At 53.0% G+C, this 140,307-nt stretch overlaps 7 protein-coding genes and 3 non-coding genes across 12 annotated transcripts in view; 7 read left to right on the top strand and 3 right to left on the bottom strand.

The window, feature by feature from the left end:
- dlg1 (MAGUK family member discs large 1) overlaps positions 1-1,734 on the top strand; it is a gene marked incomplete in the record, with an annotated part of 122,418 nt that extends 120,684 nt beyond the window's left edge. The window contains 3 exon segments of the mRNA XM_037232729.1: positions 21-133; positions 441-532; positions 939-1,734. Coding sequence (XP_037088624.1) covers positions 21-133; positions 441-532; positions 939-1,045 — 312 coding nt within the window.
- A 355-nt stretch (positions 1,735-2,089) lies between these two features.
- LOC119109158 (uncharacterized) lies at positions 2,090-11,799 on the bottom strand. Its single transcript, XM_037232731.1, has 8 exons — positions 11,057-11,799; positions 9,893-10,062; positions 8,227-8,383; positions 7,992-8,091; positions 6,210-6,371; positions 5,085-5,212; positions 3,080-3,188; positions 2,090-2,698 (listed from the first exon to the last, which is right to left on the bottom strand). The coding sequence occupies exons 1-8, from the start codon at positions 11,330-11,332 to the stop codon at positions 2,583-2,585; spliced, it is 1,218 nt and encodes a 405-aa protein (XP_037088626.1). The 5' UTR covers positions 11,333-11,799; the 3' UTR covers positions 2,090-2,582.
- A 795-nt stretch (positions 11,800-12,594) lies between these two features.
- Cdk5alpha (Cdk5 activator-like protein) lies at positions 12,595-25,180 on the top strand. 2 transcript variants are annotated; one of them, XM_037233967.1, is made up of 4 exons: positions 12,595-13,316; positions 13,912-13,920; positions 20,595-20,741; positions 23,990-25,180. In XM_037233967.1, exons 1-4 carry the CDS (start codon positions 12,708-12,710, stop codon positions 24,158-24,160), a joined length of 936 nt encoding a protein of 311 aa, XP_037089862.1. In that variant the 5' UTR covers positions 12,595-12,707; the 3' UTR covers positions 24,161-25,180. The 2 variants fall into 2 exon arrangements, with proteins under 2 accessions (XP_037089862.1, XP_037089861.1); XM_037233966.1 differs by lacking the exon at positions 13,912-13,920 and having other exon boundaries at positions 12,595-13,325.
- Positions 25,181-37,178: 11,998 nt separating this feature from the next.
- Positions 37,179-45,469, top strand: Arpc2 (Actin-related protein 2/3 complex, subunit 2). Its single transcript, XM_037234063.1, has 7 exons — positions 37,179-37,347; positions 38,192-38,285; positions 40,723-40,822; positions 42,525-42,711; positions 43,200-43,327; positions 44,142-44,436; positions 44,911-45,469. The coding sequence occupies exons 1-7, from the start codon at positions 37,274-37,276 to the stop codon at positions 44,933-44,935; spliced, it is 903 nt and encodes a 300-aa protein (XP_037089958.1). The 5' UTR covers positions 37,179-37,273; the 3' UTR covers positions 44,936-45,469.
- Positions 45,470-47,621: 2,152 nt separating this feature from the next.
- Positions 47,622-67,942, top strand: Git (ARF GTPase-activating protein GIT1). The gene is made up of 14 exons (XM_037233457.1): positions 47,622-48,043; positions 49,836-49,969; positions 50,718-50,830; positions 51,221-51,410; positions 52,116-52,246; positions 52,545-52,728; positions 53,262-53,678; positions 53,907-53,987; positions 54,213-54,341; positions 54,625-54,681; positions 56,862-57,035; positions 57,438-57,635; positions 59,320-59,439; positions 67,014-67,942. The coding sequence occupies exons 1-14, from the start codon at positions 47,983-47,985 to the stop codon at positions 67,212-67,214; spliced, it is 2,190 nt and encodes a 729-aa protein (XP_037089352.1). The 5' UTR covers positions 47,622-47,982; the 3' UTR covers positions 67,215-67,942.
- On the bottom strand, positions 63,071-63,143 carry TRNAK-CUU (transfer RNA lysine (anticodon CUU)). The gene has a single exon. It is a non-coding gene; the product is annotated as a tRNA-Lys (tRNA).
- On the top strand, positions 64,176-64,248 carry TRNAK-CUU (transfer RNA lysine (anticodon CUU)). Its single transcript has one exon. It is a non-coding gene; the product is annotated as a tRNA-Lys (tRNA).
- Positions 64,938-65,010, top strand: TRNAK-CUU (transfer RNA lysine (anticodon CUU)). The gene has a single exon. It is a non-coding gene; the product is annotated as a tRNA-Lys (tRNA).
- A 13,455-nt stretch (positions 67,943-81,397) lies between the features above and the next one.
- Positions 81,398-111,633, bottom strand: Gad1 (glutamate decarboxylase). Its single transcript, XM_037233980.1, has 10 exons — positions 111,297-111,633; positions 100,599-100,835; positions 91,254-91,454; positions 90,553-90,671; positions 89,258-89,370; positions 88,776-88,914; positions 88,261-88,407; positions 86,374-86,523; positions 85,651-85,848; positions 81,398-85,412 (listed from the first exon to the last, which is right to left on the bottom strand). Exons 1-10 carry the CDS (start codon positions 111,439-111,441, stop codon positions 85,227-85,229), a joined length of 1,635 nt encoding a protein of 544 aa, XP_037089875.1. The 5' UTR covers positions 111,442-111,633; the 3' UTR covers positions 81,398-85,226.
- A 7,576-nt stretch (positions 111,634-119,209) lies between these two features.
- LOC119110582 (uncharacterized) lies at positions 119,210-130,047 on the top strand. Of its 2 annotated transcripts, XM_037234462.1 has the most exons (5): positions 119,210-119,544; positions 127,604-127,832; positions 128,759-128,871; positions 129,420-129,580; positions 129,813-130,047. In XM_037234462.1, the coding sequence occupies exons 1-4, from the start codon at positions 119,451-119,453 to the stop codon at positions 129,425-129,427; spliced, it is 444 nt and encodes a 147-aa protein (XP_037090357.1). In that variant the 5' UTR covers positions 119,210-119,450; the 3' UTR covers positions 129,428-129,580; positions 129,813-130,047. The 2 variants fall into 2 exon arrangements, with proteins under 2 accessions (XP_037090357.1, XP_037090356.1); XM_037234461.1 differs by lacking the exon at positions 128,759-128,871 and having other exon boundaries at positions 129,820-130,047.
- The last annotated feature ends 10,260 nt before the right edge of the window (positions 130,048-140,307 follow it).

The raw sequence follows: 140,307 nt of genomic DNA, 5'->3' as shown, positions 1-140,307 counted from the left end.
GTGGCCGGCTCCGTTTCCAGCAAAGGAAGCACTGTATTCTGGACGTGAGCGGCAACGCCATCAAGCGGTTGCACGTGGCGCAGCTGTACCCGATCGCCATCTTCATCCGGCCTCGGTCGGTCGAGCAGGCGCTGTGAGTGGCACGCGCGGTGGCCATCGCGAACGCGCGCCCGACGACGGTCTGACCGGCGGCCGCATGCGGGCTCGTTGGTGGACAGATGAGCGGCGGAGGGCGGGCTGTTAGCGGGAGTGTGGGCCCGGAGATGTTTACTGGCGATGAAATTGCGTTGCTGACGATACTGGATCATCTATTGTTTCTGTGCAGGAATATGTTTCCGGTTGATTTGTTCACTATTTGACGACATTTGCACGCAACGCCGCTGCCTCAGTTGTGTCTTATTGCGGGAGTAGTGAGTGCGTTTGTGCTGCCTGCGTTCCAGGGAGTGGAACAAGCGATTAACTGAGGAGCAGGCCAAGAAGTCATTCGAGAAGTGTCAAAAGTTGGAGGCCGAGTTCGGAGAGTACTTTACAGGTGAGAGGGTCGAGCGAGGCTCTGACGCCGTCATGCGCCATGTGCCAGCATTCCGCCTGCATTGATTTGTCTTTGAAGTTGTCGCAAAATAGCTGCATCGGAAATGGGTGTCCATAGAAACGTTGCCGTTTTCATCTCACACATGTGTTGTTCCAGTTTGTTATGCTATTTTTTGTTAACAATTATTGTTTCTAGTATTGGTTTCATTTTGTCCCGTCGCAGTACAAGCTTGCAGCAGGGAAGAAATCGCCATTCGTTCCACGCCTGTCCAGACCAGACCCGTGGCATGGGCTGCACTCATGGCCGCCGGTGGGAGCGGGGTGCGGGTGCGGGTGCGGGTGCGGGTGCGGGTGCGGGTGTGGGTGCCGCCCCGCCGAGCCTGACCACGCTCTCCCCCCGTCACCAGCGATCGTGACCGGCGACACCCCGGAGGAGGTGTACGAGAAGGTCAAGGACATCATCCGCGAGCAGGGCACCAACCGCATCTGGATCCCGTCGAAGGAGAAGCTGTGAGCGCCGCGCGCGGCCACGGACTATTCCAGGGCGGCGGCGGCGGCGGCCTGCGGCGAATCTCAGCCGGCAGCGCGGGCGCGTGCCGCCGCCGAGGCGGGGCCGGCTGCGGACTGGCGCCGCCCGCTAGCCCGACGGCGCTCGGTCCGCGCTGGCCGAGCGCGCTCCCATGACGTGGCGTCGGCCGACCCAGCGTCGGTCACCACAGACGCCTAGTTAGGTTGTTTTTCGCTGTTACGCCCCGCGCGCGCGGGCGGCCGGCGCGGTGCGGCGCTAGTGTCGCTCGCCGTCGGTTTTGGGCGGGGCCCGGGCAGTGGGCGGACCCTACGCTGCTACCTCCCGCGCGACGGGGCGCGGACGAGGCGCGCGCCGGCGGTGGGTTCCATAAGATGTGATGATTCTCCCGCCCCTAGAGTTCAGTGTCGGATTCGTTGTGTCGATTCTGTTGATATGGCATCCCCACTCACACATTGCGTATTACATAGTATCGGTAGGTTCTCATTCATTTGTAGTTATTTATATTTTAATGGCCTCGTGTTGTGTACATGTTAGGCTGGTCGGGGCCGGCCGCCGCGTGTCGTGCAATTCTCCGTTTGTCTTGCCCCTCGCCACCGGCATGAGCAAAATGTGTCAAATCTGAATATCCCGTCAGAGCGCGTGCGTGTGAATAAAACGACGATGACGAGTCCCTGCGCGTGGCTGTGTAGCGCGCTGGCTGCCCCCGCGGCGCGACTATGATGATGAAGAACTGGTCGACCCGCAGCGGTGCAGCGACATTGGTCTGGGGCGAGCTCTCAGACTCTCACGGAATATGTCAGACGGCGTGTGTGAGAAACTCGGCGGCTCTGCGCCCGCCAGCTTAGCTTGAGCAGGCCCTGCGGCCGTACCTCGTGTACAGCGTGAGCGCTGCTGTGGTCTGCGGCGTGTCGGGCGGTCAGCGCCCGGCCAGGCGCCGCCGTGGCTCGGGCCGGCTCTGCGAGCGGCCGCGCGCCGGCAGACACCGGCTACCCGTGTATGTGAGAATACAGATGGAAAGGACAGATGAGGCCGGTGTCTTAAGTGTATTGCATTGTCCGGGGCCGGTCAGTCCCGCGCGATCGCTTATGTCAAGTTCAGCCGGGCTTTGGTACGTCGTTCCCGTCGCAAGCGGCCTGATCCATGCAACGGTGGACATATGGCAATCCCCTTTCCGCACAAGCGATCAGGCGATCAGACATCTACGAACAATCTCCTGCTTGCCTCGGCCTCACTGCAGCATTACATTGCAACGGAGACGGTGAGAGCACTCGGCTGCGCCCGTCTGACATCCAGGAGTGGACGGTCCCGCGGCGGGGGCGGCAGGCCGTTAGCTGGCCCGTCCGTGGCATACGGGCTGCGGAAAAGATGGCCTCCACATCAGGGGCTCGCGAGGCAAGGAACTAACCCTGACCTCATGTGGTCACTCTCGGGGCATTCAGGCGTCCCGAGCATCGGCGTGACAGGATCGGATAGCCGTCAGATTTGTCGGCAGTTTGTCTGTCTGCCCGCTGAAAATGTGCGCTCATTCCTTGGCGCCGGGTACCTCCCTCCAGCAGAACACAGGCTCCAGGCCGGGAGCCTCAGGCCGGAAGAGCAGAGTTCGACCCTCCAGGCACAGGTACTCGGCCTGGTGGCCCGCTGAAAGGGCACGCGCCGTCAGCGAGCTTTTCAAAGGTCAACGAGCAAGTGCCAGAGGTCATCTATCGTAACTTCCGGCGGCACGGACGGAGTAGTGTCCAGCGCACGGCTGAGCTATTGTGAGAGTGAAACCGTTAGCGGAAGGAAGTGATGCGCTCGAGAACGACATCATGTGTGCAAAAAATGCGGCCAAATATTGGTACGCAATAGATAAACCGTATCGCTCGTACTTGTATGCGGTTTACATGTTTCTTGCTCGGTGTGCTTATGAAAACAGAACTGGTTGGATGAGGGCCTAATGGAGATCTATTATCCGGCTGTTGGTAACACTGCTTTAAAGTGCGGGCTTGGTAAGTGGGTCTCAGGGTTCGGAGGCCCTACCTTTGATGGTTTCCAGTGTGACAGCGCCATCTGGTCCGGCCGATCGACTTAGGAGACATCTGGCGTCGCATACGGTAACCTCGTCACCTACGCCTGGCCAGGCGCCTTTCTGCGACAATCACGGCACACAAGTTATTCAGCAGTGTGTGACATACGGCCGTCACATGGAGGAACACCAAACCTGGCTGCTCTTCGGCTTGAAACAATGTGTTGTCCGTTGGAGCCGCCTGAGAACCGTCCGCGTGGACGAATGACATCAGAAGTACGAAAAACGGACGAGCGCGAGCGGTTCGGTGAATGGAGCAAAGCCGTTTTGTTGAGAAACTAGCGAGAGGTCCCGTGATATTGCGAGCGAGCCCACAGGCCGCACGGGTCTTACTTGGACGGTGATACCCTTGATTTGGGCGACACGGTCCAGTCGCCATGCTTTCTAGGATATGATGTCTCCATTGGCTGACTGCAGCTCTATGCGATTCACAGCAACAAACGGAATTCCCTAAAAGTTGCGTCGTAAAAATATTAAATCATTTGCTAACAGTGTATCCAATCAGGCGTGATTTGTCTGCAACATCGCAATTGGAGCAAAAATGGTTTCCCTTCGATAAACATGGGAGACAGGGGCGCCGGTGGCGCAGCGCGCGTTAAGCCGCGCGTCTGGGAGACCGGAGGCACGAGGTTTGGTCCCTCGCGCTGGCCCCCTTCCTGTCAGGGTGAGAGGCAGGCGACGCCATAGCCTCAGCACCCGGGCGCGTCGTTAAGCCTCAATGACGGCCTCTCCGAGCCGCAGCGCATCGGTTCAAACGCGATTCCACAGACCAGCTCAGTGGCGCAGCGACAATTTGCCAGCACGTTTTGAGAGCGAAGGGAACGGACAACCGTAGCGGTAAAGGGCAGGGCCGATGGGTGGAGACGGCAGCGCGCTTTCGTGCGCAAATATCTCGTCCGTTTTGGGACGTTTTTTTAGGATTGACGCATGTTAATGAGACCTTCGATCATGATGCAGGTATGGTTAGGCAAGCCAGTCAGACAAGCTCCAAGTCGAATGAAAAGATTAAGGATGACGCTCCCCCCTGCCCCCCCCCCCCACACACACATACATTGCATTGTCTTTCTTAGCGTATCGCACCCCAATTCACAAAATATATCACATTTCACGTGCAGCCCCACATTGGAGATTACACCATGGTTGCAGTTCCCGCCGCCACACAGCCAAGCTCACATTTTATGGAAAACATGATTGCGCCAGAGCTTGCGGAATATTAACCGAGGCAAAATGCACCCCGTAATTCTTGCTTGGTAACTTTGCCGAACGGACGCGTGTGTTGCCTAAATCAAAATGCTTCGGGCGTAACACTGACGCCGTGGAATGGCACATCAGCTTCCGCCGACACGGCAGCCGTTGCAATAACTTTTGCAATATCATGTGGGACGGCAGCCATTGCCTGGTCTTCTTCACCGTGAGGATCATACCAACCGGTGCTGATAATAAATCTGAAGGAGCCTTTATGGGGCAAGCTACGTGTTTGGGCACAATGCCGCCAGGGGCGGTCCCGTGCCATTCCGCAAATGCCGGAAAGCACACGCTAAGTTATCTGTCAGAGTGCAGCATTCTATTCCCTTTGCCGTTTGAGGGCGGCAGTTCTCGTCTCGGTTAAATCCTGCGCCAGTCACTAATCCCTTTGGCATCAGAAGTCGGTGCAGCGCCTCCCCCTCCCCCCCCCCCCTGCGCGGCGCTGCGCCAGGCCTGGCGGCCTGCCAGCGGGTGGTTAACGCGACTCCCGAGTTCCGCTTTGATGGCTCTGTACTGATCCTGATGGCTCTTGACTGATGCTGACACTGACCGGCGGCGGGAGGAACTCCGTCACAACCGGCGGCGGCTGCCAACTCCGCGCCGTACCCGGCTCTCTGCCCCACTCGCCGCGCGAACGCTGATCACGATAGCTCCACGTGACGCCTGGCGCGGGCGTTCGACGCCAGCTAACAGGATCGGCATGAAGCCACTCACGGAGACTGCTGGTGCCGGGTTACCGCAGCAGCTGACGAACTCGCCGCCAGGCGTCTGCAGCATGCAGACCGGCACCGCGTACGGGTCGGCCGTGCGGTACTCGTGCACGCGGAACACCGTGGCGTCCCCTGGTGGCAGGCATGGCGACACTAAGACCTGGTCACGGCGGTAGCTTGGCGACATGGCGTTGGTTACACAACCCCCGGACCGGCATTAAGCGGCTGAAGGGTGGCGCGGATGTGATGCATTCTGAAGTTTGGTGGATGCTTAATAAGCGGAAATGAAACCAGTGAGGGAGTAGTTCAAGGCGGACTTTTCTCATACTTCAATCAGTAAAAAACTTGTTTTTTTCAAATGGCAACGCCTCATGCTCGCAGCGTTACTAAAGTCGCGAGCATTTATCGAATAGCGGTGTCATTAGGTGGTGGTGATTTGGTTTTTAAGGGTGCGTCAGCATCGGGGCCATTTTGCGGTGCCATTAGGCCTGCTGCAGGTCTGCCGATTGTCATATCATCGAGCAGGACTCTAGCGGCTCTCACGTCCGCTCGCGTGCAGTGGCTCTCACGTCCTCTCACGTGCAATGGCTCTCACCCTTGTCCTCTCGCGCGCAGTAGCTCTCACTCTCGTCCTTTCGCGTGTAATGACTCTCACGTCCTCTTGGGTGCAATGGTCTCACCCTTCTCCTCTCGCGTGCAGTAGTTCTCACCCTCGTCCTCTGGCGTGCAGTGGCTCTCACCCCGTCCTCTGGCGTGCAGTGGCTCCCACCCCCGTCCTCTCGCGTGCAGTGGCTCTCACTCCCGTCCTCTGGTGTGCAGTGGCTCTCACTCTCGTCCTCTCGCGTGCAGTGGCTTTCACCCTCGTCCTCTCGTGTGCAGTGACTCTCACCCCCGTCCTCTGGCGTGCAGTGACTCTCACCCCCGTCCTTTGGTGTGCAGTGACTCTCACCCCCGTCCTCTGGCGTGCAGTGGTTTTCATCCTCGCCCTCTGGCGTGCAGTGGCTCCCACCCCCGTCCTCTGGTGAACAGTGGCTCCCACCCCCGTCCTCTTGCGAACAGTGGCTCTCACCCTCGTCCTCTGGCGTGCAGTGGCTTTCACCCTCGTCATCTCGTGTGCAGTGGCTCTCACCCTCGTTCTCTCGCGTGCATAGCCGGCTTCGGCCAGCCAGCAGTGACGTCACAGCCAGCCAGCTGGCGGAGGCCACGTGGCGAATCCGCATCATCCGCTGGCTCTTGAAGGTGAGCTGTATGTCCGTGGCAACTCTTGCTGTTACATCAGAGAAGACCACCTCTGACGGCAAGAAGTGACATCAGCGGTGGGCGCAGCTGCACGGCCATTGGGGTCAACTGGCTGATTGGTGCATGGTGCATTCACTGCAACGGAATGGCATCTTCATATTTTAGATGTAATGGATCGGTGAGAACCCAAGTTGGGGAAAGCCGCGGTTCTGTTCCCATTGACGCTTATCTTCATGCTGGTTATTTGACATCTACGCAACAGAGCCCAAAAATAAGTAACGGTCAAATTTACAGGCAATTTTGATTGAAGTTTACGTGAACGTGAAGGCCTCATGTGCGATTGAATAAATTCATGATTTCTCAATAGATAGTAGTCGTCGGGCTGGACTGAGTTGATATTTGGCAATGTTGTGGCTAAGGATAAGAGTAAAAACTAGTAAGGATTTCGATTGTATGCCCCCAGAAATGCTACATAACCGTAGCATTCTGCTTATTTTGGTTGTGGTACGTCCTCATGACTTTTCCATTATCAAAGGGAAACGGTGGCATGTTTATAAAGCTTTTTCAGCCGTTCGAAATTTAAGACGGGGCATTGGGAAGTGCTGTAGCATGGTATGTGATGCATGGTGACTGATGGATGGAACGTTTTACGAGAGAATGCGCAGGGTGAGCGAATTTCATTTGAACATGGAAAGCAAGCAGCTGGCATGAAAGACAGACAGCTCCGAGAACCCGATTTTACGTCACGGGCCAACGCATCGTCTTCAAATCACAGTCTCCTTTCAAACCTGTGCAACCTACATACGCAGCTCTGGAAAGTGCGAACCGGTAGGTAAGGTATGGACTTTGAGTATAACTGATCAGGAATGGGTAGCGGGTGGAAATGAGCAAGTAAAAGAAATATTTCCCGTGAAGAACTCTAATAGATGAGCCAGAAGATATAAGAAAAGAGGTTATGCATTGTCCTTTGCTAGCCGTTTTCGTCGCAAATCTGGTGTAACAGGCAGATTTTTCATGTGGAATAAATCCAGCTCTTTCAACTTGCGCAGCTTGAAGCACATAACCATGAAATAGTTTTAGAAGCCCAAACGGGCGGGGGAGAATCATGTGTAAAACAGCGTTGTTTGTGACACTCAAGGAATAGAAAAGCCGCACTCTGAAATACAATCGTTATCGAAACTGTGACACGAGATTTCTTGCACGTATTCTACAGGATCTGAAGCACATGGTCTATTTCATGATTAAGACCCGTGCAAGAAACTACAGCCAAAGGCATACATTTTTCCCTGGCCGTAACAACATGTTGGCTGAGGCGCTGCTAACTTCATTGCTGCGAGAGCTCCCGTTGTCAGGAAAACTTTGGAGGTTTGAGAGCGCCAACCCAAGGCTATCGAAACCCAGAGTTATCGAAATCGCGAGTTCCATTTGGACACGGTCATTAGCTTTGCAACTCTTTGGCAGTGTCTTGCCGCTGCCTTCCCACGCTTCCGAATTCTGATACCGAATTCGGGTCAAAACCACGGAAAAACGCTGAGGCACCAGGATGTGTAAAAACAATTGTGTGCAGAGAATCGCAACCACTCCTATTCCTCCAGCCCGTCATGAATTTCATGACAAACACAAATCGAGAGACTTTGAGCAGCGTGAAGATCTAAAGGTGAAATCGGCTCACGTTTTCTGCTGGCCTGGTACGACAGGTGCGCACGAAGCAGGCGACTAAACGGAACTCTCGGGTCCGCCTTGCTGGCCGGCCGTGGAGTCCGCTCCACCAGCTGTCGCAGAGGAACAGCGGGTCACAACCCAGGGCCAAGGGCATATCAGGCATTCGTCCCCAGTCGAAACTTCATCGGAACGGAAGCTCCGTTGCTCAAAGTTTCAGCGAGCCTGTCATCTGAGGCGTGTCTCACCATTGAGAACGGCTGCCAGAAGCTGCCGCGAGGGGCGCTGCGGTCGTGCGGCGTGCGCGTGGGCGCCAGCGGGATGGAGAGGAAGAACGAGGCGAGCGCCGGCTGGGTCCAGCCCACCACCGGCGTGCCGTTCACCTCCAGCAGTCGGTCACGAGCCCTGCACGACAGAACACGCGGGTCAGCAGCGGCTGGGTCCAGCCCACCACCGGCGTGCCGTTCACCTCCAGCAGTCGGTCACGAGCCCTGTACGACAGAACACGCGGGTCAGCAGCGGCTGGGTCCAGCCCACCACCGGCGTCCCGTTCACCTCCAGCAGTCGGTCACGAGCCCTGTACGACAGAACACACTGGTCGGCACCGACAGCTGCAGCAGAACAAAACAGTAGAGCCCAAAAATCAAAAGCCAAAAATGGTGGTCGGTTTTGGTGATGAGTAGCGCAGATGAACAGGAAAGTTGATAGTGTGGGCAAGCAATTATGTGGGGCCTCTGTGGGCCTGAGTGATGCGCATGGAACAAATAGTCATCTAGTCTGTTATAACCTATTATGTATATATATATATATATATATATATATATATATATATATATATATATATATATACATATATAGATAGATAGATAGATATATAGATAGATATGCATCCTATTATGTAAGTTCACTGGCATCGCCAAATGCTCCAGTTGCCACCACCGTGGAACTGACTCCCGAACTGAGCCAATTTGTTTGGAGTCCGAGTCTCAGTTGACTCCAAACCTGTTCAGAGTCGTTCAAGATCGGAGTCGGAATCAACCCCGTGCGCTGTGAGTCCGAGAAGGAATCGATCCCGCTGGAGTGGAGTCGAGAGTAAGCCTGATTCCGGCCCCGGCGGTTGCCTACATTTGTGCGTGTCGTCCATATCCGAGCCCAAGCGCGATACACTGTGCGGTTCCCACGAAGCTAACTATCGGAAATCGAACGCACGCTTTAGGTACTGGTGCGCATCGACCCGTAAATGTATCCGATCCCAAACAGCACGCGCTACACCACCTGGCACCGAATCTGAATACGTCACAGTGACGCGATCCTGTAATTGTCTAGACCCAGGCTGTAGCCCGCCCGCTCCGTGCGACGTATTGTTGACACGCTGCGGCCACTGCACCGGCTGTGTGCTGCTTGGGTACCCGATGGATTGCTGCTGAGCGTGCTGCACGACGAGCGGGCTCGACTTATGCTGGTCAATTCGAGCTGGACCAAGCTAAGTCTAAGCCCTGTTTAGCTACGATACGTTGGCCAATGATTAATTTGAAAAGCTGTGCCGAAATTGCCTATGAGTAAAGCTGACCATTAAGCTGATTCGAGTAGACTCAAGCTTCCAGCAGAGCTAGCCTCACTTGATGTAGGTTAACCTGATCTGACCTAGTCGCCTCGACCTTACCAGCGGTGAACCTGAACTGGCCTGACCAGCGGTTGACCTGAGCCGACCTGAGCAGATCTGACCAGCGGTCGACCTGAGTCAGCCTAGCCAGCGGCAGACCTCAGCTGACCTGATCAGGGGTCGATCTGAGCCGCGACCTGGCCAGAGGCAGACCTCAGCTGAGCTGACCTGAGCAGAGACCTACCCGAGTTGACCAGTAGTCGACCTGATCTGACCTGAGCTGACCTGCCCGAAGATCGACCTGAGCTGACCTGAGCTGCAGCTGGACCGAGCTGACCAGCGAGTCGACCTTGTAGACCAGGTGCTGTCGGGCGGCGTCGGAGGCGATGAAGACGCCGAGTCCGAGCGCCTGGTCCGGCTCGCCGGCGCGCGCCGGGTCCGTCAGCCGCGCTTCCCACACCGTCTTGCCGCGGATACGGATCTGCCGGTGCGGCGGGCCACCTCTTGAAAGCGGTCCAGTCGGTGGTGAGAGGCATCCTACAGCGCGCTGGCGTTTTCACTGTATATGATGATTCTGAGTATAAGATGGGCTAGGTCAAGGTCTCAAGGTCTTAATCTATCGTTAACTGCATAACATTTGAAGCAAAAACGGCGTGCTCAAATCAAAAGCACCCACCATGAGAAGCTGCGGTGTTATATTGTGCGCCCACCAGGAGAAGCTGCGGTGTTATATTGTGCGCCCACCATGAGAAGCTGCGGTGTTATATTGTGCGCCCACCATGAGAAGCTGCGGTGTTATATTGTGCGCCCACCAGGAGAAGCTGCGGTGTTATATTGTGCGCCCACCAGGAGAAGCTGCGGTGTTATATTGTGCGCCCACCATGAGAAGCTGCGGTGTTATATTGTGCGCCCACCAGGAGAAGCTGCGGTGTTATATTGTTGGTGATCGAACTGTACTCTTGTGACTCAGAGTGGTCCTGCATTCCGTAGCATTCCCGTGCTTTCACACTTACAATAGGCTATTTTCGGCTCTTTTTCGCTCCGAATTGATATCTGAGCTCTTGAAAGCCAAAGCAAGAAACCAAATCAACGTAAACATGGTCATGTGTGTGCCAGACATTGCTGAAGTTTCCAGCATAATTTTGATAAGTTCATATAGGTCACCGTGACACAAGACGAAATCGACGCAAGATTTCGTTGTATGGTGTTCGGTTGTAACGGATACCGGCTCCCCACGTATTAGAGCACAACTGTGCGGGGAGTAGTCACTGCGGACACATCGAGTCAGCCTGAGCTAGCCACAGCTGGCTAGCGTCGCTACAGCGCTGCCGCCTGCACAGTAAACCCCACGTTCCGTCGGAGTGTGCGTTTGGCCTTTTGCTCCCCACCTGACCCGCCCGCGTCGCCTGGTCCTCACGGACCCTCCCCTCTAGGAGCCGCCTCCGCCCTCACCGCCTCCCGTCTCGAGTCCTCACCTGCTGGATACGCCTCTGGCTGGAGCTCTTGCGTACCAGCGGCGGCTTGGCCCTGGCGCCCTTGTCAGCACCCTGATCGGCGTCTGCCGGCGGGCTGGCGGCCGCCTCCATAGCCCCCGCGCCCCCCTCCAGCTGGTCGACGATCACGATCACGCCCTCGTGCTGCGCCTCCTCCTCGTCCGTGAAGAGGTCCTCGTCGGCCGCCTCGTCGCCGATATTGATGGTGGCCACGTTGACGATGAGGTCGTCCAGCGACTTGACTCGGGGGCGTGCCATTGTCGCGTGCGAGGCCGCTCTCGGGCCGGAGATGGACGTCCCGCGAGGTCACAGGCAGCTCGGTCAGCACCGGTCACTCGGCCACTCGGTCACAGGAGGTCACGCACAGGAGGGAACAGGGCCGGACCTCAGGACAGCCGGCGTCAGGAGCAGCGGCATGGGCCAACGGGGGAGGCTGATGCTCAGCGGCCGGACTCGGGATAGAGAGATCAGATTTAGAAGAGGAGTAAGTGCCAGGCGCTGTAAATTCAGGCTCGAGAACGATTACTCGCAGCCAGGAGTGATAGAATGGCCGCTCAACAGGCTCAGAACAGACCCGCCCGGGGCGAGCGGGATGGCAGGAGACGCCGGCAGCAGCAGCGACAGCAGAGGAGCCGGGAGAGCAGTACGGGCTGCCGACAGCCGAGCAGATCCGGCACTGAGGAGCACCAGCCTGGAGCCGTCACAGACACGCGCCGGGTCGCCGGAATCCGTGGTCAGCGTCTGCCGGCCGGCGGACCGGCACCGATACCGCGGCCCGCTTCCGCTTTGATTAGTCAGCGGGCGGAGAGCGGTCACCGTCCGCCGCTGAGTTGTCCGCTGCGGGGTGGGCCGCGGAAGACGGCGCGTCGGCACGATGCATGGATGGAGCGTCAACGACGGAGCTGAGCTATCCGCTGCGGGGCGGGCCGCAGAAGACAGAGCGTCGGCACGATCCATGGATGGAGCGTCACCGACGGAGCTGAGCTATCCGCTGCGGGGCGGGCCGCGGAAGACAGCGCGTCGGCACGATCCATGAATGGAGCGTCGCCGACGGAGCTGAGCTATCCGCTGCGGGGCGGGCCGCGGAAGACAGCGCGTCGGCACGATCCATGGATGGACCGTCACCGACGGAGCTGAGCTATCCGCTGCGGGGCGGGCCACGGAAGACAGCGCGTCGGTACGATGCATGGATGGAGCGTCACCGACGGAGCTCTGGACGGCATCATCAGGTGGCGGCCTGAAGCGGGACGCGTGGAAAGGATGCCGTCGCGTCAACCTCAGCATCCCCGACTTATGCACGGCCCGGTCTTCATGTCCCACATGAGCCATCATCAAAGGTCAGGGCTACCGTGTGTGAACCGGCTACCGCCCGATTCCGCCGTGCGAAAATCGATGTCCAGGTCACGTCACGTCTGCCGCGCCCGTGTTGCCATGACAACTGGTCAGCGCGGCTGCGCGGCGGCCGGATCGATGCCGGCCGCGGCTGTCCTCCAGCCGGCCGGTCCGGCGCCATCAGCCCAGCGGCGATGAGCGGCACGGCGTGCGGCGTGCCTTCCCTGTGACCCGCCCGTACCGCGCCGGCTCGAAGGTGTTGGTCCGCTCGCGCTCGCTGGAGGCGGTCGCCGTCGGCGCGATGGGCACCGTGCTCTCCTTCAGCCCGCACGAGAGGCGAGGCTACGGCGCGCGGCCGGCGCTCAGCAACGCCAGTTACGACGCCATGTACCACCCGTCGCGCCACGGCGTCGCCAACGAGAATGCCAACGCACTGCTCGACCCGGCTCAGGTGGAGCGCAGCCTCAAGAAGCACTCCAACTTCATTCAGGCGCTCAGCTGGAAGCGCTTCTCGTCCAGCGGCAAGAAGCGTCTCGACAGCAATCAGAACCCGACGCGCGGCCGGGCTACGCGCGCGCCGCTCGACATCATCCACCCGCGCGTCGACAACAACAAGAACATCCAGACGACGCTGTCATGCTACAGCCTGAAGACGGCGGCGGCGGCCGTGGCGCACCTGGACGTGGCGCGCGTCAGCGGCGCGCGGACAGATCAGCTGCCGCGCGCCGTGCTCACGCCGCCCGGCGCCACCGTGAGCCCCGGCAAGAAGACTGTCATCCAGGCGTCGACCTCGGAGCTGCTCAAGTGTCTGGGCATGTTCCTGCAGCGGCGCTGCGCGCACCTGGCCAACTTCCAGCCGGGTGACGCCATCATGTGGCTGCGCACGGTCGACCGCAACCTGCTGCTGCAGGGCTGGCAGGTGAGCACAGTGGTCTGCTGCTACAGGGCTGGCAGGTGAGCACAGTGGTCTGCTGCTGAAGGGCTGGCAGGTGAGCACAGTGGTCTGCCGCTGCACGGCTAACAGGTGAGGAGCTCAGTCTGCTGCTGCAGGGCTGGCAGGTGAGGAGCGCAGTCTGCTGCTGCAGGGCCGGCAGGTGAGGACAGTGTTCTGCTGCTGTAGGACTGGCAGGTGGGGACAATGGTATGCTGCTGCATGGCTGGCAGGTGAGGGCAATGGTCTGCTGCTAAAGGGCTGGAAGGTGAGGACAGTGGTCTGCTGCTGCAGGGCTGGAGGGCGAGGAAAGTGGTCTACTGCTGCAGGGTTGGCAGGTGAGGGCAGTGGTCTGCTGCTGTAGGTCTGACGTTTGGGGACAGTAGTCTGCTGCTGTAGGACCTGCCAACCCTGCAGCAGCAGACAGTAGTCTGCTGCTGCAGGGTTGGCAGGTAAAGACGGTGGTCTGCTGCTGCAGGGCTAGCAGGTGAAGACAGCGGTCTGCTGCAGGGTTAGCTGGTGAAGACAGCGGTCTGCTGCAGGGTTAGCAGGTGAAGACAGTGGTCTGCTGCAGGGCTGGCAGGTAAGGACGGTGGTCTGCTGTGGCAGGGCTGGCAGGTGAGGACAATGGTCTGCTGCAGCGGGGCCGGAAGGTGATGATGACAGTCTGCTGCTGCGAGGTTGGCAGGTGACGAGGGCAGTCTGCTGCAGCAGAGCTGGTAAGTGGGGAGGACAGTCTGCTGCTGCGAGGTTGGCAGGTGACGAGGGCAGTCTGCTGCAGCAGAGCTGGTAAGTGGGAGGACAGTCTGCTGCTGCGAGGTTGGCAGGTGACGAGGGCAGTCTGCTGCTGCGATGCTGCTGACATAATTGGGTAATTTGTCAAAAAAGAGGCTTCATTCGGAATGTTATATGTATACCTGTACTTAAGAACATATCTTCGTGATATTTCAGAACACTCTGACGCGCTGTATGAGCACGCACAATACGAGCCGTGCAAAAGTCAATAGTCTAATCATGAGTCGTAAAATAGTCTACCGTACAATAGATTTATCACGCAATAGTCTACCCGCAATAGTCTGTCATGTAATAGTTCGTGGTGCAACAGCCCCAACATTACTTTGCGGTTATGTAAGTTTCTGTTCTTCTACCATGCAAAAATGCATGCAATAACGTCTAATTATTGAGAGGAATGTGGAACATGTGAACGGATATTTTCGTTTGACAGTATAAGAATACATTGTATTCCATCATGAAAGAGCATCCAAATATTGCATGAAGGTGTCACTGCTCCAAGAGGTAAAGCCAGAAAGGTTAGTGATTCGCTTTGATACAGTATTTTACAGTTATTGCATTTAAGCTGTACATCATACGTATGGTTTAATACCACCTTGACGCCTGCCTTCGAGGTCGAACCTTATGAAATGTAGCTCACGATAAACCAGCACTCTGGTTCCAAGCAATTAAGTCGTAACTACGTAGTTCATGGTGGTATTTCAGAGGGTTCCTGAAGACTTCGATGAAATGGTCCAATTTGCGAGTAAGTTTGGCATGTAACCAAAAGGAGACGACACACTTTTGGCGAACACATAGCTTTAGTGATTGGTTTTATCACGCACTTCCAGACTTTCGGACCACAGTTAAATGCCGGGGCGGATTCCGACGGCGCAGAAATAATAGCAAGCTCTCACGCACGTCGTGCCTCGCGTTTCTCATCCTTGGAAACACCACGCAGACCTGCAGTCCCTCTTTGGCTACTGCCCCCCTCTCTGCTGGACCCTGGTTGTCTCGGCCAATCACGGGCTCCCTGGCAGATCGGTTCCGGAGGGGTCCAAGTGGCGGAGTAACGCAGGGGACACGGCGCGTCCAAGAGATGTGAAGGCGCCTGATGTCACATGGGCGGTGATTCTATGAGAACTCCGAGACGGCCTGGTGGCAAAAAACATTTCATGGTTTTCGAGATGCGGTCGGTCTCTTTAAAGTCAAGCGTCTAGCACCGTCAACATCTCCGAGACGGTCCTGTTTCGCAGCGAGGCCAGGAAGTACCATCATGAGTATTGGCTTTTCGAGACCATTTGTGGACGGCGATGAACGCGGGGGGGGGGGCGGACAGCTCCGAGACATGCGTGGCACGCAGGTCATGATTCATTGGTTTTAAGACATCCAGAAGGTGTGTCACATCACACAATGAATGACGCAGTGATAGCATTTCGACACATATAGTTAATGTTTAGCTGTGGAAGGTAAACTCTAGATTGTTTTTTTAAATTATTCGGGCCTGTGTCACTGATCTACCACATTTTGTCATTTTGCAACCCTTTCGGCGAGTTATTAGGAAATCTTATCAGAAATCCGGTGAATGAGAGTACGACAAAGATGTGTACTGGCATGAGTAGCTGTTGCCAAGACTTTAGTTAAAGTGAGCATGCTTTTGTGAAGTAGCACAAATAAGCTTTATCAATGCATTTGGAATGTCCGTGTGCTGTGAGAGCTGAAAAGAAAGCAGTTCACTGATGTATTGTGCACGGAACAATTTTTAAAAAATTAAATTGCTGACAATGGGCCAAGCTACAACAGGTCCCGGAATTGGTCAAGTCTCCTTAATAAAGTCGACAAAATCGATAAATGCGGATCGTATGTTTTGAATAAATATGTTTCAATATTACAAAATTACTCCAGGAGCCCTGGAGTAATTTTTAAAAAATGGTAGATGCCAGTCATGTTGCATTGGGTTGAACGCCTGAATACCTTTGATGTTTCATTCTTTCTCCGTTTAGGCCTCAGAAGCTTGTATTCGATGTATTTGTTTTCTAAGTAAAATTTATCGCTTTCCGGTCAATTATTGGCGTTCTTACGTCTCGAATAGTGTTTAACTAGCTATTTGCATCTCATAGAAATATGTACATTTGTATACGTCCTGTATGTACTGCAGTTTACACTCCCTTTCGACTCTTGTTACTGGTAACCAGCGTATATTGAACACAAAAAAACACCTATAACCGGTGGATCTATCATTTACTCCTGATCCAAGCAGGCACTGCCTGATGCCTGTGGTCACGCATTTACTCCCGATCCGAGCAGTCACTGCCTGATGCCTGTGGTCACTCACATTTGTGGAAATACGCTTGTTCCTTCCTCTCTCAGGCAAATGGAATCGATACCGTGTTGTTACGTTCCCGTTTTGTTGAGATATATGGCTGGTTTAGACATCCTCTGCGCAGTCTGTTTAACTTTGCAAACTATGTGTTAGTCACATGCGAATCGCCTAACAGATGTTGAACTTCAGTTGCGCTGTAATGTTGCAGGAAGCCATGCATTATTAGACAGCTCAGATGCATGTACTTCGAAATAATTGTAGTCAGCTTCTGAAAAAATGTGCTGGTCATCACTGGAGCCTGCAAGACGGCAGGCTATAAATCTGCAATGATGCAATGATACAGGCTGCTAGGAGTTTTACTGACGGGGCTGGGGCCAGAGACCAGAGATTTTCAGGCCCCAAACAACGGCAGTGCAGTAAACATAAACATGGGTAAAAGAGAAACTAGACATCGAAGTTGATAGAAGTATTGATAGAAATTTCCTAAAACAAGCTCTGGAAGCAACGAATGTTTTCTTTAAAAACAGCACTGATGCAAAGTCATTTTTGCGACTTTTTAGTCGCATAGGCTTCAATACAAGACAGGGAGACCAGTTTCGCATAGTGTGGGTCCTTCCAAACAGATGAAAAGCTCGACCTGCGTGAAAACGTAAAAATGCATTGCAAGCCATGACCTGACCTTCGGAGTAACAGACTGTGGCGCCAGATGACCCGGGATGTCAAATGCGCGCCCATACACCGAAAAACGCCATGATATCAATAAGGTATCTTCTTCTGCTCGTCGCAGGTTTCGTGGAGTTCCTGTCAAACAAACGGTTTTGCTCAGTTTTGGACAGTAAGCGTGTTTTTCCTGTGCCATCTGTTTGGCAGTGATCCGTTCCGCTCGTTTATCTGGCCTTGGTTCCTGCATAAACAAACAACATGGAAGCGCCGTAATGAAAGATAATGAATCCAATCGTGCAGGAAAAAACGTATTGCACTGGCGCACACACACACGTGAACAAACCAAACCAGGTACACGGTCAGATCCGGGTAGAGGCGAGATATGCGGCGGCTGCATACGCAGCAGCAGGCGTGGTCAGTGCGCCACGCTCCTGCTTCCGCTTGCTCCAGGACGGCTCATTCCCTTGCAGCCATATCGAAAGAACATTAGCTGACGGACCCGGGAGAGCGGGCTCCATTCAGCGGATGGTTTATACTTCGAACGATGGTATCTATGTGGCTGAGTGGTCATTTTGACGGAAAGTTAGGGGATTTATGACCCACATCGCGTTGTGTGAGTCTCTTTTGGTGGTTGGGTGATCATCGACCCATTCTCAATTCAGTCATTTGTAAACTGGAAGTCCCGCAGATCCCCGTAATGTGTGTGATGCTAAGCTTATGAGAACGCAGCGCCTGTCAAGGCCCGAGGCTCACGTAATTAAGTTAATTTAGGTTTCAAACGGACGCCGCTTAGCCGGGTTTACTGCCGCATTACCCGCCTCCCGGCTCCGTCCTCTCCCGGGCTACCCTTCATTATCCTCTGTGAACTCATAAGGGCACCTCATATTGCCCATAACTTAACTTTCCCAAAGTTCGGCGACCTTTTACCCTGGCGTGAGATACGCCTCAGGGAGGACGCGCCACGTGCGCGATCCCCGCGCCGAAGCACAATAAAGCCGACGGCTGCACCCCAGAAGCCGCACAGTTCGCGGCGCCGCTGGCGGAAGCGGTCGTGTCACGTGCGCCGAGGCGTGACGGAATGGCGCCCTTTGTCACGTGTCACGCCCAGGATTTGAAGTCCGCAGAAGCGGGGAAATACGCTGGCGGTTTGGCGCAGATGGCTGGGTCGAGCCTGAACGAAATTCGTCACCTTGGTCAATGGTGAAGTGTAAGAACACGTAGCATGCCGACTACGCACAGATGGCTCCGTATAAAAAAGACCAAATGCTGAGACGGAAACGCCAATAACTATAACCAAATAGGCCGGCCCGTGCATGGACGTACCGGAATCGAGAATGATCTCGCGTCAAATGACGGCTAATTTGTAACCGGGTGCAAATGGCAAGGTGTCAAAGGTCGACAAAATGGTGAAATGCCAAAAGCTGAAACAAGCAGCAATGCTGGGAATTGCTGCATATCAGAACATGTAGAACTCCGGCTCTGTTAAGAAAATGGTACCAATTCAGCTCGAAGGATCGGTGAAGAAAGGCCGCCACGCCATGAGTCAACACGATCTGGCTATGTCAACAACGCAGTGCAATAAATGACCTTTGTGTGCTATGTTGAGAAGTGCTTGCCTTTCTCATTACATGGAAGGTCGGACTTTCTGACTTCATTTACGCATGCTCGCCCCTCGGGCGTCATTTTCAGTCGACATAACGAAGACACAGTACACTATGATGCAGCTCCGCAAAAGCATGCTGCATGTATGCAGCGCGTAAAAGATGTGTACTGTTGTCACAAACATACCAGCTTACGATTGTCCAAGACACCGACGGCAGAAGGCAGCTTAATGCTGTCGTAGCGATTTGTCAAGTGGGAATGATGATCATGCTGACCGAGGCACAATGAACAGCGCAGCGCAATCACCTACCACGTGATGGCTGGCACTCGAGCCAGGCATGTGTGTGGAAAGTGGATGCCAAAAATGCATTCCAGAATCCGGGATCTGTTCATGTTATCGACGGTTGCTATGAAATGTAACATCCTCTTTGGGATCCACACGCAAACAGGATTCGTCTTCAGCTACTCAAATGACCGTCTGCTCAAATGTTGAAGGCGTTCCCACCCGACGCTTATTAACATGCCTGGCAAGCTGCTAGAGAAACACCGCACCTCAGCTTCGGAGCGAGTAATTACGTTCCCTTCTTCCCTGTGCCTTTTTCTTTTTTGGTATTCTTCTCCGAACAGTAATTTTTTCCCTGTGAACATGGCATGAATGGTTACTGTGCCTGGCGTTTGTGCTGCGCATGAGCAGTAGGCCTTCAGTTTGCGCTTATGAGCGCCGACTTGCGAAGTTTCTCTCCAAAAGCGCGAGTCAGCCGCAACCCCCTACCCCCTTTCCATATCTGGTAGTGTTGCCACAGCTCGGTTTACAGACCCTACGACAGGTCAAGACGGTGCGATCTGTCCGATAGGATCTCGGGGTGCAGCTTAAGTTAGCACGTGGTCCTGTATTGTTTCGGCAGAGAAAGAACGAGTCATGTTTCATAGAAAAATATGATTAAAACCATGTGACAGCAAAACGTTGGGATCCAGTTGCCTACAGATCGTCGACGTGTGACTTGTTTCTGGTCAAAGATAAATGTTGTCGCATCTACTAGGGTCTACAAATGTGCCGACATTTAGGACGTTCCTGCTTTTTGTGTGTTTGGCAATTTTGCGCGATTCATTTGGGGCAAGTTGATTTTGTGCATACGTGACCACAACAAAGTGTTTCTGTGTCGCGGTGCGCCATCTTATGACGCATGGACTTCTGCACGTGCTGGGATTTGGCCGTTGCGCATAATCACAAAACCTTTCGCACCACGTTAGCTTCCTTCCATGCCGGCGCTTGGTCGATATCGACAGAGTCATCGAGCAGTGTGGTCGTGCATTCAACACTCGTCTTCCAGTAAGCCACGAAGTCATACGCCGGCACTTGCTCGGTCACGATTCATGGCTGCGGTTTTGGAGCTGTCGCCTGAGTTTTTGGTCGCATCGCAGTTTGAGGCCTTGGCTGTAAATCATTCCCTGCTAGCATATCAAGATGTATTTAAAAAATTAAATCATAATGATAGCCTGTTTCCTGCGTCCTCTTTCCAGAATGCAAAGCGCATATCACATAGGACCTTTAGCGCAAAGCATCACATTACGCTTCCTTTACTTTTCAGTGATGCTTTCATTGGTGTGTACCGTTGAAAGCTCAGGACTTGGCAAAAGCGTTTGGTTATCAACCAGGATAGCTGCGGTCATATTTTGTGAGAGCATCTCAGATAAAACCGCGCAGTAACTACCCTCATCGCTGTCGTGCCTTCCACCTGAATGGCTGTTGCTTATATCTAATCAGATACACGAATGAAACCTTACGCCAGCATCGACGTGCGGATTAATACCCAACCCTACAAATATGCCTGCGCCACACACCCAAACGTCCGATATTAGGCGGAATGTGGTTTGAATAATGATTTCTTCTGTTGCAGGACATAGCCTTCATCAACCCGGCTAACGTGGTGTTTGTCTACATGCTGGTGAAGGAGATGGTGACGCCGGAGGTGGCGTCCGAGCAGGACCTGCAGGCGGTGGTGCTCACCTGTCTCTACCTCTCTTACTCCTACATGGGAAACGAGGTGAGATGGTCGTTCAACACGAGTTTGCTGTTAAATCATAGCGGGTTTATGAGGTTTGAGGCAGACAAAACCTCTTAGCGCGGTGTCATGCGAATGTTTTAAGGAGACCATTCACCCACGTTTGCTGTTCTCTGAACGGTTGACCTCGTCACAGATTAGTGTTTCAGGGTCGAGTCCAATCTGAAGCATTCATTCTTAACGGAGCCCACCTGACAAGCCACCTTTACGTAAAATGCGCGCTGGGTTCGGTACATTTGGTCCCAGCAAAAGATCACGCATTCCCCAGCGCAATCAATCCACCAGGTGACAGCTCAATTTAACGCGCAAACTAAATATGGATTATGTGAGCACCTTCATGACTTCCCAAATAAGCATTGGATTCTTCAGTTCATGAAAATTAGGCATACCGGAGGCTCCGTTGTACTCAGTCTACTACTGTTATCCCAATCCGTACCACATGAGACATTCTTCAATCCATATAGAAGAAGTAAATCCATAGATAGAAGTAACGGCCTTGTTCCTGGGAGAAAAATCAAGAGAATGGAGATAAAGATGCGTTGATATTTTGGCAACACGCCTTTATCGAAACAAACAGCCGAACTGAATTTAGAATTGCCTTTTGTCTGTTCAGCAGGTAATTCGACGGCAACAATAGGCAGAACAGAAAATGTTGAATTCACTTCAGCTATTCGTTTTGGTAAAGACATGTTGCCGAAATATCAACGCATCTATCTATCTATTCTCCTGGTTTTTCTCCAAGGAATAACGTTATTGCAACTGTCCTATCTATCTGCATGATGTTCCCCACATAGGCACTTGACAACTTACGTAATTCTTCAGTCCAGTGCGGTTCCATACCTGAAATTAGCCTACGCCTTTGCAAAACTGGGATTAATCATTTATTCAGTTCGTGAAAAGCCCTGTCGGATAGTAAGCCTGAATAGCCACACAAGACATGTACCAAACCCTTCGGCCTCCGCCGAGCCAGTTTTCAAATGACGTCAATCCAGGTCGGAGTGACCCCGTGTCGATGCGCCTATGTCGCCCGCGGACATTTCTTCATCGACCGATCCCATCGGTCTTGCGTCAGAGCGTGCCTCGGGCTATTTGGGGGCATGGACGCGGCCGTGGAACGTGTTACCGTTCCGTCGCAATTACCTTCTCGAAGCCGGAGGTAAAAGATGGTCGATACCCACCAGCGCTTGGTTATCACCGAGGATTCCCCCGGTTTGTGGAGATCTGAGCGGCCTGAAGCGTGCCGCCTTGTGCCGCCGAGCAGAGCAGGTGGTTTGAATGCAGGTAGAGGGCCCCAGCCTTGGCTAATCCAGACGGAAAAGGTGGCTGGATCCGCAGGGGTCACTGGGTGGGACGTTTCGGCCAGATGGTGAAGCTGGTCTAAGGTGTACTGGGAAGTCCTCTCAGTCATTGGAAGCCTTGAATGGAAGGTTTTCTCAGTGGCAGGGGGTTCCTTTCGCACATTGGACGCGACTTGTTAATCAAGCTTGCGTGTAGGTAAAGGAAGGGGAATGCCGATGTCCAGCTCCACCAACACGTCCTGTGACATTTTGACACCAGCTTTGCTTAGACGTATGGAAAGAGCCGGCTTGACATCAGGTTTTGATCGTCACCTCAACTTCTCATGGCATTCCCTACGCCCCGATCTAATTTGTCTGGGATGTGGCAACATCAGGGTTCCTGGACTTACTCTTACACTAGAGAGACCTAATCTGAATATTGGAATGATTTATTCCATTGGTAGTGACATGCCAGCTGTAATGTCAGCCATCAGCTATAACATGTACAAACGAGTGTGGTCACGTTCAAAATGCAAGCATCCATCTCTTTTCCCCGAGCAACTATACAACTATACATTCACCGACCGACGAACCTGCAGCTTACATGGTCGATTGCCATGTGTCTGATCACCAGCCGTGGAGGCACGTGGGTTTGCGGCTCCGAGGCCTTCCTAGTACTTGAAATTTTGGCCGTCGAAGCCGATCGACTGACGTGTGGCCACAGCCGTCAGGCTCGCACAGGACAGTCTTGCTGTGCATTTGCATCACGCCTTAACGATATGCGGAACTATCCGATTTAAAAACCGCTGCAAAGGCCGCTCTTTGAGCCGGCATTGTTTCGTTGGGCAGTCGATGGGGTGGGCCCTCGCCACAGCAATAGCTCTGAACCTAAAGAAATCCAGGCTATGCTGGAGGGATTCAATTGCTATTAAGTCAGGGAGCGCGCGTCCTGACGCCCAAGTCGTTTGGGGCTCTCAAATCGTAGGAAACTTGCTTGTGTCGTGCGCAACCACGAGTGTCCTGCTCTCGCATGTTGAGAAATCCACATGACTTGCACCATCAGACCCACACACTCGTGAACCCCTCCAGCCTGAGTATATAGTGTAATGGGCATTGCTAAATTCCTTCATTCAAACGATCTGCTTACGTTCACAACAAAACTGTCAGGGTTTTAGAGCTTGTTTAGCAGCGTTTCAGAGGTGGGAGGACTACATCCACCTCGAAAGATAGCTATGATACCGCTACATCATATCCAAGGGCGCAGCCAGAATTCGCGACGGGAGGCTGCCGTAATGCGCGATGGGTTTTTTACAAGCAAGTTCCAGCCTTATAGAAAGTACTTATGCACTACAAAGAGACATACAGACCCCACAAACTCTAATAGGTGCGGTGCCTAGGGTATCATGAGCTATCGATGTTGGTTTGCCCTGGTGTCTTAAACAACTGTTTCAGCTGCTTACCTACTCGGCTATCCGACGGTCTCGTTACTAAATTGGGGCAATTAGAATGCACATGTCTCTGTCCGTGGTAGTGGCTCTGAGACTGAAAACCTTTCTTTTACCGCCAGATTCCAAAACTATATTGAGAAGTGTCGTGATGAAAACTGTGCTCGAACCTGACGGGGAAGGGCTTGAGCCCCATTAGCCTCACCCGCCCCGCCACCCCTTGGCTGCGCCACTGGACATATCATTTTATTTCCGAGAAGAAAAAACTTCGTCCAAACGCCTCCCATATGCTTTGGACGACTGATTCCCTGACCTGTTCAATGCATGGTATGTGTTATTGCGCATGATGTGCGAACAACATTCGAAAACTCATAACTATGATATCCCTCTCAGCTCCCGACAGCGCATCGTGAGTTTTGCGCCACTGTGTTTATTGCGTCCAGCCCGGTCGACTTTCCCCTCTGGAGTTTCCACCCGCCTGACCCCGTCGCCTGTCCGCCGCCGGCAGATTTCGTACCCTCTGAAGCCGTTCCTGGTGGGCAGCAGCCGGGAGCGATTTTGGGACCGCTGCGTCGACATGATCAGCCGACTCAGCGAGCAGATGCTGAAGATCAACGCCGACCCGCGCTTCTTCACCGACGTGTTCACCGAGCTGAAGTCGGTGGGCGTTACCGGATGAAGGCGGGCCGACGCCACTGGTCGGACTTCTATAGGTGACGCTGCCGCTGCAGCACGTGACAACGGTCGAAGGGGTGCTCCTGGCTCCGCCGGGGCTCCCGCCCGGGAGTTCGGCGCGGTGCCGACAGGCCGGCGTAGAGAGGTTACACACGGGTGCTGCGTGGACGTTGGGGTTGAAGATGAGTTGAACACTCAGGTGCAAACCAAGGTTGCCAGAGGTACCGCGTTGGTCTTTGACCAGTTGTGATTTGTTGTTCTCTGTTCCCTACGCATGGTTTCTGTTTCCCTCGCTTTGCCCCCGCAGTTGTTGGTTCACTTGCGTCCCGTTGTTTAATTGTGGGCTGCAATGCAGCTCATGTATTACCCTGTAGAAGTTATGTAGTAATTATGGTAAGGGGATGCGGCTTTAACCTAACGATGCCGTGCTGTTTTGAGCGCCCGCTGTTAAGCATCTGTGCATACCGTGATGTTCTTTACTTCATTATTTCAACTGTCATCTTTAATCCCTGGAAAGCTCAGTGGAGCACGCAATCCGGACCCAATAATGGACAGGTTCAGCAACAGTTTGCCTGATGCTCTGTGCTCCGACGTCGCGCCGCAACGTTTACCCTTGTGATGGCCGCCGTCGGAGCCCTCAACCTGATGAGCAGCGCGGGCGCGACCGCATCGCCTGACTTCGCAGCTCTTGTACAGAACAGCTTTTATACAGTGAAACTGCTTCACACTCGGTGCGAGCTGACCCGGCGCCGGCCCCGGCGCGGCTGTGAGGAGGCCGCGCCGGTCCAGGGCGGCACGACGGGAGCGCTCGATCACGTGACCACCGGTAGCCCGATCGCTCGCCCATGGGGCTGGGGCTCCTCTGCAGTGGCGAGTGTGCGTGCGAGCCGCGGCCCCCAGCGAGCCGGGCGCCCTGGCTGCTGCCGCCGCTCTCCCAGTGTTCTTGCTCTGGTTCTTGTACCGTTTGCATGGTGTCGCGAAGTTGCGCTGCGCGTTGCAGCGGCAATATGGCCTCATAAATTTCAGCCCGTCGTTTGTGTGTTTGAGGATGACTGCTGGCTGCGAGTTTGATCTTGTGAATTCGTCGCTGTTTTTAGCCAAGGGACTGTCAAGACAAATCGGAACGGCAGATGCCCACGTGACAGAGCGAACGTCACTGGTGATCTAATCACGTGAAAGACCAGGTGTGAGGAATTTTACTATCCTGGTCCTTGCGCCGAGGTCACGAGCTCTCCTTTTTATGGTTTTATTTCTGTGAGAAAATTCGCCACGTCGATAGACAACCAACCAACTAATCTAATTTTAGTTTCGGACCTTTCAGAAAACAGAGTCGGATCATGACAATGGGTTGGTTAAATGCGGCAGAACACTCAGCCTTGAAATACCAGGCGTTCTCAGCTGACGCGTATGATAACCCTTGAGCCACACAGACAGCCTAAGAGCAACAGGGGACCAGAACAGGTCTGGAAATATTTCGTTTCACCCAAACACTAAAATAATTTGTATACATTTAAAAATTCTAACACTTAATTCAAGGGACCTGCATCTGACCATGAATAGACATTGGGTTTCAGTATTGTCAATAGAGCAAAAGCCAAGGGCAGCAATCAAACGGCACGGTTTGGAACTGAAAAAAAATTAAAATTCAAAGTGCACGCTGGCTCCGAATTCAGCTGGCTCCCGCTCGACGCTCCGCCCGCTCCGTATCCGCTACTAACTCGACATACATTGCTGACTATGGTGCAGGCCCGAGTCCTCGGATCTGGGATCTAGGACTAGAATCTGGTATCTGAATTCTGCCATTAGAAGTTCCTAAGTGGTCCCGGGTGCTCCTTGCGGTCTATGTGCACGTGTACGCTGTGTGCATCAAGCGGTAACGCGCCGTTCAGAGAGTTGAAATGACAACACTTCGCACGCACCGCTCAACGCACGGCAAAGGAAAATGTTGGTGACACCTCAAACAGCCACGTCTGTTCAGTAACACCCAGACCCAGAATACTGCACACACACTGACAAAGAAACGAACCACAATCATTCGCGTTAGGAAAGGCTTGATCTTTTCATAATAAGACACTTGAATGCTTAAATAGAATACGTTTGACATTTGGCGTGGGACTTATTTGCATATGGCCGCCCTCGACCGTCGACGTGGGCCAGACTCGTCTCGAGGGCCTCCAGGCGGCGATGGATGTCTAGATGCATCAGACCCCAGGCAATATTGATCATCAGTTAAAAAGTTCTAGGACCTTAGATATAATTTGGGAGATCGAGCAGCCGCAGAAGCATCGAAACCACCTCTGCGCGATCGATTCGCTCAGGATGATTTTGAGAAGGCTGGAATCCCTTGACTCATTCGGGAGCATTGGTCACCTCGTGGGAAAATTTGTTCGTGGCCTTGTTGGGATCTGCGGTGATCTGGGAGCCCCTGCGATCTCGAAGTCTATAATCATTCTCCGATCCTGGATCACCGTGAGCCCTTTCGCCTTTCAGTCACTGCGTTCTCAGTTTGGATGTTCCGTTCCCGTTGTTTTTTTTTTGTCATTATTTTTAGCCTTAACGACCTCTATCTCTGGCAACATTCGTGTCCGTGCAATCCCGCAAAGAGTTGATGAACTCGCATTTAGCATGCCTTAGAACTCAGGCGCGGCACCAGACTCACCATCTTATGATCCGGCTCAGGTGCCGCGAACTGGCCGTGAAATTGTGTAGAGGCATCCCTACCCGCCCTTTCCTTGGTTTATCACCTTTGACCATGTGCACCGTTCTTATGTAGGCGCGAACGTCTACATTCCAGTTCAGATGACATCTGAAGTCATCCTCAAGCGGACCCCAACCCGGTCTTATGATGTCTCTGCTCAACTCGGCTCTACGTCTCCCTCAACCGGGCTTTATGATATCTCCTGCAGTGGAGCAGGTTGGTCTGGGCCGGCTCCAGCCAGCCTCTTCGCATGTCGCCATGGCAGCGGGCGTCTCCAGGGACACCGCCACTGCAATCATAATCAAGGTTACCCAGCAGCGCTCTGTTGTACCATTGGACAGTCGCCTAATTAGATACACAGCGCGCCTAATTAGATGCACATTTATATATATATATATATATATATATATATATATATATATATAAATGGGTATACAGCTACGCGCTGATTGGGCGCTGTGTGCCTAATTAGCCGGCTGGGAGTTATTGCGATTTTTCTGATTGCTACTGGAGTGCTGGAGGCCTTGATCTAGCATTGGGGGCAGACCGTGACTTTAGGGACAAAAATATTAATATGCTGTAATATGTGTGTGCTCAACACAATCGTGAGGGCGCGATGACCTGCAGCTTTTACTTTCAATGGGTTTTGGGATAATGCCAGCTTTGACCTGACCCCGTGGTTAAGCCGTCACTTTGAGCTAGCATTACGCGATGATAATGAGGAGTTCGTTGCATGCGCAACGCAGCACATCCGGTATTATTATTTGCGATTTTAATTTTTGATGGGTTTCAGGGTCGGGAAAAATATCATAACTTGGGAGTGATATCGTGTTCTTGAGATAAGGCCTTCAAACGGTAAAATGGGATTCGTAGTATCTTCAACACAAAAATAAACCGGTTTCAATGTTGCCCAGTTTTATCTTAGGCAGGATTCCGTTAACAACTTGACCTAGCCTGCAGGCAGGGAAACGTACATTCTCCTAAGTTGAGCGGTCGGTAGCCACTGTTGGGTGATATGTCTGGTCAACGCCTATAGAGACAACCTTGAATGCTCGTAAAGTTGGGGGCCCAACCATCACCTGCCCCCCCCCCCCCACCCCCCTCCATCCCCCAACAGACGAACAGAGAACAAACAGAGCAGAGAGGAAAAACAGGGAAATTGATATAGCACCAAAAATAATGGAACGGAGATATTTGTACGGCCTAGATCACGGGGATCTGGCATATTAAGGTTTTTTTCATACACCCTGATCGGATATCCCGGAATTCTCGATGATAAGTTCCGAGTGCTGGAGGATTTTATATTATCTGGAGCTCACACCGTGATCTTAAGATGATAGCATCCAGATATGGAATGGAGCTCATTGTATGCTTAACATGATATGGTGGTTTCGTCGATGCAAGACTTATAATTTCAATAGAGTTTGACACTGGTCTTGCCAGTCTTGGCAACCAGTGGTGGAAAGCTGTTGGCAAACCCACTCCCTTACACCAAACTGAAACCAAGCGGATGGGACCCGCTTGGTTTCAAGGGTTTCGATAGATTTTTTCTTAATTTTGCTTGTTTTTCACCTTTTACTGAATTCAAGCCAGAAGTGATGCAGAGATGTAATTATGTTTGCAGTTAGATAACCTGAAGTAGCTAGGCATTAGATGACTGCGTCAAATAGCCATTGCGCTATTCAATTTACAAGTGTTCGATGGGCTCTTTCTAAACGGTATCAATCGGGGGCTTTGCCGGATTTTTTCCCACAGTGCTGCTGAAAGTCCACAGATTGAACGATGATTGTTGATAGAAATGGGGCAAATAATTGCATTTGAATGCATAGGCGTAGGAATGTTTCAGAAAGTGTGGGGGGGCAAGCTCAGGGTGTACTTCAGGAAATTTTTCTTGAAAGCGAGCCCGATGACCGACGGGGGGGGAGGTGCAGGGATAGGGGTTGTTATCGCTCTTTATTCAAAGGTAATGGCTGCTATGCTAAATATGCATCTAGAGCTGTTTATCACTGGTGCACAATCTTGCCTATTCGACTCATCTGTCATTTGGCAAATTAGGCTATCCAGCTTCCCTGGATTATTCGTCCATTTTAACACTGTCTTTCCTGCGGAGGCGAAAGTCCACCAGCGGGTAGGCATTTTGGGTCATCAAGGAAGCATCTGCCTCCACAGTGTAGATGCCAAAATGCGGTCTGGATATAGGCTGGTCAGAATTTTGAAAGTGGATCGATGGCTCACAGTACGACAGATTTTTCGTGCGCCTTTATTTCGCTGGCTGCTTTTCAAGAGATAAGTTTGTCGCAGCATTTTAAGCGGAAAAAAACTCGGGAGCTTGAAACTGGTAGAAGCAATGTGACAAAAATTATAGAACTGGAGATTCTCTTTCAAAAATCAAGCCATATAACAACGCCCATCTGCCATATGTTCCTTACCTAGACCCTGCTCCTGTCCGCCGTCGGTGGCCACTGCCCTGCCCCGGATGTCTCCCGCATGACTGACTGCGAACTGATCGTATGCCTGCTTTGTTGAATACTTTTGGACCAGCGTTACTACTAGATGGTGTATGAAACACGTGTTGGACACCCGCAACAGTATCTTTTTCCGAACTATCTTTCCTCACACCACACCATCGCAGAAAAATAGCCTCCGGGAAGCTGTTTGCCTGTCATGAATTGGTCCAACGGACACTTCATCGCCTACCATGCAACGTATGCGACTTGATCTGCTTTTGTGTGTAGGCAAGGGCTTAGCCAGAGCCTTGCCGAGATGGAACACAAGGTTGACAAAAACCCATCTTATGGTGATCCTCCAAAATCCCCGGACATAGCTTACTCGTTTACAAGTGACACAGTGCTCTTCGCTTTATTGCTATTTTTACCTTGTAACCAGAAAAGTAGCCAGGAGCTACCGTGAGCTCAATTCTTTTGTATTTTGAGGTCAATAAACTGCAGAAATCAGGCGTTGCATGACTGCATGGAATAAATCACCGGCGCTCTTAATTTACAACGGCTATTTGACTCTTTCTAAGCCGATAGGATTCAGAAGCTTTGTCAAACATTTTATCTGGCTTCTAAAGACATTGAGGACATCGCGAAGGGAGATCGTAGATCGATATGTTTAATCCAAATTTGAAGGTGAAAAGTTGGTCGCAGATCGAGTAGTCAACAGTGTGTATTAACATGGCCAAGCCATGTTTGCCTGAAAATGTTCACCATTCAGTCAGAATCGATTAGTGATACAATTCAGGTAACGTGTTTTTTAACATGCACGCTCGCAAATCTTGGCAATAAAAACCTCGACACCAGGCGTTGCAGTCTCCATAGTCCGCGTAGCGTTAGCCCAGTGGGTAATATTTAGTCGTGTCCCACCGGTGGACGAAAATGACAACGCTTCTTGAATTATTACCCTTAAACACTTAAATCATCTAGTAAAGCAAGCTGCGTGACGTAATGTTGAGCACGCGCACTCGAAAATTTTAAAAACACAAGCCTCGACCCCAGGCATTGCAGTCTCCGTAGGCCGCGCAGCGTCGGTCTAGCAGCTAATATTAAGTTGTGGTCAACGGGTGGCCGAAAGTGACTACGCCTCTGAAAAAGTATCCTTGGACGCTTCATGACATTAGATCTTACATTTAGAAGGCAGTCTAAGCGCATATTTTACGTGTGCAATTTTTAGGCTGGTGAAAAGAACGGATTGGCCCTTAAAACACCGCGAAGTGGGGCTGGAATCTGGTGGTTGAACTAAGAGAGTTAAGGTAAAATGTCTATTTTTCGTGTTTTCGCAGCTATTTGTCTGTCCAGAAGACAGATTAACACGGCGCCTGCCGTCTGGTGGCACTTGCAGTGGCTGAAGCAATTCGGTTTTCCGGAAGCTGTAGCCCATGCCATCCTTGTCCTTGCTCTTGAGGTTTTAGGCGGGCGTGTTCAAACTTTTTAATGTGATTTGTTTCACTAATCCATTCTGAAAAAGTAAACGTTCTCAGGCAAACATGGCAGGACCTTGCTGATTTTTCAAATTCATTCCGACCCACCCTACTCAGCAATAATGAGGCCCCCACTCTACTCAACAATAATAAGACCCCTTATTTCCTTCCGGGCAATGGCCCTCTTAGGTAGAACACCAGGGGTACATTACCGCTCCCGGTCAAGGGCCGAAGGGCCATTCCGTCCCACCGCGAAGTGTCTTCCGGCTATCATTCTGGTGGCACGGGGTGGATCTCCCGGTCGATCAGGAGGCCATTAGCAGGGTATATCATATCACATTGTTCCCATCCCTGACACGGAAGGCCTTCTGACCCGCGCAGTTAGCCCCGGATCAGCACAGGAACCCTCATTGATGCAACAACATCCCTGATCACCGCAGGTAGTCCGATAGTTGTCACATAGATTCCAGTTACGTGTTTTTCTGTGTTCTTCAGATATATTGAGTTCTCCCTGACTATAGATTGTAGATGAAATGGCGTTCCTTGTGTTAACATGGCAACCCATGTTTGTCTTGAAATGCTCAAGATCCGGTCAGGGCTGATTACTGATAAGAAAACTACGTAATATGGTATTGAACATGCGTGCTCGCAAGTCATAGCAATAACAGCCTCGACGCCCGGCGTTGCAGTCTCCACGCCGTGCGGCGTGGTCTTGCTGCTGTAACACTAAGCAATGGCCAACGAGCAAACGAAAAAGATGGTGCACCTTAAGAGAGATGGCTGGTAAACTATGTAAATCGATATGCATGTTTAATACAGTGCAAAAGTAAGCCAAATGCAACCTTAATCTGAAAAGTGCGGGGCCAGTTAACATTGCTGGCATCCCACCTTGAAAAGTTTGGGGGGGCATGGCCCCCCTGGCCCCCCTGTTCTTACGCCCATGTTTAAATGGTAACCCTATGTCCAAAAGCTCCGATATGGTGTCGCACCCGAGACGCCGCACAAGCTGGCGCTTCGCGGAGTAGAGACGGACAGATTCGCCAACTGTCTGAGGGGCCGCACCCAGTAGGCGGAGACGTTCAACAGTGAAGGTACACTTACACGATCTAGGGCGAAATCAAACGCAATCGGTGTGATCCAGGGTGAATTAGTCAGTTGTGTGCTCTGTGATGTGGTCTCAAGCGATCTGAGCCCATTGGGTACCAGGAAATGTCCACGACGTAGAGTCTGCTGATGGCACATAACTGCTCGTCAGCGGTAAAAAGCATGGCATGCTCCCTCAGGGCCTCAGGGCATTGAAGGTGCTGAGCAGGTTCCTGAATGTTTTTGCAACTGGTTTTGTGCGAACGGAATAAAACTGAACGGAGCCAAAACTCAAGCCCTTGCATTAGGTACGCCTGCAATGCTTAGAGACCTGCTGCCGGTCTCACTGAAGTCCTTGGGTATTGTGATGCCTAAATCCAAAGTTGTTAGATTTTTAGATGCTGTCATGGACAACCGCGGCTCAGCTTCATATCGTATGGAGACCAGATCAGATCAAAGTGCACAGACATCCTCATTGGTCTTATATACGCTGAACTTGTCCTACTTAAAGTCATCCTTGCAAACATTGTTCGAGTTTTAGGGATTTCTATAGCCCGACGCTGTGTTGTGTTATATGGCACGCGTAACGCTACGCAACTTCAAAGAATACAAAGAGGACTTAATCTTGGTGCCTGGGTGACCAGCGGCGGGCGAAAACACGATCACGTCAGTAAGGTAGTACTGTTTTCAAGCATGACGTACACAACCTTGTCGAGTATCATGGGATGTGTATGGTCCATGCAGTCCTGACAAGAGCCAGATCCGAGCAGATCACTTACGCCATCGAAAACGCGGCATAGCACCAGCATGAGACACGAGCCCTTATCACACATTAACATCAGACTGTTTATGTATGGAGATAGACCGCCGCCGTCTTTGCTACGGTAGAGTGCAGGAGTACGATCGGCTCTTTTTGAGGTAAGTTCGCAGAATTTCAAAAACCATCTGAAGCGGTATATATCGTGTGTGCGTCAAGGTGACACGTAGTGCTGTAGTGCTGTAGTATGTGCACATCGGCGACTGCATAGTGTGCGCCGAACGGCGTGGTGTAGTGGTGCGCTGTGTGATCTGACCTGTCATACGCTTACTGACGTGAGGCAATGAAAACTCATGCAACTATGGATTTGTTCTCGAATGCAATATAAGTCTGGACCTGAAACACTCTAGGATGTTCACCCTCTCTTCAGAATCGGTTCGTGAAAAATTATAACATAGTTTTGACCAGAGGCGTAGGAACCTTTCAAAAAGTGTGGGGGAGGCAAATTCAGGGCGTACTTCAGGAACTTTTTCTGTTTTTTTTTTTGGAAAGCGAGCCTGATGACCGGGTGGGGCGGGGGGGGTAGAGATGGGGCTCGTTGCCGGTCTTTATTCAAATGTCATGGCTGCTACGCTAGATATGCATCTAGAGCTGTTTCTCATTAGTGCAGTCTTGCCCACTCGACTCATCTATGTTACTCGGCAAATAAGGCTATCCAGCTTTCCAGGACGATTCGTCCATTTCGACAGTGTCTTTCCTGGGCAGGCGAAATTCCAATCATTTTTATCTGGGATCTCCAGAAATTAAGTGCATCGCGAAGATAGATTGTAAATGGATATGTTTGGTCGAAATTTAAAGATGAAAATTTGAGTATAGGTCGAGTGGTCAACAATGTGTATTAACAGGGCCAAGTTATGTTTGTCTGGAAATATGTAATATTCAGTCAGAATCGATAAATGATACAATTTATGTAACGCGGTTGTTTAACATGTGCGCTAGCAAATCTTAGCAACAAAAACCCCCATGCGAGGCGTTGCAGTCTCCATGATTCGCGGCACGCTAGTTCGCTGGCTAATTTTTTCCCGTAGCCCACTGGCGGACAAAAATGATGCCGCTTTTGAAATAATTATCTTTGAACATTTAAATCGGCTAGTGATACAAATTATGTGACGTAATTTTGAGCATGCACACTCGTAAATCTTAGAAACAAAACCTCGACGCCAGGCGTTGCAGTCTCCGTAGGCCGCGCGGCGTTCGTCTAGCAGTTGATATTGAGACCTGGCCAACAGATGGATAAAAATGATGACACTCCCAGAAAAAGTACATTTCAACGTTTCAAGACATCAAACCGTGCATTTGGAAGGCAGTCTGGGCGCATATTTCACGTGTGCTACTCTTAAACTGATGATAAGAACGGAGTGGCCCTTAGAGCACCGCGAAGTGGTGCTGGTGGTGGTGGAAATGGAAGACTAAAAGAAGATTCTCAATTTGTCGTGTTTCTGTGACAATCGATATGTTCAGAAAGTAGCAACACGGCGCCAACCGTGTTACTCTGTCTTCCCGTAACACTGCAAGTCTGGTGGCACTTGCAGTGGCCAACGCCGTCCGGTTTTACGGAAGGTGCAACCCAGACCATCGCTGTCCTTGCTCTCGATGTTGTGAGCGGGCATGTTCAAACCTTTTGATGCATTTTTTAGAAATCCGTTCTACAAAAAATGAGCGTTCTCAGACAAACATGGGATGGTCTTGTTCGTTGTTTTAATTCATTTCGATCCACTCTACTCAACAATAATGAGACCCCCTATTCCTTCCGGGGCCTCTTGAGCAGAACACCTGGAACACATTAACGGTTCCGGCCAAAGGCTGAAGGGCCATTCCGGCCCATCACGGAGTGTCTTCTCGCTGTTATTCTGGCGACACGGGGCGGGTTCTCCTGGTCGATCCGGAGGCCATTAGAACTATACATCGTATCACACTGTTCCCCTCCCTGACACAGGAGGCCTTCTGACCCGCGCAGTTCGCTCCGGATCAGCACAGGAACTCGCATTGATGCCACAACATCCCTAATCGCCGCAGGCGGTCCAATAATTGTCACATAGACTCCAATTCCATGTTTTCTGTGTTCTTAAGAGGCATTGAAGACCCCTGAACGTAGAGTCCCAAATTTGTATTAACATGACCAGTCCATCTTCGTCTTAAAATGTTCAAGAATCAGTCCGAACTGATGACCGGTAACAAAGGAACTATGTGGTATGGTTTTGAACGTGGGCTCTAAAAAGACATAGCAACAACAGCCTCGACGCCCGGCTTTGCAGCCTCCATTGGCTGCGCGGCGTTGGCCTGCGGCTGTGACGTTAACCGACTACTAATAAGCGAAAGAAAAAGGTGATGCATCTTGAGGAAGACGGCTGGTGAACTAGGTAAATCGGCACGCATGTTTAATGTGGTGCAAAAGCAGCGACTTTAATCTGAAAAGTGGGGGGGGGGGCAGTTTAGCACTGCCGCCTACCCCCCACCTTGAAAAGTGGGGGGCCATGCCCCCCTGCCCCCCCCCCCCCTGTTCCTGCGCCCATGGTTTTGACCACGCGCGCTTGTGCGCGTGCATGTTTTTTGTTGTCCGGACAAACAAAAAAAACGAAGCCCGCAGCCGCGGCTTAGACAAGCCCTGAGGCGTTGATCTGGGCAGCGGGCGGACGTGAACGACCATGTACGGGAGAAGGTGTGTTTTAATTCAAATATACCTTGGCAAGTGGTTTTCATAGCACAGAAATGTTCTATGAAATCCATTCCTACGCTGGGAAAATAATGAGTCATTTATTTCACCTGTGCGATTTTCAGGTTGATCATGCGAGTCGATAAGCATTAAGAGCACCCCAAACTCTTCACGTAGGGCCAACATCTCCACTGGTCGTTTTGTTGTAATTGTAAGAATGCTAAGCATTGGTGTTCTTGCTCCTAAAGATTGCGAGCGCGTATGCGCGAACTACTTGAAATAATTTGTTTCACTAATCAAATCTGTAAAGAATGAACGTCCCCAGGCAAACATGGGCTAGCGATGTCAATAAATACATCTGACCCGGTTTCGATTCACCGGCTTGGACACTAAAAAGACGTGTGGCCATTCCTGCCGAGGGGCCAGTGGAAAGAACCCCAGCAGCATAGCAGTCGCCCTGGGCAGGGGATGAAGAGCCCTTCCGTCCCAGCTCGGGGTACCTACCGGCTGCCATCCCGACGGCGCAGGTGTCGGGCCCAATGGTCGATCCGAAGAGCCTTGAAGGGATACGTCATACATCGATTCGCTCCCCGGCGTGGGAGGCCCTCTGACCGGGGCAGTTAGCCCTGGATCAACGCATGGGCCCTCATCGACGGATTTTTTTACCAGGACGAGATCTTTTACCAGGGGAGGGGGTCCAATTATTGAATAGGAACTCCTCCAGTTTGGTTTACCGGCTTACTGAAGGTAATGTGGCGACCTCGCGTCCCAGTCCCCGTTCAGCAAATGTGCCCCTGGCCGACTCAGGGCCCCTTTTGGATACAGCCCCCCCCCCCCCCCCCCCCCCCCTGTAAGGCACTGTAGGTCCCCGACCGACACAGGGGTTTGATTGTTTTTTTTCAGGGGCCCCGACTAATACAAATCGTGGACTTCGACCTTGCCCCTGTTTCGGAAATGGGCTCCCAGGACTAAGGCTGACACGGAACAGACTTCCAAATTGTGGTCCGTGAGCTATCAAGCGGCCCGCATTGTCGCACGGGAGCCACCAATCAGTGCAAAAAAATGACGCTCCTTATCATGACGTACGGTCAGCCCTTCTGATTCTTCGGTCATCCAATCAAGCCCTTGATCGTCGGTACCCAGGGTCACTTCGGGCTACTCATCCAAACCGCAAAAGGGAACTTGCTGCATACCTACTTGACACGATAATAGCATGGTTGGTTGCACGGTTGGCATGGCTGCAGCAATGCGTGGTTTTCATGTCCGACAGGTTTTGGGTAGCCGAGTATCCGCTTCGCTTTTATGTCTTATTGAAAGGTTGAGGAAAGCATAGCCCGGATTCTCCTGCTTTTTGGGCTCGACATGAACTAGTCGAAAGGTAAACCCCAGCAGCAGCCGCTGTCGCCGCAACCGGCGTTCTGGCTGTGGTCGCAATCAGTACGGGCAAATGAGCGGTGCCAACTTGTCAGTCTCGGTGCCATCTGGAGGCGCTCCCGGCCCCCACCTCAGTGAGAAGTTGCGGTAAGCGCTCGAAGGCCTCGGCATGAAGTCACGTCCGGAGCCAGTCCGTGAGCTGTAGCATTCGATGACGTCATAGGTCCTCAACAAAACGTCGGTAAATGGTACAAACGAACATGACAAATTTTCACCAGAACAGGGTTATTTTTAAGCTTGAATAATATTTCCTTTCTGAAAAAATATTTTTCAACCATGTTTATGCTGCTGTTGTGGGCTTGATTTCGTTTGTGCCACATATTTCTGATCTAGTAATGAACATCTCCCAAATTTCCTTATCACCCCACCACTAGATAGCTCGAAAGTGGCCAATCACAGGGCGTTCTGCAGCCGCCATAGTAATCACGGAGTCCTTGCGCTTTGTCGACGAGGTACACCCTTCCGCCGGTATTGAGGTTGGCATTTTATGGGTGATTGACCGATGTTGCTGTCATGATACTTTTGGAGATAAATAACAGGGTTGTAGAAGAAACCCTTACTCTCAAAATCAAGAACGCTCAAGCTGGGTAAGTGAGCTGAGAGTGGTGAATGCTTGAGTGGCTGCCGGGTGGAGCGTCACATTTGGGTGACAATGAACTCACTCGATCGTAATGGTATATATGCTTTGTACCGGTGTTTTTTGCCTCGAGCGAAGATAAGGTATCTTTTTATTTAACGCCAGGATGTGCTTGCATGGTAATCATTCATACAAGTCTTGATCCAACTCCTGGGTTTTTTTCTAAACTGGGGCGGTGCCCACAAATGTCACATGCAAGTGTTCATCTGGTATAATCAAATTTGTGAGCATCTTGCAGTGGACATCTTTCCATTAACTGTTGTTCAGTTTCTTTTTCTTTCTTTTTGCTGATGTCATCTGAGGATAGCATGTGCATAATACCTTCATCTTAATATTGGCAAGCCTATTATGTTTATTCCAATAATGAGCTTGTCCCCAGGCTGCAGTAGGATACCAGTACAGTGTTTCAGTTAGCATCCATTCCTGATACTTTGGTTGTCTTGTGTTTCAAGAATTGCCATTGTATCTGTGAAATATTGCTGGAATCTGCTTGAGTACATCATTATTTGCAATATGTTGTGCCTTTAAAATGACGTTTACTGTGCATGCACCCTGCTAACATTAGGTACCAATGTAAACCTATGCTGATGGATGATGTGCTCTATGCAGCTATTGATGTGGTTGGTAGGCCCTGGATGTAAACTGATTGGTGACAAAATATACTTTGAGGCTGTTTTGGTGCTTGCTTTTGTATGATTTTCCATCATATTTCTGCAAGAATACAGCAATGTAAGTTTACTTCTAAGATGCATTGTGTTGGATGCCAACTAATACATTTCTCTTTTCTTTTTCAGGGTGAAGCATGAGTCTATTGATGTGACACTGGCAGACTTTGATGGGGTGCTATTTCACATTTCCAATCCCAATGGGGACAAGACCAAAGTTAGGGTAAGTTGGGTTTGCTGCTCCTCTTATTTCTATATGTGCAGCTCCAAAGTCAGATGCTGTGCTGCAAAACTCAATGCATTTGAACATATAAATTTGGCATTGTTGAAGGTAAATGTCTTTTGTATCAAAGTTCTTAGATATTTGTTACAAATTCTGGATGTTCTGGGTTTTTTGGTAAGCTTTCATGTCTTGCTTTGTTGTGGGCAAGAACCAGTTTCAATGCAGAAGAGATGATTCCACTGTAAAAGCAGGGTTGTGCAAGTTTTTGGAAGGAGCATTTGTTCTATTGTTCAGGTTTAAATAGGGTTTATGGTTCTGCCAGAGCTCTGGCAAGAGTCACAGCCATGTTCACAGGATATTTCATTTATTCATTATTGTGCTCTGCATACAACTAGTCCTTATTTCATGTGGTTAATCAACAGGATGTAATTCAGCAGTTTATTGCATATGAATATGTGGTTTGTGTGGGATAAGGACATAATGTTCAATAGTTAGGACAACAGAGAAACATGCTGACAGCTTGGACCAGCAGTGATATGCACAAGCTGCATCCAGATACAATTATCCCCTGTTCTCTGCTTCCTGGGCATTTTTTACTCTGCCCAGGAGTCTTCTAATTTGTGTTTTTAGACCTAATCTGAACCTTTTTGAATTGGTTGACATCTTCAGATCAGATGCCTGTGCTAAGCAGTTTGTGTAAGCCATGGCTCCCATCATCTGATCCTGTAATTCTATGTCACAGCTAATTGTTGTGGCAAGAGTGTGAAATGCAACGATGTTCTGCATGTCCCATTTTGCCCTCCAACCTCACCTGATTTTGGGCATGGCTGATGGTGTTGGCCGCAGAAGATACAGATAAAATTGGCTTTACAAAAAGCATCACATACAGATTCCTGATCAGTTTGAGTGCCCCAACAGAGAACACTAGGTCTCTTGTTTTGATTTTTAGATAAAAGGGCATTTGCTAGTTGGGGAAAGTATATACTTAAGCATCTGGAATATGCCTTGTGGAACTGCTGTTATTCTATTTGAACATATTAAGATCAAATGTTGTATGCATGTCATTCATTTTATTATACATTTAACAATCAAGCCCTCATCTTTGGTTTTTCTTATGTCCCAGCACCTACACATTTTTCTGGTAAGCAGTGTAGTCACTTTTCTACTTTGTGTGGATAATGCAGTACAACATGTGCTGTGTAATTATCAGCAGAGCCTCCAGGCTAATGCCATCACAGATGAACAGTTCCCCAGATGCAACTGTTTATTCCAGTCACTGGCCAATAGCCCCACCCATGAGTGTTGGAGTAGGGAAACTGGGTGGGCCATCAGTCCCTTGTTTCAGCGAGGCAGGAAATACAATTTTGTTTCCTGATTGTGGGATGTAATTTGTTCATGCTCTGAAATGGGTTTTTAGAGGATTGAGAAAGTTGATCTATTAGGATACAATACTATTTGTTGACTGGCTACTCAATGTACTTCAGTTGAAGCATCATTTCAAATTGGACCTGGTGTTAGATTGTTGCAAGTTTGGCTGAAAGGCTGGATAAACAGCATGAGGTGAGGTGTGCTGACTAGAGTTCCATCTGGCTCAGTACACAGATATTTGTGTTTTGCTATGTATTTGTTGATATCATCATGAAATGCAGTGTTGGTGGGTAAAGAGTATGCATGCAGTTGAGGAGCATACTGGAAAGTTATTGTAATGGGTTGTCAAGAGTGTGCTGTGGTTGAAAAAGAAAAACCTAGCCATAATAAGTAGTAAGCTAGCAACATTGGAACTAACCTGGAGAGGCAAGGAAAATGGTAGTTGACATACTTTGGGCTACTTGCTAGTATGCATGATGCAAAAGTGCCATATTAATATTAGGAAAACATCAGGGTTATGTAAGGCTGGGCTTTCAGTATGTTGTCCAGGTTTAGGTGTGAATCTATGAAAAGGCTGATGGATTTTTAAAAAGGTGCAGGGGTGGACAACTTAAAGTGTCCATTGTCTTCCAAAGTTGTGTTTTGAATAAGAGAGATGTAGGAAGGGAGCCATATGTATTACATTGCAGGAAAAGTTCAAACAGGATCTGAGAAGATTCTGTGGCATATTTCTGCAGTCATTGATTTGTTAGTGTATGTGCTCTGGTGTCACAAAGTTAAGACTGTTTGTCAAAGGGAACACTTCCTGACTTTTGTGGGTTGGTGGTACTCTGTAAATGTGTGTTATGTACATAAATGGATGTGTCTTGTTGCTGCTAAATGGGTGAGATGCTTCACTGTTGTGGAAATCTGCAGCACTGATGAAAATACAGTGCAGCACTGATGTTCTGGAGAGAGCACACATGAACACCAGTTTTCTGTCCGAGAGTTCTCTGTGATTTGTTTGTGAAATCCTGCTGCGTAGCATGGCTATGCTGGTTTGTAGCAATGCGTTTGTTTTGTGTTTCAGGTGAGCATATCGCTCAAGTTCTACAAGGACCTTCAGGAGCATGGCGCTGATGCATTGTTGAGAAAGGTGTACGGAGAGCTCATCACAGCCACAGAGGAAGGTCAGCAGGGGAGAATGCATCTCAGGCATGAAAAGGACTAACTGTGCTGCTGAAAATGGCACAATAATCTTCAATCGAAGAAGAATTGTTTGCTGTGTTGCTCTTTGTATGTCTGACAGGGCATGTCGAGCACAGTTCAAGGAACAGGGCTACATATAATTGTTGTGATGATTCTGATATCTCCATTGTTTTTGAGCACCTGCCTCTTAACCCACCCACCTGTGGTGGATGGGGTTAGAGCCGTTTTAGGCACTGGCTTCTTGCCTTTGACTGGGATGGCCTGTGGCAGCAGCTGCACTCAAGGTGACATGGCCCCCAGGGGGCTCGGCATACTAGTGCGGAGAGCAATGTAGTACGTTGGACTTTTGCCACCAAATTCTGCCATTGACCTTGAACCTCACGATCCGATGGTAGGGGTGGGGGCTCACACAGCAAGTACTGCGAGGCATGAGCTCTGATACCAGAGAGCCATCCGTTCCAAAGGTTTGGACTAAATCTTGAGGAAGTAGTTTTGTTGTAATCACAAGCTCATGCCGCAATGTGTGTGATGTTAGTGGCCCAAACCACCTGAAATTGGAAACCTAATATGTAGTGTTGCCCAGTCTGCACTGTTTTCTGAAGTGATTCTCTACACCCGGTTTCTGAAGCTCGGATATTGATGAGATTCTGTACATGTGATCAGGATGCTAAGACAGTACTGGTAGCCTTATTCCTTGCAGAATAACCAGGAGAAGGGGAGGAAGATGTATTGATATTTTGGTTATGTGCCAAAAGTGAGCCACAGTCTTTGCAGGTCACCAACATTCAAGGGATTAAACAAAAAGGAATTACCAGCATTAATATGATGAATGTGATCAATCAAGGCTGAAGGTGCGCGAAAATGTGTGCGCATGCAAACAAATTCAACTTAACAGGCATCACACATCACTGACACATAACACTGATTTTAAGAAAACCATTGGCACATCACTTATGCTCGCAAGCCACTTCATTAAAATAGGCGCGTCGGGCAGGCAGGCATCTCACGTCAGTCATCACTCATGCATGCAATCCATTTTAAACCAGCATGTATCACACGTTAAGGCACTCGTCGCATTTGCACAGTCGGGGCCGGGACGAGCCCTGTATGTTGAGGTCAGGTGACTGAATTCTTGGAATTCACTTATTTTCCTGTCTGGATGGTCCTGTGCTTTGTCTGATGACATGGAGCTCTAAAAGAGGTATAGGGCTCTTAGTCCTTCATGAGTTTCAGCCTGAGTGTTTTGTCAAGAAATGGTTGCTAAAAGGGGTACCCTATTTTGTTGTTAGCATTTTGTTCCTATTTTTGAAATGTATAGGGTGCATGGACTCCCTGGCATAGACTATGCTCCTCCCATGTTTTTCTCACTGTTAACACAGAATTTGGCATACCACGTTTTGTGCGTGCAAACCCCTTGAAACTCAGACTTGCATAAATGACGCTGATTGCCCCCCCCCCCCCCCCCCCCAGGCGCACATGCCCTTGAGATGGAAGGTCTGCCTGTTCTATGATGAATAATGCTTACACTACTGTGTTGCCTTAATGCATAATGATCCTTGCAAATGCACTCAACAACTTACGTGATTGAGATCTTGTTGGAGCTCTCTTTGCTGAACAGGTATTTTGGTAAGTCTTAGATGTATATTATTATCACATGTGTTATAATAACTTTTACCTTTTCAGGGTACAATGTGTCTTTACTAGTGGACTTAGAAAACATTCCCAGTGACTGGGAGAGCTTAGTCAAGAATATTGGCCTGTTGAAGACAAACTGTTTTGCATCTGTTTTTGTGAAGTACTTTGAGTTCCAAGAGCAGGGAGAAGAGGGAGCAAAACGTGCTGTGGTCCATTATCGTGATGATGAAACAATGTGAGTATGGTAGCACTGCACTTCACACCTTGCTGCAGTTTTGTGCAGCCTTACATAAGATTGCAGATTGGGGTGTGTGTGTTTTCCAAAGACATGTTGAGCATAAAACGGATCATGTACTACAACGCGTCTGCGGAGGTGGTGCTCTGGCTTAAAAGATTGCTCTGTGTAAGACCGAGATGTGTTCAGGCTTGATGTGTGGTAGGTCATGTTAGTTAGGACATGTTGATGTTATCACATGTCTGACACAGGGTCAGATGTGTCAGGTGTTGGCATCCTCTGTGTGAACTGCGATTCACGACCCATCGTTCTTTTGCTGATTGACTTGATCGTCTGTCAAAACCGACACCACAACACATGGCAGGTCTTGCTTTGCCATTTCGTACAGTTGATTGTAAAACTGACTACAGGTGAGTACTGTCTTCCCGAAGCAGTTGCCAAAGCCATCACGTGTCCAATCCGTTGAGCGGCCTCCGTCGTGCGGACAGGTATGTGGAGGCCAAGGCGGACCGGGTGACGGTGGTCTTCAGCACGATCTTCAAGGACGAAACGGACGTTGTTATCGGCAAGGTGTTTATGCAAGAGTTCAAGGAGGGCCGCAAAGCGAGCCACACAGGTGCGTCGGCTGAGCCGGGCGGTCGCCGCCATCCGGCGCTGGCGGCGGCGCTAGACGCGCAGGGTAATGCCGCAGTGGCTCTTAAGTTCAGTGTTGCCTTGCTGTCATTGGTGGGCTTGAGCTACGTGAGTGGGGAGCTGAAGTTCAGCGTTGCCTTGCTGTCATTGGTGGGCAAGAGCTATGTGAGTGGGGAGCTGAAGTTCAGCATTGCCTTGCTGTCGTTGGGGGTCAAGAGCTATGTGAGTGGGGAGCTGTCTTGTCTTGATTTTGGTGTGCATGCCTGAATGGCTAGCATCAATGATTGCTTGCCCTGTTGTCTTATTGTGTAGTCCTGCTGTTTGTGTTTTTCCTTGAAGACTGGTTTTAAAGTTGTGGTTTGTGGTGGTTACATTTCCCAGCAGAGTTGTATTGTTTTCTTATCTGTCTCATCGACTTAAGTTGTGGTTTTTTCTGTAGCATAGTATTTGGCTTTCATTCTTTTGTTGTGTGAGTGTGGTTGTCCTACATTTTAGCCAGTAACTGACCAATGATAGAGTGCACTGCTGCATTATGCCTCGGTTAAGCCTGACGTGCTCGGCCCGTGCTAAAACGTCATACTTTGTCTAGATGATTCAGTGCAGAAGTGGTGGGACCATGTTTGTCTCGCTGGCACATGTCGATCATGCGCCATGTCGCAACATGAAACGTTGCGTCCACTGGCACCTGAGTGATCTTCCACTAGCTGCTGTCCAGTGCGAAGGTCTCACGGGTGCTGTCCGGGTGCTGCCAGGCCCGCATGTCTCTATACTGAGCATATGGTATCATCTGTCGGCAGCACCTCAGGTGATGTTCAGCCACCGCGAGCCGCCGCTGGAACTGCAGAACACGGACGCCCGCGTCGGCGACAACATCGGCTACATCACGTTCGTCCTGTTCCCGCGCCACACCAACCGGGCGGCGCGCGACAACACCATCAACCTGATCCATATGTTCCGCGACTACCTGCACTACCACATCAAGTGCTCCAAGGCCTACATCCACTCCCGAATGCGCGCCAAGACGTCCGAGATCCTGAAGGTGCTGAACCGGGCACGACCCGAGGCCAAGGTCACTGAGAAGAAGACTATCAGGTGAGTTGTAGCGCTTGTCATGACCACCCCGCTGTGTACGCCCCAACTATCATGGCTGTGGGTAGGTAGCTGTACGCGGTTTGGCGGATTTCCGTAAGTGGTATTCCGATCGTTATGGTTGTGTGTGGGGCGCGGTTTCCAATACGCAGATGTGATATTCGAGGGGCATACATCTAGCAGGTTTGAAGTGTTGTAAGCATCTGATTTGCCTGCAGGGCTGGCTGATGAGTAGCATTATGTCAGCGGGATTGTGCAGGCTTCTGCAGAATTGTGCCGACGCAAGCAGTCAGAAATGCGCACCGTGTTGTGATCTCATCCGCGAATTTGCGTGAAACGAACAATTCCAACCAGCCCTACAGCTACTGAGCCCACCAACGAGCCGATCCGTAGCCATGCCGGTGGCCGGGTGTGACGCTCCAGCGGCGGCGGCTTCCGGCCCTGACCGCCGCTGACACGTGTTCCCGCCTGTTGCAGCGGCCGGACCTTCCGCCCCTCGTAGAGCGGAGCGGGGCCGCGGCCGGGGGCGCGGCTCACCAGATCGCCGTCGCAAGTCTGTGATTCACTCTCAAATGCGGTGTAGCCCCCACCCCCAACTGCCTTCCTTTGCGGCCGCGCAAACTCAAGTGTGCGGGGTGCGAGCGAAGACCGGCTTCGTCGGATGAAAGATCGTGCGGATGCGGACGGTTCGTGCGCTGCTGGTTATCTTGTGTACGCGTGTGTTGTCTTTGTTATCATATACGTGAGCTCTTCTCGATTTACGCCTCAGGCGCTTAAAGGATGCGCCACGTTCAGCCCTTTATTTTTGTGATTCGGTGACGACGCAGTACTACTAATTGTTGGTTATCCGAAGTAGTGTCGGCCATTGTTAATATAACCATCGCGAACAACGCACGACTCTGGTTGGCGCGAATGCGATTGCTTATTGAATGCATTGAAAATGATGTTTATACGTATATCTATGCGTATTGAGCGGTGCTTACGGCTATGCCCTTTTGGCATGCTTTCCAATATATTGTATCGATTGAGTTCTGCACGGAGACTGTGTTACCCAGAAGCCCGCCGCCGGATGCCAGGCTGACTTCTGGGCTGGAGGGCAATGGGAGGCCCTGGGAGGGTGTTCCCAGCGGAGGCCGTTTTGCTGTGGCGCATGTCTCGCCAGGATGCGCTCGCTCCCAGCACAGCCCGCCTATCTGGTAATGCGTCATTGTTTGGCATGACCGGCGTCCGCAGATGTTGCCAGTGAACGAGAGCCTGGCTGATATCGAGACAGTGGCCGCTCACCGCTGCTGGTCAAAGGCGTCATTATAAGTCGCACGTGAAGAAATTGCGGAATTGTGAGATAGCATTACTGGTTAGCTTTCAAGACCGATTAGAAAGGTATTGCAGGGTCGGCCGTTTTTTTTTGTTGTTGTTTTTTGTTAAATGAACTAGGCCCGCCAATGAGTCGTTCCGGGTTGGATGCACAGGACGTTGTGACATACTTCCACATTCCATTGGTATCACCGTTATCAGCTGTGTTACCCCTTCACTGTCGTAATTCTGCAAAGTTATGGCTTTGAAATGGGCTGCATTAAGGGCAAGTACCACGTAGTAGTGTTTCATGGTGTCATCAATGGCGCAGAAAAAACGGGTGGTACAGTTGCATAGGTTGTTGTGTTTTGATATTTTGCGGAAAAGCGAGCTGTTGGTTTTTACGACCGATCTTCGGAAGGTGTAATGCCTTTGACCTTGCTTTAAACTACGCGTGGTCTTGAAAAAGCAAAGCGGCTGATATGTGCAGAAGCTCACACCATCGTCGCCGTCATTAAGCCACGCTTTTGGAGTGGAACGATGCCGCAGATCGAATGGGTCTACGTGAGCTGTGGGAAAAGGCCACTTAGCATCTAGGCCAGCATCTAGCATGGCATCTAGGCCAGGACTTGGTTGTCACCGCCCTCTGGGGATATCTGCAACTGCTGGTTGTGGGTTAATCCAGTGCTCAGCATCAGCAAACGTAGCCCGTTTCAAGTTGCGGCGGTTGAATTCTTGGGTATTTGCGTGTAGGCCGTGGGATATCGTGCTCGTTTTTTTTGCGGCATTTCAATATGGTCACGATCTCGCCTTCCCCATTCCATTAACGTGGGAAAGGAAAACGTTCAAACGGCAAAAAGGGTAACGAATGGGTCAAAGCGTGGTCCAGATCTTGACGATTGGCGTCATAGCGGCGTGAGACTGGCAGACGCTGAGGGAGGAGAAAGCGGACAGTCGCACCAGCAAGGGGGGGGGGGGACGATGTGTGATGCCGGTCATGTTCTTTAGTGCGGGAACCGCGGCTCTGGCGGTTTGGGACGTCTTGAAGGACTGGTGGCAACCAGAGCAGGTAACGGCGCGAACCGTGCTGCATGGTGCAGGTGAATGTATCGGCTTCGCTTATAGCGAATCCCCAAAACCGTCCGACCATTAGGTGCGAAATTAATCGACCGGAACGCAGCCAGTGTTGCGTCCGAAAACGATATGGAATGCAAGACATTGCGTAAACAGGAGTTTTAGGGGCAAAAATATCACTTGTGTGGCCCCGCTTATTGTGACGATATTTGTCCAACATTTTACGGTTTTCTTAACGCGATAATCACACTTGCCGACAAATCGTAAGTAACTGCAAAACTATCAATAATTTCGATACGACCGGCGTACGAGCCTGACCGGACCACTAGCTAGCCACATTTAACGCAATGCTTTTTGTGAATGAGCGTGTGAATGTCACATCAGTGGAAAACTCGCGTGTTCAATTTACATGAAAATGAAAACCTACCTGCACCTTGATCAAGCCCATTGGTACTGGTTGCCGGATGCATCGGTTCCATTAGCTTAGTTTTTGGCGTTTATCTGCATGGTGAATCTGACGACTTGCCTCCGTCATCATCCCGCTGGTTCCACACCGCACGAAGCGTTTGCCGGAACTGCGTCAAAGAACATTTGACTGATCCGATTCGCAACCGCCATCATCATGAAGCGTGTTTCTGGTCTTCGGACTGGGGTGACTCATTCACTCATTCGACGGTTGCCGACAGATCAAAAGCATTACGGCATGGGGTCCCGCATGAAGGAATTTATCCCTGTTACCCTGATTTGGTAGCTGTGAATACTGTAGCGGGCGTAGCGAGGCGTTTCTGCCGCACGCCCACATTCAGACTCCGACTGTGTTGTTTTAGCGCGTTGCTGGTGGAGGGTGCGCTGCGTGCCTACTGGCTACTTCCTTTCGTGTTCGATAGATGTTAGGATATTTACTTTTGTGTTGCCGGGTCCAGCTGCTCACTTACTGAATAACACTCAGAATTCGATTGTCGTGACAAGCTGCAGAATGAGCATGGAAAGCGAAGATGACTTGCGGGAATGTTGAGCTGGATGGATTGCTAGCGGCCCGCTCAGTATATTTACATCATTCTTCTTTGAACAATGATGTCTTAGTTATCACCAGGTGCCAAATTTAGCTCAATTTAAAATATTGGGATTGATGCTATTTTTGTAAGTGTATTTGTGCTCAAGTTGTCATTGATTTTGGCAAACATGATGCTGCGAAACAAGTTGAGACAAATCAAGGGAGGATGTGCTGATTGTGGATCACCTGGTAAGTTATCACTTGCAGGAGTGTAATTAGGTACAATTATGGACATTGGCATATTATTAGCACATCTAAATGATACAGATGTATGCCGATGGAAGATGCATTGGGAAGTAGCTGAACAATGATTGTGAGCAGCCACCAAGCTTTGTGCTTGTTGCACCCTGTGCAGTGGGTACAGTGGCACATTTATCAGAAACCATTGTTTGTGTTGTGGTAATAGTACATCTTTGAAGGTGTGTTAGTGTTGTGCAAATGGCAATCCTGTGTGATTAGCTGTTAAGGGTTTGGCATGGATGGAACATGGGACAGCATAGTTTTTAGCTGTGGAAGTTTTATTCAGGCAACTTGATTCATTTTGTTCTGATATTTTTGCATCTTATACTTGATGCTATGTACTGAGTGAGTTCTAATGTCAGCTGGCCAGAATTTTAGCTGTCATGCTTTAGCACTGTGAGTGAGAACCTCATCAGGCTTATATTCTAGCATGGTCAGATTAAACACCATGAATTGTTCTAGCAACAAGCGGCTTAATTCAGTTCAGTCCATTTAACATGTGCAAGGTATCCAAATGCAAGCTGTTTGATTAGATAGCATCTTATTGTGGCAGCATCTTCCAAATTGTATATTCCATTCCTTTAGCATGAGCAATATAAGTAACACTGGTCAAGCATAGGTCATAAAAACATGATCATCTAGTGTTCAGACAGTCAGTAATTAGGTTTGGTCATCACATGCTACTAGCTAATATTGACCAAGTAGAAAAGGGACAATTGTATTGCTCTAGAGAAATCATAGCAGCCTTACACTATGAGCAAGCAGTGCTTTAAACAGATCATTTAAGTCACCTCAACACTTCCTGACCCATGGGTGCCCCAGTACTTATCCACAAAACAGCCATTGTCACCTGTTCTGAAGCTGTTCTCAAATCTAACACACTACTGCCTAAACTGAGGGACTTTCACTTATAACTGATCATGCCTAGCAGTAGTGGGACTATGGGTAACTGGTCTACAGCAGGCACAGAATAAGTGGATATTCATGCTGGTTGTATTTGGAGCATGCTGATGCTTGATTACTTAAGCACTGAAGTGATGCACCAAAAACTTAAGATGATTGCATGTGTAACAAACATTAAAAACAATGATGTAAATCTAATATCAGTAAGTAATTGTCAGAATGTCCCATATTTTCTTCTATAATATACCCTGCATGACTGCTTGAAGAACTGTGCTTTCGATTTGTCTTGCAGTCTGGAACAATAAATCATACCTGTGCAAAAGGTTTCCTTGTTAATGAGATATTTCATGTCATTTAGGCATGACATGTCAATCCATTTAGTGTAATGCAGACAGAGCCACGCAAAAGAATGTCCGGCTGTTCGCTGAGCATGGTGAGCAGTGCTTGAGGCCGAGCCCTGGAGAGCAGCGCCCCGTCCCGCCCCGCCCCGCCCCGCCGTCGGGCCGAGCCCTGGAGAGCCGCCGGGCCGGACCCTGGAGAGCGGCGCCCTGTCCCACTCCCACCCTGCCATAGGGCCGTGCCCTGGAGAGCGGCGCCTCGTCCCGCCCCGCCCCGCCATAGGGCCGGACCCCGGAGAGCGGCGCCCCGTCGCACCCCGCCCGGCCATAGGGCCGAGCCCTGGAGAACGGCGCCCCGTCCCGCCCCGCCCCGCCATAGGGCCGAACCCTGGAGAGCGGCGCCCCGTCCAGCCCCGCCCGCCATAGGGCCGAGCCCTGGAGAGCGGCGCGCCCCAGCTCCACGCTCGTGCCTCGCCTGGTGACGCTGGCCGCTACTCCAGAGCCCAGCTGGGCGTCGGTGAACCGTGGTATCCTGCTGTGCGACGACTGCTGCAGCGTGCACCGCAGTCTGGGCCGTCACATCTCGCAGGTCAAGTCGCTGAAGCGGGGCTTCTGGAACGCCCAGCAGCTGAAGGTGAGGCGGGCCCCGGCGGCGGCTCGAGCGGCGGCCGGACGAGTGCTTCTCCGCAGGCTGGCGGCAGGCGTCCCTCGGAAGAACACCGCGTGTCGGCTTTGTTGGGATAGGCTCATCTATGTAGTCCTATTGTCAAATCCTGGATGTCGTCATGCAGGCTTCAGTTACAGTATGCCCACCATTGTTACTTCAGTTACTGGTGGAATCGTATGCACGCATGGGCATATTCATTATTTTGGTATCATAGTTTGGGATGCTTGTATTTTTCTGTGTCATATAGGTTAGTTCCGTTAGTTCGTGATGGATTTGACGCTTTACTCTTCATATGAGATTGTCCTCAGAATATAGTGCGCTTGTGAGCATGCAGGAAATTGCGCAGGACTTTGGCCGTTGCCTCACGTCTTTACGGTTCGGGAAATAGGAGTCCGCGTGTGTTTATATATACTGTGTAGTTGTGGGAATATTTGGGATGAGAGCTGTTCCCGATCACGCGTATTGGGATGTTTATCAAATCGCAGGCAACGATTGTAGTGTGCATGTTTAGAAACCTGGTATTGATCCTGTAAGCAGAGGATGTACTCCTATGATCACATGTATGTGACCCAGGAATATGTCACGGCCTCCAACTGGCATCGTGGTTGACCGCCCCGCTGACCTAATCAGCCCCGTACGTCGATGACGAGCCCGGGTCGGACGGTCCCACCGCGCGCTGCCGGGACGCCGCTGACGCCGCGCCCTCGGTCCCCAGATGGTGCACAATCTGGCGGCCAGCGGCGCCAACAACATCTGGGAGCACTCGCTGCTGGACCCGTCGCACGGCAAGCTCGGCCGCCGGAAGCCGGCGCCCGCCGACCCCGTGCAGTAGGTGGCGCGCGCGCGGCGGCGGCCGGCGACCGAGCCCCGGCCACCGGCCTCGCGGACGGGCGGGGCGACGGTCCGGCCGGCCGCGGTGGGTGCGGCTCATCGCAGATGACCGCACGCCTGTTTGGTCGCATTGGCAGCTAGGAGTGGTCCACTGTGCCATGCCGTGTATCCGTAATGGACGGTATCATCACAACATCCCGACTGCTCGCGATAAATATTTTGTGAACTCATGACCCGTCTCCGCCTCCGTCATGACTCACCGTGCTCGCCTGGGCGGCGGCTGCCGTCGACGGGCGCGCGTGACTCACCGCGCCGCGTCGCTGTCGTCACGGAGGGCGCGTCGCCGCGGCGCCGCCCTAACCCCTCCCCCACCCCTTCGCCCCGCAGCCCGAATAAGGCCAAGTTTGTACGGGACAAGCACCAGATGCTGGCGTTCGTTTACCGGCCGGGCAAGGACGACCGCCAGCTGGCCGAGGGCGACACCAGCCTGCAGCTTCACTCCAGCGTCCGCACGCCCAACACGGAAACGAGCCTGCGCCTGCTCTCGCTCGGCGCCAACCCCAACTACTGGCACCCGGTATGGCGGCGGGATCACGGGGGTGGGGTAAGGTCCGGCTCACGGTGGGATCGACTTAGTATGGCGGCGTGGTCACTGTGATACGAGAGGGGTCGGCGCCTGGTGTGGCGGCGTGGTCACTGTGATATGAGAGGGGTCGGCGCCTAGTGTGGCGGCGTGGTCACTGATATGAGAGTGGTCGGCGCCTAGTGTGGCGGCGTGGTCGCTGTGATATGAGAGGGGTCGGCGTCCAGTGTGGTGGCGTGGTCACTGTAATATGAGAGGGGTCGGCGTCTAGTGTGGCAGCGTGGTCAGTGTGCCAGTATACGGTATGTTTATACTGGGTGCACTGCCTCTCTGAGTATAGACCCCGGATGCCAGTTGCTAGAGCGAGATTCGGTCAGATGGCCCCCGTGTAATACAAGCCGCCGTCGTTTAGCGTAGGCGGACGATCCTGTCCCGTCTTCACCCGCCGGTCCCAGGTGCGAGTATTCTGTGTGCGTCTCGCGTGGGGCCGTCTCGTGTTCGGTGCCGCCGCGTCCCCCACCGTCCGCCAGACGGCGGTGCGTCCAGTCGCGACCAGTCCAACCAGCCGCAGCAGCTGGCAGCATTCCCCCACAGGGCTGACGCGTGTGTAGAGCCATTTCTAGTCCTGTGCCGTACGCGGGGTACGCTTCCCGTGGCGGCGCACCACGTGTCTGACGCGTGCCGCGCGTGTGTCGGCAGGAGCGGGGCACGGGCCCACTGCACGTGGCGGCGCGGGCCGGCCAGGCGCTGCAGGCCGAGCTGCTGATGGTGTACGGCGCCGACCCGTCGCGGCCGGACCGGGCCGGCCGCACACCCATCCAGCACGCCAGGTCAGAGCCGGCCGGCGCACAGTGTTTGCGGCGATGGCGGCCGTCGTGACACTAGCAGACAGCAGTCTGGAAGCGGCCATGTGTATCTGTGTCGCGCAGTTGCGCTGTGTCCCATTGCACGATGCGTGCTGTTGGCATGCGTTCACCAGTCTCATGCAGCGGCGGCGCGCGCCATCAGCGACGTCGGAGAACAGAGCATTGAAAAGGAGCACAGGTGTCGTGTGTGCTCTTGTGTCGCATCGCATGGCGGCCGCGCGCTGGCCCGCCGCTCACCGGCCGCCTGCCGCTCACCGCGCAGGGAGGCCGGCTTCGTCGAGCTGAGCCGCCGACTGGAGGAGTGCCAGTACGAGCTGACCGACCGGCTGGCGTACTTCCTGACGGGCCGGCGGCCGGAGCACGCCGCCGGGCAGCACTTCGTCGTGCCGCCGCCGCTGGGGCCCGACGCCGAGCCGCTGCGCAACGCTCGGCGCAAGCTGCAGGCGGTGAGGCGCCGCCGCCGCCGCTGGCGATCGCTGACAACCGCCTGTCGTGATGGGACCCTCGCGGCGCTGGGGGTGGCTGAGGAGAGGTGTCAGGCCCCCTGAGGTGCTCCCGCGGCTGGGAGGAGGGTGTGGATCAGGCTGCTTCTCGCTCGCCGTATTTCTGCCGTCCTCCCGCGTTCCGTTCGTCGTACTTGTGCCGTTATTGCGCCGGCCTGATGAAGAGGGACACCACATGACAGAAAGGGCTCGAAACCGTCCGGGTTCGCCGTAATACCCTGCGGGATGTGTCATTGCCATTGGGTTTGTGCCGTAGGAGGATGTCCCGCTGTTGAAATGTCAGCTAGGATGTTTGCGTTTATTTGTGTTGGTGTTGTTGCATGTAGTGTCTAGCACCATCAAAGCCTGTAATTACTGGGAGGTCCAAGCACCCCACCATCAATCGATTGCCGCGGCTCGGAGCGCGTCGCTAGCCGCCGCCGCCGCCATCGTGGCCAGGTCGCCCTGACCCCTGCCCCGCTCTGCGCCGCCCACAGCTGCCGAGCCGGCTGCTCTCGGAGCTGGCGGCCGACGTGTACGACGAGGTGGACCGGCGGGAGACGGACGCCCTCTGGGTGGCGCAGCACCCGGCCGCCACCAGCGGGCCCGGCTCCGTGCCCTTCCTGCCCGTCAACCCCGAGTTCTCGTCGACGCGCAACCAGGGCCGCCAGAAGCTGGCGCGCTTCTCGCCGCCCGAGTTCCGCGCGCTGATCGTCGACGTGCTGCAGGAGGCGCGCCGCCGCCAGCTGGGCCCGGCGGCGGCAGCGGCCGCGGCGGCCGCCGATGGCTCGGACGACGAGCCCCTCTACGACTCGGTGGCGTCCGAAGAGGACTACGCGCCCGTCGAGCAGCAGGAGCGACTCGAGCGAGCTCAGCAGGTGTTGGCTGAGCAGCGGCAGCCCACGCTGGCCGAGGTGGGTGCCGGCCGCGGCTTCAGCTGACCCAGATGGCGCGGTGTTGGCTTTTGTAGGCGTGACCGCTGGCGGGAAATGGTGCTGTGTGTCGTCAAGTGCTGTCATTCCTCCGTATTTTGGGTGTACGCAATCCCGTGGTGATTTGACTCGTGTTTTTAGGTATCCGGAATGAGGTCACTCGGGTTCGTGGGATGGTGACCTCGTGTCTTACAGCTGTTGTCCTCTCAGAGCCTCGACAACGACGACTCAGGAGAGCAGCAAACCAAAGACGGCAGCAGCAGCAGCTTGGAGGGCAACGTCCACCGCCGGGTAAGCCACTCGCTTCCTTCTCGTCCTCTCCGCCTCTCGCTCTCAGATAACCGATAACCGACACTGGTCCGTTGGCCTCACACTAACCGCTGTCGGCCGGCGAGCCTGTACATAAGGCCTGGCCGGCCCGCGCCAGCCGCGCGCCGGCGGTGGCGGCCCCTGTAATCTCGCCGTGCCCGTTTGCCCGCGCCCCAGCGCCGCTCAGCCGCGCAGTTCCGCCGTCAGGCGTCAGATGGCAGCAGCGGCGGTGAGCGGCCGGCACCCGCCGGCGACGACCACCTGCGCGAGTCCAACCTGGTGCTGCAGGAGTCCAACGACGAGATGCGACGCGAGATTGACCTGCTGCGGGACATGGTGAGTCGCCGCGGTCGGCCGCGCGCGCGCGACGCTGCTCCTCCACACGGCTAGCCTGCTCTCTGCGGCCGTGCCGAGCTGCCGGTTCATTCTCTTTCTGATGCACTATTTTCCGTTCTTTCAGCACCATGGTACTCTGGCTCCTGCCTTCCTCCGTTTCCCTCTTTGAGTTGTCTCTCCTTTTGTGTACAAAGCAGTCGTCGGGCGTCGCGGTGCCGCCGGGCTGCGCCGGCCGGTGCGACCGTCGCCTGTACAAAGCCCAAGTGTGTGCGCGCACCCTCAGGTGACCTCCCTCTTCCAAGAGAAGATGAGCATACCGGACGGTACCACGGACGAACAAGTAACGGGTCGCGGCGGCGCATGCGCTCTAACGCCTGGCTTTGGCCGTTAACACACGCTAACGTAACCCGATAGCGCGGTCCGCCCGCGGTCGCCATGTGCCGTCGTCGCCGTTCGCCCTGTTCGCTGACTAAACGGCGTGTCCTTTTCGCGTAGCGCGCCGGCGGAGCAGCAGCCAGTAAGTGGCGGCGCCAGTGCGGTGTGGCGCCCCCATCTCGCCGTAGTCGCGGCTGTGACACTGCTTGCTCGCTGCGCCCGGATGTTCTCTGTGTGAAGCCAGGTGTCTGCAGAGCGGCAGATCGCCACCGGCTTGCTCGATGCAGGCTCAGTCGGTTCAAGGGCCAGATGGTGGCATGATTAAGCCAAATGCGAGCGAAGGGGGGGGGGGGACATGATTTAGCCTGGAGTTAGACCACGTATGCGCTCCGAAGATGAGAATATAGCCCACAAGTTCATGAAAACATCCACACCGGCCTTTCCCCGAACGAAACCGTCCATGTCAGAGACGCCGATCGCGGCGCGGCAGCTTCCGTCCCCGTCCGCCCCCGTCTTGTCCCTGTCGGTCACACAGCCGAGCTGGCCACCTCGGGCCGACACCGCGGCCGCGCTGGCCGCGGCCTGGCGCAGGCCCTCACGCGAGGCCGGGCCCGCCGGCGCCGCGCCGGACGTGGCGGCCGCGCTGGCCGCGGCCTGGCGCGGGCCCTCACGCGGGGTCGGGCCCGCCGGCGCCGCGCCAGGCGTGGCGGCCGCGCTGGCCGCGGTCAGACGCAGGCCCTCACGCGGGGCCGGGCCCGCCGGCGCCGCGCCGGACGTGGCGGCCGCGCTGTTTGCCGTAACGGCCGCGTCTCGATGGAGACGGCCGGCGGCGGCGGCGGCGGTCGATACGCGTGCTGCCGGCAAGCCGTCCGCGGTCACGGCGCCTGGAGACGCGCCCGCCCCATGGCGTAATCACACCGGCCCGGGGCTGGCCGGCGGGAGGGGAGCGCCGTCGTCGACGCACCGCTGACGGGTGGTGGGGGTCGGGCGCCGGCGCTCGCCTGGCGCAACGCGGCGCACCGGTGGTGGCGGTTCTGACTGGGTATTTGCGGAATCGTTGCGCTGACCTCTTGTAAGTCCTCCGCTGACGACGCGCGAATGGGAACGCGTTAGATGACCTCAGGCGCGCAACGGCTGGTTTTGACGCTCTCGTTGGCTGACGAGATGTGTTGCGAGCCAGTTCGTGAGTTAGAGGATTTGGATAGCGAACATGGACGGAGCGTTGCACGTGCGCTTGTAGAGGACTGTAGAGGACTGATGGCTAGTTTCCTCGAAGCCGCATGATAAGAGCTGCTGTCCTGCCTCCCTTTGCCAGACTGTGTTAGCCTGGAAAGAAGCATGTGTGCCGTGAAAGACCCGAAATGGTCGTGTGAGGGTGATGCGGGGGGCGCCGCTTGCTTTGCCGTAGCGGGCCTGCCTCTCATGCGCTTGTCCTTAACGTAAGCTGTGTGCGAATACGTGGTAGCTTCTGCCCTGGTTTTATATCGGTGACTTGATTTGTATCGAATAGTTTTGTTTTCTTGCACCAGCGCGTGGACCCTGGCATCGCGCCTCGGTGTTGTGGTTGCCACATAGGCGAGGATCAGGGCTCCAAATGCGCTTCGAACGCGATGCTTTCCAGTTGCATGAGTCTATGGCAGTGCGGTGGGATGGCTTTTTATTTGCTGTCGAACGGGTGCCCTTTAGGAAATCTGATGCACCAAGGGTGGTCAGATGTTATGACACTTGGCGCTGGATAAATGCTTGTGTTGTTACATAGCAGTCGTTATGTTACGAATACAATCTGAGTGACTGGCTCACCCTGAGCCTGTCCGTGTCCCCACCCCGGCCTACCCTAACGGAGGGGGCCGGATCCTAACCTGACCATTCCAGGACCACCGCATCGCAGTTGCTGCGTCTGGTAGGGTGAAACCCTAACATGAACCGCGAAGACCTGACCGTGTCCAGACGCGGCAGACGCGGCAGATGCAGCGTGAGAATTCCGACCTGTCCGAGGCCTCCGCTGGCGTGACCTGACCTGACCTGACCTGACCGTGTGCGGGCGCCACAGGTGCAGCGTGAGAGTTCCGACCTGTCCGTGGCCTCCGCTGGCGTGACCTGACCTGACCTAACCTGACCTGACCTGACCGTGTGCGGGCGCCGCAGGTGCAGCGTCTGACCAGTGAGAACTCGGCGCTGCGGGCGAACAGCGCCGGGGCGGCGGCGGCGGCGCCGGCCGGCACGCCGCCGCTGCCGCCGTCCGGCCGGCACGGCCAGCGGCCGGTCAGCATGTTCGAGACGCGCGACCGGCCTGCGCAGCCGCCCACCTGGTGTCTGGAGGTCAGTCGAGGCGGCGCCTCCTCCGGCGACACCGTCCTGGGGGATCGGGGCAGTGTCTCAGGTCGGCGGGGTCAGGTCGACCGCGATCATTGCTTCAGAGCGGTCTGGGTGGCTGGTCTGTGGTGGTGGGCGTGCTCGGCGTCTGTGAGCCGTTTTGGCCGGCTGCCCTCCCCTCCCCTTATACTCACCCTACTGATGATGAGGTAATAGGGCAACAAGAGATCGCTCTCGTTGGAGCGGCTTTCGTGTCGCCAGTTGTCTGTCGAGGCTGATCGCAATGGTTGTCGCACCGCTAATTACATTTGGTGCGGGTTAGTATGCCGGCCAGTCAGGCGTGCGTCATCGCGCGTGGTCGGCCGGCGGCCGCTGCCTGTCCGCTGATCGTGCCCCTCTCCCCGGCAGCGGAAGCACTCGGCGGGCGAGCGTGACAGCGTGTCGGGCTCGCCGCCGCCCGAGTCGCCGTCGGCGCGCAGCGGCTCGCGCTCGCTGCCGCACGAGAGCGCCGCACTGCGCAGCGGCTCGCGCTCGCTGCCGCTGCCGGGCGGCGCGCCGGCCGCAGCGCCGCCCAAGCCCGAGGTGGTCATACGCAAGACGGAGCAGGTGCGTGTCGGCGGGGCGGGGAGCCGGTAGCCGGCGGTGAGGAGAATGGGGGTAGGATGTTCGGGGCGTAGGTGGAGGTGATGTGACGCGTTTAGAAGCGTGCGACTTGAGCATTTATGTGTAGGCGGGATGATGTATTGTATCCTTAGCATTGTTGCCTTTCAGGCGTGGGGCCTTTGTCATGATGCGTTTCATCGTTGACCGTGAGCGAGGCGCGTGTCAGTACTGGTCATGTCAGTACATGATCGATTCTCTTGTCGCTGATGGTAGACTTGATGCTGAACGATCGTGTCGAAGCGTGTCGGCTAGTCGTTAGGCTCGGCTGTCGCCACGCTAGCAGCAGCCTGGCAAGCTGTGTGACAGTACAGAGGCCGCATCATCATATTTGCACGGGCCTCCGGCCGGACCATGGGCCGGAGGCCCGTGCAAATACAGCCCCCCCCCCCCCTCCCCCAATGGCCGGGGCTGCGACCATTGAGTGCGACCGTGAAGGTGACAGTGCCGTGACCGTGATCCTGGCCGACTCCGCTGTGTCCGTGACATGGCCATGACTGCGACCGTGGCCATCACCATGACCGAGGCCGGGTGTAGGTATACATTGGTACCTAATGTTAGAAAAAATTATTGTACATCATTCGTCGTGTTTAAGGCGGAACATATCGTAAATAATCGTACAACCGATAGATTCATGCTCCTACTACCTTCGAATTGTAATAACTACGATGGCGAGCTCCGAGCACGGCGCACACCGCACCGCCTCGACTCCCCAGCGCCGTTTCTGCGTTATCGTTGCGTGGTTACAATATTTCTGCCGATCAAGAACCATAAAAAATGTTCGGGGCCAAGGTAACAATAATAGCGCAACGAAAAACGTTTCTTATCGCGTCTAGGTACATTTATGAAACAGACAGGTCAGAATACTCCAGAACATAGCCTAAACTAGCCTAACCTATCCTAACCTAACCTAGCCTAACCTAACAACCTAACCTAACCTAACCTAACCTAACCTAACCTAACCTAACCTAGCCTAGCCTAGCCTAGCCTAGCCTAGGCTAGGCTAGGCTAACCTAACCTAACCTAACCTAACCTAACCTAACCCAACCTAACTTAACTTAACCTCACCTAACCTCCCCACTCTATCCCATTCAACCCAGTGTCCCATTGGCATCCATGTTCCATGCCATATGTATGTAGCATATTAAGAAGTTTTGTTTAGCCGCCACATTCTCATTTTGCTTTTCATTCCCACCCAAAAACGTCATATTTGCCCACCGCGTCGACCAATCTACAGACGATACAGAAGACTGCTCGGCTGCGCAAGAAGCACATTTCATTGGATTCTTGTTACCTTGGCTCTTACATTTTTATGGTTCTTGATGCGCCGTAATGTTGTGATCACGCGTAGCAATGGCTCCGGGGTCGCGGTTGCTGCGTGTTTGCGGCGCTCGGATGTTCGCTATCGTAGTTATTTAAGTTCCAAGGTAAGAGTTTGGATGACCTGTTTTACGATTAATTACGATGTGCTCTGCCTTAGAAACGACGATTGATGTACAATGCTCTTTTTAACATGATGTAGCAATGTATACCCTGACCCGTGACGGTGACCGTGACCGTGGTCATGACCATGGCTGTGACCGTAGCCGAGTCCGCTGTGACGGTGACCGAGCGGGCGCGTGCCTGACAGGTGACGCGGCGCATCCAGCGGCTTCTGACGGCCGCGCAGGCCGGTCGCACCGAACAGTACAACGCCTGCATCGACCGCATCTACTCGGCCGTGCTCGACATGGTCTCCGTGTTCCCTCAGGTGAGCAGACGGCCCCGCAGGCGCGCCGCGCTGTGGTCAGGTCAGGAAAGGGTCTCTGCGTTCCCTCAGGTGGGGGAGGTGATTCCCGTGTTCCCCAGCTGAGGAGCCGGTCTCAGTGTTTTCAGGTGGGAAGGGGTCCTGCTCCCCCGGTCACTGAGGCAGGCATGCGATAAAAACAGGGGAGCGAGGCATGTTAGGAGCATTGCCAAAACCAAAGCTGTACCTTTCACTGTCGAAATGAGTGAAACTTGGGTACAGCAGACTGAAAACTAAATGATATCCTTGGTTTCATACATTTGGGCCAAAACACAAAACAATAGACATGATTTTGTACCTTTGAGTTGAAATGAAACAGAACGGATATTGATTCCGTTCATCTGGCCAAAATTTGACTTTTAGACCGGTCGAGAACATGCTGTTATAGCTCTTACCTCCCCCAGTGATGACGAGCAGAATCGTGTGTCTAGTGTGTACGATGTCGGTGTAAATCCTGCCAGTTGGCGTGTTGCTGGCATCAGCTGGTCGTGGGCTCAGCTGCGCTGTCACCTCTGTGTGTGGGGTTGTTGGCGTGCTGCTTGCACCAGTTGGCTGTGGGCTCAGCTGCGCTGTCGGCTCTGTGTGTGGGGTTGCTGGCGTGTTGCTGGCACCAGCTGGCCGTGGGCCCAGTTGCGCTGTCGCCTCTGTGTGTGGGGTTGTTGGCGTGTTGCTAGCACCAGCTGGCCATGGGCTCAGCTGCGTTGTCGCCCCTGTGTATGGGGTTGTTAGCATGCTGCTGGTGTCAGCTGGCTGTGGGCTCAACTGCGCTCTCGCCCGTGTATGGGGTTGTTAGCATGCTGCTGGTGTCAGCTGGCTGTGGGCTCAGCTGCGCTATCGCCCCTGTGTATGGGGTTGTTGGCGTGCTGCTGGTGTCAGCTGGTTGTGGGCTCAGCTGCGCTGTCGCCCCTGTGTATGGGGTTTCGCGGCCGTCGCGCGGCAGAGGTCGGTCGATGTAAGTGGATTGTTTGTCTTAAATCAAGGCGGCTGTCAGCGGCCGCGCGTGGTTATGATTTGTGGCGTGTTTTGAACGTCATGCCGGGACAAGTTTGCGTGAAATCGAATGTGGGTCGCCATAGCCAGTCGTGCGCCATCACGTAATATTGAGCTGGCCAGACTAGTTTTAGTTGGGATTGCTCGTCGTACAGACAATTCTGGTTGCCGTGGTTCTGGGTGCGACGGCGTTGGTGACGGCGTCCCGGTGACGTCCCGGTGCGACGGCGTCCCGGTGACGCATGGACCACGAGTCAAAACCCGCTCGCCCACCGTGGGTCTCGAACCCACGACCCCGGAAGTCCCATACTCTACCGACTGAGCTAGCCGGGCGCGGCGCAGGTGGGATGAGGTGTCCAACTTGTCCCGATCATACTGTTCTGCTGATGCTTTTCTGATGCATGCGATAGTAGCCTGAGGCCGTGTGTATGTCAGGCGGCTATTGCGCAGGTCTCGGGGAGGGGGAGTGTTGTTCCGGACCCGCCGCGACGCCGTGCCCGGTATCGATCAAGCGCGTTTTTTTGCCAGCGTTCACTTACAGTCGGTGCTCTTCATAACTTTCGTATGCCGAGACCGGTTGCCTAGCTGTAAGGGCGCACCCTTTTTCAACAGCGTAATTCAAGTTGCATTGTGCGCTTGAATTTCGTAAATACGTGGTGGTTGAATAGTGTTATGGGGTGTTCAGGTGCTGATGCCGTTGACGCAGTTTCGCTCGCAGATTGTTGGCTTGCTTCGTCCTTGAACTTGCTGTAGACGGCTGTCTGAAATATTCAGTGGAGATGTGCTCGTGGTCCAGGTACGTCAGTTGCCCGCTCGCTGTCTAGGCCTCCGCCTTGAGTCAGAGGCTGGTCCGTCCAGCGTCCTCTTCCCCTGGACCGCTGGACTTGCTGGTTCGGCAGGGCCGTCTGATGGCACGCTGGCTGGGCAGGGCCGTTGGGTGACTCGCTGGCTGGGCAGGGTCCTCGGGTGACTCGCTGGCTGGGCAGGGCCGTCTGGTGACTGGCTGGCTGGGCAGGGCCGTCTGGTGTCTCGCTGGCGGGTGGCGACCCGTGCAGTCAAGCGTTGGAGCGCTTTGCACTTGAGCTGTGTCACAACATGGCCGCTCCCCCCCCCCCCCCCGCCGCCGTGCTCTGGACTCGCCCGCGGTGGTGGTGCAACGTAGTGCTAAGCGAGCGCCATGCCGCTCAGTGGGGGCCTCTTTCAAAGTCACCTTGACTTTCATGACTTCACAGCAACGTCACTTGAATCCTGCCATTCCATAAGGCATGCGGCGATCAAGCCCAAGAGAAACAATTGTCGATGCGTCTATATCTTGCGTTCGTGAGCACGATTTCCAGATATAACGGCCGTCAATTGGTTTTCAACCAATGTTCGGCAAGGTGCGATACGATGACGTAATGGAACCATGACGCAGTGGGGAGCATATTTGCTAAACAGAGAGTTGTGCTGTCTAGAGCTGTGTTTTCCACTTAAAATGTATATCAATAGTGATAAGTGAGCTTGTTTCACCATATTTGATGTTTGCTTCAATATCTTCAAGTGTAAAGCATTCCCTATCTGCGAGATTTTCAATAAAAAGTGCTTTGGCCTTGAGTTTTAGGCTAGTTGGACTAATTAGACTAGTTATTGAGGTTAGATTAACTGTGGTCATAATTTCGTTTGTCCATGTTCTTAAGAAACGATCTTTAAAAGGCCTATGACATCGCTTTATGCTCCATCGTCAGACCAATTTGGAATACCTTAAGAAACACCGCGGCTAGCATTGATGGCCTGATGTTGACTCGCGACAGGTTAGTGACCTTAAGAGGTTTACAAATGTTTGCATGCCTAAAGATCGGCTACTCGATTGTCCACAATTGCAGAACGTCTGGCGTCGCCATGCTGCACCGTTCGGGAGCCATTCCGGAAATATCCGGATGGTTTAAGCTAAAGGAGCACAGGCTACATTATGCTCTATTGCCGCGTCTGCCACACAGCCATTGGCAGGCGCTCTTCCCGTATCGCTGCAGTTCTAAATGAATCGATCAGTCTGCCTACCACGTCGTCTGCTGCTGCTGATGAATGAATTGTGACGGGTCAGTGTAACTCCCAGGGGCTCGCCTTGCGGCTTGAATAAAGGTGCGCGGTGGCTCGTTCCAACCCCCGGGGGTCCACTACTACGACTTTGAATGGGGGGGGGGGGGCGTGCGGTCGATGCTTCACGGTTCCACAAACTGGTGTCGGCTCGTGGCTATCAATGCAGGTCGATGTTTATGTATATGTATAATGGTCAATGTATCAATGTTACTTGATTCGTGGGCGTCGGCTTGTGTTCCGTATTTAATGCATTGCCGCGCCTTGCGTTCCATATTTGAGGGCTTTTGGGGCAATGCCACGCCTTGGGTTGTCGCGATCATTTTGTGTGGCGAACGTTTAATTTCTGAGACCTCGCGGCTTTTCGGCTTTTTCCGTTACAGACGGAAAGCGCAGCAGACACACGTTACAGACAGACAACTGCAGCAGCGCTGCGTACGCGATTGGATTGTTCATGGCGTGCTTATTTCTTCGCTAGGGTGCGAGATGTAGCTGGTTGATGCCTCAATCGAGCCCGACTGAAAACGTGTCTCGCCCAACGTGGGGCTCGAACCCACGACCCTGGGATTAAGAGTCCCATGCTCTACCGACTGAGCTAGCCGGGCGGCGAGTGCGGGCCGTACAGCGTTTTCGTCGGAGCAGGGGCACAGGCTCTGATCTTGGACTCTGTGAACCTTGCATCACTCCTGGCCGCCTCCGCCGGATTGTGCGGCGTTGCGCAACAGAGGCGTCTCCATATCGCTTGTTTCTACGGCGACCTACGGCGCGTATCTCTGTGTGGATGAAGCAGCCACTGTCACTGACATCGACGGCCAGAGTCAGTCCTCGCCACACGGACCTGGCTCTTATCCTCTAGAAGCCTCACGGGCTCACAGAAGTTTCTTAAGAACTAAAAGCTCTAACGCCAAGCAAACGCGGCATTGGAAAGCTAGCGAAAAAACCCACGCCAAATGGCGTCATTGGTGAATCTGTACAGTGTGTCACTCAGTGCAAGACATGCTCGCCCAAAGGCGTGTCAAGTCTACGGAAGTGGTCAAGATGTTTCTTAAGCCGATAACCGAGTAGTCTTTTGCTCCCGCCTACGTAAACTTGACTAGCGTAAACCGAGTAAATCTGGCGAGGACGTGCTCGGCCAGTCGATAGCTGACAGCGACGGCTTCATCCAAACAGATGCGCGCGCTTCAGGGTCGCCGTAGATGTGGGCGATATCGTCAGGCGCCTTAATCCTACAATGACGAACGGTCCGGCGGAGGCGGCTTGGCAGACTGCCATATCCGGACTGCCAAGTTCACAGAGTCCGAGACCACACCCTGCGTCCCGGCACAAACAGTCCGAACCAAACCTGCTTCCCGGACAGCACAGAGTCCGAGACCACACCCTGCGTCCCGGCACCACACACAGAGTCCGAGACCCACCTGCGTCCGAACAAAGAGTCTGCACCACACCACATAACAGTCCCGGACGCACCACCCAGAGAGCCAGTCGGCGCCACACACAAAGTCCGAGACCACACCCTGCGTCCCGCCGCCACACACAAAGTCCGAGACCACACCCTGCGTCCCGGCACCACACACAGAGTCCGAGACCACACCCTGCGTCCCGCCGCCGACAAAAACGCCGTCTGGGCACCATGCACTGCCCGGCTAGCCCAGTCGGTAGAGCATGGGACTCTTAATCCCGGGGTCGTGGGTTCGAGCCCCACGTTGGGCGCTGTGGGTTTTGAGTCGACTAGAGCAAGAGACCAGTCAGGTATTGGTTCAATGAGGATCTTGGAGAGACCGGCCTACGTCCATCTGACGCGCATTTTTGGGGAGCATGTTGTGGCATGTCAATGCCTTGCATCCCGAATTATACATGAGGTTTCGCATCGAGCTTATTTCAACTAACGAAATTGCGCCGAGACCAACAGTAATGAATCACTCAATGTCAGACATTTGAAGCTAAACATAAATAGTTAATCGCGGCAGTTCTTTGCATTGGTTGGCTAAGTGTGCGTGCGGTTTTGTCGCCATTGCAGCATGAGCATGACGTGTCCACTTTATAGAATTGAGTGAAGGTCTAGGCCATTCTGTTCTTGTCGTTCGGATACGGAGACTCATATACGGAGTCCGAGACCACACCCTGCGTCCCGGCACCATATACGGAGCCCGAGACTACACCCTGCGTCCCGGCGCCACACACGGAGTCCGAGACCGCACCCTGCGTCCCGGCACCATATACGGAGCCCGAGACTACACCCTGCGTCCCGGCGCCACACACAGAGTCCGAGACTGCACCCTGCGTCCCGGCACCATATATGGAGTCCGAAACCACACCGGCGTCCCGGCGCCACACACAGAGTCCGAGACCACACCCTGCGTCTCGGTGCCGGCAAAAACGCCGTCTGGGCAGCCTTCACCGCCCGGCTAGCTCAGTCGGTAGAGCATGGGACTCTTAATCCCAGGGTCGTGGGTTCGAGCCCCACGTTGGGCGCTGTGCATTTTGAGTCGACCAGAGCAAGAGACCAGTCAGGTATTGGCTCAATGAGGATCTTGGAGAGGCCGGCCTACGTCCATCTGACGCACATTTTTGGGGAGCATGTTGTGCAGTGACATGCAAATGCCCTGTATACCGAATTATACATGAGGTTTCGCATCGAGCTTATTTCAACTAACGAGATTGCGCCGAGACCAACAGTAATGGATCACTCAATGTCAGACATCTGAAACTAAGCAAATAGTAAATCGCGGCAGTTCGTTGCATTGGTTGGCTAAGTGTGCGTGCGGTTTTGTCGCCATTGCAGCATGAGCATGACGTGTCCACTCTATGGAATTGAGTGAATGTGTAGGCCATTCTGTTCTTGTCGTTCGGATCGGTTCCAATGTAAAGGGCTGCCCATTATATATTTTGAAAAGTTGTTAAAAAAAAAGTTGTTCGACAGGTAACATGTCCAAGTTGACTTGGACATGTTACCTGTCGAATGATAGTAACTAGCAATGCTGAGGCGTACGTGCGGGCTTTTGAAATTGTGTTTGGAGGAAAGAAATGCCCTGTACGCTGGGTGCGGTCATCCGGTAGCAAGACCGCCAAGTGACGTGGTCACGCGACTTAATCGGCGTGCACCGGGTGAGACCGCCGTTGCTCGTAGGTCGGCTTGTGAGCTATGTCACGAGGTGCTCAGGATTCGTTTGATTGGACAGGAGTTAGTGACGTCAGTGGAAGAAAGTTATCCATGGCCGTTGAATGGATAGCAGGGGCCTGAAGGAAGGATTGTAACCCGTATATGGCTTTAAAGTCGAAAGGTTGCTGCTCATTATGGTGTGTTTGGGTCATCTAAATTGCAGCTATTGGCACGTGTTTGGTCACATGTGTTTTTGTTACAATTTAAACAATCATGTCAGACACTTTGTATGCTGAAAACAGTTTCACGCTGTCTATGGCGCAGTGAATCATACGCCATTAGTACCCTCCGGTTGGTGGCACATTCGATGTGTCAAGTCGGTATCAGTAAAGAGTCGGATACCAGGGATGCGAACCAGCTCACGCATGTCACGCATTGTGTGCGTAGGCCCCCGCCCCAAGAATAACCGTTGTACGGCAGCGAAATGACCGGGACGTAGTTACGTCCAATAGCTGACGCCGGCTGTGCCCTCAAAAATCCGGCGGCAGGTCAGTAGGCAGAAAGTCCTGTGCAGGCTGCAGGATCGAGCGCCGGCCGTTTGCTCCATGTCTGGGTCGTCCGTCTGGACGTGTCGTTAGTGGCACCACTCACGGCCTGGGCCCGCCGTTGGTACCGCTTCCCGTGCTCCGCCTGACCAGGCTAGTTGACCCGGCCCTCCCCCACCGAGCGATGCGGCCATTCAGTGCGCTGCGCGCGGGAGCGAGTCCGGCGCTGCACCGGCTACTGAAAGAGGTGCTGCGAAGCACGGTGTGCCGATCGCGCTCTGCCAGGTGACGCTGGTGGCAGTGATGTGCGCCGTATGACCAGGGTAGTCGGCGCGCCCTGAAGCCCAAATCATCACCGCTGGTATCAGTGGCTGGACTGCGTCATCTAATGGCTGACAACAGTGCCCGCCTGACCGTGAGGAGGGCGTGCTCGGTCCGGCTGCTGTCTGCTGACATTCTCCTGCGTCCGTCCGTCCGTCCCTGTGTCAGTGCCCGCCTGACCGCGAGGGGGACGTGCTCGGTCCGGCTGCTGTCTGCTGACATTCTCCTGCGTCCGTCCGTCCGTCCCTGTGTCAGTGCCCGCCTGACCGCGAGGGGGACGTGCTCGGTCCAGCTGCTGTCTGCTGACATTCTCCTGCGTCCGTCCGTCCGTCCCTGTGTCAGTGCCCGCCTGACCGTGAGGAGGGCGTGCTCGGTCCGGCTGCTGTCTGCTGACATTCTCCTGCGTCCGTCCGTCCGTCCCTGTGTCAGTGCCCGCCTGACCGCGAGGAGGGCGTGCTCGGTCCAGCTGCTGTCTGCTGACGTGCTCCTGCGTCCGTGTGTGCCATCAGTCGGGCTGTGACGAGCGGGCGCTGGAGTCGGTGCAGCTGCTCAGCACCTCGGCCTGGCGGCTGCAGCACGAGGCGGCCAACCTGCTGGCCTCCACGCCGTGCCCCTCGGCCAGCGACGCGCGCGCCATCACTCAGCAGGTCATCCAGATGGCCTTCGAGGTGGCCAAGGGCGCCAAGCAGCTGGTCATGATCTACCAATGACCGCCGAGGGGGGAAGCGGCCGCGCAGCCGCCGCTGCCGCCGCTGCCGCCGCCGCCGCCTGCGGAGGGACAGCTGACGTGCCGGAGCGCTCCCCGGAGCCGCCTGCTTGCCGCCCCGGCCACCCGGCCGCGTTCTAGACTGCACAGCCGCGCTCCCCGCGCCACCGCGCGTCCGCCCCGCGAGATTCTGTGTACTGTACCGAACGACTGCCTCTCTACGGTGACGCCCGTAGAGGCCAGCGCCACCGCCAAATCGTATTTATCGTCCGTGCCTTAACGTCGTCGATTGTTGTCCGTGGCGCTCGTGCGTCGTGCCCTGCCTCCGTCGGTCACCCGCGGGACGTCACCGATGGTCCCCACTGTCAGAGAAACGGAGCTGTAACGCCGTGGATTATCTGTATGTAGCTAGCGTGTAAACTGGTAGCTTGCAGACAGCTGTTGCTGGTTTCCCAGATAATTTTGCTAACGATTTTGATAGTGTACCGATCTTGATGTTCGCTCTCGTCGCGTGGTTAATTCGCAGCTAGACTGAACTGTTGATAGATAGGGAGAATGTATTTTAATAAATTATTTAACTGGTCGCCGTGTTTTTAAGCTGCGAAGCAATCAACGTATCTAAAAGGTAGCTCTCTGTCAATATCTGGTGGTAACCGAGCATGATGTAGTCGCCATCTGTCCCGTTATTGGATGCCAGCATGTCAATAAAAACGCAAATAAATGTATTCGTGACAAACGTTTGCAGTAGCCTCTTTCTATGCCTGCCTCGCGAAAGGCCTGCCTATCTGTTCAGAAAATAAACAGCAGTTTCCACGACCGGATCCGCCCAGTTATTCAACAGCCACCAGCAAGCGGCCGTCAGTGACGGCTTTACCGAAGTACCATGCGGGCGGCAGCCTTGCGAGACAGCGCTGCGCAGCTGTAGGGTGCGACATCCCCGCACAGGCAGAGCCAAGCCCTCACGATCCAACGAGCAAAGCCGCTGCCTTGCACAAACCAAACAACGGTGCCGACTCGAGCCGAGGTCGGGCGCCCACCTTCACCGGCACGGGCGTGCAGCCGCCACTCCCGTTTAACGAGACACATACGGCTGAAGGACTGGGCCGACTAAGTCGTCGAGCGCTCGCCTTCACCGGCACGGGCGTGCAGCCGCCACTCCCGTTTAACGAGACACAAACGGCTGAAGGACTGGGCAGACCAAGTCGTCCAGCCACACAGACGCACGGTTCAGTCCACACTGCAGGCTGCAGCCAGCCACGCGCGTCGACACAGGCCTCCGACCGGCTAGCGGTGCTAGAGGGGCGACGGAGAGCCGTCCGTCGCCGTCCTCGCAGGACGGCGTGGACGTGCCTCAGCGGTATCACAGCAACCATACAGAGCGGTAGAGTGGGGCTCGGTTGGCGCTGCCTCGTGGCCAGGCCTGGCCGGTCATCCACGCTCCCGGTTGGCTTCTGACCTGGAGCGTAACGAGCTCATTGGCGACAAACACGACGACCAGCTTACAAGCGGCCTATAAACCAGGGTCGTGTCGGCTCATGCACAGTGAGCATTGCAATCGGAAACCGGTTTTGGCGCCCCTCGCCCGTTTAGACAAAAGGGCGCAGCGCGGCTGGAAAGTGGGACTGGAGGCGCGCACTGGAGCGGGCCGCGAAACCACTGGCGACGCCTCTTCAGTGTCAACATCACCGCCCTTCCTTGCCGGTCTGAGCTCGGCCACTGAGCCTTCGTTGACAGTTTGGGGTCTTCGATGGCGAGGTGAAGATAGGTAACGGCAGCAGCAAACAAAGCCTGCAATTGCCGCGTTTGCTCCTCTTGAAACGAACTTCTGTCTTCATATATACGAATTGACTGCCCAATGCAGCACAAAAGTTCCGTTTCACTACGGACACAGCACTCCACCAATGACAAAACTTCCCGCGCGCGTCGATACGCGCCAGCCCGCCCGCCCGCGGCCACGTGCCCCGCGTGATGTCAGGCGTTCGCCGCACTCCCTCTTTGGCGGGGCCCGCCGACCCGGCCCGCGGGCCGCTGCAGCGACCCCGCGCCACGCAGCGTCGCCACCCCGCCGAGCGCTGATCGACTCCGGCAGAGCTCGTCTGAGCCCACTCACGTCGAGTTGGGCGGCGCCGCCGGCGGACGCCGCCGCCCGTCGCTGGTAATTTGCACGCCGGGACATCAGCGCCGACCGCGCCCGGCCGTCGGGGCGTTTTCAGCTGCCGGCGGGCGGGCCCCGCGTGGCAGCCAGCTGTGCCGGGGGCTGCGACGTTCGAGGGACAGCCGGCCAAACCGCCCTCACTAACGCGCTGTGGCGTGCTGCGGCTCATTGAAACGCCTTTCAGCTGTACCTCACCCCCAGCGTATAAGGCGGCTCGGCACGCGACGGGCACGTTCAGCTTCGTCGGAGCGCAGCTCGCGACCCAATGGCACAGCTCTGCAGCTGCGTCCAGTGGCGGCAGATTAAAGCGCCGTTATGGAAGGAAAGTCACCACTGGGTGAAAACGAAATCAAGGTGAAGTAAGCAACTGTTCACTGTTGTCCACTAGTGAGCCACCTCCTAGGGCGGATCCAGGGGAGGGGTAGCATTCAGGTCACGCCTTTTCCCTCAAACTGACGTTGCCTTCCCCAAGACGGCGTTCTGGATCCGCCCTTGGCTACCTCAGCAGGGACTTCAGTCCCAATATCCACTCGGAAACATTATGTCTTGAGCTTCTTCCATATCATCACGCTTCCCATTTTTCAACCAGTGCGAGAAATTCTTGAACTCAGTAGACTTGAGCATATCATCTCTGTTAACCCTTTTTGAGACGTTGGACTGATTTCTGGCTTCTTGCCATTTACGCTGCTCCTCCTGCCTTCTTTCTTCCTCTTCCCTTCGCTTTGCTTCTCTCGCCCGCACCCTTTCGTCCCTTTTAGCCCGCCTTTCTTCCTCTGCCCTGCGCTCCTCCTCCTCTCTTCTCTCTCTTTCCCTCCTCTCTTCGTCCCTCCTCCTCTCCTCCTCCTCCTCCCTTCGCCGGTCTTCTTCGCGGCGCCGCTCCTCTTCCTCCCTTCTCTCCCTCTCTCTCCGCTCCTCCTCCCTCCGTTCGTCCTCCCTTCGCTGCTGCTCTCGCCACTCCTCCTCCCGCCGATCCTGCTCTCTCCTCTCGTCCTCGCGGCGGCGCGCCTCCTCCCGCTCGCGCTCCTCCTGCTCTCGGCGCTCCCGCGCGGCCCGCTCTGCCTGCTCTCTCCGCTCCTGGTCAGCTTGGGCGCGCTTGTTCTCGTCGAATCGGCCCCAGCGCGTGCGCTCCGTCTCGGCCGGCGCGGCGATGCCCTGGCGCCGCTGCTTGACCAGCTCGGCGAGCGTCTTGGGTTGTGTGCTGCAATAAAGAGCACGCGGGTCACTGAGGTGACACAGCACGCCCGGCATGGGGCAGGCCTAGTGCCGGGCCCTAGTTGTGTGCAATCGGTTGGTGACTGAGCCAGCTGGAGGTGATCGAAACTATCCTACTTGCAAGCAAAACCCAACTGCGCCACTGATTTAGCCTACTGCCATTTGGAAGTTGTCGGGGCTGATGGCAGGGATGGGGACGGAGGAGAGGTGCTGGCGCCCTTCCAACTCCATACGAAACTACACCCCTGGGTGTACGTCAGACACGAGCTGTAGCTTAGCATGGGAAACTCAGATGGTGCAGTTTTCTTCCAGGGGTGAGAGGCAACCCAACAGAAAAGGTGTTAAAACCGTGACAGTTTCATTGACGGTGCGCTCAGGGCCATATCTGCCATACGACTTCCACAGCCCATGATTGTTCCCACTTGATAAGCTCTAATGAATAGAGAAATGTGATGATATGATGATATGATGATGATATGATGACGATAGATATGATGGTGCTTCTTACGAACACTTCACACTTTTGGGGTTAAGCTTCACCAGACCGTTTTGGAATAGCCAAATGTGGTGCCGTAAACCGATCAGAGGCTCTATGAGCTGGTAGGGGAGGTCAGTGCCAGCTGTCGTGAAACGTTAGTGATCACTGAGTGTAGAGCTCAAGCCTGTGGATATCAGAAAACCACAGATCCCATGTGAATAGGGATATGCTGCTGGTAGTATGCCGCATTGGCAGCGTCCTGGTGCACGAGGAGATGACACAAGGATGTTTGGTACTTTAGGGGTGTACGGTCTTTTAAGTAGTGATCTGTCCTATCTGTCGCTTTCGTTTGCTGCTTCTTGGTGACGTGATTATGCTATGAGATGCATGGGGCTGCCTGATTCGCGGTCATTGACAGAAGAATCGCAAATAACGTTGCGCTTGGATTCTGTAGGCGTGGCTGAAACATTGCTATTGGGCTGTGCTGTCACGGTCCGTGCTGCTTGTTGCCGGGGCTATGTCGGGGCAGCATTCTTTTAGTGACTCCGACCAATTATATTTTTGTTCATTGGACTCATTGATGCTTCTATTCCATAAAGATAACTTGGTGCCTACGATATGCCAACAATTGGAGTTCCACATTGGTTTAGTACCTTCGACTAGTCTGCTTTTTTTCATTGGACCTATTTCTCTTTTAAGCCCATTAAAATAATTCGGTGCGGGCGCTTTGTTCATAATTGGAGTTGAAAATGTATAAAGGAGAGAGTGCGGTAGGTTGCATCGTGTCCGAAAGCGCGAGACAGAGACAGGTACCGAGTCCCTCGGCTGGCACAAAGCAGAGCAACCTACGGCTGCGTACGCGCGCGTTTTGGGATCAGGGCGATAAATATGTTTTCTGCATATCGCTGAAAGCTTTGGTGATTGGTGGAAATGTGTGTTTAAGGTCTGACGGCATAACCAGACTTGAATGCTTTACTGGGTGGCAGGATGTAAATGTGCCGTATTTGACGCAAAACATTGGGCACCTGCTTGCCAAGGATTTCGGGGTGGCGTGAGCTTTCTTCCAAGATGTCGGGCCCCGGATGTTGCATCACTTGTGCATAGGGGATTGCATCAGTGATACAGTGTACCGACACTGATGCTATTGGCCGATTTATCGCCGATGATTGGCTAACGTAATCGCCATTATTTACTGTCGTCCAGACAATAAGCCGGCATTTACAAGGCCTATGAAGATCCATATTCCTATCAAAGCAACTCTCGTTTTCAAATCGTAACACGGTCAGCTTGCTCGCATTGCACCGTACTCCGTGCTAAAAATAACAAAAATGCAACTTTCCCCACCATGTGATACAATTTATCTCAGGGCGGGGTAGGTTGAATCACTTGAAAGGAGTTCATTCGGAGACCATTTACCAAAAGCTGTAGAGGTGACTTCCAGACCTTTGTCACTGCGTATGTTCCTGAAGGTAATAACTGTCTGCAGATATCAGAATCTTAGCGCTATCCCAAATAGCTATGGCATACAGCATATAAGAGTAAAAACTGATACAATGTTCCCTTCTCATCCCTTTATTCAAGGTAACGAGAACGTCACGCATTAAAAGCACCCAACTACTGGTGTGACATTATACCCTGGGGCAAAGAGTATTGCCATATCATTATGTTGTCATTAATTATGGTATCTATCACATAATTAAACGATATCTTTGTTTGTCATATTTTTCCCAATGTAATGATTTTCAGGTCTTCATGAACGTAAATGGGAGGCTAAATTTTCCCCAGAGGCACGAATCTTTGCTCTAGTCTTCAACCTTGGTCTGAGCCACAACGCCTCGCACTTAAGATCGATTTCGGAAAAGGTGACGCATGCAGCTTTCCAGTCTATTACTGGCTCACCTATGTGTCAGACAGTTTAAGGTCCACTAGCTTATTATAACCAGTACATTCGCCTACGCAGCACAGTTGCTTCGACACCTTCGTCTGCTGTGGGTGCTGAGCTCTGACGTCACTCCTAAAAAACGCTTTAAAACGGGTGAGTGCGTGAATGCGCGCGGGAGCACGTGGCCGCTCGCAGATATCGACTCACGTTTCTGTCTATTCGACTTTTCTCCCTGTCCTCCGCCAGATTATGTTGATCTCTTGTCACAGGGACACCTGGTCGCCTAAGTGCGTTAATTTCAACCTGTTTCGTCACCTTTCTCACGATTTGAAGTTTGTATATTCCGTGTTAATGGAATGTGTAAGGTGAAATCATGGGCATCTTGCAGTGGTGCAGGAAACAGTTGCCCGGTCAAACCTCTTGCATGCAAATGAATGTCAACTCAGAACTACGGTTTAGCTTTTAAAGGTTTGGGCGTCTTGGCGTCAAAGCCAGCATGAACCTGCGAGCGGGGCTTATAGTGGCATTAGCTCCTAAAAAGCCTGCGTTTATAGCAACATTAGCTGCTAAAAACCTTGCAGGCCAGGTCCGGGCCGTTCAGATAAGTGATTGCACCATAGTTCAAGTACGGCTTTGCCCGTAACAAAGGAAGTTTTCAAACTCAGGAGCGTAGTTGGGTGGTCACGTTCGCTAGAATATGGTACATTTGCAAACGCAGCGTGCAGCCCCGTGTAGTTTGTAGCAACGAAAAGCACAAACATTTAGCAGTTTGCCGTATATATTTTTAGGCTTATGTAAATAAGCTGCTCGATCGGGCACGATTTCCCCGCAGCGTAGCAATTTTAGCAAAGGATTGGTCTCCTTTCTATTCGATTAATAGGACACGTAAAATTAGAGTATGTCAGAGAGTGAGAGGGAGAGAGAGGGGAGGGGAATCAGAATCAGAACGAGAGCGAGAACGAAAGAGCGGAAGCGAAAGAAAGGGAGAGGATTATATATATATATATATATATATATATATATATTTGTGTATATATATTTGTGTATATATATATATATATATTTGTGTATATATATGTATATATATATATATATATATATATATATATATCGTACCTGCTTGGCACCGTCCTTTTCGTGAATATTCTCGTTTTCATTGGTGGCTGTCCCTAGCAGTCAGGCATGTAGCTTCGTAAAATGAATCGGGTCTGCGCAGATAAAAACGGTTAACCTCCTCTTAAAATGCACAAAAAGCGCGCTTCTCCTTGGATTTGGCCCTCCATTTTCTCAAAGTTGTGAGCTGGACAACTGAACTGAATAGGAAACTATGCCTACCCATGGCAGCAACGCATTGCTCAAGGGCCTTGGGACCTCGGACATTATTTATGCACGCCTGCCTTCTGCCATGTCGCTGTGTCTGCTGCCAGTGACTGATTGTAACCGGTAACTATGACGTTGAAAGCCATTTTTAGGATGTAAAGCCCGAAGTTGTGGTTTTATTAGTGTTCCGAGTCCGTTGGTGTCAGCGTAAAAACTGGGCCGAAAAAGACGAAAGGGATAAAAGTGGAAAGGAATAAAAGTAAGATTGGAAAGAACCCCGATGGAACGCAAGTCCAGAGAGTTAAGGTCGACGGGATGAAATATAATCGGGAAAAAGTTGAAAGACAAAAAGTCGACAAAGTTGACAGGTATGTACAAATGGAATCGGAAAACGTGGACCGACGAAAAGTCGACAGGAATGCAAACCCAGTTGGAGAGAATTCAAAAGACGAAAAGTCTAACGGGACAAGGCCTACGGGGATGCAACCCAAGCTGACAAATGGCAAGTGCAACAACGTCAAAAGATGGTCTACCGATGGCCGAACCTCGCTGTGAAGACGGAAGCAAAGTTGTGCGATAACAGGACTACGTGTGTTACAACTTACGAGCAATGTATTCCGAAGCAATTTCCCCAATTCACCGGTCTACACGCGGATAGACTACAGGTGTTATCTATGGTATGCGCGGAAGTGTAGCGAAAAAGCGCGGAATGAACAGATATGCATCGCACTGTATCGAAAGCTGGTGATCACTGGTATGGCTTAGCCGTTACATTTCTGTCCCGTGAACATATATGTGCCTGACTCTAAGATTTCTTTTCGTTGACCAATCCTTGGTCCCGCAACCAGGAAGAACGTATGAACAAGTTTACATTCTAACGCAAAATCCACCAAGAACCAAGGATTCGGCATTGAATTGCGCTGAGCGAACCAGCGAGTTCCAGCTCCAGCTGAGACTCAACCAAGGGATCCAACAGGAGCCAAAATCCGGCCTGGAATATGCTTGGGGTCTAGCAATAACAAAGACCCAGCTTGCAGCCTAGCCGAGAGCTGTAGCAAGAACTAAGGTCCAGTCTAGAATGCGTCCAGAGAGCAAGCGAGAACCTAAATGCCAGCTGGAATTATGCTCAAGATCCAGCAAGCACCAAAATCCAGCATAAAATCAAAGGAACTGTGGGAATCAGATCTTGTATCAAAACATTTACCAGGTACCAGTGGGTATCAACATTCATACACTGCATTTATATAATGCAGGCTACACTTATAGATGCTACAAGTTAATATGCCATACATCTTTTATTTCGGACGATTTACCTTCAATGCTAGATGGCTGCCAAATGGTAATCCGAGCTAGTGTGCTATATGAATCGGCCAATGAGAGGCAGGAACTGGGGTTTGGGTATTCTGAGCGAGTTTTTAGGAACCAGAAACCTGAACATGGCGTTCATAAGGAACCGGTGGGAACCATGAGCCTGGGCCCAGTTTTTGTGAATAAACCAGTGGGATCCATGAGCCAGAGTGTGGTATTGTGAAAAACTAACTGAAGGCAAGAAGTAGCTTCTCGCGTTTGTGAGGGAACCCGTGGGAGCCAGGGACACAAATTTGTATTGGCTAAAGAACCAGTGACGACCAGGATGCAAGGTGCGTCGTTTGTGAAGATGCCAGTGAGATCCAACAACCAGGGCATGGGTTTCATGAAAAAACAACAGTTTTCAGGACTCAGCATTCCATTTTCAGGAGGAAAGCCGGGAAGCAGAAATCAAAAAGAGAAGGATCCAACAGCCGGAGAAGAATAATCGTAAGAGAAAAACAGACAGAACCAGATATAACATCCTATGGAGTGGGCAACATTTTGTGAAAAACTGTGTACCGTGCAGCCTTGCAACATGTAGCAGACTGTGCAACATTTTGTGCAACATCAACACTCAGCATTTTGGGCAACATTTTGTAGCAGCCCTGCAACTGTGTACCGCGCAGCCTTTATAACGAAAGCGTGCGTAATGCAAGCCTGTGGGCCATTATCGAGGGTAGAAGATTTTCTTAATAAGCTGTGAGCGAAGTACTATTTTTATAAGCCAATTCGCTTTACGCCACGGTCACAGTCTAGTTTTCCAAGTCCTGCTAAAACTATGAAACCTTATGCAACGAGAATCGGTGGTTGGGATTTACCAAATGTGTGAAAAGCTCAGCCCATTGTTATTGCAGTGATTGCAGACTCTATTGACAGTGAGGTGCCTCATACGTCGTAGGAAGAAGGAGACAATAACAGGCATTGGAGTAGTCAGCTCTCATGTATGTACATGATACCAATAACTATATTAAGGGGGTGGGGGCACCTTAGGCACCTTAATACTTTGGGAAACCGATAGTAATGAGGTTGTTCAAAGGGGCTGGGAAGTTTGTCTTTCAGGAGAGCTCAAAAGCCGGTGGTCCAGGGATAATGATATAGAGACTGGATGAATGCAGCGATACTGAATGAAAAGGAATGGACAACGATCACAATGAATCTTGGACCAAACGCCTGCATAGTTTTCCAGGCCCAATCTATCTCTCTTTTAGCGGCTTGTACACCTGATAGGCTTCGGCAATTGTGGCAGTGACTTCTTTCCGGCTGATGACTGGCTCGAACACTGCTGGGATACCGTAGTGATTACGTCCGGTTCATTGGCTGTTTCTGCTCTGTCAGTATCGGTTCCTTTCGTGTCGCGGCGACACTGGGTCTTCGAGATTTGGACGCGTTTTGAATAGCGCTCTTAAGTTTCTCGCAGTTCGGAAGCTGCGCGTTTTCCATGCTCACGAACTGGGGAGGTGAAATTGTGATCACATTGCAATACTGCATGAAAGGCTTGACTGTTTAGATGCATTGATTAAAATATACCCAAAATAGCCTCACGGCCACCTAATAATTTATACCTTTCAACTTTGGAAGAACATCCCACCCTGTTGCTGAAAACTGCAGGAACCTGCAATCATCGGTTCAAGCACATTAGCTTTTAGGAAGCGTGACGACCAGACCACGGTGGGCCAGGTCCATCAAGCGTGACGACCAGACCACGGTGGGCCAGGTCCATCAAGTTAGTCCAGACCACGGTGGGCCAGGTCCATCAAGTTAGTATTTTACGGTAGTTGAAGTACCGGCGCTCGACCTGCCGCCGCACCTCCGCCTGGCATTCTGTGCTATCTAACTTTGGGTGGAGTAAGAATGGTATACTGTCACCGAAGACTAAGTTTTCCCCCAAACACAGTGCTGCTGATTTTTTTTTTTGAAAACTTAAAAATGTTCGGGTAAGTTGGGCCCAGTATTAAAGGAATCGTGATAAACAGTGGGAGGGCCGGGGTCAGATTCCTCCTAAAGAAGTGCATAGGGCCACATTTTTGTTCCTTGAGTTTGAACGTTGCTTGCAAATGGTTAGCTGTTCTCGAGAGTAGCGGTGTATGTTCATGATAATACCTTGGGAAATAAAGTTCAGCAAAGCTCACAGATGATCCACAGTAACTATAAGCACGACAGGAATATCTTTAAGAGTAGCTAAAATATATCGACTGCTCGTATATTCACATTGAATCATTTCGGCTACATTCCTACAGCATTGGAAGTATTTGATTGGCGCAGAATGATGGAGACGCAAAGGGGGCTGATGTGATGCCACAAAAACTCTCCGTGCTTTGCTAGCCAGTCATTTCTCAAAGCCCTTCGCTGACGAGGCACCTGCTGTTGACCCGCTCGGAGCAGGCCGCTGCGCATATACGAGCGCCGGCCCGAGCGTCATCCGAGTCCTGCTCACCTGGTAGGCATGGCTGCGGCCGACCCGTCCTGGACGCTTCGTCCGGCCGCGCGCGCTCGACTGGCCGACCATTGATCGGGGCGGGTCACGCCCGGCGGGTCAGCCGCGCTGACGTTACGGCAATGGGCCCCTGGTTACCGCTGGGGGGGGGGGGGGGGGGAGCGGGGGCACACGACCCGGACGGGCGCTGGCACGGTCGCGTTAACGGATCGTGTGGACGCCTTGACAGACAGACACCGTGTGTGGTGCCTGTTTGTTTGCTATTGTGGCAGCGGTCTATATGGGAGGCAGGTGAAGACGGTGGATTGTGTGGGGAGATTTGGGGAGGGGAAACGCCGCATTTGCCTGGTTTCCAAACAACACCCTATGATGGCGGATAGCCATTTCCAGCAAGGAAGGCGGCTTGTGCCGCTATCCTTCCCTTTCCACCGGCCTTGCGGGTAGATGTTATTTGGAGATTCATCGCACATCATGTGGTATCATGCATTTATAACTACGTGCTCTCAACACATACCCAAACATTCAACTGACCTATTGATATCTTAGGTAATCGCTCATGAGGATGCAGGTTTTTGAAGACTGAAATGCATATGTCGTTTGCCTGATTATAAAGTACATGAAAAATACTCTCACATACCCGTAGTTGGCGAGATACCAACGTCACGAAAGATACTTCCTCAGTAGGAGATGAGAAACGAGCACAAATACTTTACGGGGCCTTCGTTAGGTGCAGCTGCGGGATATAAACACGGCTGTAGTTTATGAGCGCAGGAAAACATCGTGTCTATAAAAATATATATGAAAGCATCATACATCATACAAACTGTAGGAGTTTGATGCATCGTACATAACTCTCCTTGTGCGTGCCAAAGGCGAAATAGAATTTGTTCAACACATTGCTTGTAAGCAAAGTCAAGCACCAACAAGCAAAAATAAATTTGAACAACTTTTGTATCTCGATTTGTATCGAACAAATTGCGTTTCGTGGACTTGCATTTTGTGACTAATAATAGCAATATACATGTGTTGAGTCTGTAGCAAGTGTGACAAGGATGTTTGCCACACGTTTGCGAGATCAGCCAGGTCTGATAACGTCCTGCTCACGAAGCTGAATCTCTGCTGAAAACCTCAAAGGTCCTTGAAGAGGTCCGCGTTGGGAAGAGCCTAGCATGAGCTGTGTCGGGTGTGCGCTATACTGTCCGAATGGCACGCTTCTCATTATCAGTGTTTATTGCATGATTTTCCTGGATGGCTCGCCTATCCTGCCCCGAAGCCCGCTTTTAATGAGTAGTTTTGCTCTGCAGACATGCTACTTGGTGCACTAAATCACCGCATTTAGCTTCATGGCACTGACTTTGACAAGCATCGATTAAAAGATGAGCTAACTGAGATTTTCCTTTCCAGTGAGAATCACCGTTGCAAATAAGAACGACTTAAAATGGAACTAGTCGCAACGCACGGCAAATCCGGCACCGCACGCCGCCCGGCTCGGCTCCGAGAGGTCATCGTGAATGAGTAACTTTCGTATCCCGAATACTGAATTACTTGTAAACGGCTAACAACCCTGTTAAAATGCAGAAATTACAACCGTCGCGGCGCGTCATCATCATATTTGTATGCTGCGTGATTACTTTCCATGCATACATGGGACAAATTCGCGAACGTAAAATGACGCATTGGTGCATAATGACGAAGCAAAAATGATTCTGGAGTAAGTTGACGGCATATGTTAATGGGCACGAGTCCTGGCGACCAACGATGGGTTTCGTTCCTCTCTATATCTTTTCCGTGCAATTGATATTTGCTACCAAATTAGGCCTTTGTTCAATAGCCCTGGTGGGAATTTTGATGTAGATATTCCATCACCTATTGTAAAATAATATGCTATGTCTATCTATCTAACGGGCCAAAGGTTTGCTTTGCTTTGCTTTTCAAAAAGGTTTGAAAAAGGCAAAAGCTTTGCAAAAGGCTCATACATTAAACGTTTCCGGACGCACAAACGCATGACGAAACCAATAGTGAAAAGCAGGCTGTGTCTTAAACATGGGGGAACAGTTACTCCAAACTTGACAGGAGGCTTCTCATCTGGCCGCCGAGCTCATCCACCAAACAAACACACGGCAGCTGCTTGGGTTAGACTCCAGTCACCATATAACCTCACAGAAATGTCACTACACACTAGCTGGAAGGTTGGACACTACTACCGGAGCTATTAGTGCCCCCTCTTTTAGTGCACAAGAGGCCGGCGTTCACCGACCCGCGGCACACACATCGCATGTACCTCGCCACCTGCCCCGTGGTCGACTCGTGATGACCCTGATGACCCGGTGGCGCGCCTGAGGAGCGCCCATGACGTGCGAGGCATTGTGCTCACTGGCTGGCACCAGTCACCGACCCGCCATAGCGGACCTATTCGCGAGGGGGGGGGGAGTCGTGAGGGGGACGAGTCGCGTAATGACATCCCGCCGCCGGCCGCCGGCGGCTGGATAGTGCGGCATACCGCAGGGCAGCTGGATAGTGCATCACACCGCAGGGCAGCGAATAGTGCGGCATACCGCAGGGCAGTGGATAGTGCGCCATACCGCAATGCAGTGGAGAGTGCGCCACACCGCAGGGCAGCTGGATAGTGCACCACACCGCAGGGCAGTGGATGGTGCGGCATACCGCAGTGCAGTGGATAATGCGCCATACCGCAATGCAGTGGAGAGTGCGCCACACCGCAGGGCAGCTGGATAGTGCGCCATACCGCAGTGCAGTGGATACTGCGCCATTCCGCAGTGCAGTGGATAGTGCGCCACACCGCAGGGCAGCTGGATAGTGCACCATACCGCAGGGCAGTGGGGAGTGCGCCATACCGCAGTGCAGTGGATAGTGCGCCACACCGCAGGGCAGCTGGATAGTGCGCCATACCGCAGGGCAGCTGGATAGTGAGCCATACCGCAGTGCAGTGGATAGTGCGCCATACCGCAGGGCAGCTGGTTAGTGCGCCACCGCAGGGCAGTGGAGAGTGCGCCATACCGCAGGGCAGCTGCAGAGTGTACCATACCGCAGAGCAGCTGGAGAGTGCACCATACAGCAGGGCAGGAAGCTTGCTGCACAGCCGCAAACTCGGAGTTCGTGCAAGTCTTTATCGTATCTGGCTTGCCGTGAAGGTCATGACAGGATTACAAAATCTACAGCCATAGCACAGCAGCACTAAGCAGAAGCAACTGCAGCAGTCATCCGCACTGCGGAATGGCAGCGTGACACGCAGCGGAGCACGCGTTTAGACCTTATCAATTCTGTTTGATCCATCGCGCATCCTGCGGGGTTATTCTTGATATATGCCTTTCGTGCCTTCACTTTCAAAGTCCGGCGATGGTTTCGACGCGTTTATTGCCCGTCTACACGACAAGACATTGGCGGAAGTCGTCCACCAGCTACGGAGCGTGGAGCCGACGCGTCGCCACCGCCTGGCCGGCTCACATCGAGCCCACGTGTTGGACCAGTGCCGACATCTGCCGGGGAACCACGAGCCGTACCTCGCGGACGACCTCCAACTACACATCAACTGGACACCGTGGGAAGACGACCGACCTGGGCCTAACATCCAGCGCGCCGCCAGCGCGGGTCACGACCTGGGCCTAACATCCAGCGCGGCGCCAGCGCGGGTCACGCGCCTGCGTCGACTGCGTTCCTGTCCTGCTAGCTTCGGCAGGCTGCAGACACGGACCGCCGTTCGGCACGGGAAAAGCACGCGCGTCAAAAACCTGGCCCCATAGGCCAGTGGTGTGTGCGGACCGCAACAGGAAGATTATATTCGTAACAAATAGGCAGCACAAGCATTAAATCGCTTTCAAAAACGCAGCGACGCTATCAGAGTGACATCGTATGCAAAACGACCGTAAGCAGGGCATGATTCTGTGGTTTACACTGATGAAAGAACACCGGAGATCTAGCGGAGTTGTACGGATATCCGCCGTACGCTAAAAATGTGCCCTTTTTGCAAGATTTCGCATCATGGTACATGATGTGGGTGAAAGAATTACGATGCCTGAGAATTTGATCCAAGGTTAACGAATACCATCAGACGCACTCTAAACAGAATGAAGCCAGACAGAAATACCAGCAGGGTCTACAATTTGTGAGCCGTCACAAATGGAGCAGATACCGTGGCAAGACCACCTGCTCCGATACTTTTCGATTGAACATGAACACGGATCACTGGGTGCAGGTAACGGAACTACCATCACTGACTCCGCGCGTGGTAATGCAAGGGGACATCACACACCTGGCTCCTACGACAAACACGCACGGCCCACGACGATTTGACGGCACTACCAATAACACCAAAACACAACGCCCAACCGCCGCACGTCAACGGTATCAAGGTTTTCTTGTGTTTTCAGCGGCAGCAAACAGTCAGCAACAAATTGATACACGATTCTGATCAGGCGATTAATCTGCACAGGCGATTAACTGCACATCGCACGCGGTCATCAATACACTCAGACACCTTGCACTTGCGTAAATCTCATTCGAGGAAATCAACAAGCATCTACATTGTACTGCACGCAATGCATGCAGCTTTTCCTGCCACGGATTCGCACTTACCCAGCGGGCGCTCGATGCATTCAACAACTAAATATAAGCGGCGCGCAAAATCCGACCGTGTTTGCCCAGCAGCGCTCAGTGGCGAGACTGTCCGTCTCGGCAGACTACACCCAGACCGACAAAGTGGCGTGGGAGGCGTCAGGTGCAGCATTTCGGCTCCGGTCTCGCTCAGCCCCAACCACACAGCAGCTTTAAGAGCCCCTGAGGCGGGAAAATTCTGGAAGACGTAGCCCCTCCGCGGAAAGCAGCATGGCCACCTTCATTGCTGAAGGGCAGAGCTGTCTTGGCACCAAGCTTCTGGCGCCGACACTTATCCTAGTTTGGAAGACTTGGATCTTATTGCCCCGAATGTATAAATTCGGTTCTTATATCGCCAAAAGGCGAACACGAGATGTAAAATAAGTGGATGTTGGCACGCTGACGTCAGCGGGGGAGGAGCGGCTATGTACATGAACGTCGAGCTGGAAGACATTGTTTCTTTGTGGAAGATGCATCTGGAAGACATCGTACGGTTTTGACCAGTATACACTGTCATGGCAAGGCCAACACGAGTGTTTCCAACACAGTGGGCAAAGTGCGTGCCAATATCATGCTGGCATCTAGATTTGCGTGGTAGCATTTGCAGTAACGGTGGATTGCTGTGCTGTGGAGCCGCTGGAGGAGCAACACTGATTGAGTTGACGTGAACGGTGCAGTGCTTATCTACACAAATCAACAGAGGCATGGTCACACAACACTAGCGGAACTGACCAAGACGCGTGGGTGTGGCCTTTGGCCAAGGCGTGCAAAAGTTAAGCACTACGTCGCAAGCAACCCGAAGGCCTACCCCGTGGGTGAACCGAGGCGACCCGAGGTGACCCGAGGTGACCCGAGACGACCCGAGGTGACCCGAGGTGACCCAAGGTGACCCGAGGTGACCCGAGAGACTCGTTGGCGTGACCTGCTGGAGCCGTCGGCGCAGGCACACCGTTCTCTTCGCGTATCACAGCAGTAAGAATGAAACACGGACTGCGCGGGTCGCCGCGAGGGGCGCCACCGGCGCCGCGACATGGACACAGCAGCGGTCCCGGGCACGGGGACCGGGACGGCGGACAGGACGCCGGACAAAGCGAGGGACACGCTGCGCGAGGCGGGAGAGAGAGAGGGAGAGAAAGGGAGAGATAGAGAGGACTCAGCGACGCGCTGGTTAGGAAGGCCGGAACTCAGTGACAGGACGAGAAGGAAGCGGAAAACCAGTGGCGCGGCATAGGCACGCTCTGCTGCCAAAACGCCAGGGCGAAAGAGCGAGTAGAGACGCGGAGGACGCGTGCGAAGCGCGAGGCACAGTGAGAGGTCAGCGAGAAGCGTGAGGCGAGACGAGACAAGAGTAGCGTGCTAGGAGGTCGAGCCACTGGACGACGGAGAGATGCGCCGGCCCGGAGCAGGCGCGTCCCGGCAAGCCTGGTGCGCCGAGGTGCTTCACACGGCGCTTGAGCACGTATCAAGGGTTGCCAGTTATAGCACAAGCGTCAAGGGTCGCCAGATACAGCGCGAGCGACGCTTCCCTAGCGTGCGATAACGATGGAATGTCGGCCATCGTACGTGAAAGAGCCGCTCGCCCGGCCGGGGCGACAGTCTGCAACAAGGGTGGAGAATGTCGAGAGAAGGCGGCGTGGCGCAGCGGCCGGAACAAACCTCTTCCAATGGCGATATGCCAGGACTGGACTGATTTCAATGCAAGGTGGTGAAGCCGCCGCCGCACTTGCCCTACTGCATTTTCCACCCTGGTCCCCGTAAACAGTAACATTGCTTAAAGATAACACGGCTACCGATCAGCAGAACATCCAACGCTGTATCACAACTCATCACTACGTGTCATGGACTTTCAATCGCGGCTCCCTTACCGTCCACTTCAGAGGGATATGTAGAAATTCAACGAATTCTCGCAGCAAACGCCGTCAATAAATAACTATAACTTTGCGCATTCAACAATCGCAGCCCCTGGTCAAGCGCTTTACATCGACGGTGAAGCGAATCGCCGATTAATAGACAACGCCGACGTCAATAGCCACATCAGAAACTGTACACGCGTGCGGTCTGCAGCCGGCGGCGGCGGTGGCTCGGTCGGTCGCGGGGGGGGGGGGGGCGCCTGTCTGTCGGGCGCACGGCGGGCTTCATCGTCGCCTCCTCAGTCTGAGACACAGAGGACTGCCGATTTGATGCATGTTACTTTGATGCTCTGAGACGATTCGCAGACAGCGCATGACTTTCGCACCTTATGGGGGAATGGAGGGCGCAGTTAAAACCGACAGCATCTGCTGCTGTCTTAGAGGTCAGCTTATTCATTGTGCATCCAGTGCAGTTTTAGTGCGGACTGATCCTGAAAGGTAGCGCCTAATTTCCCACGCACTTTTCGTCGAGACCCGACCGATTTCAGTGAAACCTCTCATGTGAAGCATTTCCTCATCCAGTGTCTTTTGAAGCAGTCTTCCCGCGTCCCGGATCAGTCCGCTTTGGAGTCTAGAAGTCACCGCCCGAGCCGCCACCTGCCGGCAGACCTACAGCGCCTCCGGCGGACGCCGCGGCAAACACAGCTCAGCCGTGTCGCGCAGCCTACAGGTCGTGGCCGAGGCGCTCGATCTCGTCCAGCATGAAGCGCACGTCGTCGCGCGTGACGGCCTGGTTGTTGATGATGTTGCGGAAGAAGTTGGGTCGCTGCGTAGAGGTGGTGCGCAGCGGCTGGTAACACACCATCAGCGTGCCGTGCTCCATCATCCGGGCCTTGATCGTCGGGCACAGCTGCAGGTCACATGGTCCGAGCTCAGCATTGCGACATGCGCGATGTACATGGGGACGAGTTCTGATCGTGGACGGCCTACACGTTCTCCAGGTCTAAAATTATTCTCGAGTGTCGAGGAACAGGTGACAAGACCTTGCTTTAGGCCGGAGCATAACATAAACCGACACCGTTTTTATTCGTATGCCATTTAGAAGCCGTCGATAGTAGAATAATTCCCGGCGGCTGAGGAACACTGACCTTGCCAAGCTCCTCCTCGCGATCGTGGTTGTGTGGCGTCTGGCGGAGACGGGCCGGCACGTACCAGAAGCAGACGTTCAGACACTCGGGCTCCTCCCAGATCAGGTAGAACGTGTCGCCGCGCCGCTTTATCTCCTGCACCATGAAGTCGGTGAGGTCCCACAGGTACTCCACGTGGTGTGCGAAACCAATGTCTCCCTGAAATGGTAAGAGGGAAAAGGTCAGGTTTCATCGAAAGTCTTCTGAGTAGAAGTGTGAGGTTTGAAAGCCTGACCAGCTCACGGGGTGACGTGTAAATTAATCAAGGGACCGCGGTGTACAAAATACGATATCTAAGAAGGGTGTGTGTCCATTTCAGTGAGCTAGTCAGCATATAAATCGGGCTGCACATGTTCCGGCTGTGAAGGCCACGAGAACAATGTACAGGCTGTTTCAACAGGCTAAAAGCAAGTCACATCTTTCTCAATAAAACCTGTGCTGGGGACGCACCGTGAATGCAGCCGAACGGTGAAGGAATATTGTCTGCCACACTGCCGCCCGTTCGAGATTTTTGCATGTCGCCCGAAGTGGTGCCGCGTGCCTCGTACCAGGTGGATCCGTCGGTGGCGGAGATCGCCAGCCCCCGCTGCTCAGCACACCCCGTCCGCAGCCTGAATTAAGCTCTGCGGCTTGCTAAAACGGTCCGGCTGTCAGCCTGCGCCATCCCGCCGCACGTCACCTCACCTTAGCTCGCCAGAGCAGCCAGAGCTTGAAGATGTCATTGTGCCGACCGCACTGGATGACTTTGTCGCCCGTGTCGAAGCTTGTGTCGTAGTGTTTGTCCTGCTGGAACAGGTACTCTGCACACATCTTGTTGCAGTTCATCAGCAGGCCCTGATGGTGAGGTAACTGTGGTGAGACCCTCGACTCCCGGTGTTCTATCGCAACTCAAGGCTGTGACAAAGTCCTGCCTAGGCATCTGAACTCTGAGAGCTCTGGTCACTCATTGTGACCATGTTGTAGTTGTAGTGACACTAGCCACGATCTTCAATGGTCATTGGAAATGTCGCTAGGTCCTTGTTGTTGGCATCACCAGGTGACACCGCTTCTATAATGGGCCATGGTAAATTGAGATCGATAGCGATCTTTATGGATATTGCTGGTCGCATTGAAAGCTGATTGCTGCGATCGTGCTAGCGGGCCCCGGGTTTCGGGTTTGGCTTTTTCCAATTTGGCTTTGCGTACAACCGTCCGAGGAACTTCCGTCGTTAGCAGCTATTTGGTATGCAGGAACGTTGGTGAAAACACGCGACTAATTTCTGAGCCCGGGTAACTTCAAATCCAGTGTAGAGCCTGAACAACAAACAAACTTGTTCCAAAAGTGCAGCATGTGAGAAACCAGCGCATAGAAACACGAGAAGCGTGGGAAGAAGGGGCAGAAATTTCCTACACAGTTTTGCCTTGTTTTGTGCCATGATGCGAGGGATAATGGCAAACGTTAAATTAAGTCAGAATAGAGAAGGGCGGATGTTTCATGGGCCCGCTACTGCTCCAGCATCGCGCATACACACAGTTGCCATTGGCACCAAGTGGCCGAGCGAATGAAGTCCTAGAGTTCGGAAAAAAGCCCGGGCTCGATTTTCCTGCGGGAGCAAAAATTACCTGCCTTTGTTTTTCACTGGGACTGAGAGTGTCAATATTCCCGGCATAGATAAACAAACGAAAAGTTCTGGCCGAGACTACGTTTCTCGCCATTCTGACAGCAGTCGTGTGCTCACGATCACAAAAGATCAACAACGCTGACAATGAAAGACGCCGTTAGAAAAGTTCAGCACATTCAGGAAAAACGAACACATCACAAGAAAAGGAAACAAAAACACAGCGAACGAAATGGCTTCCGTTCGCGCCTCGCTTTCGTTCCACACTGAGCGGCGTGTTCGTTTTGACTGGGGAGGGCACTAAGCTGTCGCAGCAGGAAAATTTACCGCAAACGCAGCAGCCGGAACCTGTGCCATTTTCAGGAAAATGGCAAAGAGCCTACATATGTCAGGATGAGGTGGTGAATACTCAATCTCTTGTCTCCGGGATTTAGACACGAGACCACTCAGCCGATGCCCTTCCAGACACAGCGGATCAGCTGCACGACTGAGCCTCACCCGAACATGAACCGCAGCCTATTGACGTCTTTCGGGATATGTGAAATAGACCGCTCACGTCTGCCCGGATACAGACAGCAGGCTGCTCACAGACAGCGGACAGCTCACAAACAGCGGACAGCTCACGTCCGCCCGGATACAGACAGGGGACAGCTCGCAGACAGCGGACAGCTCACGTCCACCCGGATACAGACAGCGGACTGTTCACAGACAGCGGACAGCTCGCAAACAGCGGACAGCTCACGTCCGCCGGGATACAGACAGGGGACAGCTCACAGACAGCGGACAGCTCACGTCCGCCCGGATACAGACAGCGGACTGCTCACAGACAGCGGACAGCTCACAACAACGGATAGCTCACGTCCGCCCGGATACAGACAGGGAACTGTTCACAGACAGCGGACAGCTCACGTCCTCCAGGACACAAACAGCGGGCAACCCATGCCCTCTCGGACACAGAAAGCGGAGCACTCACGTCCTCCCGGATATGGATGGTGGAGCACTGCAGCAGCACGCCCATCTGCTTGTGGGGGTTCCAGGTGACCGAGTCGGCCCTCTCCACGCCGGCGAACAGGCGTGCCTTCAGTTTCGGCGACAGCAGAGCGCCGCCGCCCCAGGCCGCCTGTGCAGGCACGCGCGCCAGCTCACCAGCGTGGTCACATGGCAGGGGCTTTCGTTCGGGGGATGTAGGAGACCTTGCTTCCAACTGTTCGCAGCACTATTGGTATCGTGAATATTTACCTTCAAGAAGCCTACTCCATTGATTTCGATGGGCTGCAGTTGTAAGAGGACCGTGTAAAACAATGGCCGAAGCTTTTCGCTTTCTTAAAGCCAAGAGAGCAACACTTGACAGGGCTTCCTCAACCACGGAGCCCTGGACCTGGGGCGCACACAACTCCGCTGTTCAGCAAGCTTATCACCGAACCGCGCATGACACTGAAACGCTGCAACACACGGGCCTGTCTGCAGCACAGCACCGTTCACCCTTACGTCAATGTGCATCCAGACTTTGTAGCGGCGGCAGATATCGGCGATGGCGTGGATCGGGTCGTACGCGCCCACCACCGTACTTCCCGAGGTGCAGTTGACGAAGAAAGGGATCAGACCCTTCTGCTTGGCCTCCAAGATGCTGCCGAAGTGGGTTGGAACTGAGTGAGTTTTGGTGCAAGATTTCCACTATGATCTTGACCTCACTGGCCGGTGTCTCCAGTACCCTCGCGTTGGCGGTGTTAGCTCGCCTAGCTTTGTCTGCACGGACGAGTGATATCATTCCTCCGGTTTGAGCAGTCTAGGTTTTCGTTTATCCTGAACTGAACAGGCCATATCAGAAGACAAACATGCACTATCTCCTTCAAAACAGGCAGCAGTTCGTCTCAGCTCAGCAATTCGTGTCATTTTAGCCGCAACCTATCAGGGCGCCGCACACCAGCAGTTAAGCCTCGGCTGCGTCCGGGGACGTCATGGCCTCTCACCGCGCCTCCAGCTTGGTGGCGTCCATGCGGCCGCGCTTGTCGCACGGCACCTCCCAGACGTTGTCCGTGCCCAGGCCGATCAGCGCTCCCGCCGTCATGATGGAGTAGTGACTCTGTCAGGAATGACGCAGACGGTCAGGACCCCGCCGTCATGATGGAGCAGTGACTGTGTCAGGAATGACGCAGACGGTCAGGACCCCGCCGTCATGATGGAGCAGTGACTGTGTCAGGAATGACGCAGACGGTCAGGACCCCGCCGTCATGATGGAGCGGTGACTGTGTCAGGAATGACGCAGACGGTCAGGACCCCGCCGTCATGATGGAGCAGTGACTCTGTCAGGAATGATGCAGACGGTCAGGACCCCGCCGTCATGATGGAGCAGTGACTGTGTCAGGAATGACGCAGACGGTCAGGACCCCGCCGTCATGATGGAGAAGTGACTGTGTCAGGAATGACGCAGACGGTCAGGACCCCGCCGTCATGATGGAGCAGTGACTGTGTCAGGAATGACGCAGACGGTCAGGACCCCGCCGTCATGATGGAGAAGTGACTCTGTCAGGAATGATGCAGACGGTCAGGACCCCGCTGTCATGATGGAGTAGTGACTAGGCGCCGGCTGTCGTGAACGATGGCTGCAGCACATGGCTGTTGGCTGCTGGCTGCTGTAGAGAGGCAAGCGTGGGCGGCCACACTGGCGGTTATGGGTGATCACGAAGGGTGATCGGTGAGTGGAGGTAGTGACCAGCGGAGTGACGCACGTCCCAGAGACGGTCACTGGTTGTCACGGAAACGATCGGGCTGCTACTCCAAGGCTCGAGACATGCGTCAGCCACGGTCACTGATTGCCACAAAAGGCTGTTGGCTGGTCACCCTATAGGGGATAACACGTACAGTCGACAATCTGTCATTATCACGTTGTTGCTGGTACGGATTTGTGATGCCGTGCTCATAGGATTTGGCAGACGAAAAAAAAAATTGCGTCACCCTGTTCTCGCCATGCACGCCGATCCAGGCGCCAAGCATCAGAAAAGATTTGTCTTGAATGTAAACTACTGACGCCGACGGTCTCCGGCACTAGCCGTGCAGCAGCATGGCACGGTGCCACGGGAGGCGCCGGGTGCCAGTGCTGACCGGGCCCGGCTCCGGCGGCCGGTGAGCCTGCAAGATCAGACTGTTCCGCCTGTGGCCGCTCGGACCGCCGCTCGGACCGCCGCTCGGACCGCCGCTCGGACCGCCGCGCGGACCGAGCGCGGCCGCCGCGGCTGCGTCGAGGTCGGCGGTCGGCGCCACTCACGTATTCGGACGTGAACATGACGAGCGGCGCTGGAAGGCCGTACAGCCCCTGCGCCTTCACGTGCGGGAACATCTTGTGCCGGGCCACCAGCGCCGCGTACAGGTTCGAGATGGTGCCGCCTGTGGGCAGAAGCAGACCACCCGCTCAGTCCGTATGGCGCCCGTCGGCGGGCGACGGAAGGGTCACGTGACTCCAGTGGTGGGCGACGATAGGGTCACGTGACACCAGTGGCGGGTGACGGAAGGGTCACGGGACTCCATTGGCGGTTGACGGGGGGGGGGGGGGGTCGCGTGACTCCCGTTCAAAAGATAAATTAGCACAAGTCGGCGGGCAGTTTTTTCGTTTTGGCCTTCAATGACGCAATTTGGCTAATTCGCAAGCAAATTAACACCGTTATGATACAAATAGCTCCCTATAATCTCGTGATGCTACGCACGGAATGCTAATAAATGAGTGCGCCATCTTTAAAATTTGACCTCGAATTGCAAGCAAGGGAAATGGATACGCTACCAACCTGCAAGGTATCTTTATTTAACGACACTTGCATCTTCCACATTTACGCGGTTTTTACACGCTCACTTAAGTCATCGCCACTTCAGCGCGGTTCAAAGGTAAAAGGTCCAAACACAATTGCCAGTTCGACCTCTGGAAGCGGCTGGCGGCTGGCTGCCCGCGGCCATCCGGTCCCCGCCGGCGCCTACCTGGGCAGAGGATGCTGTCGCCGTGGTCCCTCCAGCCGATGATCTCTCGCATCTTCTGCAGCGTCTCGGCCTCCATGAGGATGAAGACGGGTGCGATCTCGTAGGTGAACATGTTGGTGTTGGCGGCGGCAGTCAGCCACTCGCCAGCCAGTGAGATTGTCTCCAGGCCCGTCGATAGCTGGTTCATGTAGCGCGGGTGACCTGACGGTCAGGCCAGGTCGGGTCAGTTCAGAATCGTGACAGGCCAGGTCTTTGCCGCACCCTTCCCAACACCTCTTGAAGCACTGTATACATGGCAGGGGTTTTCTCAGGGGGAGAGCCAATGTCGCATTGCCTCCAAACTTCTGCGACTTTGGACCGAGCCTCCGCGAAATCGCCCGGTATCTGGTGTAAATCGCTCGGTATCTGGTGTAAATCTCTTGGCCCAACGTGGGGCGATGTTCCCCCGTTTCCCCGTGCTACGCTCCTGTAAAGCACATGTACATTTTTGGTCAAACAGTTGTAACCAGCGGGCGCCAGAGACCAAGGGGGTGTCACGGGGACCGCGGCTCCACACTGAGATAAGCGCACCCTTCATTAGATATGGAGCATTTTCGCAGCAAAATAGGTGAAGTATGACAAATTGGACGCTTCGTGCCAGGAAAATTCCAGCTACGTGCGTGAGACATCATTCTGTTTCACTTAACCATTTCCATTTTTTAGGCGACAGCTTATCTACCCATTCACGATATGCGATGTATCAGAGTTCTGTCGTTGTTCATTCTTTATGGACTCGGCGGCTGCAGTGCGTCAAGCGCGTTACTTATGGCGCCCCGTGAATCTTCCCAGCACGATCAGCTGTCTACCAAGTCCATCGCACCTCCCAGCGGCCGGCGGAAGGCTTCGGCGCGCCGCCGCGCCATCTCATTTCCCGCCAACGAGCCAATCTCCTGCGCAGCGTCTATCGTGGCGCCATCGCGGCGAGTTCATCACGCCGCGGCCGGCCTCGTGTCCGCGGGTGCCGCTAAATCACTGCCGCAGCACGCGCCGCTAAATCACTTATCTGGCGCGTTTTGTGAGCCGGCGTCCCGCGGGACACGAGGTAAAAAAAGCGCGCGCGAGCCGCCGACGAGGGTGCGTGTCACCGGCGCCGTAAGTGGTTTTCTTATCTGCGGCCGGCATATTTGGCGCGGCCGAGGCGTCTGAATGCGTCCGAAGCCGATGTAAATGAACGCATTGTGGCCGGGCGCTGATTTATAGAGGCGCGCCGTAATTGAATCAAAACAGCGTCGATCGCGCGGAATAGCAAGCAAGGGCGGCAGTGCAGACCAACGGGCCGATCTCGCCGAGCGATACGGCTGACTAATTGTCCGCGAACGAGGCGGCTCAAGCTGCTTGCTATCGGTGCCAGGTTGTTGGTACAACTGCCCGCTTGATAGCTCCAGGATGTTTTATGACACTACCGGGAGTACAATCTTAGAAGATGTTAAAAGGCAGCATTGCTAGCTGGGCTACACGCACACAGCCGCGCAACGGTAATGTAATGGAGATCAACTTTGGCTTGGATGCTAACTCCAAGGAATGGCGGTCATCATTTAGGCCCATGGGTGTGGCAACGTCTTTGTGATTGGGAAAGCGAATCAGTAATGCAGGCTAACTGGAGCCTGGGGTACCTGTGACGCCTCGTGAATCACTCGCCCTGGCCGGTTCCAGCTGTGCCCCTTGCATTGTCCAAACTTTACATTCATCGCAGCATGTATGAAGCTGAGATGTAATTTGAACGTTTCGTCAGAGTATTTTTAAAAACATCAAAAGCAAAGTAATTGGGCCCGCCGGGCGGATGGTAAGGCTGACGACATCTAAAATACGGAAGCTAGTTATTTGAAGGGAACTTTTGGTCCCGTTTCTGTTCAACTCTCCAGCAATGAGGTGAGGATGACTAGCTACTGACCATTATTGTGTTGCCTCCAATGTTGTAAACCAATCGAACGGGTTGGAAAAAGATAATAGGCTGTGCCCCGAGGCGCGATGTATCCCGGCACAGCATACCTCTCAGGTGGCATTCTGAAGTGCTCAGGCCGGTTTCCAAGGCAGCCGGTCTCTGCGCCGTGTGCTCCCTTCCGTCGCTGCAAATTTATATGTGGCTTTCGCGATGGGTGGGTGAATGCAACGCCCGCATGTGTATTTCAAGTGCGGCTCTTGCCCTAATATGTAGTGCAACGCCATCGGTACTATCACGCGAGTTATCGCGAGGCAGTGCTTAACTGGAGTAATTTCGTCGTTGAGTTACCTCCGCACCGCTTATTTCACATCAGCAGTCGCCGCGCTCCGCTGCAATACGCAGCATTTGACCTTAAAACTTTCGAGCCGTGTTGCCCACTTTTAATTTCGGGGTCCACTCATCCGCTGCGACGAGCGCTGTCGGCGACAGGCGGGCGGCGACCGGGCCACAAACGGCCGACGGCCGCCCGCGGCTGACAGCCGAGCGCCACCGAAGAGGTTATAATTCCCGCGATACGCCCGACTTACAAGACCTTCTAAGACACTAAGTCCCTGTAAAGCCGTCACATCCTCGCAACCTTGGACGGCCTGGCGGAGGGTCGCCATGCTGGGAGCTTAGCGATTCGGGTGACCTTTCCTCGGCCCAGCGAAATGCCTCGGGGGCCCGCATATGCCTCGCGGGCAGCGTGACACACCACTCCTGGTCGGGTGAGTCATGGCCGACGCTGGCTGCTCCGTACATTTTGATTGCAAGCCAGATTGGAAATGGCAAGTTGTTAGTTGTTTGTGAATATTTCACCACCACCGATATTGGCAATCTGCCGGGGCAGGGTATGCCGAGGAAGAAGAGGTACAAAGGTTCACTCACGTGCCAAGCTCCCAATTCACATCGGCTGCTAGCCAAATTGCATTACCCGGTTAGTACCATTGTTTTATACTTACATTTGCATGCACGTATGTTTCCCAACTCACCCGTCGCCCCTGCGCAACACTGAGCTATTCAGGCGGCCCTGCCAGCCTAACTACCCCATCCGACATAACCGGACCACTCCTACCAATATAACCGGACCACTCCACCCCATATTACCGGATCACCCCACCCAACATATCCGGACCACCCCACCCGGCATAACCGGATTACCCCACCCGACATAACCGGACCACCCCCACTCGACATAACTGGACCACTCCACCCCATATAACCGGACCACTCCAAACCATATAACCGGACCACCCCTCCCAACATAACCGGACCACCCCACCCAACATAACCGGACCACCCCAGCTGGCATATCCGGACCACCCCACCCGACATTAGGGACCACCCCCACCCGACATAGCCGGACCACGCCGGCTGCCGGACCGGCCAGCCGAAGCCTGATGTCCGGTGGCGGACCGTCGTGCGCTCGGCGTCAGCGGGCGCCGCGCCTCCTCCGGACGGCGCTCCCCTTCCCCGCGGCGGCGCCGACAGCCGGACGCGGCCCACTAGTCAGCTGTCGACGCCACGTGACGGCCGTGTCAGCGCCAGCCGGCACTCGGCCGGAGCTAGGAGCGCGCATGGACGCCCGGGGAGGCGCCGGCGGGGTCAGAGAGCGAGTCGGCTGGGGCCCGGCACCGCGACGGACCGACGGGGCAGGGAGCGGGCACTCGGCGCCGTCACTCGCCGTCACACGTCGTCACACGCCGTCACTCGCCGCAGTTGGCGTCGCTGCCCTGCGGCCCAGCATTGGGCGACTGGCATAGCTGGGGGCGTGGGTAGTGGTGAAGCAGCGGAAACGGCGCAGTCTTTAAAGCCCTTGGTGTGCTGCACACTTAGTCGCGCAAAAACTGCGCGTTGGACGTGATGAGCTGTCTATGAGACTGTCTACCCGACGACGCATGCCTGGTGTACGGCTTCAAAGCATCTTGCCGCGGTGTGCAGCGGTGTTCTCTGGCTTGCTGGACCCGTCAGTAGCGAACGGCGCCGTCGCATGGCTGTGGAATACACCGCGCCAAAATTTCGTAGTTGCTGCGATGCTAATCATTTAACGTTCACCATTTCATCGTAAGGAATTGATTTCCAATTTGCTTTCAGTTGCTGTCTACAAAATACAGTTTTAATCAAAACTATCGTAAAATGCCAGTTACGTGGCGCTTTACGGCACGAGTGGATTCAGCTTTACGGGATCCAGCTGAACGAGACTGGCTGCCAACGCTGGCGCAGTTGGAGGTATTTCAGCTCTCTTGTCCAACACGACCATTGTGCGCGATCCAATCACTCGACTAATAGATGCCGATTTATGGGTCCATCATGTGGCGCAGGGCTTGCCGCCTGACGACAGCCTAGCCCGGTCTGGACGTAAATAAAGCGTTTGATGGTAATCGGCGGGGACCCAGATGCTTCCATCATCCCCTAATAAATTCCCCCCGCCGGCGCCTGAGTGTTATTAAAAGCTCCGATTGGAGAGACCCGGTTGGAGAGGGGAGGGGTTAAGCCGCGTCGGCGGACTGCGCGCCACGGAGAGCGGTTTCCAAGGGAGCGCACTAGGCGTCACGATGTTATAGTCTCAATTTGTGCCGCGGGGCCAACGCGGAGCTGGCACGGATTCCAGCCTCAGGGCTGCGCAATGCGTGGGTTTACACATTGCGCAGCCACAAAACTGGAATCAGGAAATGTGGTCTGTTTATGGATAGTTGCCATACAAAGCTCCAAGTGAGACCAGCACACCAAAAAGTGGACATTTGCTTAATTCCATGAACGTGTCCGCGCTTGTTTAAAAAAAGAAGTGATATCTAAAATACCAGCGGGGCACTCTTCGTTCCAAATGGGTCTCACCACTATATGCGGCTTAAGAAACCAGAGTTCCGATGGGAATGAACGAAACAACTTTGTGCTCCATTTCAATAGGATCAATTTGGATCTTAAGCGTAGTCTTAGATTTAACAACATGACACGCATTGCATGAAGCAATCGCCACCCTGACAAGCAGTGCAGCTCTGCAACTTCGCGCAGCTGCCTCGCTCTGTGCCACAGACGTCAGACACGCTCCACAGCATCTGCCACGGGCCCAGCAGAGTCCGACTATCGGCCTAACCACCCGCCATTCAGCCCCACTTATTCAGTCGTAAATAAGCTATCTGACTGAATGGGAGCGCTGGGACACGCCTCCCCTGTCGTCCGTACGTCAGCCTAGTTACGACTCCATTCCGGAATAATTCCCAATTCCGCTGGCTGAGTGAAAAGTAATGGAGAGACCCCAAAAATACGAAGATTTCGGGATCAGGCAAAAGCTGGGGGTATTAATGAAAATCCCCAACATATTTCAGACTGACATATTTGCCGGGCGATCTCGGAAAATGTTTTGCTGTGGTGGGGAGCCTGAGGCGCGGGATGCTGGTCGCTAGTCATCCGTCGCCATGGCGGACAAAACAGAACAAGAGTACGGCGCCAGCACCACCGCCAGCAACGCTAACGCTCCCCGGCGTTTGGAACCAGGATACGAACCTTCATTACAATGTTGAGATTTATGCAAAAGAACACGTCATGGGAAATTTGCAAACTTCCGGTGGCTGCGAGGCAGCGATTGACGAGGTCAATTTGTCTCAGACGAATTCGCCACTCGAGCCGCAGACGTATTCGACGGCCGAGACGGATGACGACGCGAAGCTCAGGAGGGGGGGGGGGGGGGGGGTGATCTTACGCCAGTTTGGAGATCCTCGAGGACTATCTGGAGACTGGATTACCCACAAGCGCGTGAAATCCCACTCGCTCGCTGCCACCGTGAGCCAGCCGTCGCGGGCCGGCGTGGGGGACACCGCCGGCCGTCGGGGCCGACCCCAGCCGGGACCTCGCGCCTGCCGGTGGCGCCGAGAGAGACCGATGGCCGCTTGAGCCCGGCTTGAGCCCGGCCTGCAGCCGACACCAGTGTGTGATCGATGGCTGCAGGGATCGGACGCGCGGGCTGGGCGGCGATCGTGCATACCTCGGGCGTCCGCGGCGGGGCGCACGTCAGGCTGTGGAGGGGCCTCCTGGCCGTGGTGCCCGCGCGCTATCCACACGGGGGAGCACGCAGGAAAGAGCGAGGGAGAGAGGCAGGGAGAGAGCGAGGTGGGAAGAACGAGAGGGGATAAGAGAGATAAAAGAGATAATACAAGATAAGTCAACTGTTACTGTCGCAATTCGGGAGTAGACCTGGCCAGATATTCGCTGTCGCAATGTTTAAGCGCGTAGGTCAAAGGTGTAGCTCGAAGTGCTGGTCGGAAGTATAGGTGAAAAGTGCTTGAGCGTATAGGTTAAATCTTGGGAAATTAGATTGAATTCTGATTATATTCCACTCCGTCACGTCTCAAGGCTGCAGCTTGCCAGAGACGCTGTTCTCAGACCATTTATGGCATGCGTCTCTTTGCAACGGCTCGATTTGCACCTTATTGTCAGTTCGAGGGAATACTTGTTTTGTTTGGTTGCGGCATCCCATATCTAGCTCAACACCGGCATGATACGTTCATGTTGAATTGAACGACATGGTGTAAAGACATAAGACCTTGCATAAAAAGCAGCATTATGCAGTTCATATAGCATGACAAAATTATTAGATATGAAGCGACTGCACGATTTCACATGCGACTAAAACCTCAAAGCTTTCGCCAACGAGCCCCACAACGCTCGCTTAGCAAAGCAAGTGAGGCCGAGTTAGATATTTCACACACTGTCGCCGTGTAGAACTATTTGTAATAGTCAAAATATATCTCCAAACCCAGGGCCCATCCATCGTCTTTGAAGTGTCGCTCGTGCAGCGAAAACCTGCCCCGTCCCCCGTCCCTCCACCTCCCATGTCCGCGAGCGTCGATTTTTCACGGCGGTGCCTATCGGCCGACATTAGCGCACGAGGTCCGTCCATCACGGGCCCAAGTGTTTTAACCCCGCAGACGGCCGGCCGCCATCAATCAGCTGACTCTGACGCGCGTTGGCAGGGGCGCTTTCAGCCGCCGCAGCAGAAAAAACGGCCGCGCGCGAACGCGGCTTCTGCTGCCGCTGACATCGCCGCGGGCGATTCTGCTGAGCCTGCCAGCGGATTGGTGGGATTGGCGCGCGGGCTCGAGTGTTGACATTTTAATTAGAGGCGGATGGAGCCTGTTTGCACTCCGGCTTACGACGGCACCCCCGATATGTAGATAAATAGCGGCACGTGGCTTTTCTCACCTATCCCGCCGGATTTGAAACGGTAGAGGGCGGTGAGGCTGACACTCGGGTGAGTACTGAGAACGACCTGAGCATTGGGTAAGTAGTGTTAGGTGCATAGGAACAAGGATGTACTCTAGTGTCTTCGAGCGACCAAAAAAGAACGCACATTGACGACCGCTCCAAGGTTGGAGGGAGTGTTTCACGTTTATACGGGGTTTTGAATTGAAAAAGCCATCTTAAAATGCATTCGGTGCAGTTCTCAGCAATTCCCTTTTTGGGACCCAAACCTTTCTAGTGTCCGAGATGCAAGCCCGCGAAGATGTGCGGGCTTTTTCGGGAGATTATTTCAAGATCGCCTTGATATCCGTCGCGTACTAATAACATAATTCAGATGCTGCCATTTCATTGGCCATTCGGCGCTCAAGGCCAAGAAAAACTGAATTATCGAGTCGTTCATATCTGGTGTTCGTGAGCATGATTTCCAGATATAACGGCCATTAATTGGATCTCAATCAATGTTGTGCAATGTACAATAATGCAATGAAAAGGTGATGTACTGTGGAGCTTAATTACTGAACAGAGAAATTGTGTTGCCTAGAGCGGCCTTGGCACCTAAAAGTATACCAATGGTTATTGGTGAGCCTGTTTTAACATCTATAGTCATTGTTTCAATATCATCAAATGTGGAACGTTTGCTTCAATCTGAAGGGATTCATCACTGTCAGCATCATTTTTTGCACGCTGACCGCAAAATCAGGGCATTTCATGATATTATCAGCCAATATGCATGCATACATGCAGCGGTGCGATAAAGGAGGAATGATATGCAGTAGGGAACTCCAGATGTGTGCAATCAAACGCAAGACAAAAGGCGTCCGCCAAACCTCGGTTTATTTGCTAGCTACCTACTTTATGTATTGTCTGTCCACCATTCCAGCTTGGCTTCAAACATTGTGTGCACATCTCACACGAGCGAGATTCAGAACCGCTACAGCAGTGCACATCCTCAGATGTTTTCAAAGTTCGGCCCTAAAGCACCAACAAAGCACCACCTTTTACCACGACCACCTCGAACATCCACCACCAGCAGAGAAGGGCTGCGTTCCTACCTGCTTCCATCCACGGAAACACGCGCCTCTAAGAGCGCCTCCCTTTGAGGCAGGCCGGATGAGCCGGGCTTCTCTCGCCGCGGCGCTCGGCGGCCTTGTTCGGCCGCCATTTTGCCAAGCGTCTCTGGCGCCTGGTGCTGACAGGTCGCCACCAGATAGTGGCCAACTTTGGCGTCGGATTACGGAATTAATTTCCTCTGGGCGGTGATATCGTGAAGAAACGGCCGGAAGCCTCAGGGGAATGGTACGAATTCTGTCAGCCTGGGTGCAGCGGCCGACCGTATTTCGCTTCCACTGGCCGCGTTTGGCATGACTGAGTGGATGACGGTGCGGTGGCGGGCGACAGTTCTAGGAATGCTTCGACAGCATCCTGCAGTGGCGCGATGAAAGCGAAAACCCGTATGCGTGTCGTGCAAGATGCACGGGCTCTCTCTCTCTACAGTTTCATTCCACTGTTTTCGATCGGATCCGGCTATTTCTTGTCCTTTTACTGACGTGTGGGTTGTTCGTTTGGTGTCAGCGGCTCTTAATAGGCGATGACGTAACTGCCTGCGCACCGCTTGGACTATTGCTCTTCTGGCCCGATGAATCCAGCAGAGTTGTCGTCAACGCGGGGACGAGGAGCATATTACTTTTGGTGTTTGCCTTTCGCATATGTGCACAAGAATACGTTTAACATGCGTTACGAATGGGAGGAGAATGCGTATCCATGCGTGGTCGGCTTTCATATGTCAAAAAGACTGGAGTATATGATGTTTCGTCCCCCTTCAAGTGAGTAGCGTGCTCATAAAAATGCCTGTGATCGGAACAATATGAAATTTACTACCTATAAATTTACACGTAGAGGAAGAAAGTGTGCAGAAGCATGCGTGGTTTGGCACGCGTGGAATACATTTCCAAACCTGATTTAACCAAGAATACTAACCGAGACCGACACCGATCACCCTAAAATCATGATGTGTCGAGTCCTTATGCTTTCGGTGGTCGCAGAGGTGGTCTTGCCCTCCCCGTCCGCTCTTCCGGGGCGGATGAATGTTGAAGCCCCGCTCAACTCGACGCATGTGATGCCCTCTGTCAAAACCCGGGGCCACTGACCTGTGCGAACCTGGTACTTGAGCGTCTGGCTGCAGTCCTGCAGCAGCTGCTCTATGGTGACACCCTTCTCGGGAATGTAGAGGTCCAGCACCCGCTTCAGCTCCTCCGGGTGGTGGAAGTCGATCACCTTCTCGTTCCTGTCGAACGTCTTCTGAATGAAGTCGTACAGGATGTCGACGACGCTCTGCAGGAACTCCTTCGTCTCGGGGAAGCCCTCCGAGTTCTCCGGCAGCAGGTCTGTGGAGAGTGCGGTAACACGGTCAGGCACTGTAAACTTGGGGCCGCGTTTGGGCTGCAGTTCTGTGTGGGCGTGACGTCAGGGTCAGGCACCGTGCACTGCAAAGTGCGTTTAAAAGAGAGCCGAACAGTTTCTACGCGTTTCTTGTGACTGAGTGTAGATTTCTCATCGTCGTTCATATGAATAAACAGTGCATGCATGCACGTCCTAATCAGGTTGAAAAACGAATGCTTGGCTAGCTACGTACACATCTGCCACATTCGCGGAGTTCATCGACTGTGCTTCCGGCTGCATCTCCGACAGCCGCACGTTCATCAGCCGCTCGACAGCCGCTCGCAGTGGGCAGCAAGACAGCCGAGCCCACCGCGGCCCTGCCCGCGTGAGATGACCCCCGGCGCTAAGCCAGTCCGGCGCCGCGCCGCTCCTTTGTCCGCCGACGGAGCGGCCGCCGCCGCGTCATGCCGCGGCAGCCGGCCCCGCCCCACGTGTCGTCGACAGCAGAAATTAAATCGCCGGCGCCGACGCGCGCGAGTAATTGGCGTATTTATATATGCGGCCGATCTGCAATCAATGGGCTGAGAGCCTCAATTAGGCGCAGGGGGCGGCCGGCGGTCGGCGGCCGCAGCTGCTACCCGGCCGGAAAAACAGAGGGGTGCGAGCCCGTCCGGCCCGCGCTGTCCGCCTGCGCCTCGCAGGCTGGGCCCGCCTGCCGTCGGCCACAGGCGCGGGACCGCCTGCCTGCTCGCGCGCCGCCAGCGTCGCGAATTTTCCGCGCCGACTCATTCCAATATCGCGGCGGCGTTTCGCATGGGGCGGCGCGCGCGTCAGCTGACGCTGGGCGCCCCTCTCTGCGCGGATGCTCCGAATGCCTTTGCAGCCGGCTGACTCCGGAATGTGTGGGGAGCTGGCAACATATTGCATCAGGCCGTCAGCGAAACTTTCATTTTCGCTGTGAGATGGCTCACAATATTGTGTCGGCGGCGCCAGCACCAGTGAAGGCCGCCTGAGGCGTGATTTGTTTACTGAACGTGAAATGTCGAATCGTGCTGGTGTGGATACGAATGGCCGTAATAACCTTTGGTGGCAGCTGCAGCGCCGCGGAGGCTTGTCTGAATAACTGTGTTACTTCAGTGTGCTCCAGAACACCTTTTTCGCGGGAAACAAGGATGCCGGAAGGTTACAAGAACGGGGGGCGCCCCTGGATTCCCTGTTCATATCAGCTATTCTCGTGCATCGCCATTCTAAGTACCACGTAACTGTACACCCAAGTTTCTCATGCACATTAAGATTTATCCAAATATTACCGTGGTACATACCTAAATATACCTAACTAAGTGTTATTCGGTCTGAAAGACTATTTTCGAAATCAGTCTCAGAAGCTCAGATGTCCCGTCCTAAAAAAGTGGTCTCGGGCGATTTTTTTTATCGAGCTTCATCGGTGCATGCAGAATTTCACAGTGGGGGAGGAGGGACAAGACAGTTCGAAACTTTTTCACTGAAAATCACGTCTCAGCGTGCCGCGAGTGCGCAAAATGTCATCCATAACGTGCTAAGATCGCGTGATTTCAACACGTCGACTTAATTGGTCCCACGTATTTCGATTATTATTACATGTGAATGTCATCAGACACTCCCCTCAAATAAGCCGAAGCGACTACTGTTCTTTTAGAACCAATTTCATTCAATGTTTTCCATGGCTGGCTTTTGCCACCCTTTCTAAGCACAGCATTTTGCGCGAACGGGTCTTCACACCACAGGAGCAATTTCAACTCGGTATGGAATTTTGCCAAAAGATCGTAACGTCTCGTCGCGCATCACAATGTCACAAACATCGCAACATTAAAAACATCACAATGCCACAAACATCACAACACTGGAACATCACAATGTCACAAACATCACAACATTAAAACGTCACAATGTCACAAAGACCGCAACATTAGAACATCACAATGTCACAAACTTCACAACATTAAAACATCACAATGTCACAAGTATCACACGGTAGCACACGTCACAATGTCGCGAGACGGCTGTCGCTTTCAACCGGACTTTCTTGACCATCCCCGAGCTGGACGACATAGGCGCCTAGGCACGTAGGCACGACATAGGCACGATTTGGGACGTGCTCAGGCATGTTTTCCACACGTTGGTCAGGGCGCCCGACGCTCTACCCACCGAGCTGCGGGGACGGCAATCTTTTTCTGACCTTGCACTTTCAAAAACACAGGTATAACGGGGTGAATAGCCACTTGGGTTTCATCCACCGATTTGCGAACACATTTGCCCCGTGGCCTCTATGACAAGCTTTCTTTTGCAGTGAAACATACGGGTGCGTATGGTGTCTTCCATAAAAATGCGCTTTTCAAATCATTGCAATTCAATGGCTTCTCGCAGACTATGCTTTCGACGCACGCGCTTCATTCCACCATGTCAGCGGCGCCAGAGCCCGGCCACAACGCCAAGATGGGGCTCTCAAACAAGATGGTACCGACAAGATCAAGATCTCAAACATCACTTCTGTTTAAAATTTTGCCACATCGCTTCAACCGTTCATCCAAATATGCCTGTCCCTCCCTGTAGCCTGTCTCGGCCCACCCAATGTGGATCAAAATAGGCGAAAAGTTAATGAACACGAAAAAACACGCGATCTCCGAAGAAGTTCGTTGTGGTCTTTTTTGAGGGGTAAAACAGTGTTCAAACGAATGTGTACATGCCAGCATCTGCAACCACCAAGCGTTTTCCGTCGTATCTGGTTCACGAATCCAGCCCTAACGTTTTCTTCAGTATCCAACAATAATACCCAACAGAACTCATTTGAGAGCCCGCGTGACAAAAGAGTCTAATATCGCATGTTTTCGTCGTCTGCGGCGAGGGCGACTAGGTCGACCGTTGCAGCCAGCGCCGACGCATTAGCGGCCTTATTGATCCGCGGGCCACATCTGTTAGGCCCGGTTTAATTAAACCGGCTCTGTGGGCGCTATAGGCGAACTGGGAAGATATAGGAGCGCAGCGGCTGCCTCCGCTCCACGCTGTTCTCCATTTCAGTACATCAAAAACAGGCGCAGCGTTACAGACGTTCTTTTTTGGGAGAGCTGCTGGGTGAAAGCGTAGCGGAGAAAGCGGATTCCTCGCGCATTACCCACCCACAAGACATTGGAGGCGCAGAAATCAATCAATTTAAAGGGGCGCGAACGAACAGCAGATGAATCTTGCCATGCCACTGGCCGCGCCAGCACGGGACAGCACGTCCTGACACCGGACGCCTAACCAACCCTCCCATCTACCGGGCCCGCTGTGGGATCAACATCCATGGCTCCCGCCCCCCACCATCCCCGGCGTCCCACTCTTCGTCGACACGCGGACGGTGACGCCGGGCCGTCCAGACCGCCGACCCTCAGGTCGCGCGGCGGCCGCGGCGACGCTTGACCCCCGGGGCGCGCGGCGGCCGTGGCGAGGCCCGACCCCCGGGGCGCGCGGCGGCCGCGGCGACGCCCGACCCCCGGGGCGCGCGGCGGCCGCGGCGACGTCCGACCCCCGGGGCGCGCGGCGGCCGCGGCGAGGCCCGACCCCCGGGGCGCGCGGCGGCCGCGGCGACGCTCAATACGTCCCCAGATTGCAGGCAAACAATCACTAATGTCTAATCGGATCCCGTCGCCCTCAGCCGCACGAGCCCCGATAGCCGGTGGCTAATTGTGTGCCGGCGCGCGGGCCGGGGCGCGCCGACGGCCCCCAGCTGGTCAGTCTCATGAGGCAGAAGACGGCAGGTCACCGCACGATCCCCCCCCCCTCCCCGTCTCCCTTCCACTGCTCTTTAGCCGGTCAAACGACGGGCTTTGTGTTCCGGCGTTCATTATGCGCACATGATGAAAGCATGGTGTCCTTGTATGTGTACCTGGTGCAATGATGTGAAATCGATTAAGTTCATGAAAAATGTTTCCACACTCACTCCTCTCAAAAGCAAGTCGCATATACCAAAGAGACGGTGTCATTTCAACAGGCAGATCTTGCATGATTACCAATGTAGAACAGCATAAATGTTTTCGCCGACTGAAAATGACGCATGGCCATCACGATTCGTGTGCACAACGTGAACAATGGAATAAATCCGGAGCCGCTGAATAAAGCCCGCACCAGCGTCTGAGTGCGCCCCAGGTCACGTTACTCGCTCTGGTGACTCTGCGCCGTCCCCGCGCATACGAGGACACGAGTCTCTTCAGCCTTCACAATCCGACTCTCTTCCGGACCAATCTGAAAACGCTTTTAAATCGCACAAAACGTCGATGAACGTTAATCGGTTCAGCGGGCCCGAGCCGCCGCCGGCGCTAAAAACAGAGGGCGGCCTCCGCCGGAGGGCAGGGGAGCGACAGGGGGGGGGGGGGGAGGAGCGCAGGGGACGGGGGAGGGTGAGCTAAGCCCGGCTCTGTCCGGTGACAGATGGAGACACGGGGCCAGGCCGATCGGACCGGCCGTGCGGCCGGCGCGGCCGCCGCGCCGCGTGCGCGGCGTCCGGCCGGGGCACGTGCTGCCGAGCGTGCCGAGGAGGGCGGATCCCGCGTCCGTCGGTCTGAGCCGGCCGTGGGAACGGACGGCGGAGCAGCAGACCGGCCTCCGCGACCGTGCGCCGGACACAGCGCGTGGTGATACGACGGCCAACGCTGGGGCGCAGAGAACGTCTCAGTGGATCCGAGTGAAACGTCAATCTCACTTTGAGTGGTCCATTCGCAAGGCGCCGTATATAAATGAATTATGGATTTTTATGGATTTTTATGTGGGTTTCAGTCTTCGGGGAAGTACAAAATGCTAATGAACTGTTGGAAGCGAGCATGCCTCACCATTGTCAGCATATTGCTGTCATGTTACTAGACTGGAACACATGAGCGACAATTATCATTGCATTCCTTTTTAAGGTGCCGGCCCTGCTTGAAAGCATCTTAATCGCTTTATTCGCCCTTCTTCTCTCAAGCAAAAAGTTATAATTTCTAAGTGCAGTTTTGCAGCCCAACAAATCACCAAGACTGGAAAAAACTGTCACATTTGCGCCGCCCTTGACCAAAATAGATCGATTCACACAAAACGATATGTCGAAGTGTCACCAACCACGCGCACACAGCCGTAGGCATTGGCAGCCCCACACATAACCGTAAAGATTGGCTCACAATCGCACGCGAAAGTGTCGCGAACTGAGCTCCATAGCGCCCATGGTAATGTTGTTTTACACCGAACCATCATGACGTAAAGACTGAACAAGAAGTTGACAAAGGCCACTTACTGAATCAGCAGAAGATTGCGCGGCTTACTGCGCGTTCGACCCAATAAGATTCTCGTGAGGACTAATCCATGTGTAGCGATTGAGCCCAATAGGTATAAGATTTCCAAGCTTATGACTTTCAGAACACGGAGGAAACCATTATTCAAATGAAACAGCTTCAAAATCAAAAATACAAACGAAACAGCCTTTTGACCCGAAAGACAATCGTTGACCGCCCCTTGACAACGTCACCTCTAAGCAATCAATCACCTCAGAAACCACTGTCAACTTGGCGCTTCCAATACGGTGGTAATTCTGGCTCCTCCGGTGGTAACAAACCGTGCGCGTACTGCGGTAATACCAGCCCTCCATGGCTCCGCGCTATCACCAACGATCTTCGGAACGATTGCTGCGTAACGTGCGAGCGGCTGGCAAAAGGGAGTAAGATATTCCGCAGAGAAATCGTGTGAGAGTGTCACAGCTTTTAACGCACCTCACTATGCCCGTATGCAAGCACTATGCAAGGCATATATATATATATATATATATATATATATATATATATATATATGGACAGTGACAGTATTAATAGCTTGATTCCTTGTGAACACTGATGTGATATTTCGGCTACATGCCTTTATCGAAACAAATATGAGTATTCGTTTCGGTAAAGGCATGTAGCCAAAATATCACTTCTATCTCTGCATTCTCCTGTTAATTCTACAAGGAATAAGACTATTGATGCAATCTCATTTACATGCATAATGTTCCTCCAAAATACACTTAACAACTAGTCTATATATATATATATATATATATATATATATATATATATATATATCGCTAGGCATCCAATTTCTGAAAATTTGATTCCATAAGGCACAATTTCCTCGCATGTCGCCCATTCGTTTCAAAATAAACAAGGCAACACATGGGGTAATATGTAGAAAGATCTTCAAGGTGATGTATATGTGATATATATATATATGTGTGTGTGTGTGTGTGTGTGTGTGTGTGTGTGTGTGTGTGTGTGTGTGTGTGTGTGTGTGTGTGTGTGTGTGTGTGTGTGTGTGTGTGTGTGTGTGTGTGTGTGTGTGTGTGTGTGTGTGTGTGTGTGTGTCTGCATGCATTATAGACGGGCAACGACGGCAGTCTCTAACTCGGAAAACGCCAATCACCAACTCACAGATCAAGGTGCGGGCGGCCTCATTCCACCCAGCATCTCGGCAGTCTCTAACCCGGAAAACGCAAACACTCGGCGTCATAGTGGTTGTCTCAATCCATGACTAAGCGCTGAATTCAGCCAGCGAGGATGGCTGGGTGTAGGGCCCAGAACGCTCGCAGTTGTGCTGGCTGTAGAGCCCAGAACGCTCGCAGCTGTGGTGGGTTTAGAGCCTGGAACACTCGCAGCGGTGCTGGTTGTGGAGCCCAGAACGCTCGCAGCTGTGCTAGGTTTAGAGCCAGGAACATTCGCAGCTGTGCTGGCTGTGGAGCTCAGAACGTTCGCAGCTGTGCTAGGTTTACAGCCAGAAACGCTCGCAGCTGTGGTGGGTGGCTAGAGCCAGGAACATTTGCAGCTGTGCTGGCTGAGGAGCCCAGAACGCTCGCAGCTGTGCTGGGTGTAGAGCCCAGAGCGCTCGCAGCTGTGCTGGGTGTAGGGCTAGGAACGATCGTAGCTGTGCTGGGCGCAAAGTCCAGAACCCTCACACTGGAGGTGTTTCAGATTTTCAGCGGTCGCTGGAGAAGTCGGCCGCCTCCAGGACCACCATATTGTCTAAGGCGGCCAAAGAAGCAAGGGAAATATCAGGGTTGCTGACGTGGCCAAAGAGACCAAAACTATCGAGGTACCCTGATACGATCGGATGTGTCGAAATGTTTGACGATCTTTCAAAGAGCTGTTGATAGAATATGGAAAGTCAACCGGTCCAAGACCGTCAGGCACACCGAGAAGACTAGTGGCTTCTTCAGTTCAGCATAGCTGACGTAAGCAGCTCACTACCGTTGGACTAACCAGCGAGACCGGGCGGCTAGAACACAGCGTAGGCCCTGAACTGAAGCCGGCGGCAGCCGTCCGCGGCTAGCCGTCACCTAACGGACCAATGCGCCGACAACAGCGCACCTCAGATCAGCTGGCTCGCCCCGCACATCTGACATCCGTCATCACAACAGCCAACGGGGGCGGAGAGTTGTCTGAAACTGGGCGGCTCTGGCTCCTCTTCACGAGGGGCATCACGAGGCCTGCGAGCTGTCACCAGCCAGGCCACGCTCCGCCACAACAGCGGACTGCACAGGCCGGAGGTGCGGCAGCTGGTGTGCGCCTGGACACCGGCGAGTGCCCGGTACCGGTGCGCCGCAGCCGTGGTCCGTTCAGGTGCACCTGTGCGGTTTGTTCAGCCCGCCTGCCGTGTGGCTGGCGCAGCTTCCTACGGTCAGCAGGTGTACAGGCTCAGGGCTGTCTGTTCATGGGATTGTGACCTTGGAGGGGCAGAGGCTCAGACGCTCAGACGCTCAGAGCCAAGGAGGCTCGGAAGCCAAGAAGGGTCAGAAGCTGAGGAGGGTCAGAACCCAGGAGGTTCAGAGCCAAGGAGGGCCAGAAGCCAAGGAGGGTCAGAAGCCAAGGAGGTTCAGAACCCAGGAGGTTCAGAGCCAAGGAGGGTCAGAAGCCAAGGAGGCTCAGAAGCCAAGGAGGCTCGGAGGCCAAGGAGGTTCAGAACCCAAGAGGTTCAGGGCCAAGGAGGGTCAGAAGCCAAGGAGACTCAGAAGCCAAGGAGGCTCGGAAGCCAAGGAGGCTTAGATGCCAAGGAGGCTCAGAAGCCAAGGAGGCTCGGAAGCCAAGGAGGCTTAGAAGCCAAGGAGGCTCAGAGCCAAGGAGGCTCGGAAGCCAAGGAGGTTCAGAACCCAGGAGGTTCAGAGCCAAGGAGGGTCAGAAGCCAAGGAGGCTCAGAAGCCAAGGAGGCTCGGAAGCCAAGGAGGCTTAGAAGCCAAGGAGGCTCAGAAGCCAAGGAGGCTCGGAAGCCAAGGAGGCTCAGAACGTCCAGCGACCCGCCGTAGCGATAGTTTGCGGTTGCCAAAATGCACACTTAGGCAAGCAGCATGACTCGGGGTCACTTTCTGCCGGTTCGGCCTCACAGAGGCAAGTCATGGCTGCGCTGCTGCTCCTTGGAAGGACACTGGATGCGTATTCGCATCACAATGAAGTTTCGATGTGTTTATTAGCCCCCGGGTTCGCTGCGCTCACTTACAGGCGCGTCCGTCGTGTCGAGATCAACGTTGAACTGATGTGCCGGTCCATTCCTGAGATCCTCGGACGCTCAGGACACTGGCTTGGTGTGCCGGTCCATTCCTGAGATCCTCGGACGCTCAGTCCGCTGGCTTGGTGTGCCGGTCCATTCCTGAGATCCTCGGACACTCAGTCCGCTGGCTTGGTGTGCCGGTCCATTCCTGAGATCCTCGGACGCTCAGGACGTTGGCTTGGTGTGCCAGTCCATTCCTGAGATCCTCGGACACTCAGTCCGCTGGCTTGGTGTGCCGGTCCATTCCTGAGATCCTCGGACGCTTAGTCCGCTGGCTTGGTGTGCCGGTCCATTCCTGAGATCCTCGGACGCTCAGTCCGCTGGCTTGGTGTGCCGGTCCATTCCTGAGATCCTCGGACACTCAGTACGCTGGCTTGGTGTGCCGGTCCATTCCTGAGATCCTCGGACACTCAGGACGCTGGCTTGGTGTGCCGGTCCATTCCTGAGATCTTCGGACACTCAGTCCGCTGGCTTGGTGTGCCGGTCCATTCCTGAGATCCTCGGACACTCAGGACGCTGGCTTGGTGTGCCGGTCCATTCCTGAGATCTTCGGACACTCAGGACGCTGGCTTGGTGTGCCGGTCCATTCCTGAGGTCCTCGGACACTCAGGACGCTGGCTTGTTGGGCCGTTTTTCGCGTGACTCTCCACGCTCTCTCTTGATAAGATGCGGACGCCAGGGCATCGAATCCCCTGGCCGATTTGTGTTTTGGCACATCGCTGGGGCTAGTTAGGCCAGTCACGGCGCCGCAGCCGTGACTGCGCCCACACACAGCGCCGTTCACTGTTCAGGTCACTACACAAGTGAACCAGTCAACCGCCCCAGGTGAACCGGGCACACGAGCAGCGCATGGCGCACCTGCTGCAGCGCTGCAATACTCTGGTGGCGTCTGGATCCACCGCTGACCGGGTGCCTGACACAGTGACGTCACAGCCCACTTGACCCGGCAATGACCCGAGGTGTGAGTGTGAAGCGGCCGGCACCAGAAGCCATGCAGCCAAGCGGCTCGGTGGCGCAGTTAGGCTTCGACATCTGGCCGTCGCATAGCAGGCGCACGGGCTCGCTGCGTGCATGCCGCTGTGATGAAGGCCGTTCATGCCGCAGTGATGAAGGCCGTTGGTGACTCTCAGTTGGCAGATGGCCAACAAAGTCATCCAGCAACGGTGCGGCAATAGTGGGATGTTACAACGCACGTTAACATGTGTTGGCAAAATGGACTGTGGCCTGAATTTGCGCTGCTTGTGCGGCGGACACCAGCATTTTCAACACACTGTGCACTCGCATCCTTGCGAAACATTCGGTTAGATTTCTCCCACGAAGTATCTTTACCTACTCTATGCCCTGACTGAGGTTTACAACCTCAAGATGGCTGTGGTTGGTGTACGGATTCACAGGGGTGCTGCTAAGCAGGGTGCCCCCCCCCCCTCTCGGGCCCGGGTGTTTTTCGTTTTTTTGCCATAGGTGCTCCTGACAGAAAGTTAAGAATCGGCGTGATGCATACCCACCGAACTGCGCCCTCACCCCTTAAAACATTCTGGCTGCGACCATGCTAATGCATAGGGTTTTAATGACCGCTATATCGTACATGAATAAGGCAGCGCTTGTGATGTAGGTGTAGGGAACACCTGTCGGAACATATAAAACACCGGCACCTTGCAGTCATGTTTCGCTTCACCAATCCTCAGCACTGTTCTATATTCTGACAGCGTATGCAACAGCAAACACTCAAGATGCCCCACTGCACAGCACCTGTCCCGTGTCGCAACATTGACTTGTTCGCAGCAACGTAAAACCGAAACCAAGCGGCATCTGTGCTGAATAGCCAGCTATCCACGCGGCATATGGCCGAGAATTCTGGAGTTCCACGTCGACATTTGCTTGGCTTCGCAAGATGATACTGTTGTTGTTCGACTCACCTGTGTAGTGCAAGGGCTTGATGTCGCGTGGCTTCCTGTTGGGATCGCCAGTGCCATTTGGCAGGTGTCCGTCTATGGTGTCCTTAGCCCGGTCCTTGAACGTGTCCACCGTGTCGGACACCCACCGCAAGATGTTTTGCGCCATGCCGACGCAGCTAAACTCAATCAGCTAACTCAACAATCTGATATCTGCGGCCGCGGGGATCAACAAAACCAAACAGAGCGGGAGTCGACGGCCTGGGCCGAGCCGGGAGAAACCTGGAGGAAGAGGGAGACGGGAGTGCGGAGCGCGGGGAGGCGTCAGGCTCCGAGAAAAAAACGCCGAGACGAGGGGAGGACTCCCTCCTCCGGTTTGTCGCGGCACACCGCCCGCCGCGCCTGCAGGCTTGGCTCCGCCCTCTCCCCATGTGACCGGCAGGGCAGCCAATGGGCGCTGCCGCAGCTGCCGCCGGCCGCGCGGAGCAGCCGCCCCGACATCCGATTGGCGCGCAGCCCGCCCACCGGAGAAGAAATAGCGTCCAATGGGAAATCGATACCGCTCTGCTTCTTGACACACTCTGGCTGCTTGAGCCGGCTTACAGCGCCGACCGGATTCTTCGCGCCCACGGGAGGGAGGGCAGATTGCGTGGGCGGCAGTCGGGCAAGCGCGAGCTATTCCCGGCGGCTGGCCGAGCGTCAGATAGTGCATGACGAGTGATGCATTCAGAGCAACCCGATTTCGGATTATTTCGGGGAAAGGCTGTGATGTTGGTTTATCTCGGTCAGTTTTGCGTCCGGTGGGGGCGATAGCTGCCGTGAGTTCGTCTGGTGTTTCGGCTGAAGGGGTAGGTGGGGGTGATAGCTGCCGTAAGTTCGTCTGGTGTTGCGGCTGAAGGGGTAGGTGGGGGCGATAGCTGCCGCAAGTTCGTCTGGTGTTGCGGCTGAAGGGATAGGTGGCGGTGTGACACGTGAGAACATATTGAGCCATCGATCGTCGACTTGTCACGGGGCTCACGTATGAGCTCGTTCGGAGATATATAGGGTGGCCCAGAAGAGGCCTGTTAAAGCATAGGAGCAGGCGTATCGAATAGAGACAGGCTGCCGCCAGCTCAGATTAGATTCAGAACAGCTCTCAGCGGTAAAGGAGACTAAGAACAGGTCGAAGGGTGTAGCTCCGCCGTACGCTGATTGTGGACAGTGAGAGACGGTGCACCAAGGATGGCGAGAGACCGTGTGTGCTCTGGAAATAGAAAAGTAAGTGCCCAAAAGTCGTGCCAAACAGGTGAAAAGCGCTATTGAACGCAACGAGAAACAGACGGAAGAAAGGAGCCAAGGAGAAAGTATGACAAGCATGGCAACAGAAGGTAATGCCTACATTGGGGAACAGATTGGTCACTTGTTCAAAAAGGAGTCCCACAGCTGGTCAGAAGCGAGGTTGCCTGCAGCAGAGAGTGTCATATCATCTGCCACGGAAGTGGTTACGGTAGCCGGCCACACTGCCGGCCAGGCTCCCACGGTAGCCGGCCAGGATGCAGCCGAGGCCCTGGCGACGGCCAGCCGGACAAGCCCGGGCTCGCAGGAGGCTCTGCAGCGAGTCACCCATGCTGCACGGCAGATAGACAGCCGGACAAGCTCGGAACCGCAGGAGGCTCTGCAGCGAGTCACCCATGCTGCACAGCAGATGGACAGTCGGACAAGCTCGGAACCGCAGGGGCTCTGCGGCGGGTCACCCATGCTGCACAGCAGATGGACAGTCGGACAAGCTCGGAACCGTAGGGGGCTTTGCAGCGGGTCACCCATGCTGCACAGCAGATGGGCACAGCAGAGCGTAACTCTAGACGAGATCTGCTGGTGGTAAGCGGGAGAGCGTTCTTCCAGTCCGAGAGACAGCGCAGAGCATGACTCCAGACGAGATCTGCTGGTGGTGAGTGGGAGGGCGTTCTTCCAGTCCGAGAGACAGCGCAGAGCATGACTCCAGACGAGATCTGCTGGTCGTGAGCGGGAGAGCGTTCTTCCAAACCGAGAGACAGTGCAGAGCATGACTTTAGACGAGATCTGCTGGTCGTGAGCAGGATAGCGGTCCTCCAGTCCGAGACAACGAGAATCGCACTGCTTTTGTTGGAGTGTCGCTCGAAGAACAGATGAATCGCCGCCAGCTTGTGGATCAGATCAGCTGAGCCGGACTGAAGAAGAAGAAGGGGATCTGACTACTTTCAGCGCTTGGAGAAAAGGAATTATGAGCCAAAAGACATATCCTGCCTTCAAGTTGAAGGTAGGGATATGCAAGAACAGGATTCAATCATAGAAAGCTTGTCATATCACTATACGTGCCTGTATACACACATCATAAGCACTTGTAAAAGAGGGGCAATGCTACAAAATCATTGGGGAATCGACTATACGAAGCATGTGAACTGCGCGAAGCCGGCTAAAGTGCAGCCTGACTATTTAGATAGAAATAAACCGGAGATGAGCTCGGACATGTAAGAAATGTCATGTCATTTATTTACTACGGACGGTTCCATATGTACGCATTAATGTTCGATTCGAGTTAGTGGGTTGCAAGTTAAACGATAAAAACGAAGACGCGGCGCTGATGAAAACAAGTCGAGAGCCTGAGAGAGACAGTCAAACAAAATCCTCTTTTCACATTGGTTAAGCTTAGATATGAACGCACACGGCTCCGGGAAGCCATAGCGGCCGGCGGCAGGTGGTTCCAGGACGAGGCCGTACGATGTGAAAACGCCCTAAGCGACGTAGACGGCCGGAAAGGGGGCAGCTCCAAAGCGCCAGTCACCGCCGATCTCGTGATGCGCTCACTCACGGTGGTCCGGGGGATGGACAGCGACCGGACCGTCACCGGGGCACGGGGGTCATTTAAAGTCCTGAAGACGCTAATGCGGTCTCGGCGCGTAACAAGGTCACTCACGCCGCGCCAGCCCAACGGCCTTTCGACCGGTAAGATATGGTCTCGACCCCGCGCCCCCGAGACGACTCTGCCCGGGAAATTCGCTATCTATTGCATTCGGCCGGGATAGCAGGCGGCGGCCTCCGTCCCAGACTGGGAGGCGGCACAGGATGTGGGGGACAACATGGGCCTGGATAAGGAGTTCGCGAGCTTCGGGTGTGTTGCACTTTATATGGCGTCGCACTTTTTAACTAATATGGACATGTGTTCCTCTCAGGAAAGGGCATGATCAATCGCCACGCTCAGTATCTTCACGGACGGCGAGAGGGCTCATTTAATTTGGAGGTGTCAAAGTGGAAGGAGGAGTTTTTTATGGCTGGGGACGTGCGGACTAGAGGGAAGGTCGTCTTGGTACGGTTCATTTTCAGGGCATTGACAGTGGAGTAGGACTGGAGGGCATGGAGGGTTTCCTTCTGAAGAGATTGTGGGGTGGACAAGTGGTCGGGGTGGGCGGAGTCGAGGAGTTGGGTATTGCCGGCGAAGGAAGTCAGACGCCCGGAGGCAGATGGAAGGTCGTTTGCAAAGATGCTGAATGGGATTGGGGCCACCAGGGACCCCTGAGAGACACCGCGAGACAGGGAAAGTGATAGGGAACCACCTTTCACCACCTGCTGCCATCCATCAGGATAGCTTTTAAACTACCGAGGGTCGATGCTGTACCACTGCACCTTGGTCAGGAGGACGCAGTGGTCGACGTCGTCTAAAGTTCCACTTAGGTCTATGGAGGTGACGGCGACATCATGGCTAGAGTCGATCCGACGCGTCATCGACTCCGTGACGTCACCCACGGCGTCCTTCGCTGAGTGGCGCGGCCTATACGCATATGGTGAAGGGGCTGAAAGGCTGTGGACATCAAAATAGGCTGACAACTGCTGACAATCTTTCCGCGTATTCCCAGCAACACAGAGCACATTGATATACAGACAACACATATGCGACTTAAAATTGCTGGCAACGTCACGCGCACCGAACTTGTGAAGCGGAAGAGCTGAAGCCAACTTCCACGCGCAGGGAAAATCGCAAGTGACGATAGAAAAATTGACTAGATGAAACCGGTGAGGTCCTATGGCAGCGAAAGAGTGTTTGAGCGCAAGCATCGACTCCAACAGCTCTAGAGGAAGACAACGCACTTGCAGCCTTTAAAGCTCGGGTAAGATCACAGGATGTAAAACTGGCCGGGTTGTGGTGGGGCTAAGACACACGGTAGTCCCGGAGGACTCCGTGACTGCTCGCCTTCAGCTCGGCCGCGATTTTTGGACCAACTTGACCGAAGTGACGGCCAAAATCGTCGGCTATGTCAGCGGGCATTACCTCCTCGGCGTCACCTCCTCTTAATTGAACAAACGGATAGAAAGCTGAATAGAAAAAAAAGATCTGACTATGACGGATTTCCTTGACTTTGTAAAGATGATTTGTCTCGACTGAACGCACTTGGTAAATAAGTCTTTAATGCACAGAGGCATTAAAAAGAAAATATAGATCACTTAAAAAAGACGGTCTTATTATCTGCTGAAACCAAGGAATTTAATTGTAGTAAGCTACGGTAATAAAGAGTTACAACAATAAAGCGTTAGAAAAATTGCACCCCATGGAGACTGCAACGCCGGGCGTCGAGGCTGTTTTTGCTAAGATTTGCGAGTGCGCGCATTCAAACCCATGCTACATAATTTTTCTAAGTAACTTATCCTGAATGAATGCAAAGCATGATACAACACGGATCAATAAGGGTTTTATGTTGATCCGGAGCCAGCTGCGCGGGTCAGAAGGCCTCCCGCGTCAGGGAGAACAATGTCATATGATGCATCCCTCTAAGGGACTCTGGATCCACCAGGGGATTCCATCCCGTGTCATCACAATGACAACCGGAAAACGCCCCGTGGTGGGACGGAATGGCCCTTCAGCCCTTGACCGGAAGCAATAATGTGTCCCTAGTGTTCTACACATGGGCCCCCTTGCCCAAAGGAAATAAGGGGTCTCCTTGTTATTTAACAGTGTCGAAACGAGTTGTTTCACAAAAATATAGTTCATGCATGCAAGACAAACGTTCAAGAAATGAACAAGGTCATTCCATGTTTGCCTGAGAATGCTCATTCTTTTGCAGCTTCGAGTAGTGTAATGAATTGCATCAAACGGCTTGAACATGCGCTCCCGCAACCTGGGAGCAAGGACTGCGATGGCCTGGGTTGCAGCTTCCGTAAAACCGAACGGCGTTGGCCAATGCAAGTGACACCAGGAGGCGGGTGCCATGGTTAGTCTGTCCTATAAGCAGTTACAGCAACACCAAAAATAACACATTCTACCTTTGCTCTTCCAGTTCCACCACCAGATTCCAGCACCACTCAGCTGTACTGTAAGAGCCAATCCGACCTTATCATCAATCCAAAAATCGCACAGGTGAAATATCCGTCCAGACTACCTTTGAAATGTAAGATGTGGTATCCAAAACCGTCCAAAGGTATTTCTTTCAGAAGCGTCAGCACTTTGTCCAACCGTTGGCCACGGCTCAATATTAGCTGCTGGGCCGACGATGCGCGGCCTATGGAGACTGCAACGCCTGGCATCGAGGCTTTTGTCGCTAAGATTTGCGAGCGCGCATGCTCAAAACTTCGTCACATAATTTGCATCACTAATCGATTTCAGTGTTTAAAGGTACTTCTTTCCAGAGCGGCATCATTTTCGTCCACCCGTTGGCTACGGCTCACTATTAGCCTCTAGGCGGACGCTGCGCGGCCTACGGAGACTGCAGTGCCTGGTGTCAGTGCTTTTGTTGTTAAGCTTTGCGAGCGCGCATGTTCAAAAATATGTTACATAATTTGTATCGCTAATCGATTCTGACTGAATGTTGAAAATTTCCAGACAAGCACGGCTTGTCCATATCAATACACATTTTTACACGTCTCGACTTACAATCTACCTCCGCGGCGTTCTTAATATGGCTGAAGAACTCATAGAAGAAAATCCGACAATGCTTCGGCATTTGATCGGTTTGGAAAGAGTCCACTCAACCATTTTAAATAACAGCGCAGGTGATATTTCCATGGGGTCGTTCAACGCCTGATTTCTGTAGTTTACGGGCTTACATACAAATCGACTAGGCTTTGAGGAAGCTTCTGGTTTCTGTTCCTGTTCTAGTTACAAGGTCAAAATAACAATAAGATGAAGATAACCTTGTTTTTGGCAGCTAGTATTTGAAGCTTCCGAATTTGTTTACGCTTAAAATACTGCGATAAATGATATCCCTAGAAAATTAGCCCACGAAATCGAGACGCATGAAAATTCAGACGCACCATGGCCCAGTGATTCGCATTCAAAACTCTGACCAGCCTCTATCCAGGTCGCATTTTGGCATCTACACTGTGCAGGTAGATGCCTCCTCAATGGCCCAAATTGTCTACCCACTCGTGGAACTTCGTATCCCCAGGAAAAAGAATGTTGAAATGGAGGAATAAACGTGGGGAGCTGGAAAGCATTGTGCACCGAATGACATAGATTAGTCGAAAGGCAACATTTTGGCCAGTAAGAAACAGCTTTAGATGTATATCTGGCATAGCAACAATGACATTTTATTATTTCCAAAATGTTATGTGAATTAAGAGCGGACAATAATCTCCAGCTCTATCCTGGTCATCGGGCTTGTTTCCCAGAAAAAGCTCCTGAAGTATGCCCTGATCCTGCCCCCCCCCCCACACACACTTTTTGAAACGTTCCTACACCAATACTATCCAAACGCATGATGTGATGTACTCAGAAAAGGCTTTATACACTTGGGGCCTTCGTGGATTGCATGTCATGAGACATTGTGGAAGTCTAATGTAAATCTCATCGTAATTCTAGCTTACAACGATCGCGAATAATTAAATGACATGTTACTTAATGATCCATTTCGTGGCAATAATTTGTCGCTGTAAAGTATTTTGAATTGCATTTTGCGTTTGCTGTGATGCATTTAACTTTCTGCTTCTTACTGCGCTTTGCCGCCCCGGATTTCACTTCTTCCTGTTAACTATAGTCAGATTGCTTGTATCTGCTAGGGAAACCGACCAATGAAATTGCAATGACAACAAAAATGACGAGCGAGACCGGCGCATCAGTGGTAATACAACAATACCAAAAGAGATGCCCAAAAGGGGTACTCAAACCAACACTGCTTACCCAAATCAACATTGGATGAAGGAAGGGAAGAAGATCCGGTCACAGGAGAAGTCGTGCCCATGCAAAATTGGTTAAGGGAATGGTATCGAAAATCACTGTCAAGGTGCAAAAAAAAATGAATTGATTAGTGAAGATGTTGGAATCATAGATAAAACAGTAGTAGTAGCCTTATTCCCCGGAAAAAAACAGGGGAATGGAGATATAGTTGGGTTGATATTTCGGCAACATACCTTTATTGAAACAAAAGCAGAAGTGAATTCACTTCTGTGAGTTATGTTGGTTTCCAACGCTATTCATTTCCGCTGGTGTTTTGAATGAGGCATGTTGCCAAAATATCAAAACAACTAGATCTCTATTTTCCTGGTTTTTCTCCGAGGAATAAGGCTACTAATACTGTCTTATCAATGTGAATAATGCTCCTCGCTAAGGTTCCTCACTTAAGTCACAACAGTCGTCACACGACAGTAAAAAAAAAAAACAGTCGAAGTAAGATGTTGGAACATATAAGCACCATGTTTGTAGTGACAACTTAATACAGCAGTGCATCAAGCTACAGTTTATTCTTTTGGTAGCTTGAAGTGAATGGTCATAAGCATGAGCTTGGGCCGACCAAAGGCTATACAGTTTTACTTCAATTTCATAACGTCGAAAAACTACTCGCTGAGGGCCTTTCTTGCTTATATCAAGCATACACACTGATTCCAGGTAGACATGAAACCTTGGAACGAAGATGCTCAGTATGCCGTCACGTGTTTTTCGAGCAAGAGTATAATTTCCTCAAGTCAAAGTGTAAACCATGTAAGCCAAAGTTTAGTCGATTTGGTTCTGGTTTTACTTTTGGTTGGGTTTCGCTTGGTTCAAAACCAGTTCAACTTCCATGCCAAACGCTTGTCACTTTTTGCTTTGTTTTATGCTTATCGCAGTTTAGTAAACAGTCCGGAAAATCACCGGCAGATTTATACCTGCGCTCGCGTTGGTCTTTCAGCCGTGCTACTGCCGGCCTGTGAGGTCAAAGAACTCATTTAAAAGGGTCTCAACCGAAAGGCACAACTAACATGACGCGGACTGAGCAAAACATAGCGTTAGTGTCCATAATTTTGGCATCAGCTGCACTGCCCCGAAGCGCCATTTGCTCGAAGCAACCGAAAGGTAAGAAAAATGTCACTTTTTCGTTTTTACTCATACAGTACCTCCGCTTTAAGGTTTTTTCGACATGCGCACAAGATATGGGCGGACTTACAGGCGTGAAATGGTTTATATAAAGCATGCGATATTAGAAGCATCGAATAACCATAGCACATACCCAATAATGGGGTGCAACCAGAGGCGTGGGCAGCGAGGGGGGCAGAGAGGACACGTGTCCCTCCTCCCTTAAGCTCCCAGGGTGGCATTTTGGCTTCCTCGAGACCGACGACCAAGGGCTCGAAATACCGACCGACAGTCGCATTAAAGGACCCCATCACGGAGGGCCGCACCCGCGGTCGTCAGTTGGAGGGCCCCTTGGACCGATCGGGTCCCCTTGGACCATAGGACACATGTCTGTCAGAGGCCACCAATGCTGAATAGTCGGTTCAGTGTCGAGAAGGACCCCGGGGGCCTTTTTACCCAGCAAGTGCCAAGTCAGGATCCACGAGTGTCACTAAAGGTCTTTTGTATTGGTGTTAGGCCCCTGAAGCAATGAAGTCTGACAGGTGATTCTGTGTCGCCAACGGGCCCCGAACCGTCCACAGGCTTATTTACTGAACAGGGACAGGGCGGTCTGAAATGTTAGAGGGCCTCTGGCGTTAATCGGGGGCCTCGGGGCCCTCAGTTACATATAATGCGAAGGAAACATGAAGGAACACGGAAAATGTCTGATCTCAATAAGAAGGGTCAAGGGAATTGTCGAATGAGACAATGGAAGGTCTTGTCTCAGCCAGGGGCCCCAGGCCCCAACAAAGGGCTCTCTGTCCCGTTTCAGCCAAGAGCTCTATAAGTCAAACTGTGGTCCCTGTGCCATTTATTGTTCCTCTACACCGGTAAGGAGCTCTTTACGTCAGTCAAGGCCCTCGCGACGATCCGGGGCCAACTGCTCCAATTAGAGGATCTGCTGTGTCAGGGAGGGGACCATCGTCGACGAGTGGCTGACGATGACCGGTCCCTCTGAGGCAGTATTTCAGAATGCATCCAGCCGGGTGTCCAGTCTCCCATTCTTCATTAGCCAAGGAAGCTCATTCCTTACTTCGGGGTAAGCCCATGTCTTGCCTATCACGTCACCACCCAAGCTCATTCATACCCGGCCGAAATGCGAAGTAAGTGCGTTTGTTGACAACGAAGCCGTCGGTGCTGACCCAGCAGCGCACGACAACGGTCAATGTGCTGTTGACGGGCTTGTGTGTTCAGCAAACAGGTAGGTGTCGATCTCATGTCGAAGTATGACCGATAATGATGGGTGTGGCTACGGATCACTTACCAATAGCTGTCATTCGACATTTGACATTTGAGTGCGACATTCCTGTGCGCTGTGTGCCTTCATGGGGTTGGCTCAGCTGATTTCACTTGAGCCATATTTGGAATAAAGGCGTTTCTCCTTGGCGTGCATCTATGACACCACCTCAGTGGGCGGAGCCTGGGTCATAAGTCAGTGAGGAACTGGGCTCAGGATGTAAATATAAATTCATGCTACGAGAATCCTGGCCCTCTGGCGGCCTCCGCACACAGCTAGTTGGAGCTTATCCGCTGCCCTTGGACACCGAATCCAGACATTTGACCTGCCTGGCTCATCTGTCAAGCCTGAGGCTGCTAGATGTTGGGTTGGCCGCCGCCCGGTTTGATGCTGATTGCTAATGCGGGCGGCGATTTTGAGCAGGGAAATGGGCAACAGGTGGAAAACCCCAAGCCTGGGGCATTAAAGCATGAAACATATTGATATCCCTGCCACCCAACAGGCTGAGTATTGAAGCACTGCTCCACGGGTGCCGATCTGCATTCTTTCTGGTCGGCCACTGCTCCTCCCATCTTAAATCTGGCCCCTCAACTGCGAGTTAGGCCCCCAACCTTCTGGAGCCCAGTTCATGTAGGACATTGCAAAAAAAGCTCGAAATTATGTTGCGTTTAAGAACGTTCCCGTCAATTGTTTCACAGGTAAAAGAACCAAAGAAAATTGAAATTGCGACGTCATGTCCAGTTTAATGTACCTGACTGAGGTAGGCACACTTTTAAAGTTCCGCTGTCGTTTCGTGTTTAGTTAGCTTTTTCTGGTTTTTTCCTGTATGCCGCATGTTTTAACTACACGATTTATATCTATGGTTTACTGTAATCTAGTTTTTTAATATTGTGGGAGTGTTTTGGCATTATTCAACGATGTTTAAGTCATACAGACCGCAACATGTTGCATTGCGTTGCTATGACGTCTTATTGAGAAAAAAAGTTATTAGCCGCCTACATTCGGAGGAACCCTTGAAATGTGCCGGCTCTCATAGCAACATGAATATTCGATGAAAAAGTTGCAAATACCTGACGATCGACACCAGCCGACTTCAACCGGACGATCAACACCAGCTGACTAGAACCTGACGATCGACAAAAGCCGACTAAAACCCGACGATCGACAAAAGCCGACTAAAACCTGACGATCAACACCAGCTGACTAAAACCTGACGATCGACAAAAGCCGACTAAAACCCGACGATCGACAAAAGCCGACTAAAACCTGACGATCGACAACAGCCGACTAAAACGACAGCGGTAATCGTGCGACCATGACCACCAGCACTAGCCTTGTCGAGCATGCCTAATGTGAGTGATGCGCCTGCACGCCGCCTTGCGGCGATCAGCGGGGATTTCCATGGCAGACATTATAAGTCGCGCAAATCAACTCAGTTAAACTCTGCTCCCGAAGCTTTATAGTCCAACAAAGTCTGAGCCACCTAACATCGACTTTATGTCGATTATCGAAACCTGGCTTTGACGATAGACGCCAAACAAAATCATGATGATGCCAACGACACTGTCTTTCGTCGGGGCAGAGCAAGCAAACGTACAAGACCGGGTCTGCATTTTGTATTTTGTTTGGGGGGGACTCCAACTCCATAACGTCACTGAGGGGAAATTGGGTCAAAGCCGGGAAGTGTCATGCTTCATAGTGCATTTGGCGCTAGTTTTTCCTGACCATCCTCATCAATCCCATGTTGCGAAACTCACTACTATGGTAGTCTTAATGAGCGTGGCGCACGAAACATCTGTCACCAGATTGCACTCCAGGGTCAGGCCTGGAACTTATGGTTCATTTCCCAAGCAACGGCAGGGACGAGATCCTCGATTTGGGTTGGTCGGGGCCCTAAGTCAATGAGTGGCTCATGTGTCAGTCACCAGAGTGCCTAACCACAGTGCCTAACAAGGGTCCGGTATTGACAAGGAGCTCAGAGTCGGCCTGGGATAATGTTCGAGGTCCGCGCTATCCCGTCTCGATGAATCAGGTGGTCGGAGCTTCCTTCCGGTCCGGCCTTCCGATCCGCCCAACGGTAGCGGGTGGATCGGAAGGTCGGATCGGAAGTAAGTTCAGGAATCGCTTCAGGTGTTCGGTACTTGTCATTGACAGGATGGCCTGCGGCCAGTGGCAACGGCCTCGCTAAAAGTTAGGTGGCACCAGAGAACAGGACGCACCGCGCCGAGGATGAAGTAACAGTAAATATTTTGACCAAATATTCTGCCGTTGATCTGGAATATCACAATCGAATGGTGGGGTCAGGCCTAACATGTCAAGCACTGCTTAGCCTGGGATCTGATCCAAGAAGGCCACTCTTTCAAAACGTTTAGGACTTATAGTTTTAACAACCCCGAAGAATTCCTGCAACACCCCAGGTGCTGTCAATTTTTGAAGCGTCAAACAACTATTCTGAAATTGATAGCACCGGTGGATCACTCGAGGGATTCATTTGATACCAGCGATTCACTCGTCTAACTTATTTATAAACAGGGATAACTCAAAGTTTTGGTAGGTTCTGGCTTCTGTTTCAGTTAAACAATGCCCAAAAGTAAAACCCCAAAATAGTTATCCCTGTAATAATGTCGGGCAAATTCGGAGTGGGGCCTTTCGCCAGCAGAGCCCTCTGTCAACATCGGTGCCCCTGATCCTCCACACTAGGGTGTGTCATCAGTAACAAAACCATGTGAGACAAAAAAATTATTTGGCGCAGGAGTCCAAAGTACACGGCAAAGCAAAAGTTCTTCCCAAAAACTTAAGTTCGTGAGGCTCGAGTCGATCGAAATATCGCCGTAAATCGACGCCCGGCGTTGCAGTCACCCCATGCTGGGCGGCGGCCGCCGCCGCAGGTAACACCAAGCCGCGGGTGGCAAGCGACACAAAATACCTTTGCGTATAGAAGCGGGGCTACCGAGCGCTCGTTATGCTGTCACACGAGAATTTTCCGGTCTAAGGTCTAGTATGCAGATCAGACATCGCCCGATTGATTGTCATTTGGTGGAAACTTTATGTGCTGTTGGGTATGAACTCGTACAAATATGCTGGTTAGCATTGCTTTAGACTTTCACTTCTCTAAGACAACCCGCATGATGCAAACAAGACTACGTATAGCATACAACTCAGAATATATTGTCTAGTGTGCAACTTAATGCATACAGTAGGTTCTGCAGCCTGTACCACGGACGTAGAGAGGGAGGGGGGAGGTAGGGTGACCCCATGCACATCTTGCTCGTTGCCGAGCCTGTGTATTCGATGCACCGGCCCAAACAGCAATTGCTCACAGACTGGAAACCCAAAACGCCTGTTGGCAGAGATTGAACGGTAGCAGAAATATCTTCGCAGCTGGGCTCCACATCTTGCCGAAGCTCCAGCTCCAGCCAAAGACGTCCTCGGCAGTGCGGCGCTGCTTCGCATTCCTAGTGTGGACCTGACAGGGCAAGATGGCCAGCAGTACCTGCACTTTGTTTCGCAGCTCGCGGTCGGCAAGGTCTCACAGTGGAGTCTGTGTGACTGGTCCGTGCCAGGGAATCAGTTCGGTGTACCTCACGGCCTCGACGTTTACCGCTGAAATGGCGAAGACCCTGGGCTGTAGGAAACGCCGGGTTTGCTACCCACGTGCGGTCCGACGATCGGAACCGCCTGTTCGCGGACTATAAGATTCTCATCCCATACCATGTCCAGCAGCAGCTGTTCCGGACGGACCCAGTACACGTTACGCTGGAGGACTGGCTGCACCGTGGCCAATGTGTGCCGTGGCAGGTCGCGGAGCAGCGCGATGCTCTGGAACAAGTTGCGTAAGCCAAAGTCGCAGCCGCTGTTTTGCCGAATGGCGAACCATACCGAAACAAAGCGGCCGACCACGCACTGGACAAGGTCCTTGAGAGCGCTGCTGGAAGTCTCGGTAGAGATGTGAACTAGGAGCAGACCAACGGCCAGTGTCGACCATCTGAAAACAGAAGCGAATATATTAGAACAATTCGCTGCTATCTTATCATTACATCGCACAATAATTATTGCGCATCTCTAGTGTTTCTCTTATGCCGATATCCAGAGTCCTTAAATATGACGGAATACATATCAACAAATATGCTAGTAAGCATGAACCAACCATCACATGATGCGACACACTACGACACAAGGTATGTGAGCATGGTGAGCACATGAAATATCAATTGATACTTGATGAACTTTAAACACTAATTGCTATAAATTCGAAGGTAATGTGTTTTCATATTTACCTGACATGGTTCGATGGTCCGATTCGCCGCTGGGCTGCCACGTTTCAGACAGAGCCGTTTTGAACGCTGGAGGCCATAAGGTACAACAGCTGCTGGTTGGTGATCAGCTGCTGAATCAGGTCGACCGGTAGGTTTGGCACGTGCCCCAACCTAGGCTAGAATGCCCCAACGTCCCTCTCCCAGACCTCTCCGGCACAGGTCTTGCCGATGGGTCCAGAAAAAAATTCGATCCTGTGGTCGTGCCGTCCAAGCTCAGCAGCAGATGGAAGGGGTTCAGCTCTTTGCCGTGCAGCTGGCAGATGAACCAGTGTACGGGTGACTCAGTGGCCAGCTCAAACAGCCGGAACACGTCGCCGATCGTTTCGGTGTTGGCGGCTGTGCCATCGCAGCCGAGCACATTGATGTGACCGTCGCACTACGGGCTCACAGATTGTAGCTTGTTGAACAAGTGCAGGGCGCGGCCGAACTCGGACGTAAAATGAGTCACGTAGCAGGTGCCTGGCTCAGTGATGACAACCACGTGTTTTTCGACGGCATTCGTCTGGCTCCGTGTGGCTCATGTAGCTCCTGCCTTCGCGTCCGTCGGAGTAGAGGATGGTCAACCTTGACTCGTGGATTGCTTCAAAATCTTAACGAGCCGTCTCCTTTTTCGTTCTGTCTCCTTCGCAGCAGATCTTCTTAGGATCTACGATATTTGATTTCAAGTACCCAGACCGTCTCTGCTGTCTTGTTGAAAGGCGTTGATGATAGCAGCGGCGGCCCGGTTTGAGCCGCCGTAGCTGCCAACCGCCAGACCCTGTATTAGTCGGATCGTTGACGTTATAATGCACAGGGACAGTGGTCTCAATCGGAACGAACACTCAGAGTCGTCGCCACCTTCTACCATGTACGGAACCGTGTAAGAATCCGTGCTCTCTGCTGACTCGCCAGCGCTGAGACCACTTGGTCCCGGAGCAGGCTCGGGGTCAGCACTAGCACTATCAATCCCTCTCGATCAATTTTGTTACGTATTTTAGATCATGAACAGGCTTTCCTAGTGTGATCAGATTTTGTTTAATTTCCTAGATTAGATCATTTCGTTGTTCCACAGTACCCTGACTTCTGCCGTCGCGGTCTTGAAGATAGTGTTAGTGAGATTCCTCTTCGATTCGCTGAGCCACCTGATGTAGCTCGATGCATTCCCGTAGTCGGCAGTTGATGGTGGGACAGTAGAGTCGGGTGGCATATCACAAAATGTTTGGTGCGCGACCGTGTCACCTTCGGCATGCCTGCGCATGTAACTGTTCAAAATAGATGTTTAAGTAACGGGAAAACTTAAGTAGTAAACTCATATCTCCCAAGCAAAAACCACATAAATTGCAAATTAACATCACAAAGATCCGTTAGCATTAACGAACTTGGACCTAACCCGGTCTGCTGGAGCATTTTCATAACTGTACACCTTTGGGTTTTTCTAAAAATTAATGTTCTTTACTAAAAAGTCAGTTTAAAAGCTATTTGTCAATGTTTTGCTGGTGCTCTTCATGATCTATTTCATACTTGATCCACCAAGTACCAGTAGTGTGGAAAGCGGCAGCTTTGAGGCTTGTTGGAGGATGATCCCAGTGCGGAAAATTGGTAGCGCTAATATCGAACACGGCTTTCTTGGCCTATCAAAGAAAGGGTACTTCCGCCTCACGAATATCAACATTGATGCGGTGCGACAGACCTCAAAGTCTGTTATCAATCCGTGTGCCAAGGAAAACTTTGTCTCAGATGATTCCAAGAGATTTACCCATTCGATGACACACCCTACTCCACCCACCACTACCAACACTCCGGTGCCCCTGATCCTCCACCCACCACTACCAACACTTCGGTGCCCCTGATCCTCTACACACTACTACCAACACTTCGTCTGCGCCCGCGGCGGCAGCACGCGCGCCGCAACCGACAAAGGAACAGTGTGTTTCAAGCATCATTGCAAACACAAAAATGGAAAGCACACCAGCGGCACCGTATGAGATCTCCGATGCAGCGGAGATGAACGAGGTGCTCAACTTGTTTAATGGGCTCATTTGCATGGCCTCCAATTCACGCTGGCAGCATTCATCAACGTGAAGCTCTCGAGCATAGGTGCATAACTCTGGCAAAGTTACCGCCGACGAAACCATTGCTGAGAGGCCGTGAATGAAAGTGAACGCCATCTGTCTTTGCGCATTACAGCGAAGCTGCCGACTTGCAGGCCTCACTGCATGTCGTCTGGAACTCTACATGAATGTACTTTTCAGTTGGCCAAGTGTGTGTGACAGGAATTTCATTCGAGTCATCTATCGATGCCACAGTTGGTTAGAACACTGCCCGTGTGACATCTACATAACATGAATCCAGGCTCAGATGTTTGTCAAGGCACGATAAACTCATTCCTGTCGTATTATGTTGGGATTTCGTGAGGGAGAAGCGGCGTGACCACGCCCACACTCCTCGACGCACCCTCTCGCCCTCGCCCTCGCCCTCTGCCCGGCAGGTCGCGTACTGCTCGACGGGCTCTACTTCCCGGTGCAGCACGGGTCGAAGGAGTCGTGCCACGCCGCCAACCTGTCAGTCTGCTGTCCGGGCGCCGTGATCTGGAGCTGCCCGCTACCGCACGAGCCAGCCGAGCGCTCCTTCTGCTGTCACGTGCGCCACGACTGCGCCTACTGCTGCGCCGAGCACGAGTTCTTTGGTCAGCACGACCCTGCGCACTGCCGCGACACGTGAGGCATACTGCCGTGAGACATGAGGAGTGCTGCCGTGACACGTGAGGGGCACATGAGGGGCACTGCCGCGACGCGTAAGGAGCCCTGTCGTGACACGTGACACATGAGGGACACAGCCGCGACACGGGAGGGGCACTGCCGCGACACGTGAGGGATACTGCCGTGAGACATGAGGGGCACTGCCGTGACACGTAAGTGACACATGAGGGGCACGGCCGCGACATGGGGGGGGGGCACTATCGTGACACGTAAGTGACACATGTGGGCACTGCCGCTGCACTGAGGGGCTCTGTCGTGACACATGAAGGGTACTGCCAGGACACGTGAGGGACACTGCCGCGACACGCAAGGGGCAGTGTCGTGACATGTAAGTGACACATGAGGGGCACGGCCGCGACACGAGAGGGGCACTGTCGTGGCACATAAGTGACACATGGGGGGCACTGCCGCGACACGTGAGGGGCACCGCCGTAACACGTGAGGGACACTGCCGCTACACGTGAGTGTGTGTGTGGGGGGGGGGGGGGGGCTGCAGCGATGCACGAGACCCATGGTCGTGGCACATGGAGCCTCTGTCGTGCAGTGACGCAGTGACATAGCCAGGATTTTTAATCCTGCACGCACATCAACGACAACATATCAAACCTGCGCTGCACTCTTATTGATCCGGGCGATATTTGGGGGTTCAAGCAGGCACGTGGGATTAGAGGTTCAGAGGGGGCTAATCTCTCCGAGTTTCTACGAGTTTACGTCGACTTCACGGGTGTTGACTTGAAAAATAACCAAACGTTGATATCCCCCAACAACATGGTGGATTCCCATTGCCCCTGGGAGTAGGACGGTTGGAAGCATCTTCATTCAGCTGTGTGAAACAAGCTTCTTTTCTGCGCTGCGTGACATCGAAGCTGTCCTTGCATTTTCAGACCGACGCAGCTGCTGACCTTCGCCCTCGGGGCTATGCTGATGTTTCTGATCTGTGTCCTGGTATGCTGCGCCCTCGTGCCCGGAGGGGTCATCTACCGCCGCATGTTCCCCGGTACAGTGAAGGAGAGGAGAGAGAGAGAGAGAGAGAGAGAGAGAGAGAGAGAGAGAGAGAGAGAGAGAGAGAGAGAAGAGAGAGAGAGAGGGAGAGAGAGGGAGAGGGGGAGAGAGAGAGGAAAGAGAGAGGAAAAAGAGAGGAGAGAGGGAGAGAGAGAGAGAGAAGAGAGAGAGAAAGAGAGAAAGAGAGAGAGAGAGGGAGAAGAGAGAGAGAGAGAAAGAGAGAGAGAGAGAGAGAGAGGGAGAGAGAGGAGAGAGAGAGAGAGAGAGAGAGAGAGAGAGAGAGAGAGTGAGAGAGAACGAGAGACAAGAGATGGGAGACAAGAAACAGGAGTTTGGAGATCGGAGATCGGAGATTGGAGATTAGAGATTGGAGATGGGAGATGGGAAATTGAAGATGAAAGAGAAAAAGAAAGAGAGGGAGGGAAGGAGGGGGAGGAGGAGGAGAAGAAGGGAGAGGAAGAGCAGGAGAAAGAGGAGAAGGAGGAAACGGAGAAGAAAAGGAAGGGAGAATTGCGCTTGGATAGCCGCTGCTCTTTCTTCCAGAGATTTAACGATGTTGGAGATAGCGACGCGGTGGTCGGGAAATGAAAAAATGCACACTGGCGGAATATCAGAAGAATCGGTCGACCAGCCGGAAGAACATATACGAACGAATATTGATAACCGGGCCGAAACGACACCTGCAGTGCAGTGTGGACGCGAAGGTGAGATTTAAGTGTGTTATCGCTAGCGATATAGTTTCGATTGCCGGTGTTTTAGTCATAGCTGCAGACAGGGCACCAAAAAAGTCTTGTTAGTGTTTGTATGGCGCTGTGCTTATGCAGATCACTCAGCATGCTTATGACAGTACAAACTGACGGGAGATTCATTCATGTTCGCTTTGGCGCTGTGAGGTGCTCCTTTGTGCAGTTCGCACGTCAGAGACTGCCTTTTCAGTTTTCAGTGTCTGTCACGGTTTGCTAAGACCGAAGCGTTCGAGGACCAGCTCAGTGTCTCCAGTGACACGGGCAGCATGAATGGCATCACATGCACATCGGTGCGCATCTTCAGCAAGGGCTAAGGTAGACTAAGTTTGTTTCTTTGGCCATGCACGGCATGACATCTTGCACGTGTAAAAACAGAGCTGACCTTTAACGTCTTTAAGGGTTTTGAAATATAGCTGAGCAAGGAATGTGTGTTTGAACGTAGTTTGACTGGAAGCAATGAACTTTTTTTAGCTGCCTGCGCTCTAGCCAGTCCACAGAAATCGTTGTTCTGCAGCAAGTATTTACATTGACCGGAACAAGTTTCGGCATGTATATACATTACTCATGCGTCGCGAATAAGGAAAATTTGAACCGAAGGCTTCCGTTTTGGCACTGTGCTTTTAGGCTGCCTCTCCATGTTGAAAACAATGAATGTAGCGATAAAAGACGCCTTTTTGCGCATGCGCATATTGCTGGGGCTGCAAACTCCTTCCCGCGCCAGCAAAGCGCTCGTTCGAGCCCCATGCCAACCGTCATTCAATCACCTTCCTCCGCTAAAAGCTAAGTTCGTCCCCTGACGAGATCCGCATGTTCGTCATTCAAAGTCGACTCAGCGACCTGATCTTGACTGATAAATGCAACATCTAATGCAAAACAAAGCAAGGCAGGTCTGTAGCTCCCTTTAGGCCACACCAACCGTAGTCAGGCTCATGAACCTTCCGCTCATTGGTTACCCTGTCTGGATGGGCTTTCCCGGTGATCGTAATTTTTCCTTGACTCGTAATTGGTGCCGGCACCAATTAAAAAAGGCGGTGATCACCCATACTTTCGTTTCACTTCTCTTTTCTCCAAACCTGGCATTAGTGCAGCACATTTTGCGAGAGTTATATGGGAAAGCTCAGTTGAGCCTCTGATGTCTTAAAATCTACGGGGACACTTTTGCCATTCAGCTTTTTAAAACAACCACTGGGCCGCCAGCTCTCCTGTGACACCAACAAACAAAAATGAAAATGGTGTCGCTACGAGGCATTGACTCCACGACGGGTCAAAAGTTGGGTAAGCGGCGAGTCTTTTTATGATGTTTTCCTGCATTCGAGATCGTAGTTTCTCACAAGGAGTTGCGGGTGGGACTGAGTATAATGATGTTCCAGAATAATAATTTTTTTTAAAGTGCGAGCTCGCAGTGCTAGTCTGGCTCTCCGGTACAAGGCGAGGTCAGTAGTGTCATTCTTGTCTAAATTCATGATGTTTAGTGGGTGAACAAAGGTCTAAGCATTCGTTAGTCTTAGCTATTTGCGTTTTGAGGGGCCAGGATAACATAACAATAAGAAAGGACTTAAACATCGACTTGAACGCTTAAAACAACGCCCTTAGCGCTTTCTCACCATGCTGATCGCGCATCTTAAACCCTAATATCTAGCTGGTGTGTCACTTCAGCGAGGGAGAAAAGAAGCCCAAGGGGCTGTGGTCAGCAATGCTTAGAAATGAAAATATCATAAACTGCATTGAAATGGATATCTAACGAATGCTGGGGACGCCAATGGGTTGAGGGGTGCCGTAAATGATATGCGAGCTGATTTGGTACCCCTCGGTGCATGTTGCATTACTTTGACCTTGCAGTCCTATCTTCATTTTCAACCAACGGACAGGGACGGCGCTCTCAACTTTTGATAGGTGGAAGGGGGCCGTAAAACCATCACGGAACTTGAATAAAAGAAATGGAAGGGAAGTCATAAGTTGAATAGCTGGCGTTCTCGTAAAGGACCACTCCCATGCGCATTCCGCATGTCCCTGGCGCTTAACCACCGCAAGGCACGGGGCGCGGAAACCGAGGACTGGGCAGCTCCGCATGTCCCTGGCGCTTAACCACCGCAAGACACGGGGCGCGGAAACCGAGGACTGGACAGCTCCGCATGTCCCTGGCGCTTAACCACCGCAAGGCATGGGGCGCGGAAACCGAGGACTGGGCAGCTCCGCATGTCCCTGGCGCTTAACCACCGCAAGGCATGGGGCGCGGAAACCGAGGACTGGGCAGCGCTGAGACCCGTAACAGTCTGAAGAAGTGTCATTGGCCCTGTGTTGGAGTTGACTGGAAAAGGTAATCAGAATGACTATTATCCCCTGGCCTTTTCAACCTGGAAGGATGTACGTCGGCCTATGCCTGTGGAAACATCCTACCACGGCTTCGTAGCTTCTCATCACAGAATATCATTATCTAGACGAATAAGCCATGTAACGTGTCAGTGTTCAGGCACGTGCATGTGCAATGTCAAAAGCTTAGCAGAGTGACATTTACGCATTTTTGCTTCGCAGGAAAGTTTTAAGTGGTGAAAACACGTGATGCTCATTGACGGAGAGCGTACAAGAATAACAGTCGCACCTGAGGAATTAAGGGTATTGCACTATAATATGTCCACTACGAGTCAATTTCAGTTTTCACCTTAACTGATAAAAATGTCTAACATACATAGGCTGCAGGCTGCATGATGATCTAATCACCTCCTAATCCAGCTTTGCGTGCAAGGCAGGGAAGACACTGAATGTGCTAGGCCAGTATACGGGAATATCGCCGAGCAGTCTGTTGGAGTCTGTAGTATCGAACTAGTATTTATGGCAGTGCAGGCCTCCGATTGTAAGGGAGACCCCTTCAGTATGGTGACAAAGTTGTGAATATGTGCCTCTTAGTGGAAATGCGTGCGAAAATATGTGCAGGAGGGAACATCTAAGTTAGCCTGTGCGACAGTGGTAAGGTAGGACACAATACTGCTAGTTCAGTGGGGGTCTCATGTCAATGTTTTGTGCAACAAGACGAAGACATAGTTAAGCCTGGTTTTGATGTCCATCTAAAAGTATGTACTGTCTGCTTTGTTGATGGTGATTGATTCAAGCATCCCTAAGCTTGAGTTCCCCCATGGTGTCTCGTAATGCTGTTCATATAATCATTATCGTGTCAATTTGTTGATTCTATCCTATATATTGTTTTATGACTTGATTATTGTATATAGTCATTGTTATATGAACGGTAGTTAATTGTAGGTCCGAATAAGGGTGCATCTCTTGGTGATCTACCAGTCACGATGTAGATAGGTGATGTCCATAGTGACATGTGTGACCGCAACATGTCATTCCGCGACCAACACGCGTACATGGCCTGTCACTGCACCGAGGACGCCGTGCTCGGGGCTGTAGAATGCATCAAAAGGTGACTGACCCGGACTCATTAAAACGGTGGTTCAGATCAAATTCGCTCGAGATGAGCCCAGAAAAAAAAGATTTCACTTTAATCGTAGCCCGTGAAACCGTCAACGAAGCTAGGCTTCCGACAAAGTATAGCTGGGTCGATGACCAAACCCTCGTCGTCTGTGCGACTGTTGGCTGTGACCCTCGACCCTTGCATGCCCTGTGACATTCACATCAACCACATCGTCGGAAAGTGCAACGCCCTTCCGATATCACTTTATCGATTCCGCAAACACTTTAATCCGAAAATATTAAAATTGCTCATCGAAACGCACTTATTTACCAATATTAAATACAGCATTGCCGTGTGGTGTGGAGGAACCAAACTTAAGCTAGCTGGGATAAAAAAGATGATGAGCTTCAGTGCTCGGATGGCGACCGCGGCGCAACGTCGGCAGAGGGTCGGTCCTCGGCGGTCGGTCGGAGAGGGGCCATCTTACAGCTTATAGAGCCCTTCACAACCAGCTCAGCCCGCTGGATACTAAATATTCGTACGTGTTTGTCCCTCGGCCCGCGGTGTTTCTCAGGGCCACCAGGTCACCCGAAACCGAAGGTCTGGAGCAGCCGAGGCGCAAACCCTCGACCACACATAGGGGTTGTGGTGCCGTGCTGCCGTCTCGTGGAACCAGCTGCCTCCGGCCGTCACTCAGCGTCCGACACTGTGCGGGTTTCGTGCGTCGCTGAGAGCACTGAGGTCCTGACAGCCGCTCGCTCTGTGCTTATCTGCACTGACTGTTCAGAAATTCTCCACGGACTGGCGCCATTCACTTGCATTGTGCGCATGCACCTGCGCGCTGCTCCTGTGTGTATTGTACTTGTGTTTGCGTTGAGTTGTAACCTTTTGTCTCATACTTTGCACATAAGGACGCTAGTCCTGAAATGTCATAACGCGTGAACGGATGAAAGATGCAATGCAATATAATACAGCAGCATAGCATATCGAACGGAAACAAATATTTCAATTGCTGGACAATTTGTATTTCAACGACATTTCGGGTTCAGATCAAGCATTTGAAGAAGAGCGCCGTGAGCAATCATCCAGTAGCGTCGCTGGCGTCTTGTCATGCCCGGCTGTTGCCTCTCTCGTTGCTCCAAGAGCACTATATCACGCACACTGCCCAACCAAGAGTGTTTGGGCGCAGTCGTTACGTACGTCTATGTGCAGCCATTTTGCGGATGTTGAGCACTGATTGTGCGTGCCATTGTGTTAGTTGTATGAATCAATGGTCGTATGTGCATAAGCTTTAAATGAATCAACACAAGAACGTCTATTGGCAATGCCATTACATTTGCGGTTCACGTTAGCGCCAGATTTGCGTACGTATAGGCTAGGTTCAAGAGCTCGCTTTTTTCGCCCCCAAACTGCGATTTGGGGTTAACGACATAAGTGTCCAAGCGTAATCGAATATGCAGCCAAATTATGACGTACAACAGGCGAAGCCAAGGGGCAACAATACTTTGGGAATTTAAGAACGAAGTATGTTTCTGATTATGCGTCCCAGAGAACGTCCACAGCCAGAGCGCATCAGACAGCTGGCCTGCGCAGCCGACAGACGAAATGCAGCTTATCTTGGCAACTCCTGTCGTTGATTCCCGTTGTGCCTGTGTGAATATCAGCACAATTTTCGTGGGTGCCCCCGTCTGGCTGGTCCTCCCGCCAGTCGGAGCCCCAGGCCGATCCGTCCAGCGACTGCCACGTGCCCTCGGTTAGCTCGTCGTGAATCCCATACCAGACGACATTGCTGCCGGCCTGTAGGAAGTAAGCCTTCAATATGACGGCCGTTGTGCCGTCGGGCGGGTGGCCGAGACGCGCCCCCTCAGCCAGTTGGCCGCAGTGCTGGTCCGCCACGTGAAAGGCCAGCATTTGCTGCACGAGAAGATAGCAGTAGGCGTCCACCTGCAGCCAGCCAATCGGGCAGATTGACGGCAGGTCTGTCGGCAAACGAACCTCGCACATTGAGGAATGCGTTCCGGTGCAGTCACGACTAACCAGTTCGATCGTTTGCCGCAATCCAGAGAGGGACATGCAGTTGCCCGGTGACTGAACTCGTATCGGGAGGCTGGTGGTGAACACGGTTCCGTCCGGGTTGATCCGGGTCTGGTCCGAGCTAGTAACCGGCCCCAGCCACTCGGGTACGCCGGGGCGGCTGGCGTGATGCAGAAGAAAGGCCTCCTCCAGTGCGCCGTTGACGGAGACAAGGTCGGAGCAGGGCTCCAGCATCTTGCAATGCGCCTTCGCGTTGTCCTGAGTTTTCTTCTGGCTTTCGTGGTAGTAGCAGCTGCCGTCGAACCCGACCCAGCCGTCGAGGCAGTGTCTCCTAGACTGGCGGGCGAAGGTGACCGGCTGGCCGTCGCCCTGCAGCGGCGACTCCGACATCAGGCAGGTCTGCGACGCCGTGAACAAGTCACACGCGCCTGCCGGCCCGTACCGGAAGCCCTCGCAGCGATCCGGCTGCTGGAGGTTGCAGCGAATGGCACACCGGGCGCGTCCGCTCTCCCAGTACGAGGCGGAGGGCGGCTGCGTGAAGGTGTGCTCCAAGCGGGAAAGGCGACGCCGTTGAGGCCGGTCGCCAGTCCGGGCAGCAGCAGCATCACCAGCAGCATTGCTCGGCCGGGCGCTGCGCGTCAGAGCTAGCCTTTTGTCACAGCCGGTGATGCTCAGCAGAGGTGGAGGAGAGACGTGAGCCACTCCGAGACGCTGCTCAGCTCTGTCGCAGCCGGTGATGTTCAGCAGAGGTGGAGGAGAGACGTGAACCACTCCGAGACGCTGCTCAGCTCTGTCGCAGCCGGTGATGTCCAGCAGAGGTGGGGGAGAGACGTGAGCCACTCCGAGACGCTGCTCAGCTCTGTCGCAGCCGGTGATGTTCAGCAGAGGTGGGGAGGCGTGAGCCACTCCGAGACGCTGCTCAGCTCTGTCGCAGCCGGTGATGTTCAGCAGAGTTGGGAGAGACGTGAGCCACTCCGAGACGTTGCTCAACTCTGTCGTAGCTGGTGATGTTCAGCAGAGGTGGGGGAGAGACGTGAGCCACTCCGAGACCCTGCTCAGCCCCGTCGCAGTCGGCACCAATGTATGGACCGAGCTCTGGGCGTTTTGGCCGTTGTGTTGTGTCTCAGCCCTGTCGCAGTCGGCACCAATGTATGGACCGAGCTCTGGGCGTTGTGGCCGTTGTGTTGTGTCTCAGCCCTGTCGCAGTCGGCACCAATGTATGGATCGAGCTCTGGGCACTGCTTCTGTTGTGTACGAATATCCAGGCACCGCCATCAAACCCCTGCACTGGACTTATACTTAACACGAAGAATGATCGACCTTGATGTCATGCAACTTGCTCGTTACTTTTATTGGCGCCTGGTATGAGGCTTGGAATTTCAAACCTGAGTGCTAGCATGCCTTGTCCCAGTGTGTCTGATGGTCTTTCGCATGCCATGATTCTCAATGGGGAAATTTCTTAGACGCAACGCAAATAATGAAGCAGACTATGTCGCTGGTGTGTAGAGGGGGGGGGGACGGGGCAAGGCAACAGAGGTCAGTCAGTGTGTTGGTGGCAGCTAAGCTATTTCGGGAAGTCCTGTCGTAACTCAGAGGGCGTCCAGGGGACGAGGACGAGGACAGAGGACAGAGGACAAGAACAGTATGACTGTAGGGAAGGAGCAAGGAAACCAACAGTATTTCTTTTGGTTAATGTACATGTAAGTTGGTTCCTTTGGTGCATGTTCATATCAGTAACGCTCGAGATTTTCAGTTTAATCCGATCATATGCCACCATTTTCCACGGAACGCTGCACTTACGCCGACCGTGATGTTAATGGTAATTAGTGTTTACGGACGGTATCCGGTGAGATTGCTTAAAGGGATGTTCTACATTTGAAGATATAGATGATGGGAAAAGCTTACTTGTAACTATTGGTAAGCTTTCAAGACTCAAAAACGGCGTAAGTAGCAAAATTTCAAAGTTTGTAAAAATGCGCCCCAATACGTCATTGTTTGATGGCGTCATGGAATTGTTTTGTGGCGACAGCAATACTGGCAGCATCTGGCAGCCAGACCCAAGCCATACCTCGAAACGCACGAAAGTTGACGCCAACCGGCCGTTTTCGTCGCGGGCGCTGTGTTGGGTGGCGGATTAGTGAATAGCTCGTTTGTGGATTTTTGGTCTAGGTACTGGTCGTAACAGGAGCTTTGGTGAACTGTTTGACATATGCAATAAGGTGTCATCAGTAACAAAACCAAGTGAGGCAAAGCAATTTTTTTGGCGCTGGAACCCAAAAGTATACGGCAGAGCAAAGGTTCTTCCCAAAAACTTAAATCCGTGAGGTGCGAGACGATCAAAATATCGACGTAAACCGACGCCCGGCGTTGCAGTCGCCCAATGCTGGGCGGCGGCCGCCGCCGCGGTAACACTAAGCCGTGGGTGGCAAGCGACACAAAATACCTTTGCGCAAAGTAACGATGCTAATGAGCGCTCCTTAAGCCGTCGTACGAGAATGTCCCCGTCTAAAGCCTAACATGCATGTCAGACATTGCTTGATTAATTGCTTCTTGGCGGAAACTTTATGTGCTGTTGAGTATGAACTCGTACGAATATGCCGGTTAGTATTGCTTTAGACTTTCACTCCTCTAAAATAACTCACGTGACGCAAACAAAACCATGTGTAGGATATGACCCAGAATATATTGTCTGGTGTGCAACTTAATACATACGGTAAGTTCTGCAGCCTGTACTACGGACGTAGAGGGATGGGGGGCGGTAGGACGACCCCATGCACATCTTGCTCCTTGCCGAGCCTGTGTAGTCGATGCAACAGCCCAAACAGCAACTGCTCACAGACTGGAAACCCAAAACGCGTGTTGGCAGACATCGCACGGTAGCAGAAATACCTTCACAGCTGGGCTCCACATATTGCCGAAGCTCCAGCTCCAGCCCCAGACGTCCTCGGCAGTGCGGCGTTGCGTCGCACTCCCAGTGTGAACCAGATAGGCAAGATGGCCAGCGGTGCCTGCACTTTGTTCCGCAGCATGCAGTCGCTGAGGTCTCGCAGTAGAGGCTATGTGACTGGTCTGTGCCAGGGAATCAGTTCGGTGTACCTCACGGCTTCGAAGTTAACCGCTGAGATGACGAAGACCCTGGGCTGAAAAAGACCCTTGGCTTGCTGCTCACGAGCGGCGTGACGATCGGAACCGCCTGTTCGCGGACCATGCAGTTCTCATCCCACACCATGTCCAGCAGCAGCTGTTCCGGACGGACCCAGTACACGTTACGCTGGAGGACTGGCCGCACCGTGGCCTATGTGTGCCGTGGCAGGTCGCGGAGCAGCGCGATGCTCTGGAACAAGTTGCGTAAGCCAAAGTCGCAGCCGCTGTTTTGCCGGATGGCGGACCATACCGACACATAGTGGCCGACCACGCACTGGACGAGGTTCTTGAGAGCGCTGCTGGAAGTCTCGGTAGAGATGTGAACTAGGAGCAGACAAGCAGCCAGTGTCAACCATCTGAAAACAGAAGCAGATATATTAGAACAATTCGCTACGAACTGAGCATTAGATCATACAAGAATTACTGCGGGTTTCTAGTGTATGTAATTATGCCGATGTTCAAAGTCCTCAAATGTGACGGAATACATATCAACAAATATGCTAGTCAGCATGAACTAACCAGCAAATGATGCGACATACTACGGCACAAGGCATGATAATAAGTAAATGTTCAACAGTGAGCACGTGAAATATCGATTGGTACTTGATGGACTTTAAACACTCATTATTATAAACTCGAAGATAGTGCGTTTTCATATTTACCTGACATGGCTCGATGGTCCGTTTCGCCGCTGGGCTGCCACGTTTCGGACAAAGCAGTTTTGAACGCCGGAAGCCATAAGGTACAGCAGCTGCTGGTTGGTGCTCAGCTGCTGAATCAGGTCGACCGGCGAGTTTGGCACGCGCCCTGACCTAGCCTTGAATGCCTCAACATCCCTCTCCCAGACCTCTCCGGCACAAGCCTTGCTCATGTGCCCAGAAAAATTTCAATCCCGTGGTCGTGCCGTCCAAGCTCAGCAGCAGATGGAAGAGGTTCAGCTCGTTGCCACGCAGCTGGCAGATGAACCAGTGTGCGGGTGACTCGGTGGCCAGCTCAAACAGCCGGAACACGTCGTCTATCGTTTCGGTGTTGACGACCGTGCCATCGCAGCCGAGCATATTGATGTGACCGTCGCACTGCGGGCTCACGTAGTGCAGCTCGTTGAACAAGTGCAGGGCGCGGCAGAACTCGGACGTAGAATGAGTCATGTAGCGGCTGCCTGGGTCAGTGATGACAACCACGTGTTTTTTCGACGGTATTCGTCTGGCTCCGTGTGACTCGTGTAGCTCCTGCCTTCGCGTCCGTCGGAGTAGAGGATGTTCAAACTTGACTCGTGGATTGCTCCACCATTTTAACGAGCCGCCTCTTTTCTTCCTCTGTCCCTTGCGCGGCAGATCTTCTTAGGATCTACGATATTTGATTTCAAGTAGCCAGTCCATTTCTGCTGTCTTGTTGAAAGGCGATGATAGCAGCAGTAACCCGTTTCGAGTCACTGTACCTGTCAACCGCCAGAGCGGTGTTAGTCAGATCGTTAACGTTATAATCTACAGTGGCAGTGGTCTCAACCGGAACGAACAATCGGCGTCGTCGCAATCTCCCACCATTTACGGAACCATGAATGAATTCATGAATCCGTGTTCTCAGCTGACTCGCCAGCGCTGAGACCACTTGGTCCCGGAGCAGGCTCGGGGTCAGCATCAGCAGCCATCGCTGGCTCAGCAGGCGGCGCGGGCTCAGCAGTCGACGGAGAAGCCGACTCAGGTTCAGCAGGAGACACTGCCTCACTGGCGACCGAGCCACGACGTCCCTGGAGTTGTCTGGCCATCCTCGGCACCTCGCGAGCCCCCCTAGCCACGACCGTATCCCGATCATATGACCCCAGGGTAAGCTTCCGGTGCCTGCACTGGTCCTTCATAGCAACCTCCTCCTGATACACCGTGCAGGCAGCTGGGCATGGAAAGCTGCACTGAGGTTTGCACTGGCATTTCACGACATTAAGAAGCTTGTTGAATTTTGTGGTGGCGGCGTTGCTGCGTCACCCTCTTTTTTTCTTTGATTTCTTGCTGATAGCTCTGTTGGGATGATATCAATCTCTCTCGATCAAATTTGTCACGTCTTTTAGATTATGAATAGAAGTCGCTTCGTTGGTCCACAG

This window comes from Pollicipes pollicipes, unplaced genomic scaffold, assembly GCF_011947565.3.
Source record: "Pollicipes pollicipes isolate AB1234 unplaced genomic scaffold, Ppol_2.1 Scaffold_7231;HRSCAF=8579_pilon_pilon_pilon, whole genome shotgun sequence".
NCBI lineage: Eukaryota > Metazoa > Arthropoda > Thecostraca > Pollicipedomorpha > Pollicipedidae > Pollicipes > Pollicipes pollicipes.
This window is presented reverse-complemented; position numbering and strand designations above follow the sequence as displayed.

Coding starts and splice junctions, on each gene's coding strand:
- LOC119109158 (XM_037232731.1), bottom strand. CDS start 11,332: ATGGCACGCCCCCGAGTCAAGTCGCTGGACGACCTCATCGTCAACGTG. Junction 8,384..9,892: donor TCGGTCCAGCTGCAGCTCAG/GTCAGCTCAGGT, acceptor TCTGTCGTGCAG/GGCTCGTGACCGACTGCTGG. Junction 3,189..5,084: donor ACCCGGCACCAGCAGTCTCC/GTGAGTGGCTTC, acceptor TGATTGTCGCAG/AAAGGCGCCTGGCCAGGCGT.
- Cdk5alpha (XM_037233967.1), top strand. CDS start 12,708: ATGGGCACCGTGCTCTCCTTCAGCCCGCACGAGAGGCGAGGCTACGGC. Junction 20,742..23,989: donor ACTCCTACATGGGAAACGAG/GTGAGATGGTCG, acceptor CGCCGCCGGCAG/ATTTCGTACCCTCTGAAGCC.
- Arpc2 (XM_037234063.1), top strand. CDS start 37,274: ATGATACTTTTGGAGATAAATAACAGGGTTGTAGAAGAAACCCTTACT. Junction 37,348..38,191: donor ATCAAGAACGCTCAAGCTGG/GTAAGTGAGCTG, acceptor TTTCTTTTTCAG/GGTGAAGCATGAGTCTATTG. Junction 43,328..44,141: donor CCGCAAAGCGAGCCACACAG/GTGCGTCGGCTG, acceptor ATCTGTCGGCAG/CACCTCAGGTGATGTTCAGC.
- Git (XM_037233457.1), top strand. CDS start 47,983: ATGATGCTGCGAAACAAGTTGAGACAAATCAAGGGAGGATGTGCTGAT. Junction 50,831..51,220: donor GCGCCCGCCGACCCCGTGCA/GTAGGTGGCGCG, acceptor TTCGCCCCGCAG/CCCGAATAAGGCCAAGTTTG. Junction 57,636..59,319: donor TCATACGCAAGACGGAGCAG/GTGCGTGTCGGC, acceptor CGTGCCTGACAG/GTGACGCGGCGCATCCAGCG.
- Gad1 (XM_037233980.1), bottom strand. CDS start 111,441: ATGGCGCAAAACATCTTGCGGTGGGTGTCCGACACGGTGGACACGTTC. Junction 91,455..100,598: donor CAAGTACCAGGTTCGCACAG/GTCAGTGGCCCC, acceptor CCTGACCGTCAG/GTCACCCGCGCTACATGAAC. Junction 88,915..89,257: donor GCCACCAAGCTGGAGGCGCG/GTGAGAGGCCAT, acceptor CCACTTCGGCAG/CATCTTGGAGGCCAAGCAGA.
- LOC119110582 (XM_037234461.1), top strand. CDS start 119,451: ATGACGCGGACTGAGCAAAACATAGCGTTAGTGTCCATAATTTTGGCA. Junction 119,545..127,603: donor TTGCTCGAAGCAACCGAAAG/GTAAGAAAAATG, acceptor TCTGCCCGGCAG/GTCGCGTACTGCTCGACGGG. Junction 127,833..129,419: donor CCTGCGCACTGCCGCGACAC/GTGAGGCATACT, acceptor TCTTTCTTCCAG/AGATTTAACGATGTTGGAGA.